General features: G+C 43.2%; 4 protein-coding genes and 7 non-coding genes across 20 annotated transcripts; 6 read left to right on the top strand and 5 right to left on the bottom strand.

Annotated features, from left to right (window-relative positions):
- Nucleotides 1–2,767: 2,767 nt before the first annotated feature.
- Nucleotides 2,768–30,891, bottom strand: LOC115791019 (SPARC-related modular calcium-binding protein 1-like). Of its 3 annotated transcripts, none has more exons than XM_030745093.1 (11): nucleotides 30,605–30,891; nucleotides 17,070–17,244; nucleotides 16,055–16,288; nucleotides 15,382–15,435; nucleotides 14,467–14,514; nucleotides 12,325–12,405; nucleotides 11,770–11,953; nucleotides 9,801–9,859; nucleotides 9,435–9,522; nucleotides 7,189–7,541; nucleotides 2,768–4,470 (listed from the first exon to the last, which is right to left on the bottom strand). In XM_030745093.1, exons 1-10 carry the CDS (start codon nucleotides 30,683–30,685, stop codon nucleotides 7,190–7,192), a joined length of 1,356 nt encoding a protein of 451 aa, XP_030600953.1. In that variant the 5' UTR covers nucleotides 30,686–30,891; the 3' UTR covers nucleotides 2,768–4,470; nucleotide 7,189. The 3 variants fall into 3 exon arrangements, with proteins under 3 accessions (XP_030600953.1, XP_030600954.1, XP_030600956.1); XM_030745094.1 differs by having other exon boundaries at nucleotides 7,189–7,538; XM_030745096.1 differs by lacking the exon at nucleotides 16,055–16,288 and having other exon boundaries at nucleotides 2,769–4,470.
- A 4,480-nt stretch (nucleotides 30,892–35,371) lies between these two features.
- On the bottom strand, nucleotides 35,372–99,789 carry actn4 (actinin, alpha 4). Of its 7 annotated transcripts, none has more exons than XM_030743519.1 (23): nucleotides 99,412–99,789; nucleotides 59,633–59,747; nucleotides 58,871–58,990; nucleotides 56,146–56,232; nucleotides 54,440–54,527; nucleotides 52,855–52,933; nucleotides 52,596–52,677; nucleotides 51,791–51,876; nucleotides 47,274–47,366; nucleotides 47,064–47,189; nucleotides 45,642–45,746; nucleotides 45,229–45,376; nucleotides 44,929–45,079; nucleotides 43,777–43,885; nucleotides 43,192–43,332; nucleotides 42,807–42,989; nucleotides 42,273–42,407; nucleotides 41,480–41,659; nucleotides 41,086–41,232; nucleotides 40,675–40,707; nucleotides 39,157–39,237; nucleotides 36,903–37,061; nucleotides 35,372–35,911 (listed from the first exon to the last, which is right to left on the bottom strand). In XM_030743519.1, exons 1-23 carry the CDS (start codon nucleotides 99,535–99,537, stop codon nucleotides 35,753–35,755), a joined length of 2,733 nt encoding a protein of 910 aa, XP_030599379.1. In that variant the 5' UTR covers nucleotides 99,538–99,789; the 3' UTR covers nucleotides 35,372–35,752. The 7 variants fall into 7 exon arrangements, with proteins under 7 accessions (XP_030599379.1, XP_030599385.1, XP_030599380.1 ...); XM_030743525.1 differs by lacking the exon at nucleotides 40,675–40,707 and adding an exon at nucleotides 38,055–38,120; XM_030743520.1 differs by lacking the exon at nucleotides 51,791–51,876 and adding an exon at nucleotides 48,710–48,795.
- A 6,829-nt stretch (nucleotides 99,790–106,618) lies between these two features.
- Nucleotides 106,619–134,649, bottom strand: LOC115790846 (calpain-9). The gene is made up of 20 exons (XM_030744813.1): nucleotides 134,291–134,649; nucleotides 127,623–127,692; nucleotides 125,208–125,326; nucleotides 124,813–124,946; nucleotides 123,656–123,827; nucleotides 123,439–123,510; nucleotides 123,090–123,181; nucleotides 121,838–121,912; nucleotides 121,352–121,512; nucleotides 119,174–119,331; nucleotides 116,398–116,606; nucleotides 116,149–116,194; nucleotides 114,974–115,048; nucleotides 114,798–114,858; nucleotides 114,026–114,090; nucleotides 112,283–112,351; nucleotides 111,271–111,349; nucleotides 110,558–110,674; nucleotides 109,863–109,921; nucleotides 106,619–108,270 (listed from the first exon to the last, which is right to left on the bottom strand). The coding sequence occupies exons 1-20, from the start codon at nucleotides 134,534–134,536 to the stop codon at nucleotides 108,244–108,246; spliced, it is 2,106 nt and encodes a 701-aa protein (XP_030600673.1). The 5' UTR covers nucleotides 134,537–134,649; the 3' UTR covers nucleotides 106,619–108,243.
- Nucleotides 111,748–111,820, top strand: trnak-uuu (transfer RNA lysine (anticodon UUU)). The gene has a single exon. It is a non-coding gene; the product is annotated as a tRNA-Lys (tRNA).
- Nucleotides 112,691–112,763, top strand: trnak-uuu (transfer RNA lysine (anticodon UUU)). The gene has a single exon. It is a non-coding gene; the product is annotated as a tRNA-Lys (tRNA).
- Nucleotides 113,630–113,702, top strand: trnak-uuu (transfer RNA lysine (anticodon UUU)). The gene has a single exon. It is a non-coding gene; the product is annotated as a tRNA-Lys (tRNA).
- Nucleotides 115,232–115,304, top strand: trnak-uuu (transfer RNA lysine (anticodon UUU)). The gene has a single exon. It is a non-coding gene; the product is annotated as a tRNA-Lys (tRNA).
- On the top strand, nucleotides 115,576–115,648 carry trnak-uuu (transfer RNA lysine (anticodon UUU)). Its single transcript has one exon. It is a non-coding gene; the product is annotated as a tRNA-Lys (tRNA).
- trnak-uuu (transfer RNA lysine (anticodon UUU)) lies at nucleotides 118,333–118,405 on the bottom strand. The gene has a single exon. It is a non-coding gene; the product is annotated as a tRNA-Lys (tRNA).
- Nucleotides 120,855–120,927, top strand: trnak-uuu (transfer RNA lysine (anticodon UUU)). Its single transcript has one exon. It is a non-coding gene; the product is annotated as a tRNA-Lys (tRNA).
- Nucleotides 134,650–136,108: 1,459 nt separating the features above from the next.
- eif3k (eukaryotic translation initiation factor 3, subunit K) lies at nucleotides 136,109–143,417 on the bottom strand. 2 transcript variants are annotated; one of them, XM_030744383.1, is made up of 8 exons: nucleotides 143,236–143,417; nucleotides 140,656–140,754; nucleotides 138,635–138,755; nucleotides 137,687–137,764; nucleotides 137,156–137,222; nucleotides 136,894–136,971; nucleotides 136,593–136,718; nucleotides 136,109–136,253 (listed from the first exon to the last, which is right to left on the bottom strand). In XM_030744383.1, exons 1-8 carry the CDS (start codon nucleotides 143,295–143,297, stop codon nucleotides 136,222–136,224), a joined length of 663 nt encoding a protein of 220 aa, XP_030600243.1. In that variant the 5' UTR covers nucleotides 143,298–143,417; the 3' UTR covers nucleotides 136,109–136,221. The 2 variants fall into 2 exon arrangements, with proteins under 2 accessions (XP_030600243.1, XP_030600244.1); XM_030744384.1 differs by having other exon boundaries at nucleotides 137,687–137,761.
- Between the last annotated feature and the right edge of the window lie 762 nt (nucleotides 143,418–144,179).

The raw sequence follows: 144,179 nt of genomic DNA, 5'->3' as shown, positions 1-144,179 counted from the left end.
TGTTTGTTTGGAAATGTTAATGAGTGGATCCTGTACTCAGACACAATAAGATAAATTGTTGAGTGGATAACACAATGTTTTGTGTTAAAGGGTTAGCACCCTCAGTTATTTGTTATAGTGTTGTGTTAAATCAAGGAGATGCAGTAGGACTTCTGTAGTGACTCCTTTTGAATCATTTTAATCAGACCAACTTTAGGATGATGAACTTATGCAGGGCTGCCATCGACCCAAGTAGAGACTAAATAAGACATTTGCAAGATATGCCTTCTTGCAATCATCACTTATGTGACTCTTTGTACCATAATTATTGTATATAACCAATCCGGACTCATAGAGGAGCCACCCCCACCCCACCCATCCCTACCCCTCACGCTGACTCTGTACATCCTGGTTGCTGTCTGTGTATATTTTTTCAAATATACATTATAAGAGTCAAATGTGCTCCCATAAAAGAGTCATGCAACTTGATTAATCTTGATTGATCTGTGTGTGTGTGTGTGTGTTTGGGGGGGGGTGGGGGGGGGGGGTGGGGGGGGGGGGGGTAATGCTTTGTGCCCCAGTCAGCATGTCTTTTATTATAAGGAACTGAATTTTGATGGGGTTATAGATTTTACTCAGATGAATTATAGATTGATCTCAGCATGTAAATATCTAGAGCAGTGTGTGTGTATGTGTTCAGTGTGTGTGTTCAGTGTGTGTGTTCAGTGTGTGCTGAAGTCCTTGGCAGATTGATGCCTGCATGGGCCCTGCAGGCTCTTGTTGTTAGTCATGGGCTCGGTGGAGCACTTCACTCTCTGTGTGTAACCTTGGGACGAGCATACATGCAGTCTGCATGATCCCACTCTACACAGTAAAACCCTATGCATTCAAATGCAGCAGCTCATCTATAATTCATGTCAATACCATAGCATTTACACAATTCACAATCCATATCAATGCGTTCCCTCTTCCGCTCCGGGCCTCGCTCATTTCCACCTCATGAGTAGTTTGCATTAAATCTATACCTGAGTTTTTCTGAAATCTGTTTGCCCGTCTGCTCTGCCGAGGCTGGCATTATTAGGGTGTGTCTTGTGAGCAAGACAGTGTGCGTGACTGCAGGAGGTTTCCTCTCCTGCTGGAGGTGCTGCTCATACAGCTGCCTTAGAGCCAGAGTGCCATCTGCTGGTCAGATAAATAAGGGGAAAAGGCACAAGGTGTGGTCTGCAGAAGATTAATAACAGAGGAATCCAGGTGCCCTCAGGCTGTGCTTCCCAATGTGGAAGTCAGATCACCTCCAAGAGATTATAAAATTAATCTGATGGGCCAGAATATGGTTTTAAGGATGAGAAAGAAAACTGAGGTTGTAATCTGCTCTATAAAATGACAATATCCTGATTTTAAGGAGCCACAAGGAAAAAATTATCCCAAGCTGTTACTGTAAGAACTGTGCCTGTAGTGTGCCTAATTTGAATCAGATAAATAATGTTTGAAAACAAACTTTTAAAAAATTCTATCAGAAAGCGGAGGCTGAGGTTCACTGGGAAAGAACGTTAAAAGAACAAGATCAAATTGTCTGTATGGCTTCTGGAAGGAGATGAAAAGTTTCAGCAGGACTTCTTTTATGCAAGAGTGACCTGAAAACATGGAGACACAACAGATACACTGAATCACAGAAGACCTGACAGGTCCTGCTAGAGCTCAGGGCGGTTGGTGGGTTGGTTTAACCAGGATTCACAGGCACTTGGCAGACATGACACATCTGCTAAACTGCAGACTTTCATCAAAAATTTGTGAATCAGTGCCATGAAGCCGTCTCTTTATCTGCACCTTTAGTTACTCGAGGAACAATTACAGTGTGACAATTTATCAAGCACAAAGTGTCACTTCCTCTTACTTTTAGATTACTTTTAATAAGATTATGTGTATTGGAAAAAGTTTGTCCTCAAAAATTGAAGTGAATTGTTTTCTCTGTTCAAGTGGGATTAAAAACACAAGAGCTGCACAGTCGCACTCGCGCCAGTGAAACTCTGATATCAGGTATTTGAATTTGTTTGACATCCAGTGATGAATGAAATCCTTTAGAGGAAAATTCAAGCATCTCATTCATTTGTGTAAAATATTAAGCTGCATTGCACTAATCAATAAACAAAGTTAAGACTGGTCTACCCCTACAGATGGGCCTATGGTATCTTTGTGAATCTGGCCCGAGTCTGAGAAAAGTCACAGAGGAGATGCTGCCTGCTCCTGCAGCCGCTGGCGCCTCATTAATGTCCCTTCCAATCACATTTAGCCTCAGTGATGACCTGGGACAGGTTGGGAAATAAGGTTTACTCGTCTGTTATGAAAGCTGCTCTCCTTCTGTTGTTTCCTGTTTATCTGTTGATTAGTTTATTGCAACACAACAACTTGGGCGGCTGCTGCTGTGGAAACCAGCGGACCTCCTGTTAGAGCTAATGAGGAGCGTGGCGGCTCCATTCACAACCACCGAATGTGACGTGCGGTCAGCGTTCACAAGCGCGACTGCTGAGATGAATAAAAATGAGATGACAACATTGTTTTATTCAAACCACATTTACAAACAGCAAAAACAGGAAATCACTTGGACGCCCGTCAGATTTATTTCTTGTGCTGTTCTAAGTCACAGTTACTTAGCAGATAATTTACTGTCTGCAAGATGACGCATGGTCTGAAAACACAACTTGTCAAACAAATTACAAAAGTACATGTACTCAAAGTGTGTATCAAAATATGTTATTAATATATTGTCAGTATGTGTTGAAACAAAGTCTGTACAATGAAAAAAAAAAAAAGGAAGAAGGGATTAAAGGTCAGAGGTAGATTTGGAAAGGGAAAGTCCCCAAAAGTGTGAGATAAGAGATTAATGAAAGGACAAAGAGGAAACCAGAAGCTGAATCAATTTAAGGAGGAGTCACTGTTGTTATTGTTGGTGAGGAATCGTGAGCAAAACTCCAGCCAATAAGGAGCCAACCTGAACCCCTGGATGGCTCTGCAGGGCAGGAACATAGAAGAAGACACTTTCCACTGTGTTGTGTGCTCAGGAATCATTAAGCTGCAAGACGCTGAGAATGGATCAGCTCATTAGAGTGGTTGTCTGAGCAGCTGATTTTATCTGAACCACAGCCTTGAGTCATCAGTTTTACATCCATCTTATTGACAGAGATCGCACCTGTAGCCTGCAATGCTGCACCAGAGCAAGGTAAGCCAAGGGGCTGTGCTGATGTGGTTCACTGGCTTACAACAGAGGGGGATGTGCTGATGGATGATGGTCAAAGTGATCACCGATAGCTCGCCAGTCAAGGTGGTTTTTTTTAGCTTATTTCCCCATTTAATCAATAATATCATTACTATGAGATTCATATTAAATAAAATTTGCCCTGTCATGGTTTCATTTTGGGATTCCTGTTTGAATTTTAAATTGATGTTGCCTCACAAAGACCCGGGCCTTTTTGTGTGGAGTCTGCATGTTCTCCCTGTGTCTGCGTAAGCTTCCTCCAGGTACGCCAGTTTCCTCCCACAGTCTAAAGTCATGCAGTTACTGAGGTTAGGTTAACTGGTGATTCTAAACTGGGTGTGAATGTGAGTGTGAATGGTTGTCAGTCTCTCTGTGTTAGCCCTGTGACAAGCTGACAACCTGTCCAGGGTGGACCCTGCCTATTACCTTATGGCAGCTGGGATAGGCCCCAGCCCCCCAGTGACCCTGGAAAGTCTAAGTGGAAGACAATGGATGGATGGATGGAAGTTTAATGTAACTGTGCATTTGCAGAGACACTTGTTTATCTCAACTTTTTGTTGCATGGTGTGTGTCTGTGTGTGTGTGTCATTGCCAGACTCGCTGTGTGGGAGGAGGGCACCGTGAAGAGTGGAGGAGAGCCTTTTCACACAGACAGAAACAGAATGAGTGAGTCAGTAAAACAGAGGGTGCACATTAAAACCTTCTCCTGGATCCACCCCCACAGTGATCATATTGTTATTGGTGACCACATGGGGGGTCAGACTGCCCAACCCTAATGCTGATAGCACTTCTTTGTAATGATATTAAGTTGACTTAATCACTAAAGTGAGTTTGACATACAGGTGCAGGAAAAGCCTTGTAAATTCACAAAAGGAGGAAAGTGAAGGAAATGGTTAATCAGGGGGAAGCAAACATCAAAGAGTTTTAGTTTTTAAACAAATTCCAATCATTTTTAACTGATGCTGAATTGGAGTTACCACATATCATGTACCATATACATACCATATTAGATTATATCACGGTGTGGTCTACCAGAGCTGCACCACAAAGACAGGAAAAATTATTGCTCCTGGCTGTAAGGACAATTGATAGCATTCATATTTTGTCTTTTAATCATCGTCGGCAATAAAATGTTCATGTTTTTATGGATGAATAAATAGAAGCTGGGAGATCGGAGAGGAAATGAGCTGGCTTTTGACGGCAGCTGATTTGTCTTGTTGCTCTCACCGACTTTGACTCTGGAGGAGAACAAAGAAATGTAAAAGAAAATGAATATTGGGAAAATAAAGATCAGATAAAACAAAATTAAACTATTTTTCAACCAGTGTCTCTTTTACCCTGTCCTTCACTGTATAATCACGTTTTTCACGCGGGTGGAATCTCTATCACAATCTAAGTTCTCCATTTTTTCTTGCACATGTCAACAGAAACGACAAAGATTTGTGCAGAAAAAGACTCCTGTGGAATAATGAGCTGGTGACCCTTACGGACTCATGTGACTGTAACTTAAACACACACACACTTGTGGAGCTGTCACGGCCGTCTGCGGCTGTTTGATTAGTGAATCGTGTCAGAGCCGAGCTGTGACTGATAGCTCCCTGACAAACGGGCCTTTTCACCTCGGCCCACGCTCGTTTTCATTTCATGGAGCTACATAAACACTCAGACACCGTGGGTGTAATTTGCCTGGCCGCTGGCCCAAACTGCTCAGGTCCCCTTAGATCAACATGGAAAACAACATGAAAAGGAAAAAAGGCGCTTTCACCTCGACCGGCAGACCGATGAGGACGCACATTAACAGCCGTGTGTGTGTGCACGCATGCATGTGTGAGAGACAGCTATGAACACTGAGGTGAGAACAACTGTCTACTTTACGCTACTGCTACTGAAAAATATTATCCTGATGCATTTATTTCACTTTTAATCAGTTTATAAAATGTGATCCAAAACATTTAAGAGTTCCTCCTCTGCAGGCAGACACAACATTAAAGCGCTGCTTCTGTATTAATGTGTTTATAACATGAGTGAATGATATATAGTAGCACTTTCAGCAACTCTTCATGAGGAGCGCCTTTACATTTAAAGTGAAGGACTACCTTCACTGGTTTTTTCTAATGTACTACTACTACTAACTGCTCAGTACAACTCAAACTAGAGTTATAGTACTGTGTTAAAGCCAAGACGTAGCTTATTTCACGGAGGTATTTGCCTTCCCAAAATAACCGCAAGTTGTGGTAAATGGACAAGTTCTTATAAAGCACTTCTCTGCTCTGGTTGAGCACTCAAAGTGCTTTATACACACACACACACACACACACACACACACACACACACACACACACACACACACACACACACACACACACACGCAGTGCTTTTTCTATATCAAATGCTTTCTATCTAACATTCACACACATTCACACTCAGCAACTTAGGGTTCAGTATCTTGCCCAAGAATACTTTGGCATGCAGACTGGAGCAGCCAGGAATCAAACCACCAACCTTCCGATTAGTAGATGATCTGCTCTACCTCCTGAGTCACAGCCACCCCAGGTGTTGCAGCTGATTAGTTTTCTTAGGGGTAATAAACAGGTAATAAACACTATACTGATAAGCAGAGGAAACAATGAAACAAAATGTAATAAGCTGTAATGATATCTTGTTTGCTCATTTTAATGCACAGCTCATATTCTGTCCATGCAGACGTGTTGTTTTTCCTCGTTTCCATGGCCCTGGCAATCTGTGTATCGGCTCAATCGCTTCTGAAGTCTTCTAGCTTTGCTGCATTTCAGTAAAAATACCTGCTGCTCGATATTTATTAGCTCCCAGTCGAACATGAGCAGCTCAGTTTCACTGAGTAATACAGACACTCCAACCACCAATCTCACCACTGCAGGGATGCAGTACAGGACTATAAATCAAGTGGATCACAAAAGAAGGAGTAGACAAAGGATATACGACATTAGAAAAGAATGAATACAACTTTAAGAAATCTGATGGAACCTCCTCAACACTGTGCTAACCTGAAGAATAAAAGCAGCATGTGTTAACGTTTGAACTTGTTAAAGACTTTCCCAGACTCGTGTTTCTAAAGTAAAGAATGTGACAAGCGTGAGCTGACACAGCCTGGCTGGAGAAACATATCGAGTGAGCTTCTTATAGCACGAGCAGCTTTGCTCTGAGCAGCAGCTGGAGTCAGAAAAGAAACTCTGTTCCTTGTCCTTATGCCAGCTGGTGCACCTGTTCTTAATCAGGCTGATTGTTCAAGGGCTCAGAAGAATTGCAACATTCACAGCATGCACGCTACTTTCTGCTAGACTGCGCCTTTTATAACAACCTGAAGTTGGCCAAAGCTGCCACATTTTATTTAATTGTGTCATCATCTAAGTAAACTCAGATTATATTGTGTTTTTATAGCCAATAATGAGAGCTGAATAGTGGTTAAACATGTGTAGTATGTCAGGGTGACCCTTTAACTGAGGAGTGAACAATGAGCTGTCATTTAGTGCAAGTCATTCCTCTGCTTCCTTTCCCTAAATCTCCTCTCTCCTCCCACTGTCATTATCATAATAAAAGAACAAAAATCTTTGTAGGGAAAAGTTACAGTTTAGTTTAGTAGTGAATAAGAAAAACACTATATAAGTAAAAAGGTAGATGTATTAGATATTTTAGATTTAATGTCTGCTTTTTTACAGAGCAGAAACTACACTTGTGTCTTTTGGAAGTACTAAAGTATTCGTTACTGTGTTACTGGTCTGGGACATGCAGAGCAAAGAACATGAACTCAAAAAGCAGTACACTACCAGTCAAACAACTTGTTCTTGAAATAATGCTTTGGGTTATGTAAGTTATTCCTAGTCAGAGGTACAATTTAGAAACACGTTTAGGTGAATTTAAGGTGGAAATTATTAGTTTAACCTCTGGATTTATTCTGCAGCAATCTGGATGTAACTCACCTCAGAGAGCCAGGCATACCCTCAGCTCCTCTAACGTCAGGCTCCGGTCTCCATCCCTGTCACAGTACTGGGCAAACTTCTTAGCGCAGCGTCGCGGCTTCAGCCTGCGTCGCAGGAACTGACGGAGGGGTCGAGCCTCACGCTCACTGAGCCACCCATTGGAGTCCACATCCAGCTGACTAAAGTGCCACCGCAGCGCCACCTCTGGCCTGTACGACTCTTCAACCTCTGGAGCAGCAGTGGGGGCATTTTCCAGAGATAAGGAGGAGGAAGAAGATAAAGAAGGAGCAACAGAGGGCGGAGGATTTGAAGTTCGCGAGGGCGCATTGGAAGGATCTGTGTTTGTGACTCTGCTGGAAAGAAGTGGCACAAAATCCAAGAGATGAGCAACTTCCCAAGCATAAAGGATACCTCTTTATGAGGAACAGCAACTAATTCAGTGCTCCCAAAAAACACATTTAAAGAAACACAAGTCTGCACAACAACGTGGTTCAGAGAACTGAAAATGTGAAAATCAATATGCATTCATTGATTTTGGAACAAAGCAAGCTGAGCTTCAAATTCACGTCAGACCAAAACACAAACAAGCCTGGAATTAATAAGACGGCAAAGCCGAAGAAATATGATGGAAATGAAAATCTGTGTACAGTATGTTTGGTGGGAATAACAAAGCAGCCTGGAGGAGAGGGTGAAGGATAGGACACAGATGGATGAAAAGTATGAACCTGAAGGAGTGAGCCAAAAACATGTTTGTAAATTGAGACAGAGAAGCAGATGGAAAGGATGAGGTAAGGGCTGAAGCACTGATGGGCAAACACAGGAACTCAGATGGGAATATTCCGTTCTGTTCTTCCTACACTTTCTATCAGTTCATCGGGTGCTTGATCAAATCTGCGTTGTTCACCGATGTGTGAAACTGGTTTTCATTTTCAGCCCTGTGTACCATCTCAGCGCTGCACCGGAGGAGCAGCTATCATCTACTGCTGTGCAAACTGGACATTTAAGACTGAAAAATTGGTCTTGATTTAAAGCAGATCTACAGGTTCTTGTACAAGCATGCACGCACGTACAGAGCAGGCATAAAGCAATTTTATGGAAGAAGTCATGGTCCTGGGTCTAGGACTCAGTGTTTGTGAGATTATGGACTTTTGAGGATTTGTTGCCTTATTTTCTGTGATCCCTGGATTTGGTTTCCTGTCTTTTGTTTTCATTTGAGTACATTTGATCATGTTTCAATTCTGTGCTTAGTTTAGTATCTGAGTCTTGTGTATGATTTAGTTATATTTAGTTCCCTCAGTAGACCTGCCTCCTGTGTCAAGTCTGTGTTCTAGTCTCCGTGTTCAGTTTCCTCTTTAACTTTGTCATTCTTGGTCTCTGCTGTTCTGTGTTTAGTTTTTACTTCCTTGTCTCGTTTCTGTGATTATGTTCAGCTGTGAGCCCCACCTGTTGTAACTCCGCTCGTTATCCCTCGTTACGCCTGTTCAAATGTTTCGTGTTTTGCTCTGCTGCCTCCGTCCAGCTTCGTTTTGTGCAGCATTCCCGCAATAAAGCTGAGATCAAGTTAAAACCTGTCGTGAGTCCCGCCGCAGCGGTCATGTGACATTGCTGCCTATTCGATTTCACAAAAACACAGACTAAAGTACATAAGTATGCAGAAAACATGTATAAATACACACATACTGCCCACAGCATAACCAACACCTCCATCTTTCATCTTCCAAACAGACGCCTACTTATTAAAAGGAGGATTTTCATCTGAGTGTTAAAAACAATCCTAATTATTAAAATTATTACTTCTTCTGATTACTTTTGAGCTTCTGAAAGTGGAGGGTGATGTATAAATAGTTTATGCACTGATACTGTTAAACCTCTTGAATTAAAGCTGAAAGTCTGCATTTCAGATCCACTGTGGTGGTGTACAGAGGGAAAACTACAAATATTTATGTACCTAACTGGAACATGTAGTGATATTTTCTACATCAGTCCCTGCACATTAATCACTTATCGCTCTATAGAGAGCAGTATATTGAGATTTCAGGCACTTTGGAACTGTCAGAAAGGGATAAATGTACACACACACTAGCTAAATATTACAGTAACGTGTACATCCTATTTCACTTTTGTGTACATGAGTGAGTCAATAGTAATTTCAGGCACATCCTGGGATGTTACTGTGAGTCACAGGAGATCATTAATCACCGCTCCACTTATCACCCCCTGCTGGGAAGTACAGTATCCAGACTTACTGGTAGGGACTCCCAGCATGCTGTGCTTCCAGCTGCAGAGCTCTGACCAGACTCTGAAGGAACAACTTCTTATGAGCTCCGGGACAGCCTGTGGGGTCGGAATAAAGACTGTAAGCCCGGATGTTAGAAACCGTCTTCAGCCTCCCTGTGACAACAGTCTACTGAGACCTGGCCTCTAACAAGATACTCCATGTTTATTTGCTGTTCCAGTGCTATCAGCTCCCTCAGGAGTGTGTTTAATAAATAATAAATGAAGTAAACATTTACATTTGGGTTAACTGCTTCTCATTATTTTGGCTGAAAAAGGAAAATACATGAAATGTTTCACAGAATATTTTAAATCTCTGAAAAAACTGTCGTATTTACCAGGAAGAGGTTTCTCCAGGGATGCCTCCTCTGCCCCAGTGCAGTCTGGGATGCGATTCCTGTGCACGCACACACACACACACACACACACACACACACACAAAAGTAAAAGTATACTGTAGTTTACCTGACGGGGTCATTACATTTAAAATCATCCAAATCTGAAAAAATAATGAAGACGATCGTGGCTTTGGGCTGTGACCCCTACAGCTGTGACCCCTACAGAGGGTGTAAAACTGATTTGGCTGCAGATTTAAACTGAGCATAAATGTGTTTATCAGGCCTGAGCATTTCATGTGGCTTCCTCTTGTAGCTATGAGGGCTCAAAATTGTAGAAAAACAACATTAATTAAATAAATCTTTTGGCCCACTCCTAGGGTCTGTAATTCAGACAATATTCATATTATGAAGGTAAAATGTGACATGCTTGAATTTTAAATGACATCATTATTGTAAAAACCTCAGAGTACAGTTCAATATAACCATAAACACACAAATCCAATAAATGTTATTCAGTGACTTATTCATGGCACACACACATTCATGATTTATTGTTTATTAATGTGATTGAAGCCTGAAGCTGAGTACTGAGGCTGCTGTTGTCTTGGTGCTTTGAAATAAGACTGAAACCAGTCTGAGGTCATACAGGAAGTGAGCACTAGGATCATTTTCCTGTACACTTCTACACAATCAGACCAGAGGAATTAATCCTCTGTCTGAGTGTCCATCTTTAAATGTCTTTGGAAACGAAGACTTGATGCATTTTCTGACTTCAGATTCAGTGTCATGAACCAGCCTTGGCTTCCTATGCTGAACACACAGTAACAATCTATCTATGGCACTGTCAAAAATAAAGACTAAAATACCCAACCTTACTCATTTTCTTAAAAGGTTTTTGTTTATCCAGTGGAAATAAATGCACAGCAAACATCAGCACTGTTTCTAACACACAGAGAGCAGAAAGCAGAGGAATTCAACTCTGACCTCAGAACAAGAGCGAGGATAACGGTACCAGTTTACCTGCTGGAGCAGCTTTGTGCTGTTAAGGTGTGCTGTTCCCCTCTCTCTAACTCTGTTAAAGTAAAACATGTTCAACATCATGGATCATTACTGACGTGTTCCGGCCAGTGCTGCAGCCAGTCATTTGCATCTGACTGGCTGCAGCACACTGTGAGCCTAACAGCATAAAATAAGCTCCTTGTCTAATGAAGTGAAGAAAGTACAAGTATTATCAGGACGTTAATTATTTTGATGTGCACATTTCTATTTTTAGCACACACAAAAAAGCCAGTCAGCTTTTGTTCTTGGGGTTTGGCGAGAATATTGATGTTGACTCTGTAACTTTTAGAAACCATCCTACACAAATTAGTGACTTCAATATTAGTTTAACCAAGCAGGTTATTAGTTATTTGTGCCAAGGCCCACATACAGAATCAGTCGTCTCAGGAGGAGATGCCAGCATCTGAACACTCGCCCATTCATTTGAATATATATATATATATATATATATATATATATATATATAAATAATTGGTGATTTCTATTTTTAGAATGAAAAACTCTTAAACCTCAGGATGTTTTTCTCACATCAGTGAAGCAAAACCATCAGAAACAAACATCCAGCAGTTTGCTCCCAGGAGTCTGAGAGCAGCTGTGCAGCAACAACACTGATAAAACCCTCGAGGACAGAAAAGTCCAACCGAATCACAATCTAATCTAATTTGTTCTGTCTTTCCTTTAAGTGAAACCCACCTAGGGAACAATGACAGTAATTGGCGTAAAATTGTATGATTATCATGAAATGCTTCTGTGACTGTAAAAACCAGTCAAATCCAACGAGGAGAGGGGAGGGCAAAAAAAAGAAAAGAATACCAAGATTAAGAAAGAAAGTTTTAAAAAGGATTGACAGTTAAAGAACAAAGTTTTCAAATGACTGATTAACTAAATAACCAACAAACTGATTTATTACCGTGCTGAGGTGCCTGGTAGCGGCCTGCCACTGTCCACTCTGACACACCAGCAATAACCTGTAGCAGTGTGGCACTGCACGGGGCTGTAACGACCATCTGCAGTGCATTCTGGGATGAAACGCTCCTCCTCCTGAGTCTGACAGAGCACAGATGCTCGCTCACGCTGACAAGTCTGAGGACTGTCTGTGTACACACACACACACACACACACACACACACAGAGTTATTCTGTATCACAGCATTTTTGGAAAGTTACCTAAAATACACACAAAGCTTATTTAAAATATGGGGAATGAAACTCTGAATATGTGGGAAGAAAACTGGATGAATATGTGAATGAAAACATGGATATTGAATATATGGAATGAAGCTTAATATCATTAAAGAAAGATAAACTATATATAAATATAAATGAGTCTATAAGCCTAGATAATATTTTACAAATGCATTCTATTTATCATTTATTTATTTAGAAACTGGCCAGTAATCTCAACAAGTATATTTTACAAACATATACGATATGTAAATTTCACTGCTCACACAATGACTCTTACCAGCAGGTCGTCTCCGTGAGCAGTTTCCTTTGGGATCAGAGTTTATCAGGATGTTCACCCAGAATGGAGGAGCCGTCAGCTCTGAATAAGAATAAATACCACTTTCAAAGAAGGTTGTTTTTAGGTAGTTCAGACAAGAGGGAGGGAAAGAAAAACGGAATATATGCAACAATCCCATCCATACATCCATACATCCATTTTCTCCACTTGTCCAAGGCCAGGTCACACAGGCAGCAGCCTAAGTAGGGAAACCCATAATTCCCTCTCTTCAGCCACTTCCTCCAGTTTGTCCAGTGGAACTCCAAAACATTTCCAGGCCAGAGATATAATCTTGCCAGCATGTCTACAGGTTTACAAGGGACTGGATTTCCCATAATAATGGGCCAGACACCCCATCCTTCTGCAGCAACCCCCCCACCCCAGGACAAAAACCGCATTGTTCCCCCTGAATGTGAGGTTAAACTAACAGAGGAACTCTCCTTCCAGCACCCTGACTATACGTTTAGCTGTGCCGGGTCTGCCCAGCATCCTCCCCCACCACCTGATTCAATTCACCACCAGGTGGTGATCAGTTGACGACTCAGCTCCTCTCTTCACCTGAGTGTCCAGAACATACGGCTACAGATCTGATGATACGATTGCAAAATTGATCATTGACCTCTGGCCTAGGGTATCCTGGTGCCATCCTTATGTTTGAACACGGTGTTTGTTATGAACAAACTGGTTTGTACAGAGGTCCAATAACAGAACACCACTTGGATTCAGATCTGGCAGGTCGTTCCTCCCAGTCACGCCCCTCCAGGTCTCACTGTCATTGCACACGTGCGCATAAAGTTGAAGCTGACGACGGGGTCACCAGTCAATCATCTTCAGGGCCCCTCACCAGGCCACCAGGCACTTTCCCTTGAGCACTCTCCCCAGGCCTGACTCCAGGGTGGGGGCCAACATAGCCCCAACAACAAAAACCCCTGCACCACAGTAAGATGGCAATTTACGGAGCAAATCCCAGAATGTGGCATGAAAGAAACTGCACAGAGCAGTCTGCAACAGTATGTGTGTGTGTCACAGTGGGGGCTGTGTGGGGGAAGGGGTGGACCCAAACGCAGGAGACAAAACTAAACTTACACTGCTTTATTTGCAGAGGGAACAAAAACAAAAATAGAAAAACCCAAAATCTCCACCAAGCTAACCAAAAGGCAGAAAGCCAAGCCTGAGAGAAAATACGAAACAAATCACTAAACTCGAGGACACACAGCTAAAGGATAAACACTGACGGTTACAATGATGACAACGCAACAAAGAACAGAGAAAAGCTAAGGGCTTAAATACACACAAGGAAATCAGGGAGGGTGGAAACAACAGGTGAAACAAATGAACCTTATGACACAGGGGAAGCAAAACTAAACACAAAGCACAGGGAACACGAGACTGTCAAAATAAAACAGGAAGTGACTCAAGGAAACAGAGACGCAGACCTGACACAAACATCGGGAACACAAGACCAGAACCAAGGGAAACTAGAAAAACATCCAAATAACTAAAGAACACCTAAACATAACAAACTGAGGATCTCAACTAAAAGGAACACTCAGAAACAACCTGAAAAATACAACAAAACACAACTCAAAAACAGTGGGCCACCGGCCCAGGACCATGACAGTGTGTGTATTTAAAATATACTGAGCACGACGAGGAACCAGGAGCCTTTCCCTTCATCAGACAATCACCACTGTTTAACACCGTGGACTGATTCCCACAGTGGAAATCTACCTTAACATAAACCTCCTGTGTCTGCCTGTTGTAAATATTATACAGTGTTTGTTTTAAAAATAACTTTTTTTCACAAAAACTAGTTTCCCATTATGGCTGATGCGAGAGGTGAAACACTGTCACACTGTTATTTAAATATGTTATTTCTGGATTTGATACGTTTAATATTTTAAGGTGGGTTAAACGAGAAAAGACTTAATAGAGAGCTGTATGTGAGTGTTAACCTACTAGTCCTCAATTAAAGCAACAAATCTGTAATTAAAATGAAATGAAATTGACACACTGGGACAAAAAATATAAATTGGTTAGTTATAGCAGCTATTTTCTGTCTACATGTGCATATCCTTAGTGGAGGAGGTTTTGTTTTGTCACCTGCAGGTTTTCTAAGGTCCAGCGTAGGTCCAGGTGCACCATCTCCATCTGAAACAACAGAAAACAGAGTGATGAGGGAAGAAAGATTGGGGAAAGACTATGAGCCCAGTTGAGATTGATCCAGCAAAAAATGTTCATAAATATTAGTTTATACTTTTGAAACTTGGAGAGCTCAACGTAAGACAATCACATTCTGAAATTTAACAAGGAGCTTAGAGGCGGTGCTACATTTCTGCATGTCACGTTGGATTGTTTCGTGCACAAAGACCTGAAAGAGCGGCTCAAACAACCTTCACCAGAATCCCCACAGCTGCATCTGCTCTTGGACGACTCTACCATGAAGCCATAAAGGTTTACTAAAACAGAGTTTATGCTTCCAGTAACAGATTTTACTGCAGCACCCAGACTTATTCTACCAGCAGAGCATTCATATACTAGACTGTATAAGAGGGGCTTAAACCTGACAGAAAGTGCTGCTTTTGGAAATCTGACTGTCGGGGTAAATAACCTTCAGACAGACCAAACCTGACATCATTTTCTGACAGGGTGGAATATCTTGGAGACGTTGTAGAACATTATGTTTATTTTCTCATTGTTTGTTTTTTTGTAATTTAAAAAAAAAAAAATTTGAAAAGAAGTGAAAATGACCTAAAACAAAATGAGAGGAGAAGGGAAAATCAGACAAAGAGGCATTTTTAGAGTCTTGGCATGTGAAGAGCTCTGAGAATTATTAAGTCCCTGCAGATGTGTCTGGCAGAGAAACAAGCAGCGTGTCATGCCAGGAAAAGGCAGAAAGAAGGACAAATGAGAAACATACAGACACACATCTAACCTGGAGTGAATGAACATATGAAAGTGTATACACTGTGTTTAATCCATTTTAAAGCATGGACAGTACTGCCTTTGTCTTCTTACCTTTGATTGGAGCTGAGTCTGTATCTGTGATCTGAACCAGCTTGGTGAGGTGATCTGTTGGGAATAACAGACACAGGACAGCTTATAGTGGATCATACACTAAAGTTCAAAGTTAATTCAGAGAAATTAGGAGACTTTTTACCTATTCCTCTTGATTTGTGCTCCTACACTGAATCTTAGCTTGCTCTGACATCACAAGTGAAACTGAGCTGATGTTGTTAGACTTGGAGCCAATAAATACTGAATAACAGCTACTTTTACTGAAATGCACGAAAGCTAGAAGATTTCAGAACTCAGTCCTCAGACAGACTGTTGGTGCTATGAGAAAACTGTATTTGTCCACAGTAGATGAACAGGGCTTAAAAAAAAAATTCCTGTTGGAAAAGTGGTCCGTCTAAATAAAAGTACAGCAATCACAGGCTTCATTATACAGTATAATGGTGGAGCAGTTTGACAATAAGGTGATGATTATTATTTTAATAAAAGAAATACAGATAAAAAAAAACCTGAATACAGTAAATAAAGCAAATGAAATCAGTGATTCCATACATGGCATGTGGGCTCACTGAAAGACTTGACATAGAAATGCTATGCTAAAGGCCTTCACAGTTAGGGGTATTATTTCCTTTAATTTGCCACCAAACTGCAATACTTTAAATAAAACATATCTGACCAGTGCAGTGTGGGACCACATGGAGGACCATGGTACCACTGACAGGTTTGCCGTCGGGCGTGGAGCACCAGCAATATCCGGTCTGGTTGTGGCACTGCGTGGGCATGAAGTGACCTTCAGGACTGCACTCTGGCACAAAACTGGCAGATGCAGGACTTACGTGGCTGCCGCCACTCCAGGCTCTGGCCTCGAGGCCCTGACTTCGGGCCAGCTGGCATTTTGTCTGCAACGGATCTAAAACAGAGGAAATTGATGGGCAGAGTGGAAAATTTGAATCCTGATGACAGATGTGCATTCGGTCACTCTGATGACTATTAAAAAGTAGTCATTGTTTAGAAGAACTCAGTCATTTAATCTGATTAAATGAAGGACAGGAGCCCGGTGTCACTTCATTTACTTTAAAACCATCAGCAGGCAGAGGTGGCAGGAAACTACAGCTAATTAATGACAGGTGTGCCAGCTGATGGCACACTCGCATCAATTAGGGCAATGATGTCACAAAGCACAGATTTGTAAACAGCATGAACTCAAGAAAAAGTCCTACTTCCATGCTCACAATTTCTAATAAAACATGTAGTAGAAGAGCAGCTTCATGGGTCAGAAATCCATCAGGCTCAAGGTAACAGCTGGTGTGATCAGAGGCCCGTCCTACAAATCAGGATCAGGGTTTTAGCTGAGTAACTTCATGCTTAACCTCGGGTCATGAAGGTGGTTCAATTCTTCCTAATCTGCTCCAGAGCAGATTGTATTTCAGCACATATGAAAGCACTTGACTGGGAAACCCTGGGATGACTTGTTGATAATTGGAAAGATATCCTGGATTTGTTGAACCTGCTTTGTAGTACAGACCCCCAGAGATCTTCTGTACTTGTGACTACGAATCTGGTGTGGGCAGAGACTGCTGTCACCACTGATAACCGTTATGCTGCGGCTCAAGTTCTAATAGAAAAATCACAAAAGGTATTTTATCAGTTATCAGAACAGGTCATGGTGATGCAGCTGTAAAGCCGCGTACCTGTGCAGTGTGCTCGTGGGGCGAGGCGGAGCTGTGTGTTGATGCACTGCGCCCTCTGAAAGGCACACAGCGATTTATACAGCCTGCCATTGCTGCCGCACACAGCTCTGTGGCGCCCCCTCTGGCAGTCCAGGACACAACCACGAGGCCACATGTTCTCTGTGATCAGGAAAGGCTGCAAACAAGGAAACATTTACAATTTACGGTGAGTGTCAGTTATCTACTTTTACTTGTTGTCGGTCACAAACACACAGCTGGAAAGAGGAAATACAGCGAAAGGAGTTTTAAAGCTGCTGCTGCTGCCAGCTCTGTGACGCAGGGTATACGCTATACACACTCTAAGAGAGCTCAAGGGTTTATGTGTAACCACTTAAAACTGTGCAAGGCTAATAACATTATAATCTTGTGATAGAATTTTCACCTTCAAAAACACAAATATGTTTTGGTTCTTTTCTGTTTTTCAATGAGCTACTTGGTAACACTGTTCACTGGGCCTGCTAAGGCTAGCTGTCCTTTAAGGTTGTGGGTATAAGACACTTATTCAGTCACAAGGTACAAACTTTACATCTGAGTACAGCTGTGTAAATCATCATAAATCAGACTGATTGCAAGGCAGACCTGAATAAACACATAAATGAATAACACGTGTCCGGGATTCCCACCAGAGCATCCAATATTCAGTTACATTTTGGATGGCATTTAATAATTAGATTTTCTTATGAGCAGGACAAATGAAAGGGCAGAAGGAGACCGTGAAGCAGAGGAGACGAGCTGCTGAAGAAGTGAAGAAGAGGAGAGGATCAGACAGTTTATTTCAGCCCAGCTCACAAAAGCTGTGAGACCGGGGTTGGACAGTTGTCTAAACTGAACAAACATACAGACTAGCATGACTGCTTCCTCTCTGCTACTAAAAATAAATAAGGAAGGACTCGCTGAGCTCATTTTCTTTATGTTGATTGCATAAAGACAGCTGAGCTGAACTAGTAGTGACTTCATGGATTTCTTTACAAATAAAATTTTAGACATTCGAGAAAAAATTATTCATAACCATGTCAAAGATTATTCTTCATGTTCGGCTGCTTTCAGCACTGCTGGTATTTGTTTTGACTCTTTTGCTCCAGTTGATCTTTCAGAGTTAACTTCAATAGTTACTTCCTCCAAACCAGCAACATGTTTGTTAGATCCCATTCCTACTAGACTGTTCAAAGAAGTCTTTCCAATTATTGATGCTTCAATCTTAAAAATGATCAATCAGTCTTTATTAGTTGGCCACAGACCTTCAAGGTGGATGTAATTAAACCTCTACTTAAAAAGCCATCACTGACCCAGCTGTCTTAGCTAATTATAGGCCAATCTCCAACCTTCCTTTTCTCTCAAAGATTCTTGAAAGAGTAGTTGTAAAACAGCTAACTGATCATCTGCAGAGGAACGGTTTATTTGAAGAGTTTCAGTCAGGTTTCAGAATTCATCACAGTACAGAAACAGCATTAGTGAAGGTTACAAATGATCTTCTTAGAGCCTCTGACAGTGGACTCATCTCTGTGCTTGTCCTGTTGGACCTCAGTGCAGCTTTTGATACTGTTGACCATAACATTTTATTACAGAGATTAGAGCTTGCTATAGGTATTAAAGGTACTGCACTGCAGTGGTTTGAATCATATTTATCTCATAGACTCCAATTTGTTCATGTAAATGGGGAGTCGTCTTCACACACTAAGGTTAATTATGGAGTTCCACAGGGTTCTGTGCTAGGACCAATTTTATTTACATTATACATGCTTCCCTTAGGCAGTATTATTAGAAAGCACTGCATCAATTTTCATTGTTATGCAGATGATACTCAGCTTTACCTATCAATGAAGCCAGATGACACACATCAATTAGTTAAACTGCAGGAATGTCTTAAAGACATTAAGGCCTGGATGACCTCTAATTTCCTGCTTCTAAATTCAGATAAAACTGAAATTCTTGTTCTCGGCCCCACAAATCTTAGAAACATGGTGTCTAACCAGATACTTACTCTGGATGGCATTACTTTGGCCTCCAGTAACACTGTGAGAAATCTTGGAGTCATTTTTGACCAGGATATGTCCTTCAATGCACACATTAAACAAATATGTAGGACCGCTTTTTTGCATTTGCGCAATATTTCTAAAATTAGAAACATCCTTTCTCAGAGTGATGCTGAAAAGCTCATTCATGCATTTATTACTTCTAGGCTGGATTATTGTAATTCATTATTATCAGGCAGTCCTAAAAGCTCCCTGAAAAGCCTTCAGCTGATCCAAAATGCTGCAGCTAGAGTACTGACAGGGACTAGAAAGAGAGAGCAGATTTCTCCCATATTGGCTTCTCTTCATTGGCTCCCTGTTAAATCTAGAATAGAATTTAAAATTCTTCTCCTCACATACAAGGTCTTGAATAATCAGGCACCATCTTATCTCAAAGACCTCATAGTACCATATCACCCCAACAGAGCACTTCGCTCTCAGACTGCTGGCTTACTTGTGGTTCCTAGGATACTTAAGAGTAGAATGGGAGGCAGAGCCTTCAGCTTTCAGGCGCCTCTTCTGTGGAACCAGCTCCCAGCTTGGATTCGGGAGACAGACACCCTCTCTATTTTTAAGATTAGGCTTAAAACTTTCCTTTATGATAAAGCTTATAGTTAGGGCTGGATCAGGTGACCCTGAACCATCCCTTAGTTATGCTGCTATAGGCCTAGTCTGCTGGGGTGTTCACATAATGCACTGTTTCTCATTCACCTTATTTACTTTGTTTATACTCCACTCTGCATTTAATCATTAATTGATATTAATCTCTGGCTCTCTTCCACAGCATGTCTTTCTCTCCCCTCAGCCCAACCGGTCGCGGCAGATGACTGCCCCTCCCTGAGCCTGGTTCTGCCGGAGGTTTCTTCCTGTTAAAAGGGAGTTTTTCCTTTCCACTGTCACCAAGTGCTGCTCATAGGGGGTCGTTTTGACTGTTGGGTTTTCTCTGTATTATTTTAGGGTCTTTACCCACAATACAAAGCGCCTTGAGGCGACAGTTTGTTGTGATTTGGCGCTATATAAATAAAATTGAATTGAATTGAATTGAATTGAAATACTACATTATGTTACAGCTGTGAAGGATAAACTGACCAGTGCTTTGTCTGACCTTAAATATCACTCCTTAAAAAAATAGATTGAAGGGGAGAAAAAGAAAAATGTTGAGAAGCAGAACGAAGGACAGTAAGAAAGCAAGTGAAAGAGAGGAGAATAAACACACTTATAACCGTGTCTCACACCTGTCACTTCACCTCGAACGGCTCCAGTTTTTCAAACTAATGAGTGGATAAACTTTATTAACTGATGGGAGAATGGCAACATTATTCTTGCTTCTGCTGCGAAGCACTGCGAGTGCAGGAGGGTGAAGAGGAGGAGGAGGTGTCACTGGCTTTGTGCCTAATGGGGAGACTTTAACATGGCTGGAGTCATTTTTTCATTTTCAAGGTAAATATAATGAATGAAAAATGAGTCTGGGACATGCAGCATAATATTTTGGAAGAACCCCATAAAAACCTCTAAGGAGGTGGTAGAAACATGACCAAAAGCTATTTAGACTGTACGCTACAATCTCCTCCTTTTGGAGCATCCAATTTATGCTAATCTTTTACAATTCAGTAAATTGCTTCCAAAATAATCCTGAAGTTTTAACATTGCCATAAACATAGCCTTCACAGGACTAATACTGCTACTTCATTTTAATGGGTCCCACTCAAATGTACCGGAAGAAGTACAAGTGAGGTGCTGAGGCTCAGAAAGGCCTCAGAACAAAAATCTTCTGAATTTTGTTGTGTGTGATCAAATAAAACCTTCAGAGCAAATTCTGCCAAAAATACTGAGAATGCAAAAAATGTAAACTTGTGACAAGAAGAGAAGAAACAGGAGGAGAAGGGGTATGGAGTCAAGGTGTCTGTGGTATTGTGATGACCTAAATTACTGACAGCCCACTCTCAGGTCACAGTCACACATATGTCTCTATTTAAATACACACAGATTCATCACACTGCCTCACTGAAAACACCTCAAATATACAAGGCGGTGCACATGCAGCACTTACAGAGTCTGACTCCACCTCCTCACTCTTCATCAGAGCCTCTTTGTCAGTCGGCCTCCCCTCTCTCTCCACACACACGCTAACACACACACTATGAGCTGTGAGACACATGAGTAAATTTGCCACGGTGTGTCAAACATTGTTGACATAATTTAGTGGTGAATGAGCCCTCTGTGCCGTAATGCCAGGACATTAATTAATGTATTGACTGCACAGATTAATGTGAACAAATAAACCAGTGTTACTGCTCTCTTCAGGTATAACACACACTGCTATTAGTTAAGTTATTTTAGTAAGCAAGCATGCCAATCATTTGCTGGTTTTATGTTGATTGTTGTGTCATGGCTATAAAAATGGAATAGATTTGGGAACTGGGGGTCAGTCAAGCAAAATAAGTGGTAGTCGTGATCTTAAACCTTAAATCTTAAATCTTCTCTGCTCATGGGCCCATTTTTAATACTTGGACTCTGAAAGATTCAGAGTTTAAAATCATTCTTATTTATCAAATACTGGGTGCATTCTCTCAGTTCACCCAGTGTCTAAAACAGTGTCTCTCAAACTGTGGGGTGCGCCCCATAGGTGGGGCGCAGGGTCATGACAGATGGGGCACGAACGACCTGGTTGAAGTTATGCAGAACAAATATTGAACATTTCATTCTCACGGCGGAACAAGGAAACGTTAGCAGGTACGTCACCATCTGCCGTGAAAAGATTTCATCTGGTGATCGTCTAAAACCAGAAGTTTTAGCTCCTCTGCCTTTAAGCCAAGTTTCTTCTGATTGGCTGCTCTTCACAAACAGAAGCTTTATGTAGGTGGGGCCTGTATGATCCAGTTCTTCTGCATGCTCGAATTTCAAGGATTTGTAAATAAACAGTTGTTCAGGAACTAAAACTGTTTGATCGGTGTGGCATGTCCTCACTATTAGAACCACATTCAGCAGCAGTAACTTTAAGTAATGGGTTTCTGTATGAGTCTCTCATGTTGTGGAGGAATTTTGACCCATTCTTTTTTACAGCGTTGCCTCAGTTCATTGAGGTTTGTGAGACATTTGTTTATGCAGAGCTCTCTGAAGGGCCCTGCATGGCATTTCAGTTGGGTTGAGGTCTGGACTTTGAGGGGGTGCAGATTCTCAGATTATTGCACAATCTGAACTTGGGGTGAATTTGCTGGGACATCCACTCCTGGGAAGATTGACTTAATGCATTAATACACATCTGAATGGTGTATAGAGGATAATACATAATAAGATAATAATAAATACATTTAAAAATATAATTCCTGTCAGGGTTGGCTGTGGCAAGCAAGGCAGTGGACCCAAAAGCAGGACTCATGAGGCAAAAAGCAACATTGTACACACCGACTTGACACCTGAAGATATTGACACAGAGGGATAACAGGCACCAGCACAACAGAACACAGGGAGACAGAAACAGCGAAACCATAATAAAACAGACTAATCAACAAGAACATAAAACACTGGGCCCATTACAATTCCTGTGTAATTCGAGGGCCTGTGACTCAGAAGAGAAGGTAAAATTTAAATTTTAAAGGATTTTATTAAATTACTAAAGTTGAACTAAGTTAAAGTTAAAAAAAAACAATCAGCTGATTCTAAAGAGGTCAGGTGTGAGTGGTTGATTTTTCCTGGAGGACAAAAAGAAGAACAGATAGAGGAAGGACTACTGAAAGAAAGAGAGGGAAGGAAATAAAAATAATAATTTAGATAAAAGATTGTTAATGGAAAAAATAGAGAACAAAAAAATCAAAGTTTTTTCTAAAAACTTATGAAATAAGTAAGAAATACAAAATAAATGTAGAATATAAGAAAAAGCTACTTGATGGAACTTGGGGAACGGACGAAGGAAGAAGAGAGATAATAAACAGTATAAACAATGAATACTGAAGGAACTGAAAAGAGATTAAGAGAAGTGTAAAATAACAAAGAGAAATTCATGGAAAAAGTTCTAAGAATCAAAAGAAGAGGGAAATAAGAGGGATCAGAGGAGTGAATATGGGAATGATTACTCTGGATGGCATTACTTTGGCCTCCAGTAACACTGTGAGAAATCTTGGAGTCATTTTTGACCAGGATATGTCCTTCAATGCACACATTAAACAAATATGTAGGACCGCTTTTTTGCATTTGCGCAATATTTCTAAAATTAGAAACATCCTTTCTCAGAGTGATGCTGAAAAGCTAATTCATGCATTTATTACTTCTAGGCTGGACTGTTGTAATTCATTACTATCAGGCTGTCCTAAAAGCTCCCTGAAAAGCCTTCAGCTGATCCAAAATGCTGCAGCTAGAGTACTGACAGGGACTAGAAAGAGAGAGCAGATTTCTCCCATATTGGCTTCTCTTCATTGGCTCCCTGTTAAATCTAGAATAGAATTTAAAATCCTTCTCCTCACAAACAAGGCCCCATCTTATCTCAAAGACCTTATACTGTAGTCCCGTATCACTCTCAGACTGCTGGCTTACTTGTGGTTCCTAGGATACTTAAGAGTAGAATGGGAGGCAGAGCCTTCAGCTTTCAGGCCCCTCTTCTGTGGAACCAGCTCCCAGTTTGGATTCAGGAGACAGACACCCTCTCTATTTTTAAGATTAGGCTTAAAACTTTCCTTTTTAATCAAGCTTATAGTTAGGGCTGGATCAGGTGACCCTGAACCCTCATTTAGTTACGCGAGTGTTTCTTGTTCATTCACCTCTTTTTACTCTGTTTATACCCCACTCTGCCTTTAATCATTAGTTATTAATAATCTCTGGATCTCTTTCACAGTCCTGTCTCTCTCCCCTCAGCCCAACCGGTCACAGCAGCCCCCTCCCTGAGCCTGGTTCTGCTGGAGGTTTCTTCCTGTTAAAAAGGAGTTTTTCCTTCCCACAGTCACCAAGTGCTTGATCATAGGGGTTTTGATTGTTGGGTTTTGATTGAATATAAAGCACCTTAAGGCGACTGTTGTTGTGTTTTGGTGCTATATGAATTGAATTGAATTGAATTGAATTGAATTGAATTGAATTGAATTGAATTGAATTGAATTGAATTGAATTGAATGATATATGAAAGGAGGTTTTAGAAGAAAGAGATAAAAAAAATGAATTTGAGAGAGAATGGAGGAAGGAATGAAATCCTATTAATGAAAAAGAAGACCAGAAGGAGGTGAGAGAGGAATGAGGGGAAGAAGTGGAGTCCAGGTGCAAAGTGTTTGGTAGACTGGATTTCCTGTCCATCAGGTAGAACTACACCAACTACTCCTCAGTGTGAAAATAATTAGCACCAGTGTTTCTGGCCCTATAAAACTTCAGCCTGAGTGTGTGACAGAGTGTGAGAGCAGCAGAAAGTGAGAACAAGCTGCCACTGTTTCCCCGTGCCTCACACCTTCCAGGTACCGCCGACTGGCTGCTGTAGGAAAACATAAAAACTCATCTCCTGAGCTTTGCGATGTGATGCTTGGTATGAAAGAGAGTAGCTGATGCTGACGAAAGGCCCGTTAACAGCCGGTGATGGGACTTAGTGTCAGAACAAACTGCCTGTGTTGTGGAAAATCATCACTTAGATTTTTTTTTAATCTGAATTAATTTTATCCAGCAGATCATTAACAAACACACACACACACAGACAAATGACAATGACAACTTTACAGGCTCAGAGGTGTGTGTGTGTGTGTGTGTGTGTGTGTGTGTGTGTGTGTGTGTGTGTGTGTGTGTGTGTGTGTGTGTGTGTGTGTGTGTGTGTACTGATGATCTGCTGTGACTGGAGACACACAAACAAACATCTATCCTCCTGATGAAGAAACATACCATTCCACTGCTGCAGGTACACATACAGTAGTGCGACTGTGCTGCTCAGCAGAAAGGAGCAGACCAGTCTTTTTGGAGGTTTGAAACTATCCACCCAGTTTCTGCTGCCCAGAGATGCCCAGGCCTCCCGCTTCCCTGCCACCTCCTCCAGCTCTTCTGGTTGGACACAGAAATGAGGCATCCAGGAGGCACGCTAGTCAGATATCCAAACAACCAAAACTGACTCATCCGGTTTTAGTGTAATATTATAGGGTTATCAGACTCACGGCCACACAGGGAGATGAGACCAACATCACCTGCCAGACATTTATCAGTTATTGGCTTTAACTGCTGTGCACAGCTTTCTCGTGTACAGTCTGGTCCACATGAACCACTCAATCCACAAAAAGTTAACTGGTTTAGCTTTTATTACATTTAGTCAAGCAAAATAATACGTTACAGCTGTGCTAGTACAACACCCTGCAGCCAGCTCACACGCGGCAGCTTCACAGACCTCAATATGACGGATGTTTGTAGTTTGGAGGGGTTTCTTCTTGCACATATCCTCTCTCACACAGTTTCATGAGGCTCGGTGTTTGTGCAGGACATTTCATTAAAGTGCTAAAAGACCTTTGATCTTCTAAACTTAGAACAAAAATAAGAAAATTTGTGTTGAGTATTTCTTTGTTGTAACAATGCTTCTTGGCAATAAACCTTCTACCACTGGAACGCCTGTTTATTTCCTCTTAAATGGAGCCACATTTGTAAGGAATATCATTTGTGGGTCATGCCCATGAAAAACTTGCCACATCTTCTCTGCCAGTGCCAAACAGCTTATTCTCTTGTTATGAGCTTCTGGTACCCCAGGTGCTGAAAATCAGGCTCATCACCATTGGAGGCAATCTCAGTGCTGAGAGATCTCAAGATCAACAAGAATGGGATACCATCCCACAGCAGTGTGTGACCAAGCTGGTGACCAGCATGAGGAGGAGGTGTCAGACTGCTGTGGCTGTGTATGGTTCTTCCACATGCTGCTGAGGCCTCTGTTTGTTAAATGAATGAATCTGTCTGTTTCTTCAGATTTCAATCATCAAATCCAATAAACATCAAGAGTCAACAGCACAATAAGCTGTTTGGCACTGGGTGCAACCCACAAATGGATTTTCCTTACAAATGTGGCTCCATTTAAGAGGAAATATACAGGCTTTCCAACAGTAGAAGACTTGTTACAACAAAGAAATACTCAGCACAAATTTCCTGACTTTTTGTGCTAAGTTTAGCTTACACAGACAGAGTAGCCTTGCTTCCTCTGATGGTGTTGTGAAATTTTGTATCTGGTTTCCTTGAGAATCAAGGCCCTAATACTGTGCTGTAAAGTACTAATTAAATTAAAACAAAACAAAATTAGAGAGAACGAGATGCAGGAGAGATCTACAGCTGGACTCCCACATGAGATGTTGGGGGTCGAGGTCAGCATCCTGCTGCCTGAGCTGCAGGGACATCACTTCATCATTCACCAACTACAACTACAGCTCCTTTCAGGCTCTCGCAGCATGCCGGGGGCTCACTCAGGGGCCGGGCTGCTGTCAGACGCTGCCAGGGGGTTTGCATTGTTTATTTTTCTATCCAGTACAGCAGGAAATACCAAGCAGACAGAAGGCAGAAGGTATTACAAAAAAGGTTGATATTTATTTAAATTTTAAAAAAAATCTGTGATGATGGTGCATTCAGGCACTAGTCGGACATCTAAAACAATTTAGATTGTTAGAATTGTAAATAGTTATTTTATTGATGCTGCCCAACTGTTACGAAGCTAATAATAGTGGCTATTAATAGTGACCTTGTTTTGAATACTGGATGGGATGTTTTTGATTTATTATGGCACCAACTGATACAACTCTGATCCAAAAATGCTGGGATGCTGTGTAAGATGTAAATGAAAACAATGCAATTATTTGCAAATATCAAGAACCCATATTTTATCATAATAAACATACCAAATGTTTAAACTGGGCCATTTTACGATCTCGTGAAAAATATTAGCTCATTTTAGATTTGATGGCAGCAATACATCTCAAAAAAATTGGGACTAAAAGGCTGGAAAAGTAAGTGGCACTAAAAAGAATCAGCTGGAGGAACATTGTGCAACTCGTTAGGTTTACTGGCAACAGGTCAGTAACATGATCGAGATGCTCTTTCTATACTCAGAGAGGCTGAGGTTCTCAGAAGTAAAGATGGACACAGGTTTATCAGTTACAAAAAACTGCATCTACAAATTGTGGAATAATTTCAGAATGATGTTCCTCAGTGTAAAACTGTGAAGTCTTTGAATATCTCATCATCCACAGTACATGATATCACCAGAAGACAAGGCCGAAAATGAATATTAGATGTGTGTGACCTTCAGGGTCTCGGGCAGCGCTGCATTAAAAATGTCATGGAAATCACTACAGGGGCTCAGGAACACTTCGAGAAATCAGTGTGTGAACACAGCCATCCACAGATGCAGGTTAGAGCTCCATCATACAAAGAAGAAGCCACAGGTGAACATGATGCAGAAATACTGTCATCTTCTCTGAGGCACAGTGGAGAACTGTTCTGTGGTCAGACCAATTCAAACATGGACGCCGCGTCCTCCCGGCTAAAGAGGAGCGAGACCATCCAGCTTGTTATCAGCACTCACTTCAAAAGCCTGCATCTCCGATGGTGTGGGGGGTGCATTAGTGCATATGGAATTGGCAGCTCGCTCATCCAGAAAGGTCGCATCAGTGCCAGTGTGTTTTTTATGTTACTATAGAAACTAAGCTATGTTTGTTGTTTTTGGTCTCTGTGCAGCTCGTTTCTGTCTCCTCTTTCACCCCTCAGCCTGCTGCAGCAGTGCACTGCTCCTCCTTGGGGGTCTCTCTGATATTGTAGGCTCTATACTGCACCTTGAGACGACTGTTGTGTGTTGTGCGTTGTGTGGTGCTGCATAAGTAAAACAGAATTGTACTGAGCTGTATTGGAATACCAGCAGTCAGAAACATTGAAATGAGATTTTCTGGTATGTTTCCAGCTGGAGTCTTACATAATTTCTTATATATATTTATTATATGAGCCATCAGTTAGTTTTTTTTTAAAGCCTAACACTGTTGCTCTCTGTGTTTCTGTCACCCCATGCTACCACAAGTATTTCTATTCAGAGTGCCTCTGGCACTGTGTAGAGACTTCAGTCAGCATACCATATTTCATGTTCTATAATATTTATACATGCACTCACAGTGTATAGCTGATATTTGTCTAACACACTGTTAAAATATATGACAGGATTACTGGAGCACACACACACCTGCCTATCTCCCCTGAGTAGCAGGTTAAATATTTGCCTGGCAGGGCTCTGTGTGTGTGTGTGTGTGTGTGTGTGTGTGTGTGTGTGTGTGTGTGTGTGTGTGTGTGTGTGTGTGTGTGTGTGTGTGTGTGTGTGTGTGTGTGTGTGTGTGTGGTTTGTGGTTTGCTCTGGCTGGCTGGTGTTACCCTGCTGTCCTCCAGGGACTTCTCACAAACCAGGAACAACTACTAAATCAGCTCGATTAATGAGTCTCTTTATGCTCAGCATAAAAGGGTCTGGCCCAGAATAAAGAGAAAAATACAAACGCTCCTCTGAGGCTGTGTCACGACTGTTCAGTTTGCTTAAACTGAGCATGAAGATGATAAAACCAGACAGTTTAGAGCCACTGTGGCATTTTGTTAGTGGCCATGTCCCTGAACTCTAATACCCAATTACACAGATAAAACACAGAGTTTTTTTCTCATCCACACTAAAAGTACTAATGCATCTATAGCTCTGTATACTCTCTAACCTGGTCCTCCTGGAAGGTTTAAGCTTGTGTAGAAGGATTATAGTGTAGAGAGGTCGACTTTGGTTTGCTGACATTATGGAAAACTCCTGCAAGAAACTAACTTCCATATTTGATGCTCTTATTGATGTTAATGATGCTCTTTAACAAAAGCTGTTCATTTGTGACTCCACGGTGCAGATATTTTCAGTTAAAGATCAACAAATCAAACGAAATCTTCCAGTTGTCTGTATCTCAGTGGGAAACATGTAAAAATGTGAATAAAATTAAAGGTTATTAGTTCAAAAGCAATAAAATGAAAGTACAATTTTTCCTCCCCAAGACCTGCAATGTTCCAAGAAGCTAGCCAAGTACCTTTATGGAATATAGTCACTCCTCTTTAGTATCAAATGTAATGGCCTATTAAATGCATGCTTGAAAAACAGCCTCCACTTATTAACTTGATAAACTTTTGATCTGTACCTGAGTATTAAAGGTTGTAATCATAAAACATTTTTAGGCAGAAGCCCGGGTTAGATACTGAGTAACTACCTTACAAAAATATCTGAAACTCAAAGGTTGAATTAAACGAATAAAAACTGCATTTTATTTTTTGCAGTTTTTCATGTTTTTCTACCTGAATGATGATGAATTATTTTCACAGCTCTTACACAAAATGACATCTGTCTGAAGTCCCAGCCAAGGGATCCTCACACATCACAGTTCCCACATTCTGGCAAATATTTATGCTCCAGTTTGAACATCTTCTGCATCAGCATATGATGGGAATGTCTTTAAAGCAACACAAAAACATGGCACCAGCCAACAATTCAACAGCCTGGAATATAACAGAGTGAGGCTCACAGGCTTTCAAAAATGTACACACAATTTTTCACATTTAATATCATCACTGCTGAGTCGACACATACTCAGTGGCCACTTTGTTAAGTTCACCTGTTCAACTTCTTGCTAACACAAATATCTAATCAGCCAATCATGTGGCAGCATTTCAGTGCATTTAGGCATGTAGACGTGGTCAAGATGACCTGCTGAAGTTCAAACTGAGCACCAGAATGAAGAAGAAAAGTGATTTAAGTGACTCTGAATGTGGTATGGTTGTTGGTGACAGAGGGTCTGAGTATTTCAGAAACTGCTGATCTGCTGGGATTTTCCCACACAACCATCTCTGGAGTTTACAGAGCAGTGGGTACCACTCCTCTCAGGTAAGGACGGGAAACTGAGGCTACAATTTTCACCGGCTCACCAAAATTGGACGCCTGGTCTGATGAGTGTAGATTTCTGCTGGTAGAGCCAGGAATAACATGAAAGCATGGATCCATCCTGTTTGTATCAGCAGTTCAGGGTGGTGGTGGAGCAATGCTGTGGGGATATTTTCTTGGTACACTTGTAAAGGGGAAGTAAGCTGCTTAATGTGCATCAATTATAAATTCATTCATTTTTATTTTTAGAGTATTTAGAGGACTTTCAGTTAAAGATTTGATTTGATTTCTTCTTCTTGAAAAGACACGTTTATATGGTCTAATATTTATAGAGCTGCTCTAGACTCTGGTTTAAGCTCCGTTTTGTCCAAATGTGTAAACTGAGCTCGCTAACAAGGTTTGGATCAACTAGGATAGTTTAGTTAACGGAGTTTGTGACCTATGGTTACTAGTTTAAACTTTAAATACCAAGGATAAGGCAGGCATCAGACTGAAAGGGGGGAGCACGGAAATATAACTGTAGTCAAACACATTAAGTTGCAAACTTTTATTGCAGACAAACCCCTGCAGCAGCCACGGTCTCAGCACAGCGACCGTTACAGAAATGAGATTCGGGGTCTTACCGCCGTCCTGTCGGTCTGAACCGACTCCGAGAGCAGGAAGAGGAGCAGCGCGCGGCAGGTGAAGGTGAGCGCGAGCATCATTGCTGCCACGGCGGAGCAGACGTGGAGCGGCCGCGCGCCGCTGGCTCCCGGTCCTTCCGAGGTTTCAGAGCGGCGCTGAGCGCGCGGGGCGGCCACAGTGTGAGCGTGGAGGGCCGCGGGTGAGGAAACGAGCGAGGCGCGTCAGCACGCAGGAGCCACTTCTCCGGACCCACTCATGTTCTCGTGCTGTTGTTCAGTGGTCGCGAGCTGCTCCAAGGAGTGTGGGGCAGCGCGCGCAGATCAGACCCTGTGCTCTCCAAGCGTACTGCCCATTTCCGCTGCCCTCGTGCCAAAAGCGCGCTTCGACCCAAAGCTAAAAATATCCTTTACACTTTCATTGAGTCTGAGTCTCTCACAGCAGCTGCAGTGAACGATGGAGAAGCCAAAGGTCTCAGCACCACAGCCAGTGTGGGTCCGCTTTCAGCCATCGGAACTATAAAATCAGGAATATCATCGTGATGCAGACTTGCCTAAAGTTGCGCCACTGGATGAAATCTCAGTACTTCCACAAACCCGCACATAAAACTACTTTTGCAACTGTATGAACATCTTTATTCGGAGAAGTGACAAATGAAAGGAAAACTTGAATCCTGGTCTTGTAAAGTGAAGGGATCCACTGATCTGCGGGACATTTTGCTGCCATAGGCTGAAGGCTGGGCCACGAATGGGAGGGAGCACAAGAAATCTTTATTTCGAAATATTTTGTGGTTGTCACGCTCATGGCCTCATACAGACTTAGAGTTGAACAGAGCGGTTTACAAGTCATGAAAGTATTTCTTCTCTTTACTCAAGTTATAATCAAGTTATAATACACTCCAAGTACTGAAAGGGAACGTACTCATTGGAAGGGACCGGTGCCACCCACGCCTCCTCTCTGCACACACCCCCGGTTCCCCTCGCATGATGAGGAGAAAAATATGGAGTGACAGTGATTTTTTTTTAAAATTTGAAATAAATAAAAATAGCTTGTGATGAATACTATTTTATTTAGCGGGTTTTTATTGACACAGATTTTTATTTTTGTAGGTGCTGGAAAGGAAGAGCCAGTGAAAGAATGTCCTCCTCCAACATGAAATATCAAAAATAATTATGAATTGAACTTATTGTGAGAATGCACTGGATGGAAAATATCATAATATCATGCTCCTGGCACACAGAATGGAGTACGTGTACCAATATTTCCTTTAGCCCACAAACATCCCTGTAAGGCTCGAGCATGACTCAAATGATATCAGCTCAGTATTCATGTAAGAAAACCTCACTGCCCGTTTGGCTGAAAGTGCTGGAAATCACTGAATCATTTTCATATGTAATGAACAGCATGCACGACAAGAAGCTGTACTTTATTTGTATTCTACATTAAATATAACGCAGAGTGGCTCTCAGGCATTCCCTGCTGGGTCAGCACAGACAGTCTCCGGTCCTCTCTCTGCTTGCCTGGTTTTTGATTCAGTGTGTAACAAAACAACCAGGCTACCTTTGTGTGCCCTCTTTAACTTAAGCGTAACCACACGGAGCCTCAACTGTATGATTACATATGCTCCTGATACATTTTTAATTGTAAAAAAAAAAACATCTCATAACATGAATGTGTCAATCTAAGCTTTTTTTAATTGGCCTTCTGTGTAATGGGAAGTTCTGTGAAATGTACATGCATGTTTTCTGTAGGCTTTGATGTTATTTTAATTCAACACTTGTACCCACTATAGTGTGATGTTTTGCAGTGAACCATGGTTTTCCATAATTCATGCTCATAAATGATTCCACTCACTAACAGCGTGGTCACTTGAGGGTTAAACACGTGTATTTCCTGCAAAAACTGGGGTTTAATAGCTCACATCTTTCGTAAATTTCTGCTCTTTGGGATGAATTAGAGCAGAGACGGTGAGCCAGGTCTTCTCATCCAACATCAGTGTCTGACCTCATAAACGCACTTCTGCAAGAATGGTCAGAAATTCCCACAAACGCTCCTAAAACTTGTGGAAAGCCTTCCCAGAAGAGTTGAAGCTGTTATAGCTGCAAAGGGTGGGCTGACATATTAAACCCCGTGGATTAAGAATGGGGTGTCACTGAAGTTCATGTGTGTGAAGGTAGACGAGTAAATGCTCGTGGCAGTAGTGTATCACAGATATGCGTGTATCCGTCATGGGAAGAAATGTCAAATAGTACTACAAAGTAAGTTCAACACAGCTGCAGAAACTTCCCATTATCTGGGTTCACCTGTCCTAACCGTGAAGGTGGTCATCAACTCTGTCAGCCCAGGTTTTTAACCAATCAATATGGAGCACAGTCACATGAAAGGGGGCGGAACTGGCAGCATCAGACCAATCAGAGATGGGTAAGCGTACTGGCAGTAAAGCTGCCGCTTTTATAAAAGCAGCTAAAACTAGAATCTTAGAAAAATGTGTTAAAAAGATAACACAGGCTGAAGGCACACAAAGCAGCAGCCCAGCAGGAAAAATGGTGCAAAGACCTACTGGATTTCTAAAGCCTGCCTGAAGCCAGGAAAAAGGTTTACTGTGTACGTTAACAGGATTATCAATATCACAGCTCTATCATGAATTACAACTGTTATTCCACTGAACTGATTTTTAGGTGTGTGAGTGTTCATTGTTTCAGCTGCAGCCACAGTGGTGCTCAAGGGTCTGAGAGCAGCCTGAAGATTAAATATAAAAACAGAATTCAAGCACGAGCTTGGTGCAAATTTGACATAAGGACCAGAAATGGGTGCCCCCCCCCCCCGCCCTTTATGATCATATATCAATTATATGCACTGCTCCAAAAAATAAAAATAAATATGGAGCACTTTGAAAACATTAGATCTCTGCAGGACAAAGATGGATATCTACGCTGATATGGAGGGGCTGAGGATGTCACCAACCTACAGAGGGCTGAATTCAGACACCCTGAAAACCAGTTAAAAAATTAATAAGTGAAAAAATGATGTGGCAGGCCAGTCCATTTTGCTAAGTTTCACACCTGCTGATCTGTAGTGTGGGACGTTACCTGGTCAGGTGTGTGGGATGTTACTGAGGAATAAGGAGCAATGAGTGTGTGCTCACACCTACACAAACAACTCTGCTAAAGAGGTACAAAGATTGTCTGGATGCTGGTTTTCTTTTTACAGTTGAATATTTTGGCTTTTGTGTATTTACTGTTTCTGACACCAGATCTCAATTTTACACACACACACACACACACACTGATAAGAAAGAGACACGGAGGCAGTTGCAGGTATTTTGTAAGGAAACTTTTATGTGTGCTTTGTGAAACTCACTTATCATTAGAGACAGAAGGCGTTGCAGTTTCCAGTACAGCAGATAAGGTTTGATATTAAAGAGTACAAAAAAAGAAAAAACAAAATCACAATTCCAGAGTTCATTTCTTTCCAACCTCGCAGGGAAAAAAAGAATGAAAAAGAGAAACAAGCTTTTGGTCCGAGTCTTCTCTTCCCGCTTCCTTCCCTGTCTGCTCCCCCTCCCCCACGCGTCTCCTCGAACACGGGCGAAATCGCTCGTCCTCCGTTTAATTTTGACAGGAATCTCAGGCGGGGCCCGATCTGATGGCCACAGCTTTCCTCAGATATTGAGCACATTATGATTGCATAGTTCTTCTATATAATTTCCTTTTTTTTTTTTTTTTAGATTTTTTTAATTCGAGCATAATGGAATGTTTACATAAAGACTCCCCGAACATCCCCCTCCCTCCTTCCTTAGCAGTAATTTTTTTTTCCCTTCTCTTCAGAAACAAATGAGGGGGAAGGAGGGATGGGGAAGAGGGGGGAGAAAGTGAGGGGGAGAGAGATAGGAGGGGACAGGGCTGTAACCACCAACAGGCACATCTATTTATTAAATACTTCCACCTTTCTCCCACAAGTAGTCACAGAAGATCTCAGTGGAACGACCTTCAAACAGATCCATGACGTGCTGCGTCTGTACATCAGGTATATAAAACTTCCTATCTTTGAGTAATAGTCTTAACTTTGATATAAATGTCTGGTTTTTGTATTTAAATGAGAACTTGATGCCTAACAGAGGAACCGTATCACAGAAGCAGGTATTTATGATTATTATGCTGCTCGTCATGGATTTTAGAGAGGAGGCGGCCTTTAGGTGCACCAGCATCGACTTTTCTATGGTTGGTTTTGCCAAAAATGAAAATAAAACCTCAAGAAACGACTTCTGGAAGCTCAAACCTCTGCACTGATCAAACTGCCTTTAAATTTCTCTTTCACCTTTATTTTTTTAATAAATGCCACTCTACTTTGGCCTACTGGAATTCGATTATTCTCAACGGTTGGAACTGTGTGTGTCGCTCCTCGGACTGAAAAAATAAGTATGTACAGCGCTAAGCCCTGCCCACCCCCCCACCTCCCACCAGGTCCAGGAAACAAGGGGGAAAAGAGGGGGGGGGGAGAAAGTAACACAGACAGGAAGAGGAAAAGAGCTGAGGTTAGACAGGTCACCTTATCCAGCAACATGGGAATTATGGGTAAATATGTCATTTTATCTCTGGTTGGTCACACCCCCCCCCAACCCCTGACCCCACAGCATATATCTCTCTAGGATCTAATACACAAATTTGCCAGTTGCCAGACAACAGCCCCCCCCCCCCCCCCAACCCCCACCTGGCAAGAAGAAAAATTATAATAAACAAAAATTAGCATAAGTATCAGATTAGCCCCCCCCAAACAATCCTAACCCCCGTCCCTCCCACTGTTTGAACCCCATGAAGGCAGAGAGGGTGAAGCTAAGGACCCGCACTACAGAGCAACTGTGCCCCGACCCACAGCCGCCCCTGGATACGCCTGTTCAAATAAACCTTTATGACATACTGGTCGTGAACATCAACACAGTGGAGCTGGAGGCCAAACCCAGAATCTACAGCTCAATCAACAAGCTCTTAACGATTTCTAAACCGGCACACGCAGGGGCACCTCATGACCACCACTCAAAATTCCTCCCAACACTCGAATCACGGCGTCTCCTCTACCAACCTCCCCTCCTTCCTCCCCTCCCTCCCCTCATCTGTCCAGCCCTCCTCCTCTTCTTCGTCGTCCCTCCTCCTCTACAGGTCGCTCTCTCCATACAGGGCGGTGGAGAAGGACATGTAGTCGAGGGCTCCGGGGACAGCGTCGGGCCCCGTGTAGGGTGCCATGCGGGCGATGCAGTACTCCGCCTGGTCTGGAGGGAGCTCCCGCCTCAGCTCATCGGCTGTGATGTAGTTCTGGTGGAATAAGAGGAGGACACGGTTTACTGCAAGCCCTTCTGCACAAGAAATATGGTAACAGAAATCAACAACTTTTCTATCAGTTCTATCGGATAATTACTGATCAGTTTTTTTATATACCGATGAACAAAATCAAATCCAAAATGATCACATTGATATTCATTGCAGTGAAATGTATTCAGCAGATAAGCACTAGAACTAGAAGGCCGAAGCTTTAAATCTATATGAAATTATTCATTTAACTTGAAACGTGTAAAGCAGATGAGAATAGATGATTATATTATCAGCAGGATATTTGAATATCTTCCCCTCTTTTATTCCATCTAACAAAGTTAGCTACTGTTTCTCTCTTGATGGAACATTTCAGATCATAATTTAAAGTCTGAAGTATGACCGTTTGGAGGGCACGGACTCCTAAAGAAGACAAAAATCATCCCCCCTCACCATCTTCAAACTGATTTAGTTTGGACCGACAGAGGTACCCGTGCAGCACAATCACTGCTGCCTGTGGACACAGACCCTCACAGCAAGCCTTCTGGGGGGCTGCAGACCCCACTTTGAGAACCTCTGCTTTAAAGTGCTGTAAAACCCCTCTGAAGGTGGGGCTGGATGCGCCTGAAGAGCTGATGTCAGGTTTTTCCAAAGCTGTGATCACTCAGTGAACCAGAACACACACAATCTGGGCTGCTGGTGCAACTAAAAGCCAAAATGCTCATAATGAATTATTTCTCTCATATATCCTGATATCCCGGCCTGCGATGAGTTTATAACCAAAAATGACTCTCAGCACTGAGTCAACCACAGGCTTGTACTGACATGTAGGTGTACCAGCACACACAAATACACCCTCTGGTGCAGCGCTGCCCCCTTCTGCACGTTCAATAAAATAAAATAAAACTCTTAGGAGAGAAAAAAAAAAAAACTTCGACTGGAGCACCTGCTTTTCTCATCCAATCAAAAACAAGACCTGACCTTGTTCTGCGCTCACCTTATCAGCAGCCAGGATCTTGAAGGAGGCGATGACCTGATCCGCGGTGTCCCTGTCAGTCGTTTCCGTGGACATGAAGTCGATGAAGGCCTGGAAGGTGACGGCGCCGCTGCCATTGGGGTCCACGATGCCCATGATGCGATTAAATTCTGCTTCGCCCTGGCAACCAATGAACAACAGGTTAACCCAGAAGAGGCACCGAGCTCACACAGAGCATGACGTACAGTTACGGGGTTTTTCCTGCACACCGTGAACTGATTTCATATTTACTCAAGCATAAAACAATCTTTGTTCAAATGTCAAAAATGACAGGAGACAGATTTCTGTCAAATGAGGAGACAGACTCACTGCTTTTACTGTATGCAGATTAATCATCTTTGTGTGTGTAACCCCCCCCCCATTAAAAAATATTCTAAAACAAGAAAAACCCTGCAGTTTGTAAGTATATAAAACACCAGGACCACCATTAAACAGTCTTAACAGCAGTGCCAGTATTTTATATTCCAAACAGACACATGCATGCACACAGGATGATCACTGGCTAAGATGGAGGGTAAACAGATGATGGAGGACAAACAAGAAGAATTTGGACGGTCTGCATGAAAAATTAAGAGTTTCCTTCGGTCGGCAGCCGATCATCCACGAGGGCCAACGAGTGCAGCGAGTGTTAAGTGACAGATGTGACATAAAAGGACAAGAAGCGAGAGAATCAGGAAGGAGAGCAGGCTGTCTGCAGGTGTCAGGTCACATGCAAACCACCAAAATATCCAGACAATAGTATTAATTTGTAATATTGCAATACTTTGCCTATCTGAGCACATAATACCCTCACAAAGGAGATTCGAGCGTTTTACTTCCTAGTTTAAATAAAATGTTAATACATTAAAAATGTGAACAGAACTCATTTTAGCACAGGTGTCCTTAAAGGTGCCGTAAGAGCAGAAAACAGACAAAAATGACAAGCTTCTATATTCAGACCTGATCACAAACGGTCATCAGTATCTCACTGATCCAGGTCAATGCAAAAAAAAAAAAAAAAACACTGAGCACTGCTTCAGTCGGGTGATTCAAGGCTTTGAGTGCCACTAAACTGCATTAGGATATTTTAGGACCTGCAGACACCCTGACAGGGCTTCATGCCAGCAGCAGTACCAGGCTGTTTCCTGTAGAAATGAGTAGAGCCCGGAAATCATCTGACACCATCTGTCCCGATCGCTTCTGCGGCCACCACAGCACAGCAAAGGCCGGAGGGGAGGAGGTGAGTAGACAAGGTGGAGTCGGAGAGATGCGAGGGACAGAGAGGGAGAATGAGAGGACAGCAGAGAAAGCAGCAGAGTGAAGGATGAACAGAAATATAGATAAACAGAAAGTGAGTGAGTGAGTGGGCAAGTAAGAAAAAAATAAAAAGCACAAACAGTTAACAGAGAAAGTCTCGCAGCAACGTAAAAACCTGACAGACAGCTGAGGGGCGGGGCCATTCACAGTGCCCGGTGAGCTGAAGCAGCACAAAGCAACAGAGACCCCCAGTGGACAAACAGGGACGCAACACCTCAGTAAACCTCCATGCCGATGGACCGAACCCTGCCTGAATCCAGAGCCCGCCGGCAGCCTCCGAGCAGGAGCGCCGAACGATCACTGACCAGTTTCACTTCATAATGCCACAGAGTATTAAAAAGAAAACAAACTCAGTTTAACTCAAGAAAGGACTCATGAGGCACATGCAGCAGGAAGACTGACAGCCTCAGAGTAATCGAAACTGCACGTGGAAATCTTAAAAATATAATTAAATATTTGAATACTACAATTTTTAAAGCTCTATTTTTTAATACATACATTTTTTTTTTTTTACCATCAGAAACGTAATAATCATGTCTTTACAATCTGATTTTATGTGGTTTATAAAAGCAGCAAATCACCTCATTGTTTTCATTTAAAGCTGTTTATAGTTATTTTTCCTATGCATTGCAAATTTTTAAAAAATATGACTCCAATTAAATGCAATCAAATTACAGCCCGTGTGCAGATAAATGGAGCTGCACCAGTGTGAAAAAAGAAAGTAAATGCAGCTACAAATTTTGCTGTATGCTGAAATGTCTGACTAACTGTGGCAGTGTATAAAGCTAATTTAAAAAAAAAAAAAAAAAAAAAAAAAAAGACTGATTGGCTGAGTGTGGCCGGCAGTGATCTCCGCCCTGCTCTCCTGCTCAGGGGCCTGAAACACCGGCTCGCCCTCCGTCCTCCTCGGAGCTCCTACCGTCTTCTCGTTCTCCACATCGTAGCCCAGACTGATCAAACAGGCCTTGAACTCCTCGGCCATCAGGGCTCCGCTGTGGTCCTGAGATCAGCCAAACACCAAATGACAGCGCACCGCATCACGAGGATGAACCAATCGCAACACAGGGATGGTGGTGGTAGTGGAGGACAGTGACCATGAGATCCACAGCATGCAAGGAGGAGATGAGGACATGGAGGATGAAGGGACACACATTTATGGATGTTTAGACAATGTCAGCACCCCACCCCCCCACATAACACATCAGCAGCACTCAAACTAATACAACAGGCTCATGCATCTTTGTGGCTTACTATAAAAAAAAACTGTCCATATCTGGCATTGATGGGGTCTTCAAATAAGTTACTCAAGTTATGAGCACAGATGTTGGCTTTTGAACTGAACGCTGATAAGACAAATGACCTCTGTCCTCTTTAGTCCAGAGCAGGCAGCGTCCAGGACAGCGTTACATTCCAGCTCAGTCCGCCTTAAATGAGCTCGGGCCCAAAGACGCTGGCAGCATTTCTGCACTTTAAAACTCTGAGGCACAAATTATTTTCACTTCAATCTCAGTTTCAAGATGTGTTGTGTCTGCACCATTTTCAGTTTTATATAGTTTAGGGCAGGGGTCGGCAACCTGCGGCTCATTCAGGCTTAATCTGCGGCTCTGTGCGGCTCACTGAAGTAAATTATAAGTATCCAATTGAAGTGCATTTTATTTTTGTCAGTTCGGTTTTTGTTGTAGTTTTAAATTGGAACATTATTGTGATCTTGAAATATTAAAATAAAATCATTTTATCTATTTATTTATTTTCGTTTCTCAATATAAGCGTCACTCGCGGTAGCCGCTACCGGCTTCCGCGAGTATTTGCGGCTCTCACTGTTTTGATTTCCGTGGAAACTGGGTTCAAATGGCTCTTTCCGGATTACAGGTTGCCGACCCCTGGTTTAGGGTGTAAATAATTTACAAAAATCTCTGCATTCTGTTTTTATTCAAAATTGACAAGCTGTCCCAAATTTGTAGAACGGTGCTGCATCCATGCAGACACCGGGATGAGGTCAGCAGGTCGGTATAACAGCTGTCCTTGGATTGGATTGTGTGCAGTGGTTCCAGTGTTCTGTGTACCCAGACACACTGTGACAAAACACAAAGACTGATGGGTGAATGAGTGACAGACACACACACACACACACACACACACACACACACACACACACACACACACACACACACACACAGTGGTGTGACATGGTAGTGATGGCGGTGGCCTCCTCTTTGAATCATCACGTTTAAGAAGCACCAAAATGACGTCATGTGTGCGTTCCACAGTGAAGACGCTCCTGTAGCGTCAAACAGATCAGGTCTGCATGGCTAACTGGGTGCCCACATTTCCTCACTCGTCACCATCTCAGCTAAAGTCACCAGCCGTGCCTTTAATAACCGACGTACTCGCTCACACTCTGTGCTCGCCTGTGTAAAACATCAGGATGAGTACTCACGCGTTTGGCTCCTCTCTCACTCCCATCTATGGTCTAAACATTCGGGCAGTCACGTTATACATAAATACAGGAAACAGGCCAGATCCTCACATTAAACACTGTTCAGAAGGTCCAACTACCACAATTAACTCTGACATAATCTAATATTACCCAAATGCTAATGATTGTACTATTGTGGCGCATTAATATTTAAGCTAAGAGATAACTGTGGGCTTTGAAATGGCAGTAATACTCAGAGCTGGTGTAACTCTGCTGCTCTGCATTGGCCAGTTTTTCTGCTTCATAAGACAAAAACAAACATGAAGCGTTTAAAGGTCATTTTAGGCTACACTGATACTCCTGACAGAAACTGTGATACTGACAGTTTTACTATAACTGAAGCAGTAGCGAGTGCAGAGCTCGGGCCCTGACCTTGTCAAAGTGGTTGAAGGAGGCACGGTACTCGTAGAGCTGCTCCTGGCTGATGCCCTTAGCGTCACGCGTCAGGATCTGGTTCTCGACCTCGTTGATGGTTCTGGCGATGGTGGTCAGCAGCTGCTCCCAGCCCACCCGGAGGTGCTGGAGGGGGGGTAGAAAGGAAGACGCAACAGAGGGGTTAAAAATGGAGGACATGTTGAACAGGTTAATACAATCCATGTGCTAACCCTATTTCTTATGCACGTGTTCTGTCAGGTTGTACAGCTGCTTTAATGAACTTCACTGGAAAGCTTTTGTGTTGGGAAGTGGAACTGATCAGTGACCAGCACCACACCAGACTGATGACTGGAAGGATTCATGTCTGAAGGTATTGGTGTTTGTGCGCTACCTCCATTGTGTAGGAAGTGTACTGGTTGTCAAAGATGAGCGCCTCCTGAATCTGTTGGTGGTGTCCCTCCAGCTTGTTAATTTCAGGCATGTAGGACATGATGTTCTTCTGGTACTTCTTCAGGTTGGTCAGCTGGTCCTCCAGGGTGCCGTTCATCTCAATGGATATCCTGCCAATTTCCTGCCGACACACAAACACACACACACATATTTCACAAACACTGACACGCAGACAGTCAAACATCTTTATATATAAAAACTTAAACCTTTACTAGCGTTAGCATTTCTAAGACCTGACGCTGTGACTCAGCGAGATGCTTCTTAAAAGCAGTGATCACAGCTGTGCTGATGAATGTGTCACAACTAACAACAAGTGTTCAGACACAAATGACAACTTGCAGCAGCTCAGTTTGAAACCTGAGAGCAGCAGACGGAGCTTTAAAGTGCTCAGTATGTTCTCCGAAGCAGTTTGAGGTCTGAGACATCGAGAGAAATATTATAGGAGACCTCACAGTAAATATGCGTCACAAGTGGCAGTGCGGTAAAACCTGTAAAATTCCTGCTGATCGGGTCGTGCAGCCTGCGTGCACATAGACAGACCCAATCTAAACCCAAAGCTCAGGATACAACATGCAGAAACTCTGACGTGCTCTCCAGACTGTGGGCAAGTCTCCTCTCCAAAACTGCTAAGCCCCGTCCTCTCTGATCTGTGAGCTCGCTGTGTGAAACCGCACACACCTGAGCAAACATGAAAAACCTCGAAACAACGCTGACCGTGTGGGCTGATCCATTACCTCCATTTTCTCCTGGATGTAGCCGCCGACCGCATTGGCCTGAGTGGCGAACTTGGCTCTCAGATCGTCGTTGGAGTTCTGCTTGTTCAGCTCTTCCTGCAGGGCGTCGTCCCGCTGTGGCACCATAGCCATGGCCTGCAAATACAAAGAAGAATTAGAAACAACTGCACCCACGCCCACATACCCACACTGAGCACCAGCTGCAGAAAACATTCAATCACTGAGCTTCCAGAGACCATGTGAGGCCGCTCAGCCCGTGCAGGGCAGCGTCTGGAGTAACAAACACTGGACAAAGGCTCCTCCTCCTACGCAGGACTCACCAAATAATAAAAAGCATTTGAGAGGAAAAAACAGACGTGTGTCATTAAATCAGCAGCCGGTGTTAATTGTTTGCTGCCCTGGCACGAATAAACCTGAAGTTTGTTGCCCTAAAATTAATATTAAAAGTTGTTGCGCGGTTTGCTGCTCACTTCATGAAGCAAATCCAAGCAGGCATTAGTGAAGGAGTGATAGAAAGGCGAGGCTGCAGCTCACCTGTTCCCACTTGCTGTTGATGCTCTCGGGTGTGATGGTGGTGTACGGGTTTCCTCCGCTCAGCTTGATGCCGTTGCTCTGAGCGATCTTCTGCACCTCAGCCTGGATGGACTGGATGGCCTCCCGCTCCTTGTTGGCCTCCGGCAGGGTAGACTTGAACTGCTCGTGGGCTGTGATCAGACCCTGAGAGGACGAGGAACAAACATTTTGATTTCACCTCCTTCAGCTGGTTATTCCTGTTTTTCCTTGTGTATTGAAATAAACGCGACTCTGCAGGTTTAAATGCAACACTGGAACTTTTCTTTGGCACACTTCTGGACCTCAGCAGGACGTTTCAGAACCTGCACCTATTTATCCACCCTTTGACTGCCCGGTTCCCGGATACCTGGATCTCCTCAATATTGTGGACAATGAACATGTCCTGCAGATCCTCCATAGCTCCCTCCATCCAGTTGTTGAAAGGCGCCGCTCTCTTGGCGTACTCCAGGTAAAGCTCATCTATCGACTCCAGCTGCTTCTCTGTCCTCTGTTGGCAGGAAAACAGACGGCGGCCTTAATGAAATCCATTCACTGAGATAATGACAAGAAACTGCTCACAGTACTCAGAGCTGTGTTTCTGCACTTGTGCCGGTACCAAACCATCTTTAATACGAGCATGTTTTCACTCTTACAGGCTCTAAGAATTGTGTCTGAATAAAGAGATTAACATGATAGGCCTGTTGGATTGGGGGGGAATTATTAATGAAGCGCTGGTAAAGAGATGAACAGTAGAGGACCATTTAGCCCATGTACAAAAAGTCTGATGACTGCGAGCAAACACGCAGTAGCTGTATGAAAGGAAAGCTTCCACAAAGCATCACTAATGAGAAAAATGAACTTCATACTATCATGAAAAACACTCAAGATCAGTTCATCAAGTCCACAGCCATCGTCTCATCACTGGGTGCTGCACAGGCAAACTGAGTCGTACCTCCAGAGACTCTTTACGCTTGTGGGTGAGGGCTCCCAGGACGTCCCACTGATCGCAGATCTTCTGACAGCGAGCGTTGACGCTGGCGGCATCGTAGTAGTCCAGTTCACTGGAACACACACAGAAGAGAGTTTCAACCAACGCACGTTTTTTTCTTTGCAGAGCACTTCTGATGATCGCAGCCTGTAAGGTCTGCACTCCTTTCTGCTAATCTGACACCATCTGAACTTGTTGTCGCTTTTCTGTAAAAGTTGCACCATCACTCTGACATACGTTCAAAACCAGAAGTGTGAATAAAGGCAGTCACACACAAGATGAAGACATGAGTTCTACTGACACCACGGCACTCTTAATGAGGATCACCCAGTGCCATTCCCAATGTTCTGGGTCATAGTTTTCCCTGTTTGCACCCTAACGCACCCTCCTTATCTTAATTATTATTATTAATTATTTACTTTCTGTTCTCTGCTTCTTCTCCATATTATATTATCGTTGCTCTATAATTTACTCATCATTTCTGATTGAAATGTTAATGAAATATAACTTGAGATGATGATAAAGTTATGAAGATAATCTGAGTTTGGAAAAAAGAAGCTAAGTTGACTTTTCTAGAGCGTGTCCGACGGCAGAGGCTCCGAGGATGCATATGTCTGCTGTGACAACAGCGCCAATAATAGTCCAGTGAATTCCCAGAAATGATCTACTGGAAAAGTTTATTACATGCCAGCAGCATCAGGCAGCAGCACAAAGCATCAGTAAGTGTTTCCGAAGATGATTCCAAAGCAACTTCATTACTGAGAATAAATGAACCCTGACATGGAGACGAGAACCATCAGGAGCAAGCAGCATGTCCACTCAAACAGATGACCCTCACACTGAGGCACAGCCACTACGCTTGAGTTTAATTACTGTCTGACTGCAAACCTGCAGGAAAGGATTTGGCCTCAAAATAGAGCCACCAATGTGAGAACAGTCTGACCTGCTTTGCACGTTCATGCACACAACATAGCTCGAGCGCTGCATGTTGTTGGTATGTCTGAATAAAGGCATGAGGAACATGAAGGCAGAATTAACATAAAGGGAACTGTGCTGACGTAGACAGAGGTGTAACAGGTTCCTCGTCTGCAAAGAGCTTCGATTTTCCCTCCTCACTTGAGTTCCTGTGCAATGGCGGCGATCTGCTCCACTCTGTCCTGATGGGCTGCCAGGTCACTCTCAAAGGCCTCGTGCTTCCGGAGCAGCGCCTTGACTTCTGACAGGGTGCACGTCTCGTAGTCTTTCTGGGTAAGCATGGCCTCCTTACCTGCACACGCAAAAAACTCATTTATTCAGAGCAGATGTGACAGATTTGTGCTTTGAGAGCATTTTGGTACCATAGTGAGGACAGCTCACCACCTCTGCATCAGCTGGATGGAATTTGGTATAGGAATGTGTGAGACAGCAGTTACGCACCATCGGTCCAGGACTCATGGATGGCGCACTTCTGGTGGAACTTCACAGCCAGATGTTCCAGCCTCTCCAGACGTCTGATCTCGCTGAGGAGCCATTCCTCGTAGCCTTTTTCTGCTCCCTCCAGATTATGCCATGCCTTGTTGATGTCCTGAGAGCAAACAGCAGGAATTACTGCAGATTAAAAACTGCAACTACTGTATGAATATGTATGAATGAAAAGGCCAAACCTCAGCAAAGAGGATTCTGCTGTAATACTTAAAAATTAGAGCTTAAAGCTAATCCAGGACATGTTTGTTAACCGTATGACAGAAAAGTATAATGAAGTTGGTTAATGCAGCTTTAAGTGCAGTCATAACTGGTCCATTAGTGCCAAACATCTTCAGGTATGAAGCACTTTAAAATGAGTTACATACCGACACCATGCGTCCTTCTGATGGCATGAAGGCAGGTCTGTTGCTGAGTCTCAGTTTAGTCTGCAGAGTGTTGAAGCTGATCTCCAGCTGGCATTTCTCTTGGACCTGCAGACAGGAACATCTCAGTGAACACATCCGGGGGAGGAAAACAAAAATCAAGTAGGTATAAAGGTTGAGGATCCTGAGTAGCATAATCATCAGGAGCCTCGAGGGTCAAGGCATACCCTTTACACTGAAGCTCCAAAACCATGCTCTGTATATAATGAGTGCAGCCACAAGGTAGGCCCAACATAAAGCATATTTTAACTCCAGTCTCCACCATAATTCACTAAACAGACACATGACTGCACGGCGAGGATCACTCGATTTCTTAAATGTATTTAACAAAATCCAGCTGCTGCTACTGAGACAGGAAATGTCAGTCAACATCCACAGCAGTGAGGGAGTGGGCAGTGCGCCGTCTGATTTGGTGATGTGCCGCACAGAGCTCCACAGAGGAGTCACTGTGATGAGTCCAGTGTACTTTGCTGTGGTCTGCTGGGGGAGCAGAATCACACCAACGCTGAATAACCTGCTTAGGAAGGTCAGCATGGATAACCCTGAGCACCCCCTGCACCACTTACCAAACAGAGCAGGCAGACAGACTGATTCAGCTGCCACAAAGATACAGGAAGTCCTTCATACCACATGCAATAACTCTGTAATACTTTTGTTACTCCCACTGCTGCAACAACAGAATTTCCAAATATGAGATGAAGTATTTCAAATTCTTATTGAAACTAGCAATTAAGAGCATAAAGCCCTCAAATGTTTACTGAGGTCACAGAGCAAAGAAGCCGAAGGACTCTCTGTATAACTAATCCAGAGGAGCAGGCCCCCTGCTGGCCATTAGAAAGAATGCAGGCTTAAGGAACTCCTGCACTTCCAGACGCAGAGATAATTATAGCATCAGAGAGTTCACATGATAAACTAAATGCATTGATGCTGATTTGGAAACAAATCTTGGGACAGGAAGTCACTTTGTGCTGCAACTCAGACACTATAATAACTGGCCAGTGTCAACACACAGTATGTAACGCCTGCCAAGTTTAATGGTTACAATAAAAATACACCTACGGCAAAGGAATCAGTGTTTAGAAGGATCAAAACATTTTGGGGAGAAGTCGGAGTGACGTGAGAAAATTGTTAGAGCCATTTCTGCTTTGTTTTAATCCAAACACTGATGAACCCCAGTGGGCCTCAGGGAGACAAGCAGCCACACTGTGGAAGCTAATGGGGCTCACACTAAAGTGTATAAATAATAATAATACAAACCTTTAGAGTTTAAATGCTGAGGAGCTAATAACATTCATTTTGGAGGAAAACAAATGTTGCACACTGGATAAGAAATGATGTTACACTTTCTACAACAGTTTTCTATACCTTGGGTGGTTTGTGCACACAGCGGTAGTCTCTGAAGTCCTCCTGTTTCACCTGCATGTCATTTACAGTCTTCTCTTGGGTTCGGTTCTCCAGCCAGGGGATGGTCCGACGGATCCACTCCAGGAGCTGAAGGCAAAGAGGAAAACGGGCTGAGAACAGATAAACAGGTCGTCTTCCTTTCTACAAAATCCGTCATGCTTCAGCACTCACGTCACTGGCCAGTTTCTCGTAGTCTTCCATCATTTGCTCGTTCTCCTGGTTGACAGCCAGCACTTTGCAGATTCGATTTGCGGCTGTCTCGGCCTATTAGGAAAAAGAGCGATGAGCAGCGGCCAACGTGACTGGATGAAACTGTCAGTCTACTCTGCACTCAAAGCTTCACAAAGTCACTAAACTGAGCATTAAATCAGTGTCTACTGCTGCTTATTAGTATCTCAGCCTGATCAGATCTGTGTGAACACACTCCACACGCAGGCAGTGACGGAGGCATGTCGAACCAAGTTTAGGCACACATTATTAAAATGATGCAAAAACACTGCTGCGTGTCAAACCAGGGCTTTATATGACTACCAAAAAACATGCTCCAGCTTTTGATGGTTAGTTCAATGTGCCAAAAATCAGACTGTGTATTTTCAAACTCCATGCATCTCCCTTCAAAGCCTGGGAATCAGTGCATGTAGTTACAGGTTCATGTAGCGCTGCAGTCCACATCAGTGCGTCTGCAGGGACATTACACTACTGTACCACTGAAATAAAGAACAGTAGAGTTTGATAAGCTGATTCAACGTCTTATTTACTGTACAAGAAAACTTCTGCTTTTGATGTGTTCATCACACATGTCCAATAAGCTTAAAAGGTCATACTTTAAATGGAAGAGAACACACAATAAGTCATATTACACAACATGTATTACAAAAAAGGCTTGAAAAGTGTTAATAGCTGAACAGAGACATCAGCTAATGTTTCCCACAGTAATTAATCCAAACTGCTCTGTTTCTCCAAACCACATCAGCAGGTTGATGTTTCACCACTTTCCAGGAGGAGGAATCCTCGTGGATCTTGGAATATAAAATGTGTTTTATGCTCCAGCTGAGACGTTCAAAAATCAAAATCTGTGCATGATCTCGGTGGAAACTCAAAGAAATTTCATGCCAAAAATCGCCCACAAAAGCATGCATGGATGATCAGAGCCCATACAAGGGTTTAAATCCATAAAGTCTGGAGCATTTTGAGGGAAACATAGCTGATGTCCACAGACCCGAAACAGAAGCATCAAAAAAAGTTGTGTTATTTTTTTCCCCCAGAGTTGCCATCACAGTCCTGTTCTGTTCAAGTGTATATGAGAGCATTCCTCACCATAAATGCAGCCGGACTAAATGACAGGAACTGTCCAACAGCAGTGAAATAAAAAGTAGCTCAAACTTCCATCTAGTGAACGCTGGGCTAAAACTCCAGCACATTCCAGTGATTTCACCTGTTTTTCTGAAACTGAACTCTGCAGGAGACTGATCCCCGTTTCTCACTCTGCACTAACTTTTACACTAACTTTTACATCATGAACACATTTCTGAATGATGGAAACTTTGGTGCAGTTTTTCTTTGCAGCGCTGACGTGTTGATGTGAGTCTGACATGTGAGGAGCTCACCTTCTGTGCGCCAGAGAAGGCGTGATAGAAGCAGGAAACATAGGTCATTATGGCCTTCTCATCTGGCCTCAGTGTGCCCACGATGTCTACGCATCACCCAGCAGAACAGAGAGAGAGAGAGAGAGACAGAGAGTGAAGCCAAAGCTACCCAAAGCCACACTTTGATCGCCCCCTGCGGGATGTGAGAGAAAGGTGAGTCAGGTGGGGGGAGGGGGGGACAGCGAGTGCCCCCCCTCCCCTCGTTAGTTCCACAGCTTCAAGCTCCTCCTACTACCAGGAAAAGAGGAGGACCAGAAGAGTTCTCTGGAAGAGAATCAAGAGACACTGGAGCCTCAGGGTCAAGTGTGGGACACAAACACACATGAACTGCTTAATGAAGTCACTCAGAGCTGTTCATTCACCACCTGATGGGTTCATTTGGTTCACTGAGCAGGTGACTGATGTCAGCACATCGTGCTGCACTGAGGTCTGAAACCTTCCCTTTGTAAGGACGAGAATATTCTTTCAAAGTGTCCTAAAACTGCTGAGATCCAAAAACGAACTCTTCAGATGCCGTCGCAGTTAAAGTAAAAGAGACAGAAATATTTTACTTCTACTTCCTGATACGTGAAACTGCCTCTTCTGCCAGTTTTAGTGGGTTTCAGCTGTTCTTTGGGCCAAACGGCTTGGTTGAAGAAATCTCTTCAGGCTCTACAACACATACTCTCTCTATGACATCACAAAGGTCTAAAAAAAAAAAAAAGGGGGGGGGGGGGTCTGACTGCTCAGTGCAGTGTGAAGTCTGAGCTGCTGCCTCACAGGGATTCCTTTGTGACCATTGTAAAATAATGTTTGGAAACCCGCTGTGGCAACAACTAAAGGAAAGCCACAGTCTTCACAGACAAGCTGTAACAATCTGTGTGACTAAATGAAGTGCAGGTGGAGCCGAATGAGACTGCAGCGCAGCAGCTGGTGAATGAAAAAGCTCCGTGTGAACTGGACTGTGTGTAATATGTGTAACATAAATAAATGATGATGCTGGTAAAAGCAGCAAAGCTGGACGTTTCAGAGTTTGTTTCTAATAATTCAAAGTTTGGCACAAACACTCCCAGCAGTCACTGATCTAATGGAAATAATTCACGAGCTAACAGCAGAATCTGTTTGTCACACACACAATATCAAACACACACACAGAGACATAATTATAGAAATACATGGTTTGAAGCTGAAAGCTCCTTCGCTAATATCTCCAGAATAGTTTTTGATATAAAGGCAGGGACTGCGTGAACTGAGTCAGAGTTACAGTCAGAATATCCTGGGGGAGATCGCACCGTGGATTACTCTACCGGAGTAGGTGCCATTAGAATGGTCAGTTCTTCCATTATTCTGCTCTGAGATATGCACTAATCCAGTGCTGCTACTTAGTTACATAAATATAATCTATGGTTTTATTGTTGCTATTGTCTGTTTCTGTTTTTGTGCAGTGCCACAGAGGAACACACTTTCATTGTTCTGTGTGCAATTACAATAAAGCTTTGAACTGAATTGTCTACAGAAGTCCATGGAGCAAACCCACCCACCCCCACCACATGAGCTCATCTGTGTTTGCAGTGAAACACTGCGAGCTCGTCAACCTTCATGCAACATGACGCCTATTTTCTAATCTTTGCTCATTTCTGCAAATCACTGATGTTTATCATGAAATGCATCTGAAGTTCTTCAACAACAGTCACAGGTACACAAAAGGCCTGAGAACTGCTCTAAAAAAGGAGGAAACCCACCATTTAAAGGGAAGGCTCAACTCTTTACACACAATGTTTTCTGAATGTAAGGAAGTGATCGTGTTTCAAGCCAAATCCTGACAACAATAGCACCCAACATCAACAGGAACTACCTTTTCTTCCTAAACGTGCAAGTTGTGGAAAAAGCTGCAACAGTTATACTGGAGAACAGATGATGTGCTTCTGCATTTAGACGTTTTGTGGATGTAAAAGTGAAGTGGAACAAAAACTGCCTAAAGCAGGTTTAAAATGTGGTATGTGAGAATATTTCAGAGCCCAACTTTGTCTCAATGCAGCCCATTATCGGCCAACCAGCTTTAAGCTTGGGCCTCTGACTGTCTAAGAAAGTGTGTCACACCAGAGTGTTTGGGTCCGTTTGTGGCATCAGAGTCCACATTACACACAAAACGGAACGAAGGTTTGAGGCTCGGGAACGAGCGTGCGCTAAAGTTTATCCTCCGACTGTGAACGCGCCTCAGATTAACACAGCACAGCTGCTTAATTATGATCTAATGTTCTTTTTAATTATGTTTAATGTGGTTTCCTTCTGTTTGTTCTATTTGTGAATATATTAATGTGAGTTTGAGGCTTTGCATTTATGCTTCAGTAAACTCTGATATTAGTAAGGAAAGCACAGCCTGGTCCTGTTTTTAAATGTGCTATATGAATGTAAGCTAAGGTTAATGCTAACAGATGCAACTCTCAGCAACGTAAATCATTTAGCACTAAATGCACCGAGGCTGAAGGAACTGATCCTCAGAAATGATGAACCTCAGCATGTCACACGCCAGAAAGCTGATAGCACTGTTTCAACCTCCGTTAGCAGGAAGTCACACCTGTGTAATCATCGGTCTCTGTCAGGGGACTCAGTTGGATGTTTTTCACTACCATACAGACTCAGTGTTTCTGTGAACCAATCAGGTTTGATCTTGTTCTTTTAAACTGATCAGGAGAAACTGGGTTTCAACATGTTGTTTCCAGCAGGAGACTTTTTGAATGAGAGGGTTTTTTTTTTTTAGTTTGTTTCTTTTCATCACAATCGTTCAGTTTACCTTCGGACAGATTTTAGGTTCACTCTAAACTAAAAGCTGACAGCAATCACTCAGCTGTCGTCTCCAGACTCACTTCAGTACCTCACAGCATTTACTGCTTTCACCAGCACACTTATGTTCACACTGTTTGTGTCCCAACAAATCCAGCATCCTCGCTGAGAAAACAGGGCTCAACAGCGCCGTGGAGACAGAGAGCGGCCATGCTGGACAGGAAGCAGCACCTTGTTAGTAAGAGGTTAAAGGTTAAAGTCATTTGGCTCAGAGGGTACCTTCTGTGCTCCAGAGAAGGCATGGTAGAAACTGGACACATAAGTCATTATGGCCTTCTCATCTGGACGAGCAGTGTTCACAATGTCTACAAGTCGGGGGAAGACCGTGGTTATAAAGACACACACACACACACACACACATATACAGGCAAGACAAAAACAACACACGTGTAAGAAACGCTTATTAAACACACTTGACAAGACACACAACAAGCTGCTGTAGCTGCTAACAGCCAGACAGGACAAATACAAGCGGACAGACTCAGTGCTAACACCCCAAACACACACACACACACACACACACGGCTCAGATAAAGTTGGAGTTTTTTCAGTATAAACTGGAATATTATAACAAGGTCCTGCAAAAGAAACATGTCAGTGTTCATCATCCTCACACATCCAGATGAACACATTTGCTCTGAGAACACAGTAGCAACACGGATCCTCGTCTCCTGAGAGCCCGGTGCTGCTGATTTGGAGCTCAGGGGCACATTTACACACACACACACACACACACACACACACACACACACACACACACACACACACACACACACACAACACTGTGACAAGCTGCCTGTTCAGGTCAGAGTGGAGCTGCAGTCACACGCACTGCAGACATGGACTTTCATGTTTCATTAGACTGGTGTAAAATTGCAAACAGTTGCATTGTTAATAAAGTTTGCTCTGTGACACCACCTCCCTCTTTACTTTATAAGCAGTCACTTTGTTCTGTGCACGTAAAACACAGCCAGTTATTTGTGACATGCAGAGGCAGATTCAGCACACTCAGATAAACTCCTACCTTCTGCGTCCAACATCTTGGGGATGTCCAGGTGCTTCTCAGCCACCTCGAAGGCGTTGTTCAGATTGGTTACAGGGTCATCCTAAACGACAAACGAGAGTCAGGAGACAACAAACACCCCAGTTAAGAAAAGCATCTTCACTGGTTTTGGTTACAACCCATTTCTACCTCAATTTAAAAACATGACAGCATTTAAATTCTCAGTGCGTTTGAGCAAAAATGGGAACTCGGTTAAAAGGCCTGAGGTGTGCGTGCCCACCTTTCTGAGGCTGTCGTAGTCGATGAGATCAGGTCTATGTCTGTGGATCAGAGCATTGAAGGCGAGGCCGTCCTTCCAGCTGTTGGAGAGAAAAGGCGGGTTCAGTGTGAGGCAGGAGGTCACAGAGGCCAGAGGTGACACTCACACATTTCTGCCCTATGAGTCACCGTCATCAGCTAGCCCCTTTCACAAAAACTGTTCTGACCTGCAGCTGGGACCAAAACCCACAGTTTTTACTGAATTTATGAAAGACAGTTAACTTTGAAATTACACACAGGAGATGTGAAATATTTTCCATCTGTGGGGTCATTTCATGAAAAAGAAACAGTGACTGCAACCTGACCCTGTGAGCCACATGCTCAAACTGCAAGGATGTCAACTTTAGGATCTCCAGTGTTTCTCTATTTGACAACCAGAAGCTGCATCAGCAACTGTTGATACCCATCCCACTCAATGAAACATTTACCCAAAATGCACTCTGTTCACGTTTTCTCCTGTAAAGTATCAGCAAACAGATCCACAGCACCAATGTTTGTATCTGACATTAAATTAGTGCACTTAATTAAAACTATGACATATCCCACCTCCATGATGCTGATGGTTATAAGCTGGTAATAGAACAAGTGGCAAAAACAAGATTTTGTGTTTAGATTGTGACACTCGGCATGTCAAACTGATTTGGTCATAAAGTTTAAATGTGTTTTTCAGCCCTGAAAATGTCACGTGCGCATCTCCTGTACTTTTGAAGTTATGAGGGCTCAAAAATGCTGGAAAAATAGGATCAAGTAAGAAACATCAAATTTCAAATGTGTGTAAAAATCCATCCGTCCACTTTACTGCTCTTCTAACCCAGGAGAGGCTGACACCCGTCACAGCTGACTCTGAGCCAGCGTACATCCTCGGCAGGTCACCAGTCTGTCATGGGGCCAGATTTTGTTTTTATTAAATATACTAAAATTAATTTATGGAAAGAAAAAAAAAAAAAAAAAAACATCTGCCAATGACCCATCTGAGGGGGTCATTTCCAAACAGATGTGAGTGATTAAATATGGAATGATCTTTAGTAGGTCTGAGGGGGCGTCATCATCGTGAGCTGCTTCTGAATTTTGTTCTTCAGATATTTTACACTTTTTCATATTGGAATACTTTAATAAAAGCACCGGTAGATTCTCTCTTGTGCCATGTTTGAGTTTCTCCATCAGGGGGCGCCCTTTCTACAGCATTCCTCCAGCAGGTATGGATTCTTGGACAGCACTGAGCACCTGAGCTGAACGATGAATCCATAAAGGTTCAAACATCTGCAGGCACCTGTGTGCACCAACTCAAATCTTATGGTGTGTTTATATTAAATAAATAAAAAAAAAATTCCCAGATCTGTATTTTTCATGTAAAAGGGAAAAAAAAAAATCCTGGACAGTTCCTCACATACCAGAGTTAACCACAAACACATTTCATGAGTGCCACTGGAGAGTTTCACTGTATCCACAAGATTTCTCAACTGGATTCTCTGTTTTCTTGGTCTTTATAACAGCAACACTATAAAAGTGAGAATAAGCCTTTAAACATGTGGCTGTGTGTACGTCACCTAATGTGGAAGTTCTGCACATTGACATTCTTGTAGGGAGCAGTCTTCCTCTGGCACCACAAGAGAAGGCCCTCTTTGGCAGAGGTCTCTGCAGAGAAAACATTCAGGGGGGGGGAGACTTCATTAGTCTAAGCACACTGGGGAGGGGGGGGGGGGGGTCTCTCCATCACATTAATTTAGATACTTTAATAGTTTGAGTCCATTAGCTGCGCACTCGCTGACCCACAAATACTGCAGGCTGTTTTCAGCGTGCTGAAAATAAACGGCCTCAGTGCTCATGAGCAGATCTTAAAATATGAAGATGTTTGTTTGCTGTAAGCTCCTCCACAAACACCAACCAAAAAAAATCAGTCACTAATATGGAGAACTACTAGTGTGACTTTTCCCTGGAGCAGCCCACACCCACCACAGTTAATTCAACACAGACGCTTTAATTAGCCTGCAGAGTCCGTTCAGCTCTGAGAGGAGAAATGAGTCTCACATCAGCATTTATCAACACAAAACTAACACAAACGATCAATCAGCTGCTTCACTGTCACACAACGTGTCCGGATGAGGATTTCTCAATTCACTGAGATTTGGATTGCTGGATGGAACTAAACTAGGATAATTAACTCGTCAATATTTGAACTACTTACTTCCCAACATCCACTGATAAAATTTAAATTATTAATGAGTAATTTCATGCATATAACCATGTGATGAGTTATGCCAATGCTGCTAGTGATGTGTAGTTTGTTGGGCCGTCGTTTAAGTCACACCTGTTTTATCTTGGCGTCATTTCATCACTACTCACCCCACTGTGTGTGTCTGTGTGTTACTTGTTATTTCCACTCTACTTCCTACATGCATCCAGAGCCTGTACATCTCTATGGGAGTGTGAAGCCAGTGCAGAAGTGCCAAAATGTGCAGCTCCTCTAACTTGCAGCTGGCTCTCAGTCCCCACAGACTTCATTGTTACAATGAAATGACATTTTTTATAGCCTGCTACAAAAACTGGTTTGCACTCTTTAGCCAAATTCCCCATTAATAACAAATGTAAACAGGGTGAAATTTTATACAACTCATTCTGAAACCATTTATATTGTTTTCAGGCGTGAAGCTAAGGCTTTGAGACACAGGTGAATGCCAGCACTACTACCCTCAACTACGCCCCACCTTTGCCAGTTGGAGTCCCTAAACTAGAACTCTGGACTCTATTTTTGGTGTTGTGCCTTTTGGAGCATTAAAATAATGCAATTATCTTGCAAACAATATGACCTGCTGTAAGTCTCAGCCTGTCCAAGGTGCCTGTGCTCCAGGTTTTATGTTTTATTTGCAGGTAGCTTAGCCCTAATTAAAAAGGTATCTGCATCTTTGCATAGCATGCATTCAGCCTATGGATGGCAGGTTGCTAACACTAATTCAGACTAAGCCTCTGCTCCCTTCTTGGTCCCAAAAAACAAGACTGCAACAGCAATAACGCTCACTCTATGGTTCATAATGGCAGATGGGCAGGCGCAGCTTTTATATGTAGTCGACTTGTCTAATGCCACATTCCCCAGCTGGGCTTTGTCAGCTAATTAATCCTGAAAACCTGGCTGGGAGTTTAGAGGCAGATACAGTTTGTTTTTTTTTTTAAGTGATGGACAGAAAATAGAGGGAGAAGTGAAGGCGATGACATGTAGCAGCATCCTTTCATGCATATGAATCACACAGAGCTGTACCTTCTACAGAGATGTCCTGGATGGCAAAGCGGAGGATGATGGTCCAGATCATTCCCAGGGTCATCTTGGTGTTCCCGTCCACGATTTCTATGACACACACACACACACACACACACACACACACACACACACACACACACACACACAGACACACACACACACACACACAGACACACACACACACCTTAGTCAATCACCATGTTTCTTTGTTACACCTCCAGGACCATCATTCTTGTCTATCACTGCAGTTTTTACAATCCTACATCTGCTGCTCTGTTTAATAATGCCAACACACCCACTCACAACTACACTTAATGTCTAACGGCTGCTGAGTCTCCAGCGTTTCCAGGGAAAGTGTGATGCTCTGACAAAGATTTCTTTCATAAAAATCAATGAAATCTTGGGAGAGACCACTTTTTACTGGCAAAGACGCATTTAATGAGTGTTTAGCGTGCTGTACAGGTTAAACAGTGAGGATGAAATCACTGGAAAAAGGACAGATTATTTCAGTACTGCATGGATATCTGACAGTACAACTAACAAATACATTTAAGGTGAACATATGAAGCCTTGTACATCAAAACCCGAAAGTTTTCAAACATCCTTTTCTCAGTTTTACCACCACCATGACGTCTGCAGGTTATCGGCATGATGATGGGTTACAGTAACGAGCAGGCGTGCAGATTCCTCTCATACCTCTGAGACATTCTGAGAGGTTTTATCAGTCTTTTCATGCTTTCACCTGCTTCATCTCACACCGGCTCACAGCTGGGAGTTGGTCCTCGGTGGCTTTTATTGTACCTGAGATCCTCCTTCGACTTTCAGCTGATCTAAATATTAAATTCCAATTCTTTCCCCTCTGAGCACGAGGCTCCACCCACAAAGCAAACCAACTCTGGTCTTTCACTTTCGGCAGCAACCTCCAGAAGTGCATTCACACCCACGCTTTTAGTTAAATCAGACGTGGTTTGTTTTCCTCCTCCAGGTGATTTCTTTGGCCACTCAGGTGCAAAGCAAACAACTGCAGCAAAGCCATTCAGAGGAGAGGACACCGAAACACTGAGCGCTGGGTTTCAGGTGGGAACAGGACCATGAGGTGTGCTCCACCGCTGAGCTAGGTGAACCCTCAGGTTGTTTGCAGAGACGTTCAGCATGGGGGAAAAAAAAGCGGGGGGGCTTCAGGTTTAAAGTCTGGGAGCCACATTCCCATTTGAACAATCTCTTGCAGGGAAAAGTGTGCGACGAACCTCCTGACTCAGTTTTTTTTCCCCTTTCCCTCTTCAATCTGCTACACTTGCATTTTTCTCTCTGTTTCCAGCTGACAACCTTCAGCGGGCTGCTGCTTTCACAGAAAGCCAAAGAGTGTGTTTACAGCGTGCAGTGTGTGTGTGTCATTTTGTGTTCAACGGTCACAGTATCAGCAGCGGCATGCTGCAGGAATGTCATGGTTGCCCTGATAGTAGGAGAAAGGTCACCATCCTGCAGCTAATACACTCACTCACTCCTGAGTTAGATACAGTTGTCCAGCTCCGTCCTCGGCAGGATGGCAGACACGTGTCTTACTGTAGTCCCCCCCTCTCATACTGATGTGTAAAATCAATGAAGTGTGTTTATCATAGAAGCTCAGTGATAAAACATCTCCTTAGAAAAGAGCGCCAACTAACTGCAGAAGATGTAATCAGGGGACACGCTGCATAAAACTTGCTGAGAAGAAATCTGTAAGAACTGTGAAAAGCTAAAGATGGCGGCCGCTCTGTCCCCGTCCCCAAGGAGCTAATTAAGAGCTGACACAGGAAGTGCATCAGCCCGCTGGGGTGCTGTGCTGCCGTGTGCACCCCGGTGAGGTTGATAACTGCAGCCATGTGATGGCAGGTGTGTCTGTATCCAGTGCATGAATTAGTTTAGCATTTGTTCAATGCTCTTGTGGGATGAGCAGAGCTGGACGGAGCTGTTAATGAAGCTAAAAATTATACTTTCTATACATTATTTTGGCTAAACATATACTGTCACCATGACCACTGAAGTCAGCCTCTGAGCCGCTCTCCCTGTTCATACAGAAGATCACACAACTGCCAGGAGGTGTGACCAAGACGGCTGCTGAGTGGAAACACTTGGTTTTAATGGGTCATTCAATCAAATCTGAAAGTTCCCGCCTGACTTTATTTTTCAACTTCATCTTTAAATAAATGCACAGCATGTCTCAACATGTTCCTGGCCACTCAAACTCAACACTTTGATGCAAATTATGAGCAAAACACTCAGACTCAGCCAAACAAAATGACAAACAGGTGGAGGAGGACCCACACAAACTGCACCTGCACTTCACAGTCTGAACCCCGTCTGTATGGATGCTGCTCTGCTGCACAGCTAAATAAATATTACAGCTCCGTAAACACAGTTTTGCTAGAAAGCGCTGAAAAAGAAAACTGAAGTGTAGTTGTGCATTAAAAGGCTTATCGGTTTTACCGCATGTTGCTGCAGCTCAATATCCTCTCTGCTTTCAACGCTTTCCCTCACATTACAGCTGCAATTCACGGATCCCATTTGAGGGCCATTAATGAGCCAAAGCGCAGCACTGAGTATAAAATCAACATGACTGTTCTCTCTTTGCCACAGATTCAAACATTTGAGTGAACTGGGTCTGCAGTTTGTACAAGTTCAAAGTTCACACTCTCATGCGGGCAGTAATGTGCAGCTCTTTGGGCCTCTGTGAATGAACACTTACCCTCTGCTCCAATGGACACCAGTTTGACTCCCTTGCTGGCGATGAAGTCCAGGGCTTTGTTTACATTGTTGATTTTGTGGACTCTCATCTTGCCTCGCTCAGGTTTGGGTAACCGTTCGCCTGCACACACACACACACACACACACACACACACACACACACACACACACACACACACACACACACACACACACACACACACACACACACACACACACACACACACACACACAGAGAAAAGAGCCGGTTAGCTGCAGCTGAGGTTTTGAGAGCGGAGCACGTTTCCACAGGCTGAGCAGAGCGACAGTCGGGGGAGCTTAGAGTTACAGCAGCAACACTGACTTCACTCCAAACTGAAGCAAGTTAGAACACTAACCCTAAGAAAGCCACATCCAAGGCCAAATGTCATTATTGGATGACAGCAGCACTAACACAAACAGCTACAACCTGCAATTAAACATACAAACCCTCAGCCTGTGCAGCCCAGAGTTCCCACTGTGTCCTTAAATGCCTGTGATCAATACTGAGGTTGGAAACTGGGTGACTACACCCCAGAGGGGACAGAGATGTGCATCATCCACATCTGAAAATATTTTTCCCTTTGAGACGCACGACTGTGCGGTGGGCTGGACGGCTTTTCCTGTGGCTTCTGTATGACTCACTCCAAACACACTTCATTATTACAGGCACTTAATTAAAAACTTTTACACCCGGCCTAATTTTCTGGTGACTCCAGATTGTCGAGGTCGTAAGGTGACTCACCAGAGATGACCTCGAGCAGCAGCATGAGTTTGAGCCCATCCCTGAAGTCCTCTTCGATGTTTTCGATCTGCGTGCCGGCTTTCCGCAGGTGGGAGTTGCACCACGCCGTGAATGTCTGCACGAGAGCAAGGACAAACGGTGTTACTCGCAACCTGGGTCAAAATGTTTTTGTGGCTTTTGTGATAATAAACCACTTTGAATGGAGAGTGAAAGAATATGAAATTCAATGGGCAGGAAGGGAGGTCAGGGAGTCACTTTGATAAGACAGGAAGTGGAGGGAGAAAAGGGGAAAGTTTAACTACAGTACCAGTCAAAAGTCTGCACGCACGCACCCCCCACCCCCCCCCCCCCCCCCCCCATACACCCATTTATTTGAGTGGGTAAGAGTGAGTGTCTCCAAACATTCAAGTCGCACATGAAAATGCAGAGTTAGCATTTAACACTTGATGCTTCGGGCATCTTATAGCTGATCACACCGCTCCCTCAGCCAGGTGTTAAACTAAACATCCATGATGCCTACAATCACACACACGTCTGGGTGAAGACACACACAGCAAATCACACACATCAACCGCTGTTAGAAAACCATGTATGTGTGTTTCTGGTTAGCCAGCATTCTTCACCAATGTGTTTCTAATCATTTTATCTTGAAAGGAGCTCGTGGCACCGAGGTGGGCACGGGACCGTGGAGAGCCGCCACAGATTTTTTTTTTTTTTTGTTTTAAAAACAAGCTTGTGTCACGCCACTCGCTAAATATCTCAGCTGCAGGGCATCAGAGTGTCAAACACACTCGGAAGCATTCGCTGTTACATGACTTGTTATGCAAGTTAGGGAAGGTGCCTGAAAATGCCGAGACTGAAATACATGAAGGTCGAGCATCCACACTTCCAGCAATCTGAGAGTCAAAGGACCGTTTCTCATTCTTCAACACAAAGATTGCTTCTTAGAGCTCTCAAATACATAAATTACAGGGTTTCAAGCAGCATGAAGCCACTGGAAATGTAGATACAGCTTTAAGAGGAACAGTCCATTATGAGAAGTGAAGGTGATGGGAAAGTTTTCCCATCAGCAGCTTGAAAATGAAACAAAACTGCAGCACCACTTCTCCTGCGTTTGTGCTGATTAACAATAATAAAACAAAAAAGTTCCTATAAATTTTGCCACCATCATCACAGTGAACGAGAGATTATGTGGATCCAGCTTCCTAACGTGGACCTATTCTGCTCATTTCCAGCTGCATATTTTTATTTTTGGACTCCACTAGAGGAGCTTTGCATGATTCACACTTAAAAAGGTGCTTAACTCATCCTGGGCCTCTCAACTCCTCCCCAAACACGCAGTTTTAGCTCCTCCCGGTTTAAGTAACCTTTCATCTGATTGGCTCTCACTTGCAAACAGAAGGTTTGAACAGCAAGTGGGTGGGGCTTCTGCACTCACTGTCAGAGGTGTGTGCCCAAGATGACCATATTAGGGATATTCCCGTCACCAGCCAAGACCGGAAAACCGTTTAGAGCAGTCTGCAGTCTGAGCTTTTGACTGGGACTCCTTGTACATACACTGACCTCATTATTTAATAGTCAATATGAGCACCCATCACTAACAGTATTTATACTTATGTGACAGGAAATTAAATGAGAAACACCATGAGGTTTATTTTTGTGAATTAAGACCAGATCAGCAGCCTTGAGCTCAGAGAAATTACTGGTGGACATTTTTGTGATTTCTTTAAAGACCCGATGACTTATCAAAGATCGAAGGATGAGCTTCTCAGCAAGTATGTGAATCCGTACACTCGGAAGATGACACACAACCCAGAATGTAAACTATGACTCAAACACACAACTTGGATAGCTTCCCAACTTTAAAACGGGACCTACTCTACTCATTTCAGATTCTTTATTTTTATATTTGTCTCGAGTAGCTTTACATGACTCACAGCACAAAATAATCATTTTAATACATTCTGTTAGAAATAAGCTGTTTTAGCTCCTCCCTCTTTAAGCCAGCTTTATTCTGATTGGCTGCCCCTCATACAGCAGGTGGGCTCACAGGTATTACTTATACATACGGTGACCTCAGTCAAATCTCTGGTCATATTTAATAAGCCTCCATCGTAGTAACAATTTATATATATGAGATGAAATAAAGAAAAGCCCAAATGAAATGAAAGTTTATGAGTCGACTTCACACATACACCTCTTTCCTCCACGTCTCCTGCGCTGTGTGTTCATAAACATTATGACAGGGTGCTGCCCGCCGCCCTGCCCCTCTCCCCCGTCGTCCCACTGTGGCCACCGGCACAAAGCGCCCATTGAGCCTCGTGGATAATGGCACCCTTCAGCCCCCTGCGCTCTCCCTCAGCCGGCTCCCCCTCCCTCTCTGTGACCACCCAATACCAACCCCCTCTAACCGACAGACACACACAGAGAGACACTAAATGAGTGTGAAAACAGAGAGGAAGGAGGAGGAGATACATTTCACAAAAACAAAAAAGGGACATACATGCAAGGTTGGTGGGAAGGAGGGGAAGAGTTAAAAAAAAGACAATGCCCTCATTAACACACACACACACACACAATGCAGCAGGAAGTGGCACTGCAATGACAGGAAGTTCCAGATATGTTTAGCACTGAGCAGACAATCAGAGTGAAGATGCATTCATTACTGCACACGTTCAGCTGTCACCAAACTGTCGTCATTCAGACACGTCACTTTACTCATTTTCTTCTTTTTTTTTTTCTGACACATTCCAGCTTCTCAATGTGCATTTCACCTCACGGTGACTCAACCTTTATGTTTATAAAGGCTTCATACAATGTGCCCTACTGAACCCATTTCCCATCATTCATTCAGGGCTGACGCCTGTCATTCACACCTGAAACAGGTAATGCTTGTGATGTGCGGTGCTTTAAGAACACGCACAAACACCTTTGCCTTCTTGCACTTCTTGGGATGTTTTATGCAATATTTCAAATTTTATCCATCCACGATCCACACCAGAATCAGTGCTCATCAGGCTAATTGGGAATCCCCATTTTTATCCATCACTTCTTTGCTGGTCTCCACCACCGTTTTTCCCAATCCACCTTAAGGACAACTCCTGGGGAGCTGAACAAGTGCAGCGCCATGTTTGAGGAGGTTTGGATGGGCCGTTCACATATTTAGGCTACAAGTTAGAGCTGCTGCTGCCTGCTCTTTTATAGTCAATTGAAACTAAACTAAATCCAAGGGTGGTAATAAAACCAGCTGATAAACCAAAATAAAAATTAAAACTAGACTTTAGAAATTAAATCAAAACTGACAATTTGCTCAAACTTGTAACAACCAGTCTCTGCTGCATGTTTCATGAGACAGTCTGACACAAAGTGCTGTTTGTACTAAAAATAACTGAACTTCTTTAGTCTCACCACTGAAAGAGGTCAATAAAAGAACTGAAACCAGGAAACCCACTGAGGAAACTAAATCTCTTCACTTCAGTTTAGTTCCAAATTAAAAAGAACTAAAAATAAATACCAAACTAAACCAACTACAGAAGACATTTATGTTCATATTTCCTGTACCAAGCACCTCAACAAACCCTGAACCTAAGCCTAATTTTAACTTGAACAGTGAACCAAGTTTTAAATCTCAACATTTTTACAAAATGTCTTGACTGAACGTTTTCTCAAACACCTGGACACTCGATTTGTTTTGGTCGTCTTTGGCTTCCTGTGAGCTCCGCCTCTAGTCTGGATGAGTGAGTGGAGAAACAGTAACCGGGAACGACTGTGACTTTTGTTTTTCATTGATTATCACGTGTGAAATAAGACAGAATGCACCTGTCCTAGTGGGCAGGTGGGGTCAGAGGGGAGGAGCCCCAAACAGCAGCAGGTAGAGCAGCTGTGTGACCAGGTGAAGCACTTTGTGGTCTTCTCCTGTTCAGACAGCACAGTTAGAAATAGACCTCCACTGACAGTGACATCTACTTTTGCTGATGTCATCATGCTTGCGATGCAGCAGGCACCGTACTGGCAATACAGATAAATTCATCGTCCGCCTCCAGGGTCAAAGGTCAGACACTGAGGGGACACTGCAAGAAAGAGCAGCTACAAGAGCTCTGCTGCCACAGAGGTCATTCAGCAACCTTTAATACCTTATTCAGCATGTATCATCTAACTCCTGGATAGCGTTTAAATGTGTTTAAAATGCAAAATGTCAAAAGCAGTTTGGAAATTTGTCTTATTTTATCCCCACATTTAAGAATCTTTCATGTCAAGAGCTGCAGTTTACACTGAGGGTGTAATGTACTTTAAGGACAATTCAAAGGTAACAGAGTGCCAGTGAATCCTGTTAAACCTGTCCACGTGTTGCTGCACACATCGGATAAGATCAGAGGATTTCTGACGGAGCCGAGGACACGGATAACCGGCTGAAGGCCGTGCAGGTCTGGGAAGAGTAAAGCTGGATCTCAGCGTTAAGGAGGTTTACTTTTCAGGCCGGAAGCTCGTGCTGTTGTCTATTACATAACTGCAGCAGCAGTGATCACCACACAGCTGTATGTGTTGGCTTACCACCACTCTTTCACCTTTACATGTTACCATTAGAGTGCACCCCCCCCAAACCACCATTTAAAAGTATGCTACTTCAAGTCTTTTATCCCTTTATCACACCATCATCAACAATGTATCTTATATTAATTTCATAAATCTGGTTTCTACATAGGACTGCCAAACTGATGGGCACTGCCACCAGCTGTAGGAATTCACCAAGTCCACTGGGTCCCCACTGGACTGGATATCTGACTGCTGTCCACGACAACAGATCTATTAAAGTTCAGTTCTGTGTGCTAAGCTAGCATGGAGGATGCTAACAGGAAAGAGGGGCATTTCACACCTGTGACACCAACAGCTTTTAACCACAAACTGTAGCCTACTTAAGTCGACACAACTGAACAGCGAGGATGAGGATGATGAGGCTTTCCTAAACTGGACACAGACGGATCGGTGCATCCCTAAACCACATCAGCATTATCACCATCTCACACTGTCAGCTCAACGAGTCAAATACTTAAACTTTGATTTGTTCTAAACCAGCAGCTCCGGTGTCTAATTTAGGAAGTATGAGGGAGTACTTTGACATGAACGTCTTTGTGTGTCAGCAGCAGCTTTGATTAAATTGGGTCAAACTTTGATGAGCTCGTCATCTGAATAAAAAAAAAAAAAAAATAAAAAAATTTACCAATGTTGTGCAAAACACAAAAACAACTATTTCCCTTGTGTAACCCAGCTCTGAAGAGCACATGACCTACACAAAAACATCTTTCCATGGATTCATTTCATTTCTGGTAATATACATCATCACCACCAGCAGCAGCAGTTCTGCTGTGTGTGTCAAAAGTGTGACTGCAGGTATCTGGAGGTGGTTAAGTTGTCCAAGATTTCAGGCCTGTTCATATACAGCTTTAGTGCTCCACAAGTGTGGAGCCTAATAGGGTCAGCTGTTTGATGTGGTTCTCTCTCACTCTCATCTTTCATCTGTGATCTGAGCCTAAAGGGTCAGAATACTAGGGCTACAACAATTGGTCAACATTGTCGACAATAATAGACAATAAAAATAATTGATGACGAATTTAATTGTCGATAATAGTCGTTTATTACTACTGATGATTTTTTTTTTTTTTTTTTTTTTTTAAACGGAGTGAGACGTCTTCCTGTCCATCTATCTCTGGCGAGCTTCAAACATGTGCAATCCGGTTAAGTACTGACATAGAATTCCATTTCCGGGTCCAAACTGTCACGTGATCAATATGCCGCAATGCCGTGTCCCTGGTTGTTTTAACCATAGACATTTAAAAAAAAAAAAAAAAACTCAGCTGTCATTTTAACGATGACAAAGAGAAGCAGAAATGGCTGCAGTTGATAAGGTATGTTACAATCATCTTTAATAGTGAACAGTCATTGGTTATGCCATTGCTGTTTATTTAGGAGCATTTGGACCCGGAAATGACGCCAGACTTAAAGACCGGATAGCATTCAGCGGCACGTTTAGTCAATGCGGCTACTGGTGAACCTGTGCCAACTTTGTTTTACAGGGAAGAAAAAGTAGTATATATTTTTTTTATGGTTGGAAAAATGGACCGTTAAATTTATATCAGCAGCAAACCTGATTAAAATTTTTGAAGTAAGTATCCATCTTCCATGTGTTTACCACATTTTAAATAACCTTACGCTAAATGTAAAAGCTGATAGCTAAATAAGTGCCATTTCATAATTATGTGATTCATAATCCAATTAGTCGACTAATCATCGATGACTAATCGACTATCAAAATAGTCATTAGTTGCAGCCCTACAGAATATGCATCACAATTTGAAGAGAGGGGAACTCACAGCAACCATATACGTGAGTGAGAGCGTGCAGGTCTGTACGGAGTGATGCTGTCCATCACCCTCACACACCACTCCTTAGACAGGAATGTCTTTGAGACAAGAATTCAACATCCAACTTACTCCCTCTCTCTCTCTCACACACACAGACACTTCAACTGAATTTCAAGCATACATACACACCAGTAATTTCCACACCCTCTCTTCAATGCATGTCCAATTTTTCTGACTACATACCTTAATTGGACACAAACATGTAAAATGAGGGTGTGTCTTTCTCTAATCGAAAGAATGGGTCCGGTTTAACACTTATTGCACAACTGCCTTAAATTCCCTGTGCGACGTCAGCAGTGTGTGGGTGTGTGTGTGTTTTCTATATCAAACACACCCTTTTTCTTCCCAGCACTGATGAGCTCACTATTAAAGCAAGTGCACACACACACACTCCGGCTCTCCATCGGTCTGCTACCTGCAGAGATCTCATGATTCATGTATTCTCAGCCCATCTCACACTCGTGATCAAAGTGCACCCCCCAACACACACACAGTTTATAAATATACAAACAGAGAACCTATGCAGAGGTTGTGAAACCACACACGCTGCATGTCAGTTAGATTTTCTCACACTCTGCTTCTGTACTGGCAGCAGTCAGCGAGTAAAACAGGCTTCCAGCCGGGCAGGCGCGGACATGCAGCGAGGTGAGCTCACAGGTGGAAACAGAGGTGTTCGCTGGCAGAACTGCTGAACCGATGTGCAATTAACCGTCCAATAACACGACTGTTACGTCTAGCTTCGAGCTTTGAAGCACGGGGCTCAAACGTGAAGAGACGTGGCTTCTGTGACTTCACACATACTTTTACGCCTTTTGTGACAGCGGCGCTCACCCGCTGCACCGTTTCTCCTGCAAATATCTACGGCCAAAAATAAGAAACCACAACTATCTAGCTCAATATTTAATACAATTACAAATCTACTTTAAGATAAAAATGTAACTAAAATGAAAATTTAATTGCACACTAGTCATTTTCAGTAACTCCTGTCATTAAAATTCTGAAAAGAGGAAATGGGAAAAAAAAAGGAAAGAAGAAAAAAGGAAGAGGCAGCAAGAAATGAGAAAGATGATAAAGAGGCTTAGAGCAGGTGACACAGCAGAACACAATCAGCTGTGTCAGAGTGAAACTGCTGCAGGCTGCTGCACCCGGTTTGCAATGATAGCTATGGTTAAGATGCTTTTCCTGATTTTGTCTCACAGATGCACTGTTACTCTCTTGGAAGCTCAAATTAAAAGTTTTAAGTATGGTCAGCGTATGTACATGTAACCCCTGTGAGCTAAAGGCTCAGGCTGCTCAGTGGATGACCTGAGGTGCTGCACCAAGGCCCAGTGTTAGATAAATGAGGCTTTTTAAACTGTGAATCACGCAAACTACTCCAGCAGAGTCCAAGAATAAATATATAGAGTTGGAAATGAGCAGAAAAGGTCCACTTTAAAGGGTTATACGTGGACCTACTGGCAGGATGTACGACCTCAAGGAACTTGGATGGCCCCATTCAAGACTGGACTGGCTGTGGCTGTACCGGACTCTGCCGGGCCAAAACCATGCTGGCCTGGCCCTGTGAATAAAGCTCAGTAACTAGTCTGGTCTGGCCTGACACAAGACCTCCTATTCTTAGACGCATGCCAATTAAAAAAGGGCTGTGGCGTGTGACACAGCAGTGCTGCTGCTCCTGCAGCACACTCTTCCTTCATTTTGTCCATGTGACAGTTTGCTTTGTGCGAACATATGCAAACTGTCTCAGTTTACATGTTTATTCTCACATCAGCACGTATGGACAAAAAGAATCACGTGTCATCGCCTCAATTTAAAATAATCAGGACAACCTGTGCTGCAGTCTGGATTCCACTGCTCGCTGCTTCCTCCCACAGCACTGCTGTAACTGGATCTGCCGTCTGCTGCTGTAGAGCCACTGCTGCAGTCAGAGTGGGGAACAGCGTCGTCCCACAGGGGCCACAGTCAGTGCAACCTGGGAGGGTTCCTAGTTCGACAACTAAGACAGTGAGGAGGAGGAACCTGCCTAAAGCGAAATGATTGAACAGCTGTTTGGAGTGCAACACTTTCCTGATAAAAACATTCAAACAACTAGCAGCATCTCTGACTGTGAAATAATGAATGATAAGGATTAAGTGGGATGGAGTGCCAGTGCCGAACGTAATGCTTCTACAGACGGAAGGAAATCCAGCCAAGACGATCCAGAACACGTGTGGTCAACGGAGTTCTGCTGATCGTGACACTGAAGAGGAGGAAGCCCGAGCAGAGCCCTGCTGCAGAGCTTCCTCTGGTCTCATTATCCTCTCAAGTCTGGACAGGTGATCATTAACATATGTGCACAAACACACACACAGACTGAGGGAGCCTCCCTCGTGCTTCATGTGCTGACAGGTAGTCAGTAACATGGAGCTGTAAAGTAGGGACAGTCTTTCACCACAGCGCACACACACACCTCCCAGAGTGAGCCAACAAACATGTAATTGCTGTGTGCTTCTTGGCCGGCCTAATGCCCCTCAGATATGCCATTATGTGAGTCAACAGCTCAACGCCAACTGTTTTCAACAAGCTACACCGACTACATCCAGACACACACACACACACACACGGCTCTCTGGAGGGGCCTTAATATAGCAGCTAACAGAAACAAAGGAAAGGGAGGATTAAAGAGAGGAGGACAGAAGGGGAGAAGTGAGGAAATGGAAAGGAGGGAGGGTGCATGAGATGATCAAGGATAGGAGGAGGAGTGAAGAGGTGATAAAATGTGGGAAAATATGGAAAAATGTTTAAAAAAAAGTATCACTTGTATTTGATTTACACCCACAAGAGTGATAGAGACAAACTCAAAGCTTCAGAGGGTGCAGTGAAAGGCGGAGATTCTTCACTTTGCCCCATTTTGGATAAAAACACCCTTAATTAAAGAGTAAAATAACTTTACCATTATTGTGAGAGGTTAAATGAGGGGTCACAGATGGGTGAATGTGGGATAAGAGGTTTAGAAAAAGCAATTTGGTAGGATGAAAGCTGAGGAGGAGGAGGATAAAGAGGGGGATATTTATAAGAAAAACAGCATGAATGCAAAATGAAAGGATGCAAGATAAGCAATAAATAAATAAATGAATACAATGCTGTTTTTAAAATTCCCAACTCCTGTTTTGGAAACAGATCCAATGAGGACCAGAGATCTGTGCTGCCACAGGACACAGAAGAAAGAGGAAGAGATCGCACTGGATAACCAGAGCACACTGAGAAGACTCCCCCCCCCAGGGGAATGTACACATACACTTTTAATCTCTTACATGGGCCGAGCGTGATCCCGTGGAACAATCTGAGATGAGCCATGCAAGCTACGATACAACCTACTTCAAACGTGTGTGAAATTTACAGCCCAGACTCCCCTCAGTCCTCCAGCAGGCTGTCCACTAAAAACATGCTGCATTATTAATGAGCTCTTAGTCTGATTGGCTCCAAGTCTGGATAGCACATTAACCTCTGAATACATCCTAATAATAAACAGTGGACAACTCTGTTTCATAGTCCAGAATTACTGAGTGTGGAGCTCTGTGCCCAGAAATGGAAAAAAAACGAACATTGTTTGCAATACTAAACAGGTTTAGGCAAAAGATTTTTGAAACTTTTGAAAAAGATTTTCAATTGTTATAAAATTCCTTAGTACTACTACTAATACTACTATGGCTGCAACTATCGATTATTTTAGTAACTGAGTATTCTATCAATTAATCAGATAAATACTTTTGTCGTATTAACAGTTCATCTGCATATTTTAACTTCCATACTGCAGTTTTTCTGTATTAAAACAAACAGGGTGGATGGAGCAGCTACAAAGTTCTCTTCTCTTCATGTTGCTGATCAGGTGGTTGATGAAGGACCTCCAGCTGTTTCCCAGTAAAGGTTTAATGGTGTTACCAAAGCTCCTGCTTTCCTTTCCTTTCTCTCAAAATTTCCCCTCTGTGGGACAATAAAGGCTGTTTCTTCTTCTTCTTCTTCTTCTCTCCACCTGAGCTCACTGTTTCAGTAACGGCTCCGCCTCTTTGCACTTGCGCAGACTGAATGCAAAACAGCTGCTGCTGTTGTGTTATCAGTGTTTTTGTTGAAAGACTGGAGGCTGCGTGAGCTTAATGTTGTAATGCTTTCTATTCACAAGCATCCTCCTAAATATGTTTCTATTCCAGGTCTATTTTTAGCCTGCAATTTTGATGGAGCCCCTCAGTACCAAACAATCGCTAGTGCTAATGATGGCGCTGACTAGCAAACTGTGGTGATAGTGATCACACACACACACAGAGCAGTGGAGGTGTGGAAAAGCGTGTCAGTGATGATCCACTCGGTGTTCAAGGGTTGTTTTTTCCAAATGATGGAGAACTTTGATGCTGCTGATGTGGGTGAAACGCTCCGCTTACACAGAGACACCTGAGCTGCAGAGTTTAAACGAAGCATCGAAGCAACAAATTTGTGTTGAGGATTTTTAGAATTGAATTATTCGAGTTACTCGAGGAATCGCTGCAGGCCTTTTGAAATTGTATCTTTTTGTATGACTGAATTATGTTAGCCATCTGTGATGCCTCACTTGCAAATCCACCATCTGGGCAGATTTGAACCCAGGACCTTCTTGTGAGGCAGCAGTGCAAACCATCCAAACCAAGAAATCCAGAAGTAAATTTCAGATTTCTAGCAGGTGGAAAGTTTTTACAGCTTTGCAAAAATGAGGCCTAAACCCTTCCAATGCCTGGCTGCAATCAAACTAGTTTCACACAGTGTAACATACAGCTGGGTGGGCTCATGCTCAAGCTTCCGAGTATGCATAATTTGACTTTATGCTGTTATGCAACAGTTTCCTCTATAGTGCAGGAGACTGAACATCACTCTGATCCCAACTACAAATCCAGCACTTCAAAAACCAGCAGCCAAAAATTGTTTCCTGTTGAACGACGACTCGCCTGGTGTCCATTTTTGCTGCGGCGGGAAATTTTTTCTGAGCGGCTGCACGATGGCTTTCAGTGATTTGCTTCTGTTTTATGAAGGGAAACTTTAAAGGTAAAGAGAAAGGAGAGGAGACAGGAAATAAGGAAGAAAAGGGAGGGAAGGGGTAAAGTGTCAAGTGATGTGGTTATTTATTAATTTATTACATCTCTTCCTGTCTTTGTTATTCAAAGAGTCGTTTCATGGGTCAGATTGCACTGTTGCTCACAGAGAGCCTCCCACCCTATTTTAGGATCAGTAAGCTCCCCTTACAATAACAGAACCACATTTTTAATACACACAGTGACTACGTAATATGATCAGCATTAAAATATTCATGCAGTAGATGACTGCGGCTGTAACTGTTGCTCAGGATTTTCCAGCTGTTTCTGACTTCATGTTGTGAAACATGTTGCTTTTATTTCTGCTGTGGCTCGCTGAAAGAAAAAGGGAAAACTTGATCAATCCGGAATTTTTATGTCGCAGTCAATCCAACCGGAGCCATCGTATACACAGGAGACATACACAAACTATAATACCAAACTCAATTTAATGCGCTCTTGCCCTGCATTTGCAGATTTCAACATTATGAGGCAATGTTGACCAGCTGTGTGTCAATAAGAGACTGCTCGTGACTTGAGCAACGAATCACACAGTACATTGCTACACAACTGCATGTTGACACTGCCCAACACAGAAGGCCCAAATATCTTTGCAATCCACTGCATTTACATGTCAGGCCTTTGGCTGATGCTTTACTCCACAGCAGTTTGGTGTCTGACTAAAAGCTTTCAGGCCACCTGTTCAAATTTCCTTTAACTCTGAGCAAGTCCCTCCTTTTTACTCCGGCCACAGTGAAGGAAGTAGGAACTACCCTACAACCTGAATTTTGGGGACTATTTCACTTCCTGCTTCAGGTACACTCCAGCACACTGGCTGAGATCAGGCGCAGCTGCCACAGTTTTGATGGCACTTATAATGTGTGCAGCATTCAGAGGATGAGTAGGTTGTTGCAGCGTCACCATATTTAAAAATAATAGTAAAAATAAAAAAACTTTGTTAAGATCAGTAACATGGAGAACTAGAAATGCAGGAACTGCATCACTGATACTGAATCTGCTGCCGTGTTCATCCAAACAAAGCAAAAAAAACAAAAAAGAAAAGTGAAGCCAAGGAGCACACTGACCGTATCAGCTTAAGCCAGCTGTTCCACCTGTGCTACGCAATTATCACAATATTGTTACAGCAGACTGATAGACCTCCACATTAGACTTCAGCCCTTCCCCTCTCCTCTTCCTGTCAGTGTTTGCCTTACACCACTTCACTGCCTGAAACGCTGCCTTTGAATCTTTTGTCATCATGAAACCCACAAGAAACACCAAACCCTCAACGGCTGCAGGCTTTTACGTTACTGATCATATACAGCAGAACTCGAATGCATGCAGCTCTCACAGGAACCTCCCAGCAGGCAGCTAGAAATCAAGAAGAAATCTTTGGTACCTGAAAAAAAGAGAAAAATTTGTTTTGTTTTTTTTAGAGCATCTTTGACAGAAATGCTTCCCTCTTCTTGTCTTTGAGAAATAAACTACTGTGTTGGGTATGAAGTAATAACACTGAAGTCTTGTTTCTAATGACTTTTCCATGTTTTAACTTGAAACACAGCCGGACCTTTGGGTACCCTGTGCTTAGAAATATTAATCCTCCAAAGTATGTGCTATCACTCCTGAAAGGCCACATGGAAGAAAAAAGGACTAATGAGATGGTCGTCAGTGTGTGACTTGCAGTGAAGCAATAAGCAGGAGGAGTAGGCGAGGGTAACCACCACCCAAAATGTTGACAATATAGAGCACCAGTGATTAACGGAAAAATGTAAAAGCTTTCAATTAATATCCAGCTTCCATCCTAATATCTCCCTCCATCTGAGCTGGATTTTTCCAAGTTCCTCCCACATGAGGAGCGTCAGAGGGGACGAGGTGAAGATGACTGAACAAAGAATCGTGTTGTGTTTGTTCAAATAAACCAGTTTGTGTCACAGACTAATTCTTCAGTGACAGCTCATAGCAGGAGGCGGCCGAGGAAGGCGAGATTTAATGAGTCTCTTCCTGGGATTAAACGCAGGGAAGAGCGGCGACGGGACAGAAGAGGGGCCGACTCTCCAAGAGTGGGCTTTGATCTCGTCTCCAGAACAGGACACCTAGCACACAAAACACCAGTGTTTTATAGCAACACAAAGGAGGAAAATGGATTCATTTGCAGCAAATGTCGTGCGTTATTGCTTTCCAGATGTGTTTGATTTTTTTCCTCTTTGGAGCACGAGATAAAATTATCCAGATAGTGGAGGGAAAAAAGGGGAAAAAAAAAAAAATACATTTTTAGTTGTCTCAGCTCTGCGGCACTCGCTGCGCTGACTCCACCCGCTTCAGCTGGCAAAACAAACCACAAACATCTCTGCAAATTTGCCTCTCTCATGCCAACACTGCAGTGTGGTGACAGGATGACGGGTAAAGGTAAGAAGCCGGGTGAGAGAGGCTGACTGAACCAAAGGCAACTGTCAACCGCGCCGCACACGACAGATGTCAGGAATGCCTGCTATGTTCTTCCTCCCTCAGATTCCCTTTCTAACTTCACTCTCTCCTCCACTCCTCCCTCGTTCCACCATCATCTGGTTCATCTCAGCTTGTTCCTGTACACATAATTCACTTCAGAGTGAGAAAAGCTGTCTTGTAATGCATCCTTCCTTAAGAAATCTCAGTTGTGCAAGTAGCTGTTTGGCAACGCAGCCTCTCTGAGACACTCAAATGGAGAACATTACGGGCTCTGAGGCCTGATCACATTAACAGTTCAGTCCAGAACAGACAGCCAAGTACCAGTGACATCTGAGGTGCTCACAGTGGAGGTAGGGCTGCAGTTCATCTGCTCTCCGTGGTTTTACAGTGGCTCAGCTGCAGGAGTGCAAACCTTTAGAAGCGAAGAAGCTCTCCTGTAAGCCATAAAAATCCCAACACTCCTTCACTGTCAACCCAAACAAGCTGACAGAAGATAATCAGAGAACTTTAAGATGGTGAACACTGAAGGTGGTCAAGACAGACCTTACACAAACTAAAGCAAAGAGTAACTACAGAAAGGAGAGGCGCAAACCAGCGTCCCCAACATCCATCCTGCTCTGACAGCGATGTGGAGCTGTTTATCCCAAAGGTATCAAAGCAGCTGGGAGTGTGGAAGGATAACGGAGGGTTCTTTTTGTGTGTGGAATAAACATTTTTTTGGTATTCATCCCCTCTTAAGGAAAGCAAAGATGTGAAACTGAACTGTGGTCTTAAGGAGTTGTTACAGACTCTAATAAAAAGGATAAAGATGGTGCAAACGCACCCACAATTGGTTCAAAGTAGGATAAAGCAGATGAAGGTAAACAACTGTGCAGTAGGTGATCATCCTGGAATACTGTGCATGTTCACACTGATTTTAGAGGCTCTTCAGAGCTGCAAACCACTGCATCTGTACTGAGCCTGGCAAAGAGCAACAAGCCCAGTGATCAGAGTCCTCCAGCATTAACCATCAGCTTCACTCTGTATCATATCTGACACATTAACGTTCCACAGTCACTGAGTGAAAGGGCCCAAAGTCCTATCCAAGAAGTTAGCTGTCAGAATATTATTTTTCCTATTCCTATACATTTTCAGCTGCCATGACTGTTTTTCTTTACCTCTTCCATGAGATTCCTTTACAAGAACTTTAAAACTAAGTATGTGAAGTGTGAGTATTACTAGTATTACTTCATGAAATGACAGCTTAATGCTCATTTCAAAGCTCCTCATTTGTACAAGGAGCAGAACATCGCTCAGCACTCCTGCACAGCCCCACAATTCAAACATGGAGGTAAATATGAACAGGAACAGTGTGGGCTCCCATAAAGCCACAGATACAAGATTCTGTTTAATGACTTATTCTATTTAATGACTAATAATTTGGGTTTACAGTGTTACCAGTCCAAAGGATTAGTGGGATTTTTCTGTTTGGTCTACGAGGACTCGATAAGCGACAGAGCAGCAAGTTCAGGTGATAAAGGAGTTCAACAAATTGTTCAGTTGTGTTTCTTTCTGGCTCTTCCTCAAGCCTCCTTCCTCCTTATCCAAAAAATTATTCCAAATGGTGCCCCACACACCGTGAGTCAGAGGTTTTCTGCAGTTAAAAGGAAAAACGTGGACGTGAGCAGCTCACAGAAGCACTGAAGGGAGATAAATGACATGAGACAACAATCGGGTTCACAGAGGAGGGAGTCAGCCTTACTTGGCATCAGTATTTCCCCCTGATTATGTGTCTGTTTTTCTCATATCACACCATCACTTCTTTTTCGCCTCAGCCAATCAGCAGCCAGCTAATCCACTTCCTGTCTTTAGGGGCGCAGCAAAGGAAACGGTGGGGGTGGAGGATGTTCATGCTAATTCTCCAGGAATGCAGTGAATGAATCCAAGTGTACAAATGTAGAACATTAACTTGAAAGCTGCTCAAATCGAACATCTGAATTTACGGCCTTCTGCTCACTGATGCATCAGAGTGACAGTGAGCTCTGTGAGGAGTGCTCAGGAAGCTGCAGAGGCCCGCGATGAGTCAAAAGGAGGACGTGACTCACATAGAAACTCGAGTGAGGTCAGTGAGAAAGAGACTGGAGGTGAAAAGGTGACGGGGCTGCATTCAGAAAGTCTCTGGGACAGCACACTAAACCAACCGCGTTCTTGGGACAGAATCACTTTGACTGTACATGAAGCAGGAAGTACTACTTAAATAAGCTGAACTTCAAAACTAAAACCTTCTGCTGTGGTTCACAGACATCTGAAGTTGATTTAACTGCAGCCTAACAGATATTAAGCCATTCTCACAGGCCCAAATCCATTCAACTGAGCCAATGCTGTCATATAATGAAATGATTTCATTAAAGTTGCTATATTACATGATTTCCCCAGCAAGAAGCAGGAGATACTCTTTAATTTTCTCCTCAAGATAGACATCTGTATTTCTGGGAGGCCACACCTCAGGCACACAGTAACGCAGTGCTAAAAGGTAAAAAGGGCAGGTGTTGCAATGATTGACGACATTTTACAGTCAGGGGCGTTAAATGACGCTCGCAAGCTGACACTGAATGAGTCAGCCGACCAGTAAAGAAAAAAAACGTCCCTTTATACTACAGTGTGTGACTTATGGATCACTTTATGATGTCAGGAAGCATTTCAGAAGTGCAACACGTCCTGCAAACATCGTGAAAACCTGAGTAAAGTTCCCATCGATTCTGTTTCAAGACTAAATGTGCAGAACTGGAAATGCGCACAACAGGTACCCTTTGCAGACCACTACATGCACAGCGCCATCAGTCAGAGCTGGTTTATTATCCTGTAGCTGATAAAAATCCCACTTGGACACCTGCTCAGACCGAATCAGGGTCATGGATAACACCTGGAATCAACTGTACACCTCCACACATTCAGCTGGAGCGCTGTGGGAAGGAGACTCAGAGAGGAGCGGAAAACACAAAGTTTAGTCAAAGTAACTTAACACTTTCTTTCCAATAAATCTGCCTTCTTATGCGTTCCTCCTTTAGTGGCCCTCACACGGTGGCATGCTGCTCAACATGGCTGCAAATCAAATTATTATTACAATTAAGTCAGCAGAGAAAAGGAAAGAAGACCAAAGAAGAAGAAAACAGACATGCAGCAATCAGGCCTTTAACTCTTTAACGTCTCCTTTGACCTTGGACTTGATTTTTTTGTCTTGTAACAAACACACACAGACACACACCATTTTCCACACATCCAGCTGCTCTGCAGGAGTTCAACAGAGCTGCTAGAGGTGCAGCCGGTAGCCAGAGTGGTGTTCCCCTTCTTCACCATTACAAACCCAGAGTGCTCTAATCACTGAATGAGCTGAGGTCATTATTATTACACACCCACTTTTCTGTGTGTGTGTGTGTGTGTGTGTGTGTGTGTGTGTGTGTGTGTGTGTTTACATATTCCAAAATCAGGAGTTTGGCAGGCCTGACAGCAGTTGGCAGGGCGAAGCGTCAGCTGTTTGTGTCGGGCTTTTATTAAAACCGCTGGCTGAATCTTTCCAGAGCCCCTGTGACAGTTCTGCGGTTCTGTTGTTGATCAGTTCAGGCAGGAAGAAACTGAATCACTCCACCAAATCTGGCTTTGTTAGAAAGCGTGCTGCTCAGCCAAACTGACTCGAGTGTCAGTTTCTCAGCATTTAGGGGTTTGGAATATGTAAACAAGAAAATTAACCAAACTAATGATACAAAAAAATAAATAAATAAAAGCATAAAAAGCATTTTTATGAAGATCTGCACGCTGGCTGAGGAGGTGCAGCAGGTCATCCATTAGCAGGCACTGAACAGCACACTGCTCCTGAGTGAATCAATCAGGTCAAATTTGAATGCTTTGTTAAAGTGAGAAAGTGCTGCAGAAAAGTCGCCTTTCTACAACATCTGTGTGACCAAGGCATCTGCTGATGGTGGTGTGAAGTGCAGGAAACCACACTGTCACACTACAAAGCTGTGCTGTGGTCTCATCCACATCAAGTCAGTCTGGATCAAATTAATAAGAAATACCGAATAATTTAAAGATTAGAAAAACTTTTTTTGTTTGTTACAAAGGTGATGATGTGTTTGTGTTGGCTGTTACTGCCTGAAAGCTGAATTTCTAGAAACACATGAAAGTCGTTTACTGTTTATATGCCCAAGAGAAACTGAGTAACAGCCCATAATGCTAGGTGTGTACCTATAAATGTGAGTAACAGATCAACTACAGTGTGCTCGCCCTTACACCAGTAATGAGGAACTATGATCATCTGCTGGCTCATACAACAGCGTTTACATCTTTACGAGCAACCAGAGCAGCTCGGATGGTCACACTGGAAGTTTCACACACACACACGCGCGCAGCCTTGAACTTTTCTAGATGATCCTGGTGGAGCTACACACAGATCAGACATTAAATGACAAGCTGCGCATTTACCATCATAAAGTTTGCAGCGTCTGACTGTGTCAAAGGAGAAACTGTATTTGGTCATCTTTTGAAACTTGTCACACAAACACTGCTCCTCATACTGGCTGACCCACCTCTTTCTGCTGTGTAGCCAAAGACAGCAATTGCTAAAGGTAACAAAGTCAGCCATCGGGACTGCAAGCAGCTTGATAACCTGAAGGCAAAGTAGGTTGTGTAAATAGCGCAGACGTGCTGAGGTGAATTCACAGCCAGCGAGCGGCCATCCTGATCTACCCAGCTGAACCAAGCAGTGTTTTCAGTGAGAACACACACGCTTTATTCTAATCACTGCACAGTGTTCATGTGTGTAAACAAACGTCATCTTTGCATTATTGGTAATATTTAAAATACAACATATCAATGGGGACTGACAGTGACGCAGTCATCAGACTCCAGCTCCACGTGTTAACCTGTAGGAAGCATCGGCTGCTTCAGGTTCACTCCAGCATGCTCTGGATTTCCAGAGCAGAACAAGAACTAGAGTCACCAGGTGGAGTCCACGATGGTGCAGCTGAGGAGAGCCACAGCAGAGCTGCTGGTGAGGAGTCTGTTGAAGAATTAATACATTTAAAAAAGAAAAGGCTTAAACGGGCCTCATGTGCATGTAGGTGTCTGTAAATATACCTCAGCCTCTCACCCAAATGGGGGTCTGTGTGTGGGAAACACTGAGTAACTGATGGCTTCATTCTCACTTAAACTAAAAAAAAAGGAACAAGTTAAACACTGGTAACAAGTGTAACTGCTTTTTTTTTTTTCTTCCCCTCACACCACAGAGCCGAGTGTAATTTTAACAAAGACTGAAAAAAGACAACACGAAACCAGCTGAAGCCTGTTAGAGGAAGTTATTGGTCAGAGAAGAGAAGTAATATTTGTGAGAACTCAACTTCTTCTTCCTGCTCTCTTTATCTGGGTGATGAACCTTGTCCTCCAAAAATAAAACTACATTTATTCCATCACAGTTTTACTGCCTCTCTGCCCTCACACACGTCCGTCTGTGTGTGGGAAAAATAAATAAAAGTTTAGGACAATAACAGGACCACATTTTTATACACACAGTGACTACGTAATATGATCAGCATTAAAATATTCATGCAGTAAATGACTGCGGCTGTAACTGTTGCTCAGGATTTTCCAGCTGGTTTCTGACTTCATGTTGTGAAACATGTTGCTTTTATTTCTGCTGTGGCTCGCTGACAGAAAAAAGGAAAACTTGATCAATCCGGAATTTTTATGTTGCCGTCAATCCAACCGGAGACATACACAAACTATAATACCAAACTCATTTTAATGCTCTCTTGCCCTGCGCTTGCAGATTTCAACATTATATGAGGCAACGTTGTCCAGCTGTGTGTCAACAAGAGACTGCTCGTGACTTGAGCAACGAATCACAGTTTTCTGACTTCACGTCTGTGTGTGTGTCTGTGTGTGTGTGGGGCTTACTATAGATAGAGTAAGTGCTAAACTCAGCAACAAGACAGCTATTCAGCGCTGGTTTATTTTAAAATCAGTAAAAAAAAAAAAAAAAAAAGACTTTCATATCAGAGACATGAGCTAAACCATCCTCAGCTGACAGCATCATTAAACAATCAAACAATAAAGCCGAGCTGGTGGCAGGATAACCACCTCTGCCTGAGATGTTGGGCAAACACGGAGCAGCGGGAGGAGAAAAGGGGAAAGGATGGTTAGTGTGAGGGAATCGAGCAGGTCTGCAGACGCTCGATGTCAGAGCAATCTGTGCATGTGTGGTATGAGAAGCATGGCATTTCCACACCTATAAATCTTCATACTTGGCGTTTTTGTTGCTCATGTGCTGCTGATCTCATCCAAAGACAACTCTGTGACGATAGCCTATACACACACACACACACACACACACACACACACACACACACACACACACACACACACACACACAGGCAACAGGAAATGAAAAGCAAATATTTCCTCTAAAAACAGAAGAAATATTAAATAAGTGAATCTTGTGGCTCGAGAGAGACGGAGACAAAGGAAAAAAATTTAAAATGAGTGTGTGTGTGTGTGTGTGTGTGTGTGTGAGAGAATGTGGTCAAACAGGAGTTTCAGGCCAGCCCAGTTGCCGGGCAGCAGACATCATTGTCACACTAAAAGGCTCTTCCTGCCCCTCCTCCTCCTCCTAGTTACCCGCCGCGCGCTTTTTACCTTATAAGGAAACACATTTAACTGCCTGTCACCACGACAATGGTGATGTAAGAGGGCAGCAAGGTGCACCCCCCCACTGACACACACACACACACACACACACACACACACACAAGAATGGACACACATGAAGAGATTTATAATAAATGATCGCACAGTTTCCTTTTGTAGTTACCTGTGTGTGTGTGTGTGTGTGTGTGTGTGTGTGTGTGTGTGTGTGTGTGTGTGTCCCCTCAAGTGCAGGAATGTGAAACAGCACAGTCCACCTTCTTGTCCCCTCCCTGTGCTTCCTCAGCAGCAACAGAAACAAACAGGAGACAAAGTGTCTGATGGGCAGAGACGGTGTTTAAACACACAGGAGGCCAACACGTTTGAGTCCACACAGAAAGTTAGAGGGAAAAACAGAAGTTTGGAGCTGCGCCGCACAAACACCTCCCAACATCCTGCCAGTGACAGCAGACCCGGGTCAACACTGTCAACAAGAATGCATGTCCTTAAACGGCCTCGACTCCCATTTTAAGGAGTTTTGATACCCGTGCTCCAGAGTTTAACATCCAACTTCCCAAAAGAAAACTGTACTTTTTTTTGCTGCTCTTTAAATTCAACTATTACCTCATCATGAAGAAACAGTGAGCTTCAGAAGAAGATTTCCAGCTAATGTAGCATAAGCTGAACAAAATGAAAGGCTGAGTACTGCAAAAGTAAGAAAACACTCAAACTGTCCAAACTGAGCAGAATCTGAAGATGAAACACTGTCCTTACAAACAGCTGTGTCTATTTAAGAGCATTTGAACCCACAACGCTCACAGCTGAAATATCTGTGTGTGTGTGTGTGTGTGTGTGTGTGTGTGTGTGTGTGAGAGAGAGAGATCACTGCCAGTGCTCGTGTTTCTTTGCAGGTTAATGATCACACACCTGTCAAAAATGTCGGTTAAATACCAACTCTGACACGCCTCATGCACACCTTCAGACACACACTTATTGTTATTCAGCCAATTAATCACCAACATCCCTGAAAAGCAATGACATCTTTGTTTTCAGATTGGTTTCTACACTTAGTCAAAGCTGTGCTTGGGTTAAATCACCTCATGTGATGCTGACAGCTCAGCTGCATTACTGAAGTAGGCAGGTCAAAGGTCACAACTTCAGCACTGAGCTTCTTCTGATCATAGGAAGGAGGTGAAGGTACCAAAGATGATGCAAGTACTGCAGAGGCAACCCCAACATGTGGACACGGTGGCTGCACTCACTAAATGACAGACACGTGAGGTGATCGTGGGTTTGGGTGGCTGATCTATTAAAGACACGAAAATCAGAACCTCCAGGTGCCGAGCTCACAGGGTCAGAGTGCACCAAGAGCAGCACATTGTTTGTTCCTCTGAGTTTCCGCTTTTTGATGACCCACACAAACCAACCCCCCCAGCCCCCCGGTCCACTCAGTCACACATTCCTGAACTCACCCTGCCCTTTATAGCTTTATGATTCACTGGCCCTACGCCTCTGACACACACACACACACACACACACACACACACACACACACACACACACACACACACACACACACAGAGAAGCTGATCCTGAGGCAAATCAGCATGCAAACAGACATTACTGTAAGGAACCTTTGATCTGAAGTATGTGCTTTAACTCACATTAAATATGCAGGACTGCCTCTTTTTTCTCTGTCTCAGAGTGATGCTGAAAACGAGCTGCTGGAATTCGTTATTACAAACAGCTCCCTGTCATTTCTTCCATACTGGCTTCTCTTCATTGGCTCCCTGTTAAATCCACAACTCAGGTTAAAGCCCTGCTCCTCAGATACAAAGTCCTGAATGATGAGGCCCATTTATATATTAAACAGGTGACCCTGAACCATCCCTTAGTTGGGCTGCTGGGGGGCTTCTTTCACCTGCTCCTCAGTTCTGTTGGAAGTCTCTTCCTGTTCAAAGGCAGTCGTTTCCTCCCTCATTCCCTCTAAAACTCTGGAGTCTTTACTATCAATATAAAGCACCTTGTGACAACTGCTGCTGTGAACTGAAACTAGACCAAACTGAACTAACCAGCCAGTTCCACAGACAGAGGTAAGGAGCTTGATCATTACTTTTATTAACGATTCATTTTAATCCAGAGTCACTCTGAGCACTGATGAGAGCAGGTTCAGCTCCTACACAGTCCTGCTTGGGATTTTTTCCACATCTTGCAAACCCGAAATGGTTGCACCGTGGTGATCATGAATCCACACTCACTCCTCCCACAATAACCTAAAACCTTAAGTTGATTTAATGCAGTGATCCTCATGCCCCAGATACACTCGTGAGGCTAAGCTCTTAAAAACACACACAGTAGACGCACAACCCCCCTCCGAGCCCCTCAGGGTGCAGGGCTCAGTCAAGGCAACTACCACTGTGTGCATGTCCGGTCTGTAAGGGGGGCTCTCAGGGAAAAAAAGAGGGAAAAAAAAAAAAAAAAAAAAAATCAATGTAATCCCTTTAAAATGACTTTCATATTATAGCATCCCCCACTTATCCTGCAGCTATGGAGCAGTGCAGGATACGCAGACAGTGAATCAGTGACAGTCTGATCCTCTCAACCACTTTCTCTCTGTCTGCAAACAAAACCTGGCTGACTAGAACTGTGCCAAACCCAAACTCATCATTCATTCAAATTAGGATTATCGGTATGCAAAATCAGCGAACGCTCAAGTCTTTCAAAAACAAATACCTCAGTTGTTTCAAGTGTGATTGTGATTGAGTCAAATCTGCTAATGAAGGTTTGTGGTTCAGGAGAATTATCAAACAAAAAACAAACAAACAAACATCTTCTGGGCTGAAAAATGAAGGGCCACAAACTGCAGTTCCTCTAGTGGCCTCTTGAGGCTGGCTCCAAAAGCAATCAGTCCCCACAGACTCCCATATTAAAACTTTACAGCAGGAATAAACATGTTTACAGCCTCTATGGAGATCCCCTTCATGACAACCATGCAGAGGGTGACTGTCCACGTAATTCACCTGCTTAAACTGAAATGAGGCTAAAACATTGTGTTTGTGGTGTTGGGCCCTTGTGGAGCATTTTTAATACAACTGTCTAACACAGCTTGAAGACGTCAGTGCTCCAAATTTGGCGAGTGAAATTCCAGGATTTTAATTTCATGTAGCACAAATTAGCGGGTATCTGTGTCTGTGGGTGCAACTTTCTGCCATTAGCTAATCAACTAGTACTCATACCTCTCATCCAAATGTGAGCACGTTTGGCTCCAAAAAACAGCACAGCTACATACGCACAGCATAAAATCACAGCGGCTCCACCCATCTCTTTTATACCAGAATACTCCGTCAACCAAACTGTAACATCTCTTCAGCATGCAGGGAAAATGCATTTTTACATATTTGTATGAAAGCTCTAAGCCAAACTGCTTTGATGGCGCTGCGTGTTGAAGCTGCTGCGATGGAAACAGCAGATGAAGTGCTGAACTTCCTCTCGAACATTCGCACCTCAGCTGTGTTGCATTTATCTGGTTTCCTCCACTTTGCTGATACTTCTAAGAATTAAGCCTCATTCTGTTTCCTCAGATTTCAATGACCTTTGACACAGCTCTAAACGATCACAAAAACAGTAACCCACAGAAACGATTATTAAAATGATTTTGTCACATTACACTCTGTATACTCTTTGCCCTCATATATTCTGCAGTGTTGCATTTTTGCGGCGTATACAATGTAACCTACATAAGTGACCAGCGATGTTGCCAGCTTGTGCAGGTGCATTATGGGTTAATTACAGTAATTATCGAGCAGGAAATCTACGCCGTAACCTGCCCTGCACCTCCTGAGAGATGCAACTACATGTCAGGGCGACACCACCAGAAACAACCGTGATTGGCCTGTTCAGCCCCATCAGTTCCTCCCGTGCATTTCAAGCAGTTTTTTTTAAATTTATCAGCAAGAGGATAAGAATCAGCATCTCAATTTAAGGAATAATAATCATATCAATATAAGGATTCACAGATGTCAGCAAATTCCTGGAGGGGGATAGCTGAAGCTGTCGGAATGGATGTGAGGGAATGAAGAAAGAAAAACTAGAGGGACAAATCTGTTCACACCCAGGGGAAAAATGACCACAAAGAGTTCGACTTTCTGCACGGTGGGATCTGAACCATCCACAATACGACCAATCAGTTCAACCAGCTGAAATTCACCCACCGCAGCACTGCCAGTATGACCAGAATAACCAGTATTTGCTGTTACGGCCTGAATAATTCTGATTTAGTCTGAAGCTGAACATGTTTTATGTTTGCTCTGTGCTATAATTGGCCAGCCTGACTGGAATCATGGGCGTAGAATTAGGGAATATCAAATAACATCCATTACCAATCACAGGGCATGATTAGCCAGGGACGGTAGGCAGATGTCTCTACCAATATTTGCTCCACGGCTGTAATCAGCACCCCATCGGACCCTGATTCGTCACTGAAAACCCCAGAAACCGACTGGACTGAAGTCCCTGCCAAAGTTAATACCAAACCTCTGAATACATGTACCAAAATAATTGTGATTATGTTTCTTCCCCATAACGGAGCAGCCTTACTTTGACGCAGATCAAAATAAGCAGATTCAGGTTCGTGTGCTCACATGCCAACAGCTCCATGTAGAGTTGTTCTGAAGTGTCCATGCAGACCTCATTGCTGTTTGAATAAATTAATGGGTGACTACAGCCCAACTCAAATTAATTTCTCTTATTGTTGCCATATTTCCTGCATTATCTGGGAGTCTGTGACACATTTTCTTGTACAGTACTGAGGTGTGTGGGTGACTGAAGGTGAGAGAGCTGTTTGGATGATGATTTATGATTTTATATTGGTGCTTTTTCAGACCCCTGTCCTGCTTGAAAGTAAGATGCTGCTGGTGCAGACTCAGAGGCATCGCAGCTGCTGATAAGTTAGTTTTTTAAAACCAGTTCTAAGCTTTATTAAGGAAATCCTAATTCAGACTTTGGTCATGCAGTTTACAACAGTCGCCATATTAGCACCACAGCTCTGCATAAGGGCTGTTGCTTAGCAACACAAGAGTACAGCATCTTATTTTTAGAAGGTTTAAAATGCATCTCAGGACCTGATGGCCAAGGTAAAACCGTTCTGCTCTTTAAATATCTCTACTTCTGTCCTCCTGACTTGTTACAACAAAGCACATCTGGAAATCTGCACCACTCAGTGTTTGCTTGGCTGCCAGACTGAAGATAAAAATAATGCATCAGTTTCATAAAGCTGCGAACATGTCAGCAGAGAAGCTGAGATACTGCGGTTGTGAGTTCAGCAGGAAATGCTGCGGCTTGAGAATCGAGCCGTCATGTCTCCACAGCCCTCACACACACACACACACACACACACACACACACAAATCCCAGAGATAAAACTATGCCACTATGAAGCTACTACAGGGTATCAGGGTGTGTTAACTCCATGTGCACACTGCTGTGTGCTCCCCACAGCGCTGTGAGTCAGAGGAGAGCCAACAGAGGGATCTTTGTTAACTGGGGGAATGGTAGCTAAATAATCCCCTGCAGGCCAGCTTTGATTGGATCAGGCAGGATAGTAAGCTGGGCCGATGGCGCAGAGGACTTCCCTGACCCACATTAAGACCAGCGGCAGAGCAGCGATGGGGTGTGATGAGGTACTGCAGCAGCTGCTCTGAAATGTTGACCAACTTACAAAAGCAGCTGAAAACATTTCAAGAACAGAAAGTGATCTGAAAAAAATGGCCTCCTGCTGCTTTAACATCGCCCTAACTACTTAATTGCTTCTGTTTTCTTTATGCAATAATTGCAAGCATGCATGAAGACAAGTGTGAATTATTCACAAACGTTTTAACGCCGCTAATGTGACAACTCAGATAAAAACTGGAGGCCAATTATCCCCTGTTGTGTGCTTTCATTCACTGTACAGTAGGGCTGATCTGCAGGCATTCCCTCTGCTCTTTGCCCGCCATCTGGTCCACTAACACAGGGGTGACACAGACACTGATCTGTCTGTCTTTCCAGCCTGACTCAGTGGACTTGCCTGACTGCTTGCATGTGTGGTGACTTTATATTTGAAATGAGGACCAAACAGACAAACCGCAGAAACCTCAAAGCCTTCCTTCCTCTTTCTTCCAGCACTACGACTCCCAAGAGGTAAACCCAGTGCTGCAGTTCCATCCTCTTTCCTCTTCTTCTGGTCACTTTTTACCGCTGAGGCCTTCACATTAAAAGGACGCATTTTTCAGTTCAATCTTAGAGGGGACCTATAATGCTCATTTCCAACTCCATATTTACATGCTTGGACTTCCCCTAGAGCAGCTTTGCATGACTCTCAGATCAAAATAATCCTCATTTTTTTTCCATCCTCTGAAACAAGCCGTTTAAGCTCCTGTCTCTTTAAGCAGACTTTCTCCTGATTTGCTGTCCCTCCCAAAAAAAGTCTGAACAGGTGGGTGGGGCTTCTGTGTGCCTGAGATTACCATATTAGGGTTTTCTGCGGTCTGTGACATCATACAGAGGCAAGAGCAGAAGAAACTGTCTGAACTGTCATTACTTTGGCTTTGTTTAATACGAGCATCCATCACTGTAAACAGCAGAAACTGAGGAAAAGCACAATAGGTTCACACACACAATTTTATTTATATATATATATATATATATATATATATATATATATATATATATATATATATATATATATATAATTTATTTATTTTTTCAGTGAAGTAAGGGCAGAAAAAGATGAGACGGTTTCTCCTGCTTTCCATTTTTCACTTCACGCCCTGAGGCTGAGAGCGGCAGCATGTTTGGATCCTCCACTTCTCAGCTGCATAAACTGACAATGAACCTGCAGTAGATGTTTATCAGCCATCTGTCTTCAGCTCGCTTCATTTCTCTGCCTGCGAGTCTAAATCAAGTCTTACACTTACAGGAAGCCATAATCCTTTAAAAAGCATGTTTCCTGCTTGTGTTTTCATTTCCACTCGTGTTCTCTGCAGAACAATCATTTGGTCAAACACACAATTTAAAGACTTCATTTCATTGTGAGCAGTCATACATGCACCCCAACATCAATTTAACCCCACTGCATAGACCTTTGTTAGACTCTATCCACCTCATAGGTCTCTCTGTCAAAGCTCCAGGCTTGGAGTCTCAGAGGGACCCTCCCCATGAACAGAGACTATAGCTATGACCAGGCCTCAGGATGGTCCTGGGGATGCCTGGCCACAAATACATCCCCACTGCTACAATCACATAGATGCAAAATAAACTGTTAGTTGAAACCAATGGCCAAAAGGCCTAAAAATAGCAGCAACTTCTCTTCTTTTGTCTGATTCTGTTGCCTTAACGACACTGGCTAAGACAGAAGGGGAAACAAAGAGAAATAAATCGTGGTGGAGAGGAAAAGTGCTGCGTAGGATTATCAGGGGAGCAGAGCACCCCCGCTATAACGAGCACACAAGCACCTGAAGGCCAGCCACAATCAGTAAATATTTAATGCATCTCTTATGTGCCCTGAAACCAACACAGGCTCCACTGATACCCACTGAGAACTTTCTGCTCGCCCTAAACTGTGAAAGTGAATGAGCTGCCCCCCCCCCCAATGTTAGGTCAGCTTCTACTTTAAATGGTTTTAAAGTTAAAACTCATTTTTATTCTTTGGCTTTCAAACCAGAGTGAGAGCTGTTTAGGCTGTTGTATTCTCTTTAGTGTTTTTGTGATTTCTTAGATAGATTTATTGATGTGTGTGTGTGTGTGTGTGTGTGTGTGATGTATTTTATTCTGTTATTTTCACATCCAGCACTTGCTCAACCTTGCTGTTCTAAACGTGTTTTATAAACAGATTTGGATCCAAGCAGTCCCAAAATTAGCTTAAAATTCTGAACTGTCAATTTCAGAAAACCCTGACAGACATTTCAATGTGCCATATTAATCACTATGTATCGTTTTTAATGAAAAAAAAAAAAAGATGCTATAAAAGATGTTTTCCATGTATCCGGTTGGTTTGGCATGCCAGTTTGTCAGCATTATCAGCAGAAAAATTATACTGAATAATCATCCCGGCAGAGAGACAGCACTTTGAACATTTCTTGGAAAGCGAGACACTTGTTTGTGCGTGTCCCTGTAGGCTTCTCCTCTTCACCTCCTCGCCCAGTGCCCCAGTTTGAAAGCTTTTAAATAAAACAACAGGAGCTCTCAGAGGAAATCAGAGACAGCCGCGCAGGAAACAAACACACACATGCACGCTTAGTTTGAATCATGCTCCGTTTGCCCCATCATCGCTCCTGTTACAGGGTTTTTAAAGCCACTGTCAGAGGCATTGGTCTCACCACCACAACAAACACTAACCGATGCCTCATCAGGTGATTCCCATCAGGGTCAAGTTCTGTTCAAAATTTCCACAAAGGAGCGGCAAATACAAGAAAACCATCCATGTTTTAATTCACCAATGAGAATTTAATGAGGAAAGTGATGCTGCTGATTACAAGTTGATCTCTAAAGCAGTGGCTGTGTCACAGAAACTTCCCAAGCTGCAGCTGCAGTGTTTCCACACAGACTCGACTTGATTAGGATGCTCAGATTTACCGACGGCCTCGCAAGAATATTTCCCATTTTAAGTTTTTGAACCATTTAGGTTTTTGATATTGGACAATCTTGCTCTTATTTTGAAAACTCAACAGCTAGTAAACCGGCTAGCTTCCTGCCTTCCATATTGACAGGCCAGTCAAATAGCTGCTGTGACGGTCCTCAACATCAGCGTGCCTAGACCCATCAGAGTGAAGACTGAACAAACTCCAGCTCCACCATTACACCACTGTAAGTGAAGCTCACCCAGGCTGCAGCTCCAGTCCCAGGACGGGGAGTTCCAGTCTGTTCACAAGATGAGGAACTTACTGGAGCTTCAGCTGAATATTTGATGAACAGTTCCTCAGTCAACGTTCCCATCCCAACTTAAGAAAATGATCCATTTTACTTTTCCCACCAGGTAGTGTTAGCTCACGTGTTACGGTTGCTTTTGCTGTAGATGGAGAGCTCTATCCCACGATCTGTCAGGTTCCTGAGGAACGACGACCAGTGTTGGAGAGGCCAACACAGGTTTAATCAAAGCAACATCACTGGACCGATCTCATCCAGCTGAACGTCCTGTAGCTCAGGCAAAGCTCTGGGTTCTTGGTGATTCCTTTTCAGGTAACTGTTGCAGTTGCTTTTGTGTTGGTGAAGAAGAGACCAAGTATCTCTTTAAGGCGGGTCTAACTGTGTCAGAGCTCTGCAGCTACCAGACAGAGGCATTTTAAACCCCCAATCCAGCTAAACATGCCCTCCAGATGTGCGTGTGTGTGTGTAAGACCCAGATGTAGCATGAGTCTTTAACATCCCAGCTCGCCCACTGTTACCACAGCAGCACTGCATGTTTGTGTGCTCACTCTCTTATCGCGCTCACACACCCACACCAGAGGGAGAATAACCTGTTTAGGTGTGGCTTTAACATTCAGCTCTCCATCGGCCATTATTCTACAGAACAACAATGTTACTGGAAGGTCTGCGTTCTCTTTAAGGCCGTAACCCGAAGTCAAAAGAAGATCAGCTGTGCATTGGAGCTCTACTTTAATTCCCCATGAAATACATTCAGTTCATTTGCAGTAAGTAAACTGATGGAGAGCAGATTTATTAACTTATGAGCCTTTCTTTCTAATTCAAAAGGACACGTCTGCTGCTGGCTGAAGGTTACCATCTGATCATCATCTTATCTTAATACTTCATATTTGTTCAACCTGTGCTCCTTCACAGCCAATCTGCACCATCATGTGCCTATTAATATCTCTCCCCACCTTTCTGTCAGATCTGGGTATAAGCTGGTCATCCGAGCTGGGATGTAATCTCAGAGCGAGCAGCAGCAGCAGCTGTGGACAGATGTTACAGCCACACTGGCCTCCAGAGGATGCTCAGATTAAGAACAACCTCAAACATCCTGAAAAATACAAATTTAAGCCATTTTCATACAAGCACTGTGGACAACTTCAGGAGAATCTGGTCGGGACATTTTGCATAGTTTTCCCTTCTCACATGTCGTGAACAGCAGGAAATAATCGGCTTTAAACGTGTTCACGTCGCTGGAAATTCTCCAGTCGGCTCAGGTGAGGGAGTTAATTGGGAAGAACGTGAAGAAAGCAGAACACAAGGCAGCCAAATCACAGACTTTGTGTACTAGGAGTTAAAGCCCGATCTGACCATCTGACTCCTGCGTTCCCTCAGTTGGAAAACATGTAGCAAAGCTCAGGGCTGCAGTGTGTGTGAAAACGGCTTCAGCCAACACTTCTGTCTGCAAGTGCTGACATGCTGAGGTCTGCTCCACACTGAGATATTACCCATTTCACAAGAATTACACCTGCTCTTTAAAAACCAACTGCTACACCTGAGTCGCAGGCAGGTGAGGAATCCAGGGGGTTAAAGGGCAGCTCCGATAAACAGATGGAGCCTCAAATTAAAGCAGGTCCACAAACGGGCTGTTTTTTAATGTGAGGTTTGCTGAAACAAACAAACTGGATGAGAAAGGAGGAAACTTCCAAAACATGTTTGTTTAGATCTTCAATTCTTTTGCACTTACAAAGCAACACCAACACTATACACATGCACTGTTTCACACTAAAAACAGCACCTTAAAAAAAGCGCCTCTAAAGAGACATTCAACTATAGCCTCCAGTGTAAGAACCAGAACCACGTGTGAGCCTCTTTATGACTGCTGAAGACGGGCTGAAATAGAAACAGTGAGAACAAGGTTTCACTTCATGTTCTTCTATTTCTCTGATCAAATTTTCATTGAATTCTGACTCTCTTGCTCCCTCACCGGTGCAGGATGATGGCAGAGCTCTGAAGTGGTGTTTCCAAAAATAAAGAGCCCTGCAGAGCGCTGTGCAGCCTCGCAGATACAACACGTATGACTGCTTTCTGCACTCTGCAGCCATGGAGACAGGCGAGAGATGCAGCAGCGAGCGCAGGTATTGGAAGATACGCTTTCAGGCTCACCCAACACCAGCGAACTTTAACACTGCTGCTGTTTTGGTGATGCATATCTATTTTTTTTATGTTTTAATTGCCAAGTGGTGGTTTGAATGTAGATTTAGTCTGATGCTGCATCTCAATTAGACACCTACTAACAGAGGGGGTGTGAGCTGAGGTTACTGTGAGGTTACTTTCCATTTAAACAGTGCTGCAGTGTTTGAGGAACCTGTTGACTTTTTCAGTGTTTTCAGCCTGTTACTCACTTCATTCCTCTGTGTGCTGAACGCACTGAGGATCCTGCAGAGGAACGTGGACACAGCCGTGCAGTGGGTGAGGACATGAGGAACTAGTGTTTAGCTGTGCAGTGTTTACCAGCAGCCTCAAACAGACAAGCCCACAGCTGGGGGGGGTCACTTTTTAACTGCTCCCAACCCCCTGCACCAACTCACATAATGGTGCCCCCTTCACACACCCCATTCAGAAGAACATTCATTTTTCCAGAATTATTACCTGTGCATAACGATGGCCTACACCTGAGAGTTTAAAGGAGAAATGTAAGGATCTTTGCTGACTCATTTTAGCTTTTTTTCCCCCAATCCTTCTCAGAAAACAATCACTGATCAATTTACAAGGGAACAATTCCTCTTACTCAAATGCTCTTATTTTGACAGTTAGCCACAGTTCTTCCTGTCTTGTGTTTTCCATACCAACCAACACTGAGCAGGCTGCTGTGGATATTTAGCTGCAGAGAGGATCTCACTGTTGAACGCGCTCCAAGAAGACCTCCTTGAAATGCAGCTTATGCTCTGCTGAACTGCTGTTAGCTGGAGGGTCACTAACCAGAGCCTGAAACATGGGGAAAACTGGTTTATGTGCAAGTTCAAAGCTGCAGAGCAAAAAGGAGGACCACCATCACCAGCTGTGGTCTGAGATGGTGTAACGGTGGACTACAGCCACAGGACTGGAGACTGGAGGCTGCTAAATCACGTAAAAATCCTAATCCCAAATATTTGGCCATCATTGAGCTCATGATTATTTCACATGATGACTCAGACATTTATTGAACTTTAACAGTGTCTCTGTACTTTAAAATTCAGCTGAAAAAGCACACTCATCGATGATCTTCAACAGTTCGGTTCACTAAAACTGAAATTAAAAATTCAATTAAATCCGCAGCAATAATCAAAGTCCAAAACAAATATGTGCAGAGGAGAAACTCAGAAATGGTTTTAATAATTCACCCATTTACAGTCACCCAATGAACTCCATCACTCTGAAGCTTTTCCAATCCACTCTTTACCTGGACGACCTTTAAACATTTCATATTTGAAGACTAGCACACTTTAATTAGATGTTATCAGAAGCTACATGAACACATGAAACATCACAGCCGACATTTCTACCACAGATTTCAGGAAGTTGCGCTCCGATCACAGCCTCCATTAACGGATTCACTTCAAGAAAACAGTCCAAGCAGCCAATGCTTTTTTTTGTTTTTTTTTTGTTTTTTGGGGGGGGGGTCTTCAAATGTAAACCTTAGAGAGGCTGAAATCTGCAGATGTTTGATAAATTGATTAATAAATGATTCAACAGCACCTCGTCACCATCGAAATTTAGTGTAAGGAATACTTCACTACTAAAACGACCCAAATCTATCAGTGACCCTGAGGTCAGCAGAAATATCAGACCTTCAACTGCTACCAACTGTGAAAAGCCAGTTTATTCCCCACAAATCCCATTGTCAAGGAGGAATTCGGGGGGGGGGGGGGGGGGCACTGGCAGCTGACCAAAAGGAAATTCTTAGTCCCCATTGCTGCCAATTTCAATTCATCAGTGGGAAATGCCATTTACTAATCCTCATAACTATGCACAATAGCAAAGAAGTAAGCTTGTGAACAGCCACAATTAGGAATGGAGCCGAGGTTATGTCAGCCAGAAACTGAACCTGGGGATTCAAGGCTTCCATGACATTCAGACAAACCCGAGTCCCAAACACAAAGACGGTGGGAGGGAAACGGACTGTAAAAGGAAACACATGAGGCTGCACACCAGCCTACAGCTGACCTACAACAGCAGCCCTGGACTTCTACGGGTGCTACGATCTCACAGCTGATTGGATGGTGTGATGGTGAACAGCCAATCTGCACTTTGAACCTGACGGCTGCTCTAGAAATAAACTAAATAGCTCCAAAGTGCAGCCAATGGAGTTAAAAGTGTTTCTGCAAACAAATTTTTTGGCGCCACAACTTCCACCACATCATAACTGACTTTAACCCCCCCCAGCAAGCACCCTTTGCCACCAAGGGAAGTTCAACTGCACTGCACAAACCACATCTGCAATCCTGCTACCCCCCCCCCCCCCCAAACTCAGGCAAAAGAGAAAAAAAAAAAAGGCCACTCCACCCCCCATCAGTCAAAACCCCCCTCCCACTGGCCTAGCAGGCTATAACAGGCCACCAAAGGAATGTTTCCCCCTGCGTGCTCTCTCACCACCGCCAAAGGCAGAACAGAGAGGAAGACAAAGGGGGAACATTCCTCGCTGCTCGCTCCTCTCTTCGGCTGTCGGCTTGACCGACTGGTTTGTTGTTTAGGTTCGGAGCTGATTCTGGATCAGGATCAGCTGAGACACAGGGCTTTCCCACAGCTGACCTGGAATCAGCTGGCAGCAAGGGAACGACTGAAAACTACTTCCATCATCTCCCATCCCTAAAAAGCCAACAGAGCGTGCTATTAAAACCAAGAGGGCACAAATTTACAACCTCAAATAAACCAACTTCTGAACAGCCTTCACGCTCATCGAGCAGGCAGGGCCACTGAACACACACCGGATCACCATGAGGGCTCACTAATCATTATTTTCCTGCCATCTGCCTTAAGTGCTGATTACTTTTACAGGTCAATGACTGTTTTCTCTTTAAATATCTGAAAAAGGCAAAAGTTCTCAGTTCCCAGCGCTCATAATCTCTTCAAATATTATTATAAACATAAATGTCAGCAAACTCCAGCCTGCTCTCGTTCACAGTGTGTCCAAGCTGCCGGCTTTGCACCCATAAATATAAGGTGGCCTTTAGCATTGGTGCCATGATGCAGCAAGTTCATGTCAAACAGTCTGAAGGGACGTTTGTAAAGGACACATTGGTGTCACACTAAAACACAGTGTAGTTTTGGACGTGCAGGGTCAATGCTGTGATGAGACTTAGTTTAACCCAAACTACGGACAGCTCAGGGCTAACCAGGAAATGTTTAGCGCCCAAATTTAACCGGGGACTGAAAGCGAACGTAAAACGCGAGTGAAAGCAAACCAAAAGAAAGTGCTGAGCATAAAGCTCCTGAACGCGACTCGGACCACAGTCTCCACCTGCAGCTTGTTGCTCTGCGTCCATAAACACCACAGCGGTGCCAAAGGACACATTACATGCATCTCTTTCTGCAAAGAGAACGCGCGCCCACGTCTAAAAATTTTGCCCATTGATTATTTGCTTGAAGTCCCATCGAGAGCTGCACAACAGAACAGCCACAAAATAAAGGGGGAGAAAAAGCAAATACCAGCCAGTAAAATCAGCTTCGTTGATGCCACACATACAGAGATTTCAGTACATTTGTTTCAGATGAGGTAATCCATCATACCTATACCTACTCTGCCTCTGATTGGCTCGCAGCTGGTTAGGGTTCGAACCAATCAGAGGCAGAAAAAAGGGCGAGTCTTTGTAATATGAGGGCGGGGAAAAAGATTACTCTGTCAAACTCCAACATAGTAACAGAGGACACCGTACACACTCTGCAAGACAGCTTTAGTGCATAAATATGCCAGCCACACTTTACTCTTCTGCTTCATTCTTGAACTATCAAACTCTGATAACCCCAAACTGACTACTGTTAGACTGATCTGTTATAAACCGCTTTTAATGATCCCTCCTGCAGCACAAGAGCTTCCTCATATCTGCCACACCCCGGCCCGGTAGTTCCTTTCATTGTGACCAAACTGAGCAACGGCCATTGCTGTTCAACAGGCTTTGTAACCAACCTTCTTCAAGCATTTTCAGCTCCCTTCATTCTTTTAAATGTTGTTTTGGAACAGGAAGGCAGGCTGGGAGAGGGGGAAAAGCAGTCTGGCAGCCTTTACATGCAGTGTGGTGCAGAATGCATTGTTCAGTCCGTTTGTCCTGACAAAAATGCCACTCACAGTTCATCCTGAGCCAAACCGGGCCATCTGAACTTTCTTCTTCCAGCCACACAGTCTCCACAGAAAGCATGCGAAAGTGGGCGGCAAAAGAACAAACTATCATTGTGCCCAGCTGCCCACCTTGCCAGCAATGGAAGAAAAATCTGTGTGTGTGTGTGTGTGTGTGTGTGTGTGTGTGTGTGTGTGTGTGTGTGTGTGTGTGTGTGTGGTAAGTCTGAGCATTTGTGGGGGGAGGCTGGCTGCAAATAAATTCACGCTGCAAAGCACATCTGCACTGAAACACATCAACTCAGACTGCAAAGGAGTGTTTGTCTGAGAAATAAGAAGCATAATTAGACAGAGGTATAAATGAGCCACCTGACAGGTCGTGTAAATGTAAATTATACCCCACCTACAGCCCGTCAGTCAGTTACAAAATCTGCATCCATATTACAATCAGTTCAGTGCAAACAGGCTGCTGGTGTATGAAAATAAGCTGAGATAACCATCAGAGTCAGTAACCACAGCTGATTTATGAGAGGAAATGTTCCCCAATCACTGCTCCAAACTCCTGACAGGAGATCAGGGAAGAAAAGGGAATTCAGGCATTCAGTTTGGGGGGTGGGGGGGCCAAGGAAAACAATTCACCTTGGATCTTTCACTTAGTGTCGGTAGCTGCATTAAAGACATTTATCATCTGCTCTTTTCCTTTTAGTATGAACTCGCTCAAAGCTACTGGTGGGGCAAACTCCCATTAATCTGAGACCACATCACTGACAAATATGAAGGAGTTACTCTCCAGTGATTCCAACCGCCCGGGGCCCTTTGGCTCGTGTACTTTCCTGCTCTCCTTGTTAGCTCATCCACCCACCTGGCTGTGCCCTCTCCCTGCCACATGACATGAGAAATATGCACAGCCTAACTGTCGCTGAGGAGCTGGATTTGCATGTACAGTCTGCCACAGCAGCGAGAGTCAGAATAAAAAAAAAAACCTTTGGTGGCGTCACCGCGTACTTTGGCATGTTTGGACGTGCGACCGATCCCCGAGCAGCGACAAAGACTTAATTGCATGTTTGTCAGGAGCTTCATCTGTAACAAACTGCAATTTACTGGACTCGCATGGGCTCAGTCCAGCTACTCTGGGGTGTTGAGAAATGTACAAAATGGACAACTGCAAGGACAAAGTCTGCTTCTGCCAAAGAGCTGAAATATCCAACTCACAGGAGACTCCTGAAACAAGTTATTCTGGTGCACAGTAAAGAAAGCAAGAGCCTGAATGCTGCCAAATCTTTGAGCATTTTTTTTTTCTGGTTTACTAAAAAGTTTGAATGTCTGAGCATCGTTGTGACTCCATTAGATAAGGTTACTCTGTATCCTGTAAACCCCAAAAATAAAAAGCCAAAACTAATGAAAATCCAGCTAACTTTCCCCTCTTATATTACTCAACACTGTCAACGTGCAACAGTCTGCATGATGGAAAATGGTGCCTGTGACAAACCACTCCTGTTTTTGACCTTTCAGACTCCCCCCCCCACCCCACACACACACACACACACACACACACACACTCAGAGGACAAACCATTCCCACCGTCATTATATTCACTTCTCGATATGCTTGCGGGAGGCATATCTACATTCTTGTGTAATAACTGGCCCACTGAGTGTGAATGAATACACTGGAGGAATTTGCCCTTGTACCCCCCCCCCCCCCCCCCCCCCCCCCCCAGCCCGCTAAAGGTTTGGCAAAGGGACGTGCCCCCAATCAAGCAAACACCCACCAGCCTCCAGTGCAGGACCAGACTGAGCGCAGGTCTGTACTGCAGACCTCCTGCTCTGTTAATGATTGGTAGGAGAGGTTTTCCTTCACAAGAAACTTTGACCCGTGCGATCTGTGGACAAACACGCCTAAACTCCGAGTCTGATGATGGCGGAGCGGCCTGACAGCAATGCACAAGTCCACGCTTGGTATGCTGTCACACCACCTGTAGGTATGCCAGTCATCCAGCCAGTCAATGAAGGAGATGCTCAATCATTCCACTCTCTTAATTAATGCTCCTTCAAATTATCTTCCATTAGCCTGCCGCTCCACTCCCCTCTGAGGGTTTAGAAGGTAAAGCATTTGATGTGGGAGCGGTTTAGTGCTGTGTTAAGTGTGTGGGTGCACCACAGGGCTGGGCAATTAATCAGACTTGTATAAAGTGATCACTTTCTCACAATTTTTTTTCCTACAAAGATCTAATTTTGTGTTGTGTTATACATCAAGAGCACCACTTAACTTTACTGGGCTGTCACAGCTTCCGAAAAGCCCAGACTCACTCGCCGTTTAGTTCACCTCAAGCAAGCAAGGTGCCAATGATGAAGAAAGCTTTGTGTCAACAAGGTGACGCACAGGAGGATCAGTAGCAGTCTGATCTGTTTTTTGGACGTGTTTGACTGAGGTGTTGATTGGTTCTCGGCTTCGGCTCTGCTGCCACCTGGACGCACCTTTTCATCCCCTCCATCTGCAGCTGCAGGCACCTCTGAGTGGAGGCACAGACCGTACCAAAGACGGGCAAAGCCTTAAACCTGCATTTGTTTTAATGACCATAATCAAAATTACAAACACTGATCAAAATAACCGTGATGAGTTTTGCCCTAATCTAGTAGCTCCAGTGTAACACCAGGAACACGAGTCTGCCCTCTGCTTATATCCACTTCAGGTCAGGTCAAGGATTTAAAAAAAGCTAGCTGAGTTATTGCTCTGACTGTAGTTATCCATTAAAAACACAAAGCAGGGGCAACAACTGGAAGATGAGGAGGGGACAGAGTGGCAGGAAATGAATGGGACAGCATGTTTTAGCCCATTTAAAAGAATCAATAAACTGTTGTTCTTATTTAGATCAGAGTGTTCATGAGGCTGAAGAGCCAGGTTCACACACGCCAACTAAGTGGCTTCATATTATTTGGCGTCACCACATTTTTGCTGAATAATCCTGAAGCTGGTTCAAACCTGCAGCTCAGGAAGTGGGCGTTCAGCTCGGAGCCATGAAATGCGTGCGGCTACAGAAGGTACACGTCCCAGAACCGAGGCAAGAAGGACTCACACCAGAGAGAAGCCAGGGCGCACCACAGCATTACTGCTGACAACTTGGATTTGTTTCATCTTAACACCTTAGCACTGTGCTTTGGGATTAAATAACGCCTATTTTTTACAGGATTTACAGATCAGCTGTAGAAGCATTTATAACTGTTCTGAGAATAGCTGCAGTGCCTAAAATAGTCTGAAGGTTAAAAAAAAAGAAAGTTAACCACAAGAGTTTCACCATCAAGGTGATTCCTGGGCGCATTTCCACCCTGAGCGGTGCAAAGCATGTCTCAAAACGCAATTAACCCTGAACGTGTTAACTTAAAGGTCTTTAGATTAACTGAATATCGGCCTTTAACACTACCGTATCGGTCGGATCTAACAGCAATTCTATCAGCCACACAAGCAGGAATGCCAGGGAGACGAGCCGCCTCCGTGCCGCCCTGAAGCCTTCAAAACTCCGCCGTGATGTTAGCGTGAGCCTCAAACGTCTGCACAATCACACCAAGCTGCGTCTTTTTCTTTTCCTTTTTTTTTTTTTGCAACAACGTGGCGCCTTGTTTCCACACAGAGGAGGGGGGGAAAAAATCACCTCTGAAAGCGTGAAAGCTGGAGCTAATATCTCACACACACACACACACACACACACACACACACACACACACACACACACACACACAGGACTTTCATTCAGTGAATTGCAGCGCAGAAAACCAGCTTATTGAGAGGGAAATGGAGGCGCCTGGCACCGAGGAGGCGAGCTCAGAGGAGTACATGCAGGGTTTGTGGAGCAAAACCGAGGCCCGCACTCGGTCTCTGACCTCCCCATCCCATCCTTCCTCCACTGCCATTTTCTTTCTGCCCGCCTCCTCCTCCTCCTCCTCTGAGCCCGGCTCCACTCGGCCCAGCTGGGCCCGGACACTTCGGCTGCCTTACCTTCCTCTGCTGCTTCTCCCAGGCCGGGTCCAGCAGCAGGTCTCGGTCCCAGTCGTTCTCCTGCTCCATGTAGCTCAGCGCCCCGCCGGTGGACGGCTGGTTATTGGCAGCGTGATAATCTACCATGTCAGCAAAAGAAACCTGAGTGCGCCACGGACAAACTGTCACAGGGGGGAAAATGTACAAAAATAAAAAATAAAAATGAGGGGAGAAGAGCAACGACGACCCAAATCAGAGAGGTGGGATGGGGAGGGATAACCGAGCCAGGAAAGAGTCCTTCTTCACTCGCCGCTTCCAGCCGTGAGAGCGTTTTTAATGAGATGAATATCCGGTGTGTGCTGCCGCTGCTGCTGCTGCCTGTGAACGGTGTGGCTGCTGGGAGGCACCGGCCGCTCCTACACACCGACCCCGCCAAGCACGACGCACGGAGTGGCCACTTCCTGTCTCACCTTTCAAAATAATTCAGGCACAAGTTTAACCACTGCTGCTTTGGAGACTTTTTCAAATTATCCATATTATAATTTTTATTATTTTTAACCCTTCACACCACGATTTTCTCAGTTTCTTTCAAGTTTCTTTTTTTTTTTTTAGATATTTTTCATTCGTTAAAGCACTTACTGCCAAACACTGTGTTTAAAAGTGCTTTAAATGCATGCTGACCAAATTAAAGACTGAAATTAATGGAATTTTCTGTATTGTTTTTATTTCACTTGGTTCTGTTAGTGCACAAGGTAGTCTAGTCTAGTTTTTATTTTTATTACAGCTGAACCAGTTTTTCTTCCTATTTTTAGTTAGAATTGACTCACTGTGTAAACTCGCTCTAAAGGATTTCACCTGTAACCTCAAATTTAAGTGATTTTAAAGTTTTGACTCAGTCTAACTGTATGAATGTGAAGAAGACGCTACAATCTCGATGTTTTCAAAAAAAAAAAAAACTGAAACAAAAAATGGTCTCAGGCTATTTTTGCACTTAAAATTGCTTCATAAAAATTCCTGTGTTTAAAACTACTTACAAACCTTTTAACTAAAGGTTAACTAAAGCTATTAACATAATGTGAACAAACAACTGCTATGACTTTATTTCACAAATATCTCTGTATTTTGTTGAAGAGATATCAACTGAAGCTCAAGTGGGCCGTACTTTAGTATAATGCCACTTTGTACCACTAGGTGGTGCAGCAATAATATAAGTAATGGTCAAGTCAATAACTTTTTAATATCCACCAGGTCAGAACACCCACACACGGCTGGGTTTGTTTTAGCCATATGCTAAACAGGCACAGAAACGAGAACGTTTTACATTTTATTTGGCACTGCAGTTGCTCTGTTATGGCAGTGACGTGCAGTCAGGGGAGGCAGTGACTCACCTGCCATCATGACAAGTAAAATACTAACAAAGATAAGAGAAAATACATTTGACCACTTGACTGTTCCATAAAACTGTTTTCTGAATTATTACAACACTTTAATGGTCAAACTCACTGAATTTACGCATTGCCTTTTCAAACACATGGACAAAATGCGGGGTGAGGCAGTGCAGTGCTGTGTCTCACCTATGGTGGCGCTGTATCACATACAATAAATGAAGCAGATGGTTGGCGCATGCCCATTGCTGTCTCTCTTTATATCGCTAATATACATGTTTGATCACACATGTGCTACACATGCTGATGTTCCACAGTCTGTCTAATATATTGAATGAATCTGTGTGACATGTTTATTCTTTGTGATCGGTCATAAATGCACGGTGAAAACACACAGGGTGAGGCAGAAAGTACCGTGCCGCACCGATAGGGGGCAGTGCTGCAGCAGCCCTGCCCCCTATCGGTCCAACAGAGTAATGGAGATATTACTAGAGAAGGAAGACTTCATCTTCAAATAAAGGTAAGATAATATGGTTTTTTTTTTTTATTTATTTATTTAAAAAGAGAGACCCCCCCCCACACACACACACACACCAAAAAAAAAAAAAAAAGTTTGACCTTACATTAAACATTTTGTTTTTCTTGCCATCATTGTTGAACAGTATGAAGCTGATTAAAGCATAATTAATCATCCTCACCGTCACAAACCTCACCGCATGTCACTGTTATGGGTGTTCCAAACAGACTAAAATTCTATTAAAAAGAAGTGGTGGATGTTAACTAAACACAAACACTACCCCTAACTCTAAATAGGTATTTACACGGGTGTCCTGACAAAAGACACTACATCTGTGAGAACAGGGAGCAGTTTAAAAGAGATATTAAAAGTTAAACAGCAAAAAAAAAAAAACAAAAAAAAAAATCTAATGTACAGTTTTGTGTGTATATTTCGGTATATAGTTAATGTGGATTGTATGTACAGTAATGTACATTTTCTATTTGTACAGTCAGTATTTTTCTACTTATTTATTTTAATTTCCCTATATTTTTAGCACAAAGAAACAGACTTTGTAGTAGAGCATGCACAATTTCCTTGTACCATGTACAATGACAAAAAAAGGCTATTCTATTCTATTCTAAAAACATCTCAACTGCTGCCCCCCGGTAGTGAAGGTTGTAGTTAAATGTTACGGAGTAATTAATTCACAACACATACACACATACTACACGATATACATAGGACCTTTGGGGCAGGCATGTTACATAGAGGTTGATGAGATGGGGCTGCTGGCCCCATTCAGATCCTCTTTACTGTCTGTCCCCAAATTTTATTTGCACTTTAGACATGGAGGGTTTTGGGGGGGCAGTGTGGGCGAGCACTGAGGTCCTCACAACTGCCCCCTCAATTTTAACTGCACCCTATACACCTCATTCATTCACAACATAAACACATACACTTACAAGTTGGGTGGGGAGAGGGGGGGTAGGTCATCTCACACCCCGATTTCTTACACCTTGCCCGGGGTGGGGGTCGGGTGGTTCCTTGGGGCCGGGCTGGCGGCATCTTGGGGTCACTGTTGGCCCTGGGGTGGTTTCCACTCGCCCCATCCTCAGAGGGTGGGTAGCTATGGATGAATGTGTGTCTTTGTATTTGTCACAGTCTTCGTGAGTATGGGTGGGCGAGTGGATGTGTACGTATGGTGTATCTATGTTTATATGTGTGTGGGTGAGTGTGTTTGTGCATAAATGTGTACACAGGTGTGCTTGCGGGTGTGCGTGTGTTTGTATGCTTGGCTGGACCTGGGTCTGGGCCTGTGCCTTACCTCCTGGCCGCTCCTTGCTGGTTGCCTCTCCCCCCCTGCCCCCCTGGGGTGTGGGTACCTCCGGGTTCCTGGGTGGGGCTGGATGTTCTGATGTGGGTGGTGACCTGCTTCCCTGGGGGCTGCGGCGCGGGGCTGCATTGGCTTCTTCGGCGTAGGGGGGGGCTCTGTGGGGGCTCGGGCGGCCCTCGGGTGCCGGGGGCCCTGGGGCCCTGCTGCCGGCCGTGCAGGGGGGCTGGCCGCTGGGGGGGGGCTGGCTTCTCGTTGCCTCAGGTTCTCTGGTGCCCTTGCTCCTTGGCTGCGGGGACTCCGTCTGAGGCCTCCCTCCCCTGTCTGCTGGGAGGGGTGTACGGTTGTCTTTAGAATGAGTGGCCGCGGGTCTTCGTAGGTCTTGATGGGCTGCTGGTGGCCTGGGCTACCTGGGGTTCTCTTTGCCTGCCTCTAGCCTCTGGTGGGCGGGGCTGAGGCTTTCTGCCTTCATTGGTAAGCACATTTCATGACACAAATACATACACCCACATAATAACACAAATGGTTGGTTTGTGTAACTATGCTTATTCTTTTATTTTGTTTTTGCCACACAATCTTTAATTTTGCAAATATTGTCAATATCTTATGTTTAACAAGTGACAAACTATTTGGTTTACCTACTTGCACTCTTTCCTGTTTATTTTTTCTATTTTTCTCCCCTTTTTTTTTCACTCTTTTCCTTTCTCTTTTCTTTCTCTCTTTTCTATTTCTTAAGCCTGTCATTTCTGGCACAATTTGTTAAATAGCATGTTAAAAATAATTCAAATAAAATAAAGGGTCACACAGTAACAAGAGGAGCCTATAGAGAACCTATAGAGCTCATCTTGAAATAGCAAATATGTTTGGCACAACAATGCATTCAGATCACAGTTCTGTTTGCAAGATCTGCCAGACATGACAGGCTAAAAAAAAAAAAAAAAAAAAATGTTACGGAGTGTGATTCCATACAGTCCAGTTAAAGCAAGAAGAAAAACTGTTTATACAAACTTCTACAGCCAGAGATTCGTTTAAGATTTAATATAACTGAATTCCAAAAACCAGGATGTGAGGTTTCTGGTGTTGTTTCTGCAGCTAATCCCTCTTTCACTGTCTGAAGCTGTTTTGCTTGGATTTATTTTGAAAGTACCGTCACACATTTCCTGTCATGAATCTGCAATGACCTGACATACCTGTCCCTCCAGCCTCTCCAATAGGCCCAAACAACTTTCATGAATATTCAATGTACCATTTAAACGTGAGCTGCTGCTGAAACAATGAAGCAGCAATTCTGAAATATCAGAGCATGTACAACTGAACGCTAAAGGACTGCTTTACAGGCATTTGCATTTCACAATATAAATTCAGGCATTTAAAATATGGTTTTTGCCAGCATAGGCTTGAGATTGTATTTGTCTCACAGCATCAAAATCAAGAGGTCACCACAGCCGTACAATTTCAGATTCTCATGATGCAGAATTCACCGTTTCACACTCAGATTGGATCATATGGATGGATTAATGCATGAAAATGACTTTAATGCTGCAGCTGGTAAAGACTTCATGTGTGTTATAGATCACCTGAGGTAATAATTTGAAACTGCAAAGCATCTTTTGAATAAACCTTTCAGAATCACCAGCTTTGCCTCTAACATTTAGTGGAGAGCATGTTTAAGCTAAAATAAAGTGTGTGTGAATTTAGCAGACTCTCTGAGTCCAGGGCAGCACTGGTGTGACAGGCAGCCTTGGGCCGTCACGGTGCACCTTCAGGTGAACTCTAATGACTTTTACAGCTGTAACTAAAATAAGTCGTGTTGTCACCAATACATCACTGGGATAACAACCAGGCTCAGCGTAATGATACTGTCAACAGTAACTCAGGGTATTTTTAGCAACACAGGTAATTTGCATGACTGAAGAGAACAGCGACGAGTCGTGACTGCCACTGTCCCAGACTGGAGAATATATATTATTCATATTTTCATTATTGAGTCCATAATTTGATTTTTTTTCTTTTCAAAGTCCTAAACCTCTATCCACTTTTGGTCAGAGTGATGTGAATCAGAGACCATATCACAACACAACATAAGGAGAAATCCACCTCCATGTGCACGTGCCTGCAAAGTGTCCAGGTTGATGTGCGTCAGTGTGTCTGCTCTGTGGCCAGATGTTCAAGTTCTCAGGTGACAGCAGTAATACTGAGATCAGCGTTTGTGTTCTGACGTCACTGCAGGGATCCAGCTGATACAGATCCAGGTTTAGGAGCTGGAAGAAATCCTGTGACTTTGTGGTGGACAAAGATCCACGTGTCTGTTGTGTCTCTGTGCTGACTTTGCACTCTTCACCTTCATTGTTGAGATTCAAGGAAATGAGGAGTCACAGACAAAACACTAACAGGTCAGCCTGTGTGAGCTTCCTGCAGCTTTCCAAAAAAAGACAGGATTTTTACTCTGCTCATTTTCAGTCTGACTGAAAGCAAAAAAACAGGAATTAGCTGTCTGGAATGGACATGTTACAAACTTCACTGGGAGCTCTGCCACCTCCACATTCATCAGTGCCTGCTGGTGCATTTATACGTGGTCCTTTTATTTTGGAAAGCTGCATGCGGCTCACACTTGTTGAGTCTTTTCGTGAAGGTGGAGAATAGAAACCAGCAAATAAACTGAAATGATCCTTTAAATTAATAGCATAGTTCAAACTGTTGCTGTGTACTGATCATGGCATCATAAAACAGGAAAGCCTGAGCTGCTGTATCATCCGTTCCATCTGCCGGGAGGAGGCTGAGGCTGTGAACCAAAAGACTCCTCTAAACACTCAGGTTCAGATGTTTTCTTTCTACTTTGGATCTGTATGATCCCAGTGAGAGCGGATTTCCCTGATATGGTCACTAATGAGGGGCAGCCAATCAGAAGAAAGCTGAGAGATAAAGCAGCTTATTTAGGACATAAAATGAACTGAGGGTCTAGTAAAAAAAAGATTTTTTTTTTAAACTATGAATCATGCTGTAAAGTCCAAGAATTAAAAGACGGATCTTGAAATTAACATAATAGGTCCCCTTTTATTGTTTATGAATGTAGCAAAATATGAAACAATGCCTGATATCTCGACCTCCTCTGATAAAGAAGCAGCTCAAAAAAGCAAAGTAAATCTTTTGTTGCTGATTCATGTGCAGCTCGTGACCATAAAGTGCTGATGATCCAACCCATTTGAGAAGCACTGACCCAGAGGACTGGCATCATAAAACAGGAAAGCCTGAGCTGAGGTATCATCCGTTCCATCTGCCAGGAGGCGGCTGAGGCTGTTTGCAGGGTGACTGTCCTGCCTGCAGGAGCCACCTACAGAAGTAGGTCATGCTCAGGCTGTCCTGCTTGATTAGTGTCACAGTGGCCCAGAGCAGCACATACAGCAGAGACTGCAGCAGGACAATGCTCCAGCTCTGATGCTGCCATGTGAGGCCTTAAAGTGCTCTGATTGGCCACAGCAGCTTGGAGTTGCATGTACAGTCTGCATCTTCAGTCATTAACAGCAGGCCACTCATGAAGTCCTGGATGTAGCTGGTGAGGTTTACACAGGCAGTGATGATGCAATGCCCAGGCCATAAAAGGCAACACTTACACATTTCCTGTGTGAATATCTACCAATGATGTGTTTAGTTGTAATCTTACTATTAGTGACAACATTTTGCAAAATGCTAAAATCCCACTGAAATCCTCCAGATGTCAACCAGCAACAGCAGCTTCTGTCAAACGAACTTCATCTGTTTGCTCTCATCATTTCCAGAGAGTTCCTCTAAATCTTGGGAAGCTGAAGCAGGACAGAGAATGCATTATTTCAATACACTTCAGGTACTTGAGAAGTAGAATAGCTGAAAAAGATATAAACTTATAGCTGTCACTTTATATGTCTGATATTTTGCACTTCACTGCATTTGTCTGACAGCTTTAATTGCTGCTCATATTTAACTGCATTATCCTATAATAGTACTCCTATCTGTTTCTAAAGCATAAATTCAAGTATTAAATATTCTTTATTAGGGCTTTATTAGAAAATGTATATTTCAACTTTATTGGAAAATTGTCCAGCTTGTTACCACGAACATCTGTTTGGAAAAGCTCTGAGAGCAGGTGGGAAATATCAAAAAGCTGGATACAACATATAAAAGAGGGAAAAGTGAAAACGACAGGAAGTGAAAGTGACTGCATGAGGACACTGCAGGAAGCAGTGCTTTATATCAGTGGGGGGAAAAAAGTGGGACCGGCTAACCAGTCTGTCGGGGTTCGTCCTACCGGAAGAGAATCACCCAAAACTTCAGATGGAAAGAGACATCAGCTCAGAGTGGCTGTGCAGCAATCATCTCTAAAGAGGACTGCTCAGGTCTACAGCTCCATATTTTAGTCTACCACAGTAGCTTTGCATGATTCACAGTTCAGAATCAGCCCCTCAGTTCCTCCTCTGAAAAGGTGGAATTACACACCTCTTCCTTTAAGCCAACGTTCCTCTGATTGGCTGCTCACTGTAAACAGCAGATTTGAATTGCTGGGTGCCTGAGATGACCATATTAGGATATCCTCTCTCTATAGCATCATCCAGAGCCAAGAGCAGAAAACTCTGAAAGCATCTGAAACAGCAGTCTGAAGTTCCACACTCACACAGAACCAAAACAGCCAGAGACTGGAAACCACATCAAACTGGTTTGAGTTCCTTTTTTCTAAATAAAAACATCTTCATGATCTCTTTGTTCGGTGCTCTAATTTCAGAGCACAATAACATGTTCATGTTGTTGGCTCAGGACGTGTGTCGTTGTTGTAGAAACAAACACTGGTGGAACCCATGCAGTTTGTAATGGTTTGATCCTGTTGTGATGATGGCTTTTATTTTCATATAAATATGCTGCTGTGGAATCAGGCACAAAGAAAGTGATTTAAAAAAAGCAAAAATATTCCTTTGAACAGCGTCCACTGAGGGGTGTGGCTCTGTGACTGTCACATGTAGCTCTGAAATCCAGTTTAATCCAACACAACAGAAACCCAGCAGGAAACACACACACAGACACACACACACACACACTGGTCTGTGCGTCTCTGACTGCTCTCACTCTGAGGAATGATGCTGGAAGACGGATATTTACACATTCCAGACATGAGTGAAGGGCAGAGGGTTGTTTCTCAGAGGATCCCCTGTGGTGTTGGTCACTGCAGAGAGCCACACACTGTACAGAGTAAAGGACACTTCAGAGGGGGGGGGCGGGGGGTCTGTGTTTATTATTTCTAATTTAGAGACAGTAGAGAAACGATGTCAGACTGACAGGACAATGAAGGTGAAGTCACTGAAGTCTCATCACCAGAGTCAATAATAAACTTCCTCACAGCAGCTCCTCCTGCTTTGACCTTTGACTCCGGATGTTTCCATGACTCAGGAGAGTTGTTAAAGACATTTCCGTCGCTATTGTTTGAGTGCGTGATGAAACACACGAGGAAACACAAACTGCTTCAGAAACATTCAGTTTTCAGTTTGCTTCAGTCGTCTATGGCTGCAATAAACATTTACTTTGATACATTTGGCACAAAAACCCACCACATGCTACAATCATGGAAAAGAGCAGAAAAAAATCCAGGTGAAACTGTCCGAGTTTACCGCTTCAGGTCAGTTGTACATGGTCATGTGGAGCCACTGGAACCAATCAGAGGACAGAAAACATTAGGTGTTACATATAGCATCATTTTCATGTTTTTCAGGTGTAACATTAAAGAGAACTGTGCACCGTATTACACCTGCTGCCTCTGTTTTCTCTATCCCAAAGGATCAGTGACTGAAGGAAATAAAGAGGAAGGTGTCTGACTTTAAAAGTATGACTTCCTTTAAGTGTTACTGGACTATTGATGCACCAGCCTTTAAAAACACAGAAACAGTGACATGTTTAAAGGCTTTGACCCTCCTTTGGCAGATATGACTCCTGGCAAGGCCTCTTTCTTTTTCCCAGTTAGTTTGATAAATTAATTTTAAGGCATTTGTTCTGCAAATCAATCAAGCAGGAATCTCCATGCTAAAGTCCTAAAGGGAGTCGATTTCCAAACACCCCCTCATTAAAATGTGTCCCCCTTTATAACAAATGCATGGAGCTTCATTTTTCTCCTAACTCATCCATACTGGTAAGGCCTAAGGGTACTTTGACTGACAGGTGCATTTTGGAGCATTTTATGCACCAATCTTAACAAATAATCAGACTGACTGTGCAGCACAGACAGGTGTGGGCTTTAGTTTTGGTGAGGTAGCAGATATTTGTGTCAGTGTGGTCCCTCTGTCCAGTTTATGATGCAGCTTTCTAATCAAGCTTGCTGGGCTTAGCTGATAACTTGGCCACCATCCTTTTATACAAATATGATCAATTCTGGCTCCAAAACAGCAACACAGCAGAGTCCAAACCTGTGCGTGACTTCACAGTGACTCCGCCCCTACACTTTATGAGTTCTGAGCTCCTCCAGTCTGCCTTTCAGCCCATTTAAAATCAGGCCAGCCTCTTTGCAGCTTCATGCTGTTGACTGTTTGTGTTCTGTTTGCATCTCTGATTTGGGTGGACGTGTTTGCTGCAGTGCTTAACAGGTGATGAGGTGTTCTTTGCATCAGGTGTTGCTCCTTTTTGGAGACTTAGACTCAATTTCAGCTTTTTGCAACAAGGATTCATGTGAGATTTCTTTCTGATGAAGCTGCATCTGTCTGCACATTTAACCGGGCCCTCGGTGCTCTACTGTCAGCTAAAGCTTCCTGCAGCGCCTCTGCACTTAAGTGGCTGTTTATTTTTGCCTTCCTGCCCAGAACACATGCAGTTTCATCTTCAAGTTTTCATGCCCTTCTAGATCTTCCATAGCTCCCCTTAACTGTTATTTCTTCATGATATTTCATACAGTGGAAACTGAAGTACGTTCATATGCATTTATAGCTCCTGTATGCATCAGTTAGCCTCTCTCAGTTACTTAGAGGAGTCTGAGGTTATGTTATAAGAATGTTTGAAGACTTTATGAGCTGACATTTCAACAACCTGTCACCTACTGGACGAGTCCTAACACGTCAGCTTAGGCCTCACAAACTGCTGCACACGCCACAATTCTTGTTTGATTTTGTTCTGCTTTTAAAGCTCGTGGGACATAAAGTGACAGCACTCTGACATTCAAAGAAAGGCTTATTTTAAAGCCCGTTTGCTCAGAGTCTGTATTAACGAATTCACTCCAGAAATCAACAAAATAAAGCTAAAGCGATGTTCATACCTGTCTGTAGCTCACAGTTACTGTTCCCATTCCCATCATGTCATGTGCGTGAAATTTGTCTGCAAAAGAGGACAAAAAGGTGAGAGTCAGACACACCTGCTTGATCTCTATTCAGAGGATCATGAATGAACTGAATTAGTTACCAGTTATTTGCCTGGCTTAATATTCACTTATTTAGTCTTTTTTTCTTTTGGCAAAACATTTATGGACACGGGGCTGATTATGGAGCCTGGCCTGAGGTTGCTGAGGTTTACGTGTTCTGAAAAACACCTCACAGTAACACTGCGCAGAGCTACATGTACTCTGCAAGCTGAGCTGAAAATAAAACAAAATAAAAACTGCATTAACTTTTTTCTCTGATCACTTATGAAAAGAATCACATGCAATATCTTCATCTCAGCTGTTTTCTGTTCTGCCTTATGAAAATATCTCTCCCTTCGCCTTCTTCTCTTCATTTCACTTCCTCCGCCCTTTTTTTCCCACGCCTCCTCTATCACCTCATCATCCTCCCCCTCCCTCCCTCCTTCCCTCCCTCTGTCATCCTCTGCTTCTTTCTCCTGTGGCCTTGTGGTGTTAATTACCAGCAGGATATGATGATTAGAACCACTTGCTGTTTCTAATTTGTACCATTTAGCTCCTCTGCATCACAGAAAGCTGTAACAATGCCATGAAGTCCCCCCATCACCCCCTCTTACGGATCATGCTCTCCAGCTTCATCAGCAGGTACAGGAAGCCGGGGTAACTGATGGTCAAGTCTGGCTCCGTGTATCTCAGTCCAACCAGCTGCATGACCAAATCATCCACCGTGATGCCTGCAGCACAGCCAGATCCGACACACAAACACAGGTGAGAAGGAGACGCTTTACTGAACAGGTGCAGAGGCAGTGGGTGGGACATTTTCTTTTTCTTGCAATAACCGTCACATATGTGCAGGTACTGTAAATGACTCCACACTGCTCTCCTTTATCCTAACCACTCCAACAAGCCAATTCAAAACCGAACGATGAAAAGCTACAGCAAGTTTGCATCAGAGTGACGTATTAAAGATGAACCAGGAGGTTTTGTGTGATTTGTTCTTCATGACTTCAGAAGGAAGGTTCTCCACAGACACTTTTTAATGTGTTTGATGCATCTTACTTATCCAGCCTTTGTACTCCCAACACTGATCAACACTCATGAAACTTAATTCACTAATTTTATTTAAAATCCTCTGATGTAAAATGTAGTTTATGAATAACGTGACAACTTGGGAAAGATCAAATTTCAATAATTGCAGCTTTTAAAATGAGAGCAGTAAAATGAGAGGTGCTTGGCTCCCTCTGCTGGTCAGACTCTTACTGAAGGCTGTAAACAGTCAAATAAGAGGATGGAACGTGTTTAAAGTGTGAGGAGAAGCTGTGTGTGCTACCTGCTGCTTTCAGTGAGGACATGACCTCTTGATACTCGAGGCGCTGAGATTTGTTCGTGTCAAACACCAGGAAGATATCCTGAGGACAGAGAAATGAATATATGAGAAGCTGCAAACATCATATTATAATCTGCAAGTTCAGACTAAAACTATGAGTGTGTGCGTGTGTTAATTCAGTTAGTTTGCAGACTGAGTTTGTTTGTTTCAGTCTGATTTTTGTGATTTATAAATCTGCCCATTATGTAAACACAAAGCCTGCACTGGGAAAAGATGGCTACATCATCAAACAGTTGTCGCAGGGCTGAAACACGATGGAGGCCAAGCATTCACGCCTGCTTTCTCTCACACCCTCTCACTACTACAACTACTCCTTTTGTTTCAGGCGATGGAGGGCGCCTGGGCTGGACATCACACACAGACTGTAAACGGGGAGCTGGCAGCTCCTTGCATAGAGCCTACATGCTTCCATATCACAGAGCCTGGATAGCTCAGTCGGTAGAGCATCAGACTTTTAATCTGAGGGTCCAGGGTTCAAGTCCCTGTTCAGGCGTGGTTGCTTTTAAGCTGAGGAAAAACTGAGTAAACTCTGAGACATTACAAAAGAATGACACATTGTAAAAGAGTTCAATAAACACAACAGATGTGGAAAAAAGAGCACAGTGGAACACAACAGTGTGACGAAGAGCTGCAGATGAGAGTGTGCTAATGATTCATATACTCCTGTACATGGGCTCTTCTGTCACTTTCTATTTCTGTGCTTTTGCAGCTTGTTTCCATGTGCTGGTGTTTGACCTCTCAGGGCCACCATAACTATCTAATTTATTAACTAGTGTAATTCACACAGAGCCACGCATTTGTTTTGGTTTCTCTGGGTATAAAAAGGCTTAAAAACAAAGAGTGCGTGTAGGGAGTAAGCGCTCCAGCTGCATTGAGCCACACGTCTGCATCAGCTTCTGCTGCAGCCACAACGTTAGCAATGACCTGCTGCTGATGTTACAGGTGATGAGCTTACCGTCCACCTCCTGATCTTGTCCCACAGACCCTGGAACTCAGGCCAGCTTAGCTGAGCCATGCCTTGGCTCTGGAGAAAATACTGAGGTCAAGGAAATGAAAGCCAAAAATCCCAGCAGCACTCTGTGCTGATAGGCTGCTGAGTGTAAGAGCTCATATTAGCAGCAAACAGGTTAAACTTCTGTGGACTCAGCACCACCAGCAGTCCTCACATTCACTGATTAGAGATTAGATAAAACTTTATTAATCCCTTTAGGAAGACTCTGTCAGGGAAAATAAAGTTAATTAATAGACAATTTTCTGGTATAAAGGCCAATAAACTTTTCAATGATTGATCAAGGTCACATGGTACGAACGAACGAAAACACACACACACACACACACACACACACACACAAATACAAATAGAGCCTAGATAGCTCAGTCGGTAGAGCATCAGACTTTTAATCTGAGGGTCCAGGGTTCAAGTCCCTGTTCAGGCGGACAGTTTTGACATGCTAACTCAAAGACAACGGCAGTCTCTGGAGCTTGATGAAAAAAGGTGACTGGACTTGCTGCTTTTTCTTGAAAACATTTCACCTCTCATTCGAAAGGCTTCTTCAGTTCTCAAACCAAATGGTGGAGAGACACAGGTATTTAAGTCACCTGGAGGTGGCTGTGACCCTCTACTGTTCCTCTGCATAATCACATGCGCCAAGGTGTGAAAGGAGGCGTGGGTCACCACAATCAGTGGTTTTGGGTGAAACCAATTTGGGACTTCGCTCCATTGTGTCAAGTGACCTGTTGAGGTCACCTGAACAAAGCTGTGAATGGGGGTTCAGACATCAGGGGAGGGAGCTCAGGACAGCATGGTAAACAGGGGGTGGGGGGTTGGTGAGGTAATCCACCGCCTCTGTTCAGTGATCGTTGTTCACAGTGGACATAGATGCTTCTTTTACTCCTCTTTCAAACCATCTGTCTTCCTGATCCAAAATGTGAACGCTGGCATCCTCAAAGAGTGACCTTTGACCTTTAGATGCAGATGTACAGCTGAGTCTTGTCCTGTCAAGGTGGCTCTTCTATGTTGTGCCATTCGTTTGTGAAGAGGCTGTTTGGTTTCTCCACTGTAGAGGTCCGAGCACACCTCCAAGAAACTTGAAGAAGTCCAGTCGCCCTTTTTTCAAGCTCCAGAGAGTTAAACATGAAAAGCATCTACAAAGACTCTGTAGATTATGTTAAATGGTTGCGTTTAAGCAAGTACAGGCAGTCATCTGAGGAAAAACTGAGAAGGCCAGCAAGCTGTTTAAATCTTTAGTTTTACCTGCTTTATTTTAAATCTACACTGTACCTTGACCCTTGACCTTTCAGAGCCTGGATAGCTCAGTCGGTAGAGCATCAGACTTTTAATCTGAGGGTCCAGGGTTCAAGTCCCTGTTCAGGCGGGAGGCTTCTTAAGCTACCGAAACACTGGTGTTTACCTGCTGTCGTGTACATAGTCATGTTACAACATTGCATCTTAAAAAATGAGCAGCATGTCCATAAACTGTGCGACAGTTTCATCAAACAGATGAATTTGTTTGATAAAAGTGTCTCGTGAACAGCTGAAACAGTTTTCTCCAAACTACCAAAAGTTTGGGGAAAAACTGCTGAAATGTTGAACTTTGCAGAGTGAAGAGAAAAACTGCGTGCTGTTGTCGTGATGTCATCTGCTACTGCAGATGCTTTCCTTCGCTCTGTGAGACACACTCGTGTGTTTTAAGGATACATCCATGAGGACCACCAGGCTCTTGCACTGCTCCAAAGCCAAGTACTTCTCGCTTCCTGCCAGCACTGAACACAGCAGGGAAAGATCATCAGTGGACATTTGAACAGACACATGATGTAGAGCAAAAGCTGTAAAGTGGTAAGCTTTTCTTCATCGGCATTAAAAATACTGATAGGTGTTTAGGCCTCACTGCGATCAGTGCCCTGAATGCTGATGTTGTCATGTTAATGAACCCTAAACAGGCAGTTTCAGTAGTGGTGGGTGTGGGGCTGTGTGGGTGAGTATCTGTGCTGATAAAACTGCTCCACGGTCATGCAGTAGCTCTGCAAACATCATTAAACATTGTGTCTTTTACAGACTCAGCTCCTGTGAAAACCTGTCACCACCTTTGTGAACCACCACTGGCTTGATAACAGGATGTAACGCTCAATCATGTGACCATGTGATACTGGAGTCAAATCAGGTCATTGCAGTAAAAACAAAAAAAACACCAAAATGTTGTGGATACAAAAAACGAACAGTTCCCAAACCAACAGCTGCTGCAGCATGTCAATCTTTCATAGGCTATGTTTTGAACAGCGCCCTCTGTTGGAGCTAAGTAGCAGTACAGACTCATCACAGTCGGTTACTTAGTGTAAGATTTTCCTTTTTGGACGTCGTGGGTCTGATAAAAACAGCTCTGGCCTTCAGAGGGTTGAAGTTTTGAAACAATATGACAGAACAAGTCAAATAATCCACTCCTGACAGCAAACAGTATGTAAGTATTACTGACCTCCTCCCTTAATGGCCTCAGTCAGAAGGTTGTAGAGGTGCAGTGGTTTGCAAAATCCCTTCTGATGACAGAAGAAAGACATAAAGGTCAGTGTATCACCTCGTCTTCCCAAACAGCTCGTATGAACCTGGCAGGAAAAGCAGAGACTCTACAGCAGCTGTGTGCTTGAACCTCACCTTGTTGCAGTGCTTCTTAAACAGCTGTCTGATAGCCTGAGGTGAGGGAAGGGCGGCTTGGTGAGGAAAGGAAAGCTGGAGGAAGAAACAGAGCCTGAATTCAAACACTGTGTATCTCAATTCATTTTCAGAGGCTGTAACTGTCCCTCTTGATTAAATGTCAGGTGATGGAGGGCACCTGAGCTGGACATCACACAGAGGCTGTAAAAGGGCGCTAGCAGCTCCTTGCATAGAGTCTACATGCCTCAACATCACAGAGCCTGGATAGCTCAGTCGGTAGAGCATCAGACTTTTAATCTGAGGGTCCAGGGTTCAAGTCCCTGTTCAGGCGTGGTTGCTTTTAAGCAAGTATAAGCAGTCTTCACTGTGACTTCACTAAACACAGAAACTGAGAAAAACCAAAGACAACACACTAAAAAATGGCTACATCATCAAACAGTTGTCACAGGGCTGAAACATGATGGAGGCCAAGAATTCATGCCTGCTTTCTCCCACGCCCTCTCACTACTACAACTACCCCTTTTGTTTCAGGTGATGGAGGGCGTCTGGGCTGGACATCACACAGAGGCTGTAAACGGAGAGCTGGCAGCTCCTTGCATAGGGCCTGGATAGCTCAGTTGGTAGAGCATCAGACTTTTAATCTGAGGGTCCAGGGTTCAAGTCCCTGTTCAGGTGGTGCTAGCTTTAAGTAAAGACACAGCTGATTTCACTCCACCTCAAGAAAACCTGTGTATATGCTACCAGCCACCCCACCAGAGTGCCAATCAACAAGAAACACTGCATTTGGTCGGGTTTGACCTGTGACTGAACACTCTCCTTGTCCAGGATGAGCTCAGATTAGTCACAAATATTAGTTTGATTTTTTTTTGTCATATATTCCAATCATGCGTTTAGTTCTTAGCAGCTCCTCTGTTTCATGGTTGCATTGGCTAGGTTTTTTTTTAAAGTGAAACCTGTTCAGAGTGTTTAGTGCAGAAATGGCTGAACAGGTAATGTGTGAGTTACACTGACTTTAATCACCTCCTTTTTTAACAAAGGACTTCAGAACAGCTGCACAGGCTCTACTGATGCACCCCCACAACCTCACATCTGCAGCTTTACTTCTTTGGCTGATTTGACTCCAGTCTACTTCACAGCATGAATAACAGTCATGTTAAATTAACTGATTAGCCTACCTCTGTTATTGGAGACATGTCTTCTGTTGCTGGTTTTTGAGCTGGTCTGTAAGAAACACCATTGAAACATTTCAGGACCACAAATCTTAAATCTGAGACCTTAAAAAATACAGACAGCATGAAAGAGTGGGAATAAAACTGTTCATTGGGACCCCGATGAACACGTGTGGCTGTGTTTATTACAGAAAAAGAACTGCCTCCAGGTACCAAGAATTTCTCTCTTGGAAACAACAAAACTCCGTGACTCACGTGGCATTGTTGCCCTGCTCGGTCAGCACGCGCAGGAGGAAGGCTCCCTGCTGATTGGACTCTGCGGTGGAGGGGATGATGATGTAGCAACCTGGTGGAAGCGAGCCGCGAAGAACGACCTCCCGCCGTGCGAAGTACTGGGAGCTGTAGAGGACTGGGCGGAGCTCACTCAGGTCCTCGCGGGACAGGTACGTGTTCTTAGGATGGGCCTGGAGAGACAGCACACACTCAGTGCTTCCTGTTTCCTCTGAAATACCCCAAAGTACCTTTATCATATATTATACCTTTATTAACAGTAAATTATATTTCCACCATTCATCCACTACCTTTAGTTCCCATTGCACCTACAGCTTAGAAGGGATTTGCTAGTTAGTTAGTTAGTTATCATATGTTTTGTGATCTTAACAGTTTAATCATTATTTTAAGCAAATATTGCAACTTTTAGTGAACTGTTTTTAGAAGCAAGTCTCAACACTTAGCAGCCACAGTGGTAACACTTTATTTATTTTTTAAATGAACTAGTTTCAGTGAACACTGGAGGGCCATAAGTGTCATAACCGTAACTTTTCCAGCTTTTATTCTTCATATTTTTAGATTGATATTTAAGTGTTTTCCATGGCTCTAGACCCCATTGTAGATAGACAGACAGGAGGTGCGGTGAGAAGCATGGAAGAAGAGGAACAAAGTGTACATGAGGGAGTGTAAGAATGAATACGAGCAGCAATATATGGGGGTGCAAGCTTATGAAGAGATTTATAGGCGAGTAGGAGAATCTTGTATTCAATAAGCTGGTTTATAGGGAGCCAGTGAAGTTCCTGAAGGATGGGGGTGATGTGTTGAGTGGAAGGGGTTCGTGTAATGATGCAGGCAGCAGAATTCTGGACCATTTGAAGTTTATGGAAGAGTTTGAGTGGTAAACCAAAGAGAAGTTAGTTACAATAATCAATGCGAGAAGTGATCAGGGAATGAACAAGGATAGCGGTGCTGACGGGCGTGAGGGATGGACGAAGGCAGTTGATGTTGCATAGACAGAAATATGCAGACTGAGTAAGCTTCTTCATGTGGGAGAATGTGCTATCCAGGATGATAACCAGGCTCTTGACTTGGGAAGAGACAGGGACAGTGAAGTTGTCAATAGTGAGTGTAAAATGATTTGATTTGGCAATAGTGGATTTTAAGCCAACAAGCAGAATTTCTGTTTTGTTGTTATTTAAGAAGATTATGTGAGAACCAGGTTTTTATTTCCAGGAGACAGTCAGAGAGGGAGGGCAGGGGGACGACTGCATTTGGCTTGGATGAGATCTTGAGCTGGGTGTCATCCACGTAGCAATAAAAATGAACCATATTTTCTAAAGATATGTCCAAGTGGTAGGAGGTAGATGACAAAGAGGAGAGGACCAACAACAGAACTCTGAGGAACACCAGAAGAAACTGGGGTGACACACGATTTGGAAGTTTTAAGCTGGACAAGGTGTGTACGGCCATAGAGGTGTGACTGGAACCAGGAAAGTGGGGTAGAAGCTAATCTATGAAGGAGGATGGAATGTGAAATAGTTAAGTACAGAATCTGCTGCCATCAGCAGATCGTTGGAGAGCTTAACCAGAGCTGTCTCGGTACTGTGTAGGGGACAAAAACCAGACTGAAAATTTTCAGGGAGATTATTGTCAGAGAGGTAAGTGTAAACCTGGTCAGCCACAGTTTGTTCAAGAAATTTGGAAATGAATGGTCAATTAGAAATGGGTCGGAGGTTATTCAGATTTCGGCGCCAGGTTTCTTTAACAGAGGAGTAATCGCAGCTGTTTTAAGTGAAGATGGAACCTGACCAGAAGTGAGAGAGGAATGGATGATATCAGTTATGAAAGGGGACAGCCTTTGTAGAGAGGCTTATTGACATCACAGTTAACACCAGTGTTTCAACAGCTTAAAAGTGGCCTCGCCTGAACAGGGACTTGAACCCTGGACCCTCAGATTAAAAGTCTGATGCTCTACCGACTGAGCTATCCAGGCCCTTAAGGATGGATGGTGGTTTGACCCTGAGCTGCTCACAATGCATTTATCAGAGTGTGAATGTTAGATAGAAAACACTTAGGCATAGATATAAAGTGTGTGTGAATGGATGAATGAAGACGTGTTGCACAAAGCGCTTTGAGTGCTCAAGTAAAAACATGCTATAAAAGAACCAGTCCATTTATATTTTTTACTCTATATTCATTTTCATAAGGCCTGTTTGAATATAAACCAATATGTGAAGCAGCAAAAGAAAACATGTAAAAGCACGACTACCTCAGCTTTAAATGAACAGACTTCCTGTAGACACAAAGAGTGCAGAGTCCTCTCTGTCCTCTCAGTCTGAGCAAATGCTCAATATAAGCACCTCAGTTTGAATAAACAGCAAATGGACTGAATTTTCAGAGGAATAAACCTTTTAAATGATTCAATAATTTGCCATAAACATGATTTAAATGTTATTTCTGCACAAGCCGTCTGTCTTAATGTAAATGCATAGAGATGTGCACTTTCTGCTCTTTAAAATGGCAGCTTGTAAGCTGAACTGAATATCTGAATATTATCTCATAATAATATAATAACTGAACAGAGCTTATCTGCACTCAGGAAGTCAATCCCAGGAGAGAAGACAGTGATCGAGCAGGACTAATGCAGGGCTTTGGTCACTTTTGTGTGTACTATAGAGGTATATTTAAACACTGAGACCCTGTGTGTGTGTGTGTGTGTGTGTGTGTGTGTGTGTGTGTGTGTGTGTGTGTGTGTCTGTACCGGGTATATGTGAAGGGCGATGGCGAGATCAACACCTCTGCGTCTCTGGTGTTTCTGCATCAGAGCCAATACGAAGGAGCAGGTCTTCTGAGAGCTGTCGAGGTTGTGGTCCACCTTCGACAGAACAAAGTAGAACTGAGGGTTCTGAAAGAACCAACCTGGACACACACACACACAAACACACACAAACAGACACACACATTCTGTTAGTGCACCATTTTTCATATCGCACATAGCCTTTAACATTTCGTTATTTTCAAAGCTGAGCACAGTTTATCTGAAAGGAAGGAAGGAAGGAAGGAAGGAAGGAAGGAAGGAAGGAAGGAAGGAAGGAAGGAAGGAAGGAAAAACACATTAACACACACACACACACACACACACACACACATATATATATATATATATATATATATATATATATATATATATATATATATATATATATATATATATATATAAGTCTGTCAGCAGTCTGTCAGCAAAAACCAACCAACCCAGTGACGTCACATCTGTACTGGCACAAGATGGCGCTACGCATGCTCTAAAAACGTATTTCTTAAATCCAGCATCACAGACAGAGTTAAATCTGTGACAGTTCTGAACTGCAGCTCTTGATGGTGACCTGTGAACCCAAACATACCAACTTCAGCATCTGTACTGTGGTTTTTGGATCCTGTGCCATGTAAGCTCAGCTCAGCTGTTTGGCGGGGTATTGCAATCCTGACGGACTTTTTTCTTATCCAAACATGATTAAGCCAACAAGTCTGAGAAGATTTAGACAAAATTAATAACACCACATCCCCACTGACAGACACATTGCTGAGATATGTTGTACTGTGACACCACTATGGTACTGTTATTAAAGACTGTACAGATAAGCTTGTCTCAGCCTGCTGAGTTACAAAATGCCTCACAAACACCGTACAGTCTGAGATCTGAGCAGACAAAACAAAACCAGAAGGATTATTTCTGACTCATATGTAATAAATCAGGTCCACATCATGATGCAGATTTTCAAAAGTAAAAAACTGCATCTGAGAACAGACAAAGAGAGGTGCCTTACTCAAATGTGATATCTTGAATGAATGAATATCCTATACTGCAATTATCAAAATCATTTTTCTTGACTTGTATCAAAATTCTCTGAACTCTGTGTCTGACTGCCTCACTCTCAGAGCCGTGAAAGCAGCAGAGCCACACAAACACCAACACTGCTTGGTGACCACAAACAAACTCCTCTCACTGCTCCGGCCGCAGCTTTAACCTTTGACATGTTAACTCTGGAGGAATTAGCATATAGCACGCTTTTTAAGTGCTCTTTTGTGTAACTGTGTTTTTGCACTTTTAAATTCAAACACAACATCCAGCTTTACATATGTGATTTACATATCGTTAGCCTCATAGCATAATGGCCTATGTCATATTTTGGATTATACTGTGAAGCTAATGATACGTAAATGTTTAACATCTAGCTGCACATCAGACAGCATCACAACAGCTTCAGGGCAGTTAGGAAACGTTTACAGATGTTATTTTATTTTATTTGTTTGTTTTTAATTCAGTTTCTAGACTGAGTTTGGCTGTTTCACTCTATGTTTTTTATGATTAAAAATGTTTAGTTCTACCTGATTTATAGTCCAATTTTAAATCTACACTGTACCTTGACCCTTGACCTTTCAGAGCCTGGATAGCTCAGTCGGTAGAGCATCAGACTTTTAATCTGAGGGCCCAGGGTTCAAGTCCCTGTTCAGGCGGGAGGCTTTTTAAGCTGCTGAAACACTGGTGTCATGTACAGAGGCCTCTCTGCACAGCCTCTTGGTGAACGGATATCTGTGAAAACGGTCTCATGGACATGCAAGTGTGTCAGATTGCCCCAGTCTCAATCACAGAGCTGTCACCCTCAAGCTACCTTTCTGGATTCAAAAATCATAACTTTATCTTCATTTTTAAAACCTGCTGCTCTGCTGCCAGCAAACCCGTCCATGTTTCTGACAGGTCGGATGATGAACGTGCTCAGAGATAAAACCTGGGGTGACTTATCAAGTAGAGAACCACCAAGTGAAACCAGAGAAGGAGAATATATCCCGGTGTGCTGAACGTGCTTCATTCAGGGCCCTGTGAGCTTTAGAGTTTACAGGCAGACACAAATAATCTGTCACATATCATCACCCAGCTTACCGCCTTGAGGAGAGCCTCCTGCTGTGATGCTCGGCACCCAGTTCCCATGATGCATGATGCAGCTCCACGGCAGCATGCTGGAGCCTGGCACGCTGAGAGTGTCGATCAGGTGACACACCTCCATCACCTCGAAGTTCTGCCTGAAGTCTGACACTGACATCCTGACAGAGCGAGAGAACCCGAGAGAACCCTGAGCAAGCAGATTTCACCACTGTGCTCAAAAGTGTCACATGTTTGAATACCTTTTCATGACTAAATTCAAAAGCAAAGACACGTGCATTTGCTTTCTTCATTGCAATAATCTGACTAATTTTTTTTTTGCTCTGTAAGGAACTGTTGGTGCAGCTTTAACCATTTTACCACAACCAGAAAATGTCTGACGGGTACCTACCCCACAGTGGGCACTTCTTCCCGGGGAGGTGGAAACACCCACAGAAGGCCACCCAAAGGATGGCTGATAGTCACTGGGACAGACTGTAAACTCACCAGAACTCTCCGTCCTCCCGTCTGACTCTGCCGAGACGTTTCTGCTCCTCGATGCTCACCGAGTTCCACTCTGACCTGCAAACACAGACGTTTGTGAATGTGCTGCAAAGGTGTGAAGTGTTTATGCAAGTGGGGGGACGTTTTGGTCATCATGTGACCTCGTGCATCAAACTAGAAGGGCACTCAGTAGAGTGCATACCTCCCCCACCCCACATTTTATATCTTGCCGGCACTACATGGCAACATATACCGCCCATAACACCATCATAATTTACATGATCACAAAGACTAGAAATGATTTTATTGATTTAATGAGTTCCACATGAACAGATAATGGCATATATTTATATTTAGCATCCTATAAAAAAACTTCACTGAAATATGAATTTTATAATTTTGAGAATTAACTTTGAAATTTTTGAAAAACTTGGGTGACTGTGACATTTGACCTTTGACCTTGAATATGAAATCATAAGTTTTTGGACCCCAAAGGAATATTTCCACAAAGTTTTATGAATTTTTGTTGAAAATATTGCTGACTGACAGACAAACAACCCAACGGGAGGGGGGGACATCACCTGTCGGTGGGCGAGGTAATAAATAATAAAGTGAGTTATGATATCAGTGCAGATGCATTAACTATATAAAAATTAAACTCTTAAATTTCAGATCTTTTTTTGCCACAGCATTAAAATGATCTTAATATTATTTGTACTTTCTGTTTTGCTCATGAGACACTCGATTTAACCCTATATTTGACATTCAGACCAAGAAACTCGAGAACGATTAAAGTGTGATTTATGCTTTAGAGTGAATCTATGTCAAAGGTATGACTGAAGCCCTACACCTTAACTTACACCAGGGGTATTCAACTCCAGGCCTCGAGGGCCGCTGTCCTGCAGGTTTTAGATGTGTCTCTGCTCCAACACACCTGAGTCAAATATAGAAGTCATTAGCAGGAGAACTTGACTGCACACTGAGGAGGTAATTCAGCCATTTGATTCAGGTGTGTTGGATCATCTAAAATCTGCAGGACACCGGCCCTCGAGGCCTGGAGTTGAATACCCCTGACTTACACCATAACCTGACTCGCACCTCCCTAGAAATGTAACTACATGCTGTGTCCAAGCAGCTCGTAATGATAGTGATCGATCTATCATTCTCATACAGACTGGAAGTATTCAGATTTAGTTTGATTTCTAAATTTTATTGAACACTGCTGGATGGACCATCTGAGTGTACATCCTCATACCCCTTCATGTCACTCCAGGGTCCCTCCCACTCTGTGTTGCCCCAGGGATTGAGGATTCGCACCAAATATTCAGCGCCGTGTGCTGTATTCACCTGGCAGGAGAGCAGATAAACCAGGTGAGAGCAGAGTGAAGAGCGGGCTATGAAGCGTCTACATTTGTACTTAAGATTCGTAAACGCTCCAATTAAAATGTCATTTCTTTCTGCTTTCGCCGTTCTACATCTCGTTAATGAAGACACATCAAGAAGCAGGCTGATGACAGATTTATTAAATCCAACAGTGCTATTTTCAGAGTTTACGAGGAGAATTAAGCTTAAACCTTTTTTGGACCTTGTTGAGTGACAGTTACCTTCTCCACTGCAGTCAGAGAGTAGGCATGTCTGAACAAGATCCCCAGTCCATTCCTCTTCTCCAGAGAACCCTGGAGGGAAAAAAAAAAAAATCATCCACCCACGGTGAGGACAGCGGGAAGAACAAAGAATATGATTTATAAGTTTCAACAAGAACACTTCACCCCCTGGCAGGTTCAGCTCTAAATCAGCCCTAACAGGTCCTCCTCACTGTACCTGGCAGTTGGCACAGTTGATGAGTGCTCCTCTAGCCAGCAGATATCTGAGAAGGGCTGGCAGGTCTCTGGGAAGCGAGGCCACCATCAAAACCTCCGTCACACCGCCTGTCATATCCACCATGGCCTCATGAGGGAAGCCCATGTCCAGAGCTCTGTAACCACCCTTCAACCTGGAACAGAAAGGGAAACATCAGAGGAGGCACAGACATGGCAAAAATTCATATCACCATGTGGGATAGGTGGATCCTCCAAACAAGTCAGGGCACATGAACAGTCAGATACTTTGAGGGCTTGAACCTCAGAAAACATTCATTGTATGAAGGTCAAACTTTGGATGGAATTAAAGGGTTCAGGTGGGACCTGCTGACTATTCATGGATGACCCAATTAGCAATTAAGAGTCGTTACTGAAAATGCAAATGAATAGTTTATGTAACAGGTAAACAAAGACCAAATGTCTGTCACAGAGGCTGAAATGTTCAGTACAGTAAAGCAGCTCATGGATTTAATATTTGTGGCTGTAAACTGTAGAAGCTTTATAAGCTTTGTGCCATTGACAGAATAAGTGCTCCAGTCTCGCTTAACTTCACTAAGGCCCTTTTTTCCACCGACGGGGTTCCGGAGCCGGTGCCAGAATTTGAGCTGTTCAGCGGTTTTTCCACGAAAGTGGCAGAAGGGCGTGACTCTGCCATCACAACGTAAAGTTTTCTACCATATTACATGTGTATTACATGAGAAAAGCGAAGCGATTTTCACGGCTGTGAATTAGGTTGGGCTCTAAGGCTGAACTTGCTGCTTTGTATCAGTTCATATCACAGATAAAAGGACACAAAGTGCGTACTTGTCGTCTTGCTCTAATCGCTGTCTGTGTTTCTCTCTGTGCTGCACACAGATGCTGCAGTAGTTTGGTTTGGACCGTAAAACGAATTTGCAGCACAAGACAGGGGAGCGTGTTCTCCCACGTTTGTGCCCACGCTCATACGTAAAGGATCGGTTCACAAAGCGCAGTGGACACGCAGGCCTGTTCTTAAGCATTTCGCTGGTTCATTGAAACCGACACCAGCACTGGCACGAGCACCGGCTCCTCGGCGGTGGGAAAGTAGCCTAATGGAAACATGGGATATGGACACATACACCAGGGCTGACAGGGACTCACTTGGCGTAGGCCTTCTCCAGCAGGGAGCTCCAGAACTCGTTTTTTTGGGGGGAGCTGAGGAAGATCAGATTGTTGTCTATAGTAGGCAGCAGATCATCGATCCGTACCTCCTCCCACTGACCGTACTGCCAGAACTACAGAGAGAGCAGAGATGGTTTCTTTCTGCTACAGTGATGCTGATCCTCTGCCTTCACCAGCTTTTTAAAGGCCGTAAAAAGACAACAACAACTTTCCAAACTCTCATACAAGTGACAGCTACACCTTTGTACACAACTTTAGCATAAGCAAAGGAGACGAGAGTAACAAAAGGGCACATTCACACTTCATTTGCAGTCAAATATCATCTTCTTTGGATTGAGAATGAGATAATAGCATGATAAGCAGTGTTTATGTACCCTGAAGGTGAAGCAACCGTTGTATCCATCTTGGAAACTCTGCTCCAGAGGCATAACCTTCCTGAGCAGCGGCTGATACATGGAGAGAGACGCTATAGCCGAAAGTAACCAGCAGTCATCTGGAAAGGAGGAAGGAGAAGTAGGTCATGGCATCAGGAAGGTGCGTCATTTAAAGCTTCAGTGCACGTTACACAGTCTTGTTTCCATGTTAAATGCTCCTCTTCAACCACAATGTGACATAACTGGTGCAGCTTCTTTCACCTACAGGCTCCATTAAAGCTTTATGTGCGGGGTGCCTGATGGATGGTGCTTACAGACATAAAGCATCACTTTGACACACTGGATTCAACAGCTATTCATCACTGAGTGGCAGATACATCATGCAAAATGGGCCGCTTAAACATTCAGTATAGGCTGCAAATACTGGGAGCCAAGTATATACAGAGGCCTGTTTGCACTGTTGTATTTGATTAAGGAGGAGCATGTTTGACCTGGTCTTCAGCTTGGAATGCAGACCTACCCGTGTGGGATGAATAACTGACTCTGGTGCAGCTACTGTAGAAAAGATTAGTTATTGTACTTGACACCATGAAAGATGGACGTATAGCCTCAGAGTCTGAAAAGCTCCCAACTGTGTTTATGCTGTTTTTGCCTGTTGGTCTTTAAAACTATTACTACTATTATTATACTATAGATTTATTTTGTTTGTTTTATTACCTGCCCAGAGGCTGCAGATGCAGCTAAACCTGTTATAAATTTATGCATGGTCCCTATGAAAATAAACAGGAAAGAAAGAAAGATCTCTGCAGGGTGTTAGCGAGATATCAGCTGGAGCTGAACTAACACAGGGCTGTACTTTTGGGTAGTACTAATTTTTACCACGAGCTGGAGCAGTGGGTCAATGTAACCTGTATTTAATCAAGTAAGTCATTAAAAACACATTATTAAAATGAAGGCTTGGGGAAAAAAAAGCTAATTTTCTTATAAGAAATATCAAATGTTAAAAGAAAAGCAAAACGCTTACAAAAATGTACTAAAATACTGCCACCTGGTGGGGAAGATTTTTCAGAAATTATGTGGTTCTGCAGTCAGCAGGGGGCGACTCCTTTGGTTGCAAAAATAAATCAGATTTTAAAAAAGACCTGATTGCTCAGTTAAAAAATGGCCTTAGTAAACATTTTCCTGATGACTTTGTGGGCTAGACTTCACTAAGCAATGGGTGACGGCTGGGCGGTTGCATCCATCTTTTATGTACAGTCTGTGCTCGACACTTGTACAAAGACAACTGGATCTGCTCCGGTGGGAGAGGCTCCGGCACCCCTTTGACCCTCTGCAGGATAACGTTATACACATAATGGGTGGATTTGTATGTTTGAGTCCGTTTACGCCATTCTCCTCCACTTTGTATTTTGTTATTTCTGTTATTTATGCCCTTTAAGGAGGCTCAGTAGCAGCCCACAGCATTCATCACCCTTCATCAGCTGCACGTGAGTCAGACTGTGTATTGTCAGAAGTGTGTATCTGTCACAGATGGTTGAACCTCTTTGCACTGCTGTCATATTGCTTTGAGGTGCTGATTGTCAAACACACTCATAGCTGACAAATGCTGCTATCTGAAACTTGGTCTGTGACGGTGCTACAGTTTTCAGCGTGTTATTAGTTTGTCTAAGCCTGAGAGTGTTAAACTTTTCTTTCTTTCAAAAGCCACAGAAGGTTCACAGCTGTCACCTCATACAGATCAGGACAATAGTATCAACAGTCTTTCAAATTATATCAGGAGGGTTTCAGAATCGGAGGGTCAATCAGCACGGGTTCATTTATTTTGGAAATGCTGTTCCTTTATCTGACTCCTGCCTTCACTTCTCTCAAAAACAGACCCAGCACTTCTAGGAGGCCTGCGGTGCTGTCCTGAGTGGGCGGGGTCAGCTCCGGTGCCTCATCCCGTGCACTCCTGGGATCAAAACGGCTCTAAAAGCTCAGCTATGGCCATAAAAACAGAAACCACACCACCTGCTGTTTAAGGGGCAGCCAAGAAATTTGCTTAAAGGGGGAGGAGCTAAAACAGCTGATTTCTGGTGAGGTCAGGGTCCATGTGAGAAAGATGAGGATTACTTTGAACTGTGAATCATGCAAAGCTGCTGTAATAGAGTCCAAGAGTGAAAATATGGTGCTGAAAATGAACAGAATAGGTCCACTTTAATCTTTCAGTTTCTCCTGGGAGGGTGTGCAAAAATCTACTCTGACAACTAACATGTAATTAAAGCTGTGAGACATTTATTGGAGTAGTGATGTAGTGGAGTAGAAGTATAAAGTTGAATAAAATGAAAATACTCAAGTAAATCACTTTAAATGTGTACTTGGTTCGGTAAAAATGATTACCTTCTGTGACTGAGTAGTACAGGTGAGTCTACTTACTGAGTTTTCCCTGGCAAACATCCAGCCTGGTTGCTCCATTTACTATGAACTGAGGGGATGGACAGAGTTCCTGGAAAGAGATCGATGATTCATGAAAAAAGGAGGACGAGGGCTGAGAGACAAGAAATTAGAGCAGGAAGCTGAACGTAAATAAACTTGATCTGACTTGTCTGATGCCAAAGGGAGAGGCAGATAAATACTAAAGTTCATCCATCACAAAAATGTGGCACCAACTTGGCACTACCTGATGTTTCAAACACACCATCATTTGGCTGCAGTGCGACTCAGAGTCACACAGGACGACCCAATTAAGTTTTATCGTTACAGTTTGTATTACATCCTTTTTGTAGGCGTCTAATTAATATTTCTAAAACTAATAATTATCATCTCACAACATTTATAAACATAGCTGAGATAAGACAAGAAACAACTTTTAATATAACAAATACAAAACGTTGCATGAAAACCAAAAACAAGACAAACTGGAGGAATTAAAGATTAAACTGGAAGTACTACAGATTACACTGGGGGTACTACAGTTTATACTGGGGGTACTACAGATTACAGTGGGGGATTTTTGAACATCAGAGCATTTCTGGTAAAATTAGTCTCTGTTGAGATCTTCATGAATGCACAGCATTTTTTGGTTATCCAGTTTCAGTCCATTAGTATTTAGACTTGCCCAGACTGCACACAGTTAAAGCAAACAGAGATACTCAAGAATTCCTCCCACTTACAACTTATCAGTACAAACAAAAACTGTCTGTGCACCCTTGGCACACAGTATGCACTGGAGCATGGCTCTGCAGTACTGCAGTCTTCATGAATATGTGTGTCATCGGTGTTTCCTCCTACTTCAGGCCCTTACACTCCTCTAGATTTACACATAGCTAATGTAATATGAGAGAATCCGTCCTGATTATGACATTATTGGTGGAAACGCTGAAAAAAAATGTTTGTGTGGATAAAGAAATGGCAGCTTGCAGCATCTGTGCAGCACAGCAGACTGAAGTAAACTGTGTGGTGCAACACAGAAGTGAGAGCACACAGCTCGTTTTATGAAAACAATCACTTTAAAACTAATCGCACCTGAATGGGGAATTGAACCTGGAACCGCAAATTAAAAGACCAATGAACAACTCAGATCCAAGTGGTGAACAGCAGCAGCAGGAGACACGATAACACCACTAGTAGCAGCTACAGTTAGAAGCTAAACTTGAGGCAATGTGTTAGTTAAAGGTGTTGATATAAACAGCTGAAAATGTGGGACGAAGTGTAGTTTAATATATAATTTATAATATAGTTTAACAGATTAACATATAATAGCACTTTTGAAGTCCTCCCTTCATGTTTTAATTGGAGGAAAGGTCAAATGCATGTTCTAAATCTAGACCTGTGTTCATCTTTTGCATACAACTTATGATGAATGAAGAATCACATGCAAAGCTGTTGTCCAAAATGATCTTATCTTCATATTAACAAATCTCCCACAGCTCTATTTTGTACACCTCTTCTTCTTACTCTCTTTAGGGGCCTCCACACCTGAGTATCTGCCTCCATCTCACCCTATCCCAGCATCCTGCTCTGTCACACCAACCCTCGTGTTCTCATTCATCATGACCTCCATGAATCTTCTCTGAGGTTTTCCTCTTTCCTCATCCTGCCTGGCAGCTCCATCTCCAACATCTTTTGTCCAGTCTATCCAACTCCCTCCTCTGCACATGTCCAAACCATCTCAGCCTTGCTTTTCCATCTTTGTCTCCAAACTGCTCAGCCTGAGCCTCATTTAGAATCCTGTCCATCCTGATCTCAACATCTTCAGCTCTGTCACCGTTCCTCACATCAGGTCTCACTACCATCTTGTAAACCTCCCCTTTCACTCTTACTGCTGTTCTTCTGTCACAACTTCCCCCTGACACTCCAGTATCTGAACTCATCTACCTGCAGTACCCCCGCCTTCCCCTCATTCACACATGTATTCTGTCTTGCTTCTATTGACTTTCATTCCTCTTCTCTCCAAAGGATACCTCCACCTCTCCAGGCTCTCTCCCACCTGTTTCCTGCTCTCACCACAGAGCGTATTTGTAAACCTGTAAGCTGATAAGCTCCATGAAATGCGGATACATTTCATGGAGCTTATCGGCTAATATCGGCCTTCTATCCTGTTTTGGGGTTTTTTTTGCTTTAACTTACATTTTTAACGTGTAAAACCTTCTAATCTCAGGTCCTCTTCTATGTTTTCTTTGCGTTTTTAAAAATTTGGAGCACAGGAATCACACAGAAAGTAAACTTATATAAATAAACTTGCTTGCCCAGGTGTTTACGTGTATAATGTACATGTCTGTGGGAAAGAGAGTCCACTGTACCAGTTAAACAGGATGTCTACGGACTACAGCGAGGTGCCAAACCACAGTGCTGAACATAAGGAGTCACAAAGCTGTGTGAGTAATTACCTGAAGGTTCAGTTCACTCTTTATGCCCTCATTCTGTCAACACTGGCTTATGCAGGGCAAGCAGATGGCCAATATTCACCCTCTCAATGGTGTTTTCGTGACGTGTGTGTGTCCTTGCTCTGAACTCAGTGTGTGTTGTACTGACAAGTCTGAAATGTCTGCGTTTAACCGTGTTTTTTTGTCTTTACAGGTCTATTCAGGTTATAATGACTCACAATTCACAGTTTTCCTCTTTTATCACAGATTAATCACAATGATGCAAACACTGAGAGCTGGAACTAATTAATGAAAATGAAAGTGAGATGTTCCAGCTGTGGATGACGCACACCTGGAGGATTTTTAACACGCTGGTTGCTGTTACATTAGCCTACACTTCAGTTTGCACTAAATTCATTGGATGTGAAGATAAATAGCACATGTAGGAAGAAATTAACTAATATTTGACTTTAAATATACATGAAATGTGTGAATATTTGTGTTTGTACATGGATCCTTTTTAGCCTGCGTGTTATTTTTGCTGACACTAAAGGAGTAGACCCTTTTTAAGCTCTGATTGCAGCGCTGTAATGCTCGCTGCTCTTCTGCTTCCTCAATGAGAAGAAAGCACAAATGAAGAAAACAGCACCCAGAGACAGTTTTTTACTGACATCTGGACTCTTTTGATTCAGATGCAGGTGAGTCCATGTAAGCAATTATTCAGTGAATTCACAGAGTCATGGACCTGCCCACCGCGTGCTGCAGTAACCTTCATGTAAACAGTTGATACATATGACATGATCTACGGGAGATCACTCATTTTAATGAATACTACTCTGCTTTAAGCACAGAAACTGCAATGAAACCTATTTTTAGACATAGAATACCCCTGAAACTGGGCAAAGGGCACGTTTTAAATGAAAGAAGCTTTAATGTGCTCGGAGCATTACTGCAACATACTGACAGGAAAGACTTGCCCAGTTAGAGCAAAGGTCAGTGTGACATCTTTTCCCTTTATGAATGAATTTAAGTCCTCCCTCACCTGAACAGCCGTTTGAGCTACACAGGCTCTCACAGCCTATAATTACCTCTGCATCAGCAGCCATAGGATAGAGCAGAAACAATCCTGGTTAGATTGGCATGTGTAAAATCTACTGCATCAGTCACTGAGAGGATGTGATTATCTCTCACTCAGCTGAGTCAGTGATTCCCAGCCATGGTTCAATGAACAAAAGAGATTTTAGCAAAAATAATCACTAATAATCAATAATCTGTTGTAAATTGATTCAACACATTTCTGAAAGTCACTGATACCTGTGCAGCAGGCACGTAGATGAGTTCAGGTTTCAGGTGATTAGCAGTTTAAGCCGTCACCAAGCAGCGTGGACTTAAGCGACCTGCTGGATCCACTCACAGTTAAACAGTTTAAAAAGCTAAAGTGTGAGTAAGAAAAGCTGGAACTTCCTTGGATGACAGCTTGTTGCATTAAAGAAAACTGAGAGCATTAACCTCTGTGCCTGAACAGGGGCTTGAACTGAGACCCTCAGATTAAAAGTCTGAGGCTCTCCTATCTGAGCTATGCAGGCCCCACAGCCATAAGCTAACATGCTCAAGATTTGCATTCAGGCTTTCAGCGTGTTTAAAACATCAACCATGTGAATCAGCCTGATACTCAGCAAAGCTAACTGCATGTGAGGACACAAATGTGAGACATGAGCCAGTCTTTAACCAGCTTCTTAATGAGTGTAATGTGTTCCTGTGTGAAGCATGCAGGTAATTGTCCAGAGGATGCTTCCTGCACAGCCCACGCAGACATTTCCAGGTTTTTGTACTGTGAAAGAGTCTGAAGCCTGCTGCCCTTTATTCTTATTCTGTTTTATAATTCATGCATTTGGATAAATAGCAAATATCAGACATACTTGTCAAACATTGTGCATTATATTAAAACAAGTGAAGAGAAGCTTCCTGTCAGATGCCTTTGTTGGATAGCTCACGGCAGATTTGATTTCATCCCCGCTGCATCCTGCCCTGCCCTCACGCCACAAAGACGAGTGGAGATAGGAGTGCGTGCAGTATTAGAATTGAAGGACTGCAGTGTGCCGAGGGCTCTGACAGCCTGCTGTCTTTGCTTCCCTCTTGTCAACCTGCATCTCTGTGTGACCTCTCTGAAGCCCGCCCATTCAAATGTTCCTCTGTCATACACCAAAAATAAGTCCAGAGGTGGTGAACCAGCTCAGGGCACCACAGGGCAGAAAAACCCAACATTTGGCACAAGGCTGGGACTGAAACTGCAGAGAGAGACCCACGTATAATTCACCAGGATGACCATGTTTATGAGGCCCTGCGAGTTTTTATTGTGTCCTTATTTTAACATAAACCCAGAGAATTAAAGTGCACGGAGTCCCAAAAAGTTGACATCAGTTGAGATGTGAAGATCTGAGTAACTAAAAACGGCAAACGAAATCAAACAGGCTCAGAGGGATGTCAGTTTTCTCAGAAAGCTTCACAAATTTTCGATATGCGCACCACCTGAGACCCGACACACATCAGGCTGGTAGTCCAGCTCCTGCCAAACACGCTTATCCTGCGTAACGTTTTTTTTGTGTCACGTCCAGATCTGCTTCCAGTCGCTGCGTTTTTATCGAATTTCCTCGAAAATGCACGCGGCACACTTGTGTCTGACTGTGTTCGAGCGTATTCTAACACACACGATGCCTTTTCACTTCTAGTGAACGCCATTCTTCAACCTGGAAAAAAAAAATGTAATGACACTTGGTCAGTTTTTAGTTACAATCTGAGACCATCTGAGTGAGAACTGCCTGTTATTAGACCATGAAATGTGTCATTTTTTGGGACAGCCTGTCTCGAATTAAATAAAGCATGAAAAGCATTTTGAAACCATTCTGTTGATTTGACCCCAAGAGTGGAATTTTCCTTTTGTAACAGTGTGAAAAGCAAACAGGAAGTGTGGTGTTCAGTTATTCTCATCAGCCTTCATCTGGTATCTACAGACCATCAAAGTGTGTCTACAGTGACCTCAGTCACTACTTAAATGTATGTTTGTCACTATAATACAGCCTTTTAGTGTGAATGTGCCTGTTACTCAGTGATGATAATTATAGTAAGTTAATCCACGCAAGCCTGTAGCAGCTTGTTTTGAAGCTTTGTGCTATTTTGAATGTTACTTTACTCCTACACTTTGCATTGCATCAAAAACACAACTTTCTAAAGTCTCATAAATGTGTGAAAGAAAGAGATTTACAGACATAAATCGTTGCCTTCAGCTTTTTCATTCTCTCCAAAGAAGGCAAATTTTTCCAATATGCCCTTCTTTGAGAGACTGTGCATATTTAAGTAAAACATTTGTGTGACTGCTGTAGTTACTGAACAGATAAAATCCAAATGACAAGCCCATTGCACCACGAGCTTCTTATAATTGTTTTGATCAATTTAGGGTGGCTGTGGCTCAGGAGGTAGAATCAGGTCTCCTGCTAATCAGAAGAATAGAATAGAATAAAATGCCTTTACTGTCATTATACAGGATGTACAATGAGATCGGAGGGCCACTCCTGCTCAGTGCCATGCAGTAGAAAGTCAAACTTTCTAAAATAAATTTTTTTTTAGAAAGTTTGATTTTGAAGGTTGGTGGTTCAATCCCTGGTTGTCCTTGGGCAAGATTGAAGCCTGAGTTGCTCCCGATGCGGTCCTCGGTGTGAGCGTTAGACAGCGAGCGCTCGGATGTGCTGATGTTCATGTGTGAATGAGACCTGCTGTATAAAGCACTCTGTAAGACCCAGTGCATTTACCACGTTTCTCTGTGGATTACATAAAAGTCTTTTCACAGAGCGTGGACGTGCTCTGAGTCAAAGATGCAGGAGGAAGAAGCTGCTGCTCATTTTGAATTCTGAACATTTTATATTGTGATATAAAGTCATGCACTGTTCGTTTTATCATCAGCCCCCTGCTACAATAACACTGTACTATTACTTCATTTTCTACAGAAATAAAAAAGCTTTCAAAGAAATGTAGGGGAGAGAAAATAAAAGGCAGCATTAAAATGTTACTTGTATTCATCTTTTAACCTGTACTGTTGCCAACTAGCGCAGTGTGGTGTCATTGTGTGCACGTGTGGAACATCTGTATTCTGCAGCTGTGGCGTAAAAAGCACGCCATTACCGAATGTGCGGAAGAAACAGATGAAACTGCAGGTTTTACTTCCAGGTGTTACACCTCGGTTACCTTTGGTCGTTTCCACTTGACCCCGGGCTGCATCTCCAGCTCTCCCAGGGGGAAGTTCGGGTCCACGAACAGCCCGTCCCGGCCCACCGTCCTCAAGTCTCCGCTGTCCGGCGGCAGGTCCCCGCTCAGGATATCCGACAGCCAGCGGCGGGACTGAGAGCGCAGCAGCTCGTCGGAGCACACCGAGTCCACATCATCCTCCGGCGGGGGCAGGGAGCTCTCAGACACACTCCGAGACTTTTTCATGGCAAACCCGAACTGTGCGCTAACTACCTTTCAGCAGTCCGACTTTCCTGTTTTTAACACGAACTGATAAGAAGCCACGCCCCCTGTGAGAGACAGGTAGATGCTCACCTGAGTGGAGTGAGTGGCTCTTTGGGAAAATCACTCCCAGAGGGTTTTGTTATGTTTGCGTGAGTCACTCAGATGCTCGTAAGAACAGCTTAAGATTTCACATCAGGGAAGTTTCCAGTTTTACATGGATCTTACATAATGTGAGAAAAATTGATGTAGAGCAACTTATCCTCATTACTTCATCAGCAGTTATAATTCTTAAAAGTACAAAAGTTTCATTGTAAATGTACTTTAAGTACCAAAAGAACTCGTTATGTAGAAACGTACTCATGCATATGTATATCACTTTAATGTTGCAACAGGAGAGGATTTTAATTATTTGCTTAATTATTATATATAATATATATATATATATGTATATATTTATATATACAGGGTTAGTTCTGTCTGTAATAAAAGCAATATTTATTAGTATTGTATTTTAGAATCTGTAAAAGCAACTAAAGCTTTAAATTAAATGAAGTACAAAGTGCAATATTTACACCTCCAATATAAATGTGCTGTTACATCCTCACTGCTCAAGTTCTTTTTAGCCACCAGCAGGGGGCGACTCCTGACGATGGCAAAACACAAGTTTCCAGAAAATGACCACTGTGCTGATTTGACCTTAGTTAACACTTTCCAGATGACTATGAGCTTATTTATTAGTTCCAAGTATTACTAAGATCTGTTATTTTGTAAATTATGGTCCTGTTGATCAGATCTAGGACCTGAGATTGGCGTCTCAGGGTGCAGCTTCACACTCTGATCCTCCACTCGCTCAAAACCACAAACTCCACACAAGACAAAGTTTCCCAAAAGATGTGTCAGAATCAGAGCGAGCCTTCAAACCAGGGCCAGTCCACCAAACATCAACCAGAGGAGATCGAGTCCTCGAGTTACACACAGACGTCTCCTTCCTCGTTGGTGTTCATCAAATGTGAGCTGAAGCCGTTCTGGATGAAAAGCATTAAAATGAAGCGTATTTGAAATTTGTGAATTGAACATGGGTAATATTGGATAACATGAGCATGTTTTCTATATATTTTTTCCATTTTTTAAAGGAAAAAGGACAACAATATAAATGTGTGTTGGATCACACGTTTGCAGTCTTAGCTAAAATCTGATTTCCATGGTTTAATAAACTCTTCTATAAAAAGGCGTCCCTCAGAAGTCTCAAACTGCCCGTGTTTCCATTAGCAAAATATCAGCCATCACATTAAGACCACAGCATCAGCACCCTGGACACAATACAAACATATCTGATCAGTTTTATCTTGAGACTTTAGTGTTGCTGCAGCAGCAGCTGCTTGGAGCTATAAAGCTGCTGAGCAGGGGAACAACGAGAACACACACACACACACACACACACACAACACGCAGCCAACACCCCGACACTCCACAGGTGAACTAAGAGCAATAAATATTCCTGAACATTTCCACAGCAAAGACTCGTCATGACGAAGGAAACGCACACACACGGGCTGGAAATGATAAATTATTTTTATTGAGTAATGTGTGATTATGAAAACAGTTGACCTGGCTGACTCATCACAACTGGTGTGTGTGTGTGTGTGTGGCGTGTACGTTTGTCTGCATCACTGAGATGTGGCCATAATGCTGGATACACCTGTGAAAGGAAAAAAGGGGGTGAGACAAAGAGGAAAAACAGGGAGAAGGGGAGGAAACAGGGTATGAATATTAAATCTTTGACTTCACTTCCTGTCACACAGAAACAAATAACAGACATGAAGATACAAATCGAAGTAGCCGGGTTTGTCATGGCGCAGAATGGCCCTCTGGAGCCGTGGCTACACACATATGCAGACACATGACTGGTTGTGCGTTCAGCTGGGGTAATGAGGCCACGTTGTTGTCATGAGGTAATGTGACAGTCGAACACTTAGATTCTTTGTGGGTTTTTGAAAGATTAAACGTGATTTTTCACATTGATATGAGCAGCACTCACTCTCAAAGTCGATCTTCTCCACAATGTTCTTGGGCTTGACGCTCTCCTCCTGGTTGTAGATGAAGATCTGTCCTTCCTCGTTCTCCGTCCAGCCGTACTTGTTCATCCACACCTTCACCTGCGTGTCTGCGCACACAGAAAACAACGGTACAGTCAGGTTTATCGCTAACAGCGAGTCCAAAGATCTGCTTTACACTAAACAGCGCTCTGAGTGCTGCTGATTTAACAGATACCACAGTTAAGACGTTTTTTTTGTCTTTTTAAATATCAAAGATTTATTTGTGTGTATCGAGGTTCTTACCCAGCGGGTCTCCCAACATCTCGGCCAGCAAGCGCCGATCGATGGTCTGGTAGGTGATGCCCACAACGTGGCAGATGACTAAAGAGAAAACGTTCAAGTCTTTATCGTGTTTAAACAGTTTAAAGTGTTTTATTCTCATAATCTGCATCAGTGTCCTGTGTGTGGGGGCATGTCTTCCCACAGGCTGTTTAACTAAACCACCTGTTTGCTTTCAGAGTCATGGCTCACTGCCTGCTGTGGTGACTCACACGGTGATACTCACATTTGCGCACTGAGTCCTCAAAACCAGTAATGCCGTCTATGAGCTCCCTGTTCTCCTCCAGACTCGTCTGTCAGAGGAAACAAGTATCAGCACAAGAAAGCCCGAGATGTCACAATGAGGAAATCAGGAATGTCCACTCAGGGATTCATTCTAATGATAACAATACTAATCATACTCTTACTACTATTATTAATAATAACTGTTGCTTCAAAAGTGTTTCATCAGGCAAAAGCAGAATCGTAAACTCAAAACAGAAAGTTGGACATCAGGACCCAAAACAAACCAGGACCACGGCCGACCTCAGCCAGGAGATCCCCACACGAGGAACTCAGGCTGGGATCTAGCTCAGATCCTCATGGGCTCTACGTTCATGTTAGAAAGTACTCAGGTGTAGAAAAAAGTGCTTGTATGACAATGTGAATGAGGCATGGTGTATGAGTAGAACAGTGCTACATAAGAACAGGTCCATTTAGCATTTTCTTAAAAGCAGCTGAAGCTTTGTGTGCACATGTTTCAGGGTGAGTTTCGTACCCAGAAGCTCTGGAAGTGGCACGTCTCCAGCAGGTTCCCCAGGTAGAGGATCTGCCTGATCGGGCGTTCCTCCTGCTGCGACACTGTAGTCAAGGAAATGCCCCCCGACCCCAATAGAGAGCCCACCACCACCATCCCTAATCTGTTTATACACAGTCCTGCACAGAGATACTCCAACACCACCAACATGAAGTGAGCAGCAGAGAATTTCACCATCAACCACCACAACCTGCTGCTTCTTTTGCACACCTGTAGATTTCCCTTGTGATTTAAATCCACTGGTGACACCTAGTGTTCATCTGGAGATGTGCACCATCACCAGAGTGAGTCCTGTGATGAATCCTCAACCAACCAATCAGCATGAATTAGAGGAACGTTAATGTTTCATGGGAAAAATCAGCTAAAGGACAGAAGTGCTGCTTTATTTCAGCTCCACTTTTTTAACCTGTGGATTATATTCAGACTTTCATAAAGATGCCATAAATACTAACCGGGTTTACAGCCATTCAACAGTAACTGCTGCACACAGGACAGCGTTTGTGCTTTCAGACTGCTCTCCAGTGACCCTCTGCACTCAAGAATTTTCTTTAATAATATTTTTTACATAAGCTACAATATCTAATGCATCTACAAATTTGATTTCTGTAGCTGAATAATGTTTATGTTATATTCAGTCATATTGCTGCTGTATTAGTTTAATAATATTCTGGAGTTACATGCATGCCCTGCCAGATTCAAAACCAACAAAAACAGCTGCGTCCTACAATAAATGCATGTGCACAGTAACAAAGAGATGCTGAGCAACTGACGTTAAAACTGTGATGACTTTTAATTTTGGTGGCTCAGATTTTTTTCTACCAAAGCATCACCTGAAAATATAACACTACTGAACTAACCCCCCCCCCCTCGAGCGCAGCGCTCAGAGAGACGGCAGCACCAAAAGGATACGTGTGTCTGGTCGATCATGCACTTGCAGAGCGTGAAGTCGGTGTGTGGCAGGTTAGTCAGAGCCTTCAGCAGAATCTGTGAGGTCACGTGAGTCTGGAAGTATGCTGGGTTAAACTGGTACCTGCACACATTTCATGGTTAGAGTTATCACCTGTTTTTATGGAGCACGCTCGACTGCATCAAAATATCCAACAGCTATGAAAACACCAATAAAATAAAGACACAACAAAATAATGTTTTCAAAGACAAGCGGGAAGCAAGCACGTGTTGCTTTCGCCGCTAAAGGCGAGTCTGCTGCTTCCTGGAGCTCTCTTTGCCTCCGTCTGCATCACAGACATCCAGCAGTGGAGGCAGGCGGGCAGAGACTGAGTCGCCATTATAGTCAAAATCACCCCACAGTCAGGGCCTGCCGCCTTTACTGGATTAGCCTGTGTCCTTCTCCACCTCGTTTTTATCAAATATCTAATTGTTTTCATTTTGATTATACTTAAAGAAAATTTTGTTTCTGCAATAATAATGTAGCCATAAAAAAAAACAAAAAAACAATTTTGTTATGACATGCTTTTCTCATTTGATAGAAATATAAAAATGACTACTGATTAGGGTTGCAACGGTATAAGATTTTCACGGTATGATAATCGTCTCAGAAAATATTGCGGTATCATCGTACTTCACATATATTATTATAAGTTACACTGTTTTTTGTTTAACAAATTATTTTATTGTACTTGGAACCATTTTTAATGAGTTGTGTTTAAAATGTCTCCTTTAAAAAAAAAAAAAAAAAAAAGCTATACACCTAAAAAATTGCAATATTAGAATGAGGAAAAAGCCAAATCTATAAATAAAAATGAATCTCTTTAGTTTCTGAGTCTCTTTAGAAAGAAAAAATTCTTTGACTTTGTAAACAAATGTGAGAAAAAGTGCAGGAGTTTTCCTGAGATCAGATTTTTATAATCATTTTTATAATAATAATAATAATAATATAATAATAATACTGAATACAATTAAAATGGTGTATATATACACACACACACACACACACACACACACACACACACACACACACACACACACACACACACACACACACACACACTTTATATGTACTCTTAGAATTAAACATCCTGCATTTAAAATGTTCAGTAAAATTATGTATCACCATAAAAACACATTTAATATCTGAGAAACTGAGCCTGGGTCAGTGTCTGATCAACTACTGTTGACTGCTTTATAACACGCGTTGTGCTGCTATGTTAGTGGGTAATAACCAGATACTGCAGACAGAGGGGATTATTTCTGACATGATTTCACTCTTAAGGCTTTCATGCCGAGCCTGATATTCAGGGATGAAAAATAGACACACCAAAATTTTTAAATAAATGCACGTAAATATGCCGTCTTTGCGCATCCAGCACAGTGCGCGCTTCACGGCCACGGGCACTGGCGTGTCCATAGTTCGGATGACTCAGCACTTTTGCTGGTGGTTAGCGTGTGAAACGAGCACGAGGAAACATAGACGGGGTTTATAGTTAACATTTTACACTTTTTTGTTATAGAGAGACAGGTATTAACGAGATAGCTACTTTAATCTGCACGGAGGGATGGTGTTGTAGTAGATATGAGAACAAGTTTGAAGTATTCCCTCCTTTAGCGGCCACTTTTATTCCACACTGTTTGCAAAAGGGATAACCATCCTCACGTACGCTTGGTGGGTATCCGAAGTAGTCCCACACTGCTGATTTTAGTTTAGCATTTTTTTAGGAGGATTGAGACTGGTTAAATCTGTCGCCATTTTCACCGCTGTGTGCCTGAGAGCGGCGCCACTGACCAAGGGGCAGCCCTTATTACCGGTCATAAGCAAACACCCACGGTATGATAACCGTGCATTTTAATACCGAGGTATACCGTGAAACCGGTTACCGCTGCAACCCTACTACTGATGCACTGCTCAAATTCTGATTACATAGATTGTTATTATCAGGATGCATTTCCTCCACCTGCTCCTTTATGCAACTTACAGCTTCAGCACAGCGAGGTTTGCCTCCAGGTCGTAAGCGTTTTCTCTCGCCTGCGTCTCCACGTAGCGCTCCAGTGTCGCGAGGTTTTCTGGGTTGTACCTGTGAGGAGGGATGAGATTATTACCCATGAATGAAAAGCAGATGTTTCAGTGCTGCTGTTTCATTTATGCTGTTGTTAAGCTTATTAGCTTAACATTTTTCTCACAGTGGTAACACCTTTTTATGTTTGTTTAATTTACTTTTATGTTTTCTGTGACTACAGTGCCAGTCGTCTTTTTTCTGCCCCCAACACACACACACTTTTTCCCGGACCAGTGACATCATTCTCTACCTCCTCAACCACATCCACACCCACCTGGACAAGCTAGTGAGTACTGTGAGTTATGTTTTTTGACTTCTTCAGTGCCTTCAACACCATCAGGTTGATGCTACTAGATAACAAACCAACAGTGATGCAGGTGGATGCCTCCCTTGTGACCCAGACAGTTGACTACCTGACAGGCAAACCACAGTTTGTGTACCTGCAGCACTGTGTGTGGCACAGCATGGTCAGCACCTCAAGTGCCCATCCAGGGACCACCCTCTCTCTCCCCTCTATACCACAGACTCAAGCCAATGTACAAAGGTGCACGAGGTGGCACTTCAGAAGTTTTCTGATGAGTCTGCAGTAGTGAGGTATATCAGAGATGCTGATGAGGAAGAGTACAGAACTGTGGTGGACAACTTTATGTCCTGCAAGCAGAACCATCTGCAGCTTAACCTGGCAAAGACTAAAGGACTGGCTGTGGACGTGAGGAGGATCACAACACCAGTGACCTGTCTCCATCTATGGGCTCAGGTGGAAACGGTGGAGGATCACAAATACCTCAGTGGCAATAAACCAGAATGCATTAAAATAAACACAGCTGCTCTCTACAACTGGCCTGTCTGAAGTCCGGCCCAAGCTCAGATTGCATATGACCTGTATGACCCGTGCATTTTGTCTAAAAATGTTATTTTTTTTGGCCCATCGACACAAACAATGAATACGATTCTGCATGCCGTTACATGTAAGAGATGTCTGCCAACTGCCATAACACCTCAAAAAGAAGAAGACAGACTAGCAGACCAACCGTGGAGCTTGGGTGGGGGGGGGGGTCACAGGCCTCTCCAGGTGAACATTGGTGATTCGACACTTAACTGGCCAAATGAAATTTGCTGTGACCCTTCAGTTGTCATGGCTACAGCAAGCAGAAAAAGGAAAGTTGATCATGAAGGCGCAACTTCCAGGAAAGGAGGAAATGACACTTTTTGCATCTGATTTTCCATTAGACTGTTGTTTGAGGAACATAATGTAAAGAGACACTATGAGACAAACCATGTTAATATCTATCATAAGCTATCAGACAGTGACCGTGCTGAAAAGCAAAGCAACTCCAGGACAGCTGAGCTGACACAGTGTACAGTAGTCATCACATCCCTCACTGGTGAGTTTAACGACCACTTTCCCAATTTTGCCACCATCAAAAAGAACATGTTGGTGTTTGACCGTGATGACACTCCACCTCACATGCAGCTGGAGCCGACTGAGCTTCAGTGTGACAGTGAATGCTCACTGCATAGGATGCGAGTCTGCGGTGGCTGATGCCGTCCTCTACGCTGCGCTGTGGCAGCAGACTGAGGCTAACGGACTCCAACACTCTCAGCAAACTGACCTGCAAGCCCAATACAGCTGTTGATGTGAAGCCTGACTCTCTGATGGCGGTGTGAGAGAGAAGGATGATGTCCAAGTTACAGACACTATTGGACAATCCTTCAAACCCTCCATCAGAAGTTGGACAGGAACAGGAAAAGGAACAATTTGTTCATCAACGACAGCCCACAGAATGCCACAGGAAATCATTCCTACCTGTAGCCACTTCATAAATCCTTCCTATGGCACCTTGACAGTTTTCACTCGCTGGATCTTTTTTATACTGTACACAGTGTTGCTTAACTTCAGAATATTTATCTGAACATACTGCAGCTTGAACGGAATGCTGTATTTTCCCCATCTTTCATATTCCTATTTCATAACAACTTCTCTGGTTAGATTCATATTCTGACTCTTAATGAGTGATCAGATCAGAGCAGAGACGGTGGAAAGCTCCTCCGGATGAACCTCCTGAGCAGGTAACCTGGACTGAATGAAAACAAACAAAAGCGCGTGCAGTGAATCAGCTCCTTTGTTTAACACGAGCTTTGACCGCCGCTTTCGCCACATTTACCTGCATAAATCACTGATCTTAATCTACTGAGACTCAGTGAACAGTATTCAGCCACAAGAGGAAGAAACTTTACTCCAATACACCACCGGAGCGAACCTGGCTAATGTTAGCTGCCGCACAAATCTACACTGATAATTTATCCGGTCTTTGTGAAATCTGACTCATCATTTCATTAACACAGTGTTGCTGTAACCGGTCGGCAGTACAGTCTTTTAATAAGGCAGAAAGCCTCTGTGGAAGGCTCACCGCCACTGACTCTCTGCTGCAAACCTTAGCATGAACTGTTAGCAGGCAGACTAAGCTCCGCTAGTTCGGTCTAGGTGGTTTTTTGTACCTGTCGATTCCTCTCAGAAGCTTCCCCACGTTCGCCCTCATCTGCTCGAAAGACGACGCCATTTGGTCCAAACTCTCTCTTGGAAATTAAGGAAAAAATTATAATTAGCGCTGCACGTGGGCCGCAGAGTAGAAAAGGCACCGGGGGGAGGGAGAAAAGGGTGGGACCGGAAGTGTCGACGGACCGGTACGCTGACGGCGGTGTCGGAACAGAGCCAGGCGAAAAGTCGTTCCGGGACCGGAGTGAGTTTTAACCCCCCAAATGTCCCACAAACGCCTCTTTAACCCGTAAAATTTCATCCCCAATGTTGCAGTTTATCATCATCTCTGCAGTTACAGAATCTTTTCTGATGTCTTAAATGTGTAATTTACCGCACATCCTTCCTCCCAGCAGCTGTAAGACTGTATAACCATCACTGCTCCCAACAAAACCACAATAACCTACACATTGTAGGATAATATAAAATATAGTGTAAATAGTCCGGCCTGTTAAGGTTCAACACACAGGCACATCATGTACATTGTATATAGTATTATTATTAGTTATTATTATTATTAAAGTTAATCTTGTTTGTTGTTTTTATATGTATATATTCTTTTTCTTAATAGTGTAAATTATTATATTTATATTTACAATAACTGCGGCTGCTGTTACACCCAAATTTCCCCTCTGTGGGACAATAAAGGCTGTTTCTTCTTCTTCTTCTGTAAGCACTAATAATTAATGTAAACATCAATAACGTATGTAACGTCACAGCAGATCCTCTGCTTCCATCTGTCTCCATACATCCTACATTCATAAAGCTTCTCATGATCCTATGATCATGTCCAAACCATCTCAGCCTTGCTCCTCCAACTTTATCTCTGATACGCTCCACCTGAGCTGTCAGTGATGGACTCCTTTTGAATCCTGTCCATCCTGCTCACTCCCAGTGAAGATCTTAA

Source organism: Archocentrus centrarchus, chromosome 13, assembly GCF_007364275.1.
Source record: "Archocentrus centrarchus isolate MPI-CPG fArcCen1 chromosome 13, fArcCen1, whole genome shotgun sequence".
Taxonomy (NCBI): domain Eukaryota; kingdom Metazoa; phylum Chordata; class Actinopteri; order Cichliformes; family Cichlidae; genus Archocentrus; species Archocentrus centrarchus.
This window is presented reverse-complemented; position numbering and strand designations above follow the sequence as displayed.

Coding starts and splice junctions, on each gene's coding strand:
- LOC115790846 (XM_030744813.1), bottom strand. CDS start 134,536: ATGAAAAAGTCTCGGAGTGTGTCTGAGAGCTCCCTGCCCCCGCCGGAG. Junction 127,693..134,290: donor TCAAGTGGAAACGACCAAAG/GTAACCGAGGTG, acceptor ATCTCTTTCCAG/GAACTCTGTCCATCCCCTCA. Junction 121,913..123,089: donor CCCTGGAGTGACATGAAGGG/GTATGAGGATGT, acceptor CTGTGTTTGCAG/GTCAGAGTGGAACTCGGTGA.
- eif3k (XM_030744383.1), bottom strand. CDS start 143,297: ATGGCGTCGTCTTTCGAGCAGATGAGGGCGAACGTGGGGAAGCTTCTG. Junction 137,765..138,634: donor GCATGATCGACCAGACACAC/GTATCCTTTTGG, acceptor ACTACAGTGTCG/CAGCAGGAGGAACGCCCGAT. Junction 136,254..136,592: donor GGAGAAGATCGACTTTGAGA/GTGAGTGCTGCT, acceptor TTCCTTTCACAG/GTGTATCCAGCATTATGGCC.
- LOC115791019 (XM_030745093.1), bottom strand. CDS start 30,685: ATGATGCTCGCGCTCACCTTCACCTGCCGCGCGCTGCTCCTCTTCCTG. Junction 12,406..14,466: donor GGACCTTAGAAAACCTGCAG/GTGACAAAACAA, acceptor ATTCTTATTCAG/AGCTGACGGCTCCTCCATTC. Junction 9,860..11,769: donor CTACCAGGCACCTCAGCACG/GTAATAAATCAG, acceptor GTGCGTGCACAG/GAATCGCATCCCAGACTGCA.
- actn4 (XM_030743525.1), bottom strand. CDS start 99,537: ATGGTAGATTATCACGCTGCCAATAACCAGCCGTCCACCGGCGGGGCG. Junction 52,678..52,854: donor ACTACGACAGCCTCAGAAAG/GTGGGCACGCAC, acceptor TTTGTCGTTTAG/GATGACCCTGTAACCAATCT. Junction 42,408..42,806: donor TCAACAGCAAGTGGGAACAG/GTGAGCTGCAGC, acceptor TTGTATTTGCAG/GCCATGGCTATGGTGCCACA.